Source organism: Girardinichthys multiradiatus, chromosome 1 (assembly GCF_021462225.1).
Source record: "Girardinichthys multiradiatus isolate DD_20200921_A chromosome 1, DD_fGirMul_XY1, whole genome shotgun sequence".
Taxonomy (NCBI): Eukaryota; Metazoa; Chordata; class Actinopteri; order Cyprinodontiformes; family Goodeidae; genus Girardinichthys; species Girardinichthys multiradiatus.
Window position 1 is genome coordinate 27,025,930 of NC_061794.1, and position 119,427 is coordinate 27,145,356.

Genomic DNA, 119,427 nt, shown 5'->3' on the forward strand with positions numbered 1-119,427 from the left:
TCGCTGTTTAATGTGTTCTCCATTTGTGGCTTTCGCTCTCACTGCAGCTAGCTGGAGTCGCAAAGCTTTAAGAATGGCTTTTTAATCCTTTGTTTCTCATCTATTCTTAAATTTCTAAAAATCATGGCTGCATGTTTTGCCTATGCATTATTTTAGAATACTTTATGTTGTAAGAAAGGTTGTGTTTATTTGTTTTTTTGTTTACAGGTTGGGCTATAGTGAAATTAAACTCAGCTGTCCAAAAATGTGATTTGTCACAGTTACTTCTGAATCAACAAGTGGAACACTTCTATTGTTGCATAGGCCCAGAATGGTTAAGTTAGCTTTTTCTGTTAACAAATGAAATCATTTGAAAAACTGCTTGATGCATTTAGTCAGACTACAACTGTATGATATTAAAAAATGTTTTGATAATCTGAAACCTTAAGATGTGACTTCAAATCCAAACTAGAAGAAATCTATTTTTATATTGAATAGGACTGCCAATGCACAAATGAATGCGGGCAGCTACATCTCAGAATGCAGAATATCGTGAAACAGTTATGTGTTTTTTGTCACTCGTTTCAAAAAGTAAAACTCATATGTGATATAGATTCATTACACAAAGAGTGAAATCTTTCAAGCTTTTATTTCCTTCTTTTATTTTGGTAATTTCACTTTCTGAAATGAACAAAAAAAAAGTTTTTCACGATGTTATATTTATTTATATTTTAGATGTTTATCCAAAACCAAAGTAATACAGTTCTTAAATGTATCTCCAAAATCCATATTCAGTCAACATTAGCTGGTTGATTATTTTTCAACCTACAGCAGTCCTGCTGGTTTGACACTTGCCAGTAGATGACAGTGTTTCATCATTAAATTCAAAACTAGCTTCCATCAGGAGCGATCCACACAACAGAACTTGATGTTTTCTATGATAACTGTATCCATGATTGCAGTGATGATACGTTTAAAACCTCCCAGGTTTTGCCTGCTATAATTCTGCAGTTGCAACTATATTCAGTATATATTTAGTTTTCAGCTGGATGATATTCTGGTGTGAAACCCACAATAATCAGACTCCTCTCTTTTTCGCTTTCCATTATGGGATGAGTCGTCTGGCTGTCCTATCTAAGTCGTGCATGGACGAGATTCTGTGGAGACAATGCAATGCTTTCCATCATGGTTAACATTCCACCACTGCCCCTGCCGACTGCCAGTCACACAGCTGATAATATCATAAGACCGTAGCATGACAACAAGGAGGGCACAAAAATACATCATTCACATGTGAAAATAACTCGCACACACATAAATACAACCCTGTTGGTATAACTGTGCTCACACACACACACACACACACACACTGACATGATCACAGTTGTGGCAACAGAGTTCAACAGCTTTCAAAGATCAATCAGCTTTTTATGGAGACATAATCAACAGGTGTAACACACACACACACACACACAAACACAAACACAAACGCACACGCACACCAACAAACTCATCCAAAAACACACCACTGATTGCGGTGCCTATGGCTCCGCTCAGAATAGCATCAAACGGAGTGGAGCATCTCTTGATTTGCTGCTGTGCATGTGTAGACCTGCCTGTCAGCTTTCTTCCACCATACTAACCCTTGTACTGTGTTTGCAGAGAATCTCAGCAAAGTGTAGATCAAATAACAAGATGGCTATGTTTCATTTTGCTTGCTGCATGAGAGATTAATTTTTAAGAAAAAAAGTCTTTAGAATTATTTCACCTCTTGAGTTCAAGAGCAATATATGTAGTTATGTATCTTTATTTTTTCATTGCTGGGGAATATTTCCCTTATACGTTTGGAAACGTCATCTTTTTCTTCTGTAGCTGATCATAAATCTTAGCTTTTCTGTAGGGCATCTGAATAGTAATGAGGAAGGAGCGCCCTCTTATGTTCTGTTTTAGCTATTGCACAATAAATGAACTGGTGGGTAAACACAAAGCAAACACGAATTTATAACACCGTAATATCAGTGTTATTTGTAGTAGTAGTAGTAGTAGTAGTAGTACAAAAAAGGTGAAAAATTAAACCTTAAACTATTTATCTCTACATCGGGAGTTTCTAGTTGCTCTGTGATCATACATGCTCTCTTTGTTGGCAGATTGATAGAAAATCAATGCAAATGTGTTTTGATTGTCTTTTGTTTGCAATAACTAACAATTACATCCCACTAAATCAGATTATTTCTGAGAAATAAATTTATTTCAATAAGGAAAGCAAATGTATTATATAGAATATTTATACACAGAGGGAGATATTTCAAGCATTTATTTTTGGATTATGAATTACAGCCAATGGATACCCAAAATTAGATTTGTCAGCACCACCTCCATCTAATACAAATTTAAAAAAAGACTTTATAGAATGCCAGAGTGCTCAGAATGACAAATATAATGTGACTGAACTGGAAACTAGCAACAACGGGCATCAGCCCGGTCATAAATACAACCCCAGGGGGAAAAAGAATCTGTTTCTACTAAAACTTTTATTTAAATCTTTTATCAACACTTCCATGTAACTTACAAATATATTAGCTATATGCAGTTTTTTTACATGGCTGTATTCATTCACAGTGGAAACTAAATATTTACATATACAAACAAACCCCTACACTACCAGGGTGTAGGGGTGTTGCCCAAATAGTTAAATGTTTAGGAGCTGAAATGAAGGATTAAGACAAATTAAGAGTTTAAAATTGCTGAACAAAGCGTTTTGCTAAACCAGATAATGTTAGAATTTTTTGATGTTTGAAAGACTGAATTAGATTTTTTGCCTATTCTGTCTGACAGAGTTGTTCAGAGAAATCATGTGCACTCTAAATCTGACAAATGTGATCCTTTTCTCATTTACTTAAATTCCCTTTTTAAAACGTTTGGTCTCATCAAACTGTTCCACTCCTCAGCCTCCATGTCCTTCAAGTCTTACTTTTTTGCAGTTATAAAGTACATTATTGATTTCTTAAATTTTGGTTGAATGATTAGATTCCGAAAGCATCCTTCCTTCATTGTATTTATGCATAGAACTCACCAAATCCATCCATCCATCCATCCATCCATCCATCCATTTGTGATCTGTTTTTTTTTTTTTTAAGCAACAAATTCATTCTGTATGTGCAAAACTGATAGAGATATACCCCAGGTGGGCAGGTATTAAACACACTTGCCCACATTTCTGTTTAAAAACAATTTTTTTTACTTGTGTGATGTAATATTCTAATATTAAATGTGTTTTCATTAGGTCTAACCAAAACATTATCATGATTATCAAAAATAAAGGCCTCAAAACATGAGTCTCTGTGTAATTAATCTATATAATGTGCTTCACTTAGTCAGTTGAGCTACTAAAATAAATTCACTTTTTTAATAACATTCTGTTTTATTGAAAATTTACTGGGGCCGCCTGGTGGTGCAGTTGGTAGCATTGTTGTCTTCATTAAGAAGGTTCTGGGTTCGACTCCCGGACGGGGATCTTTCTGCATGGAGTTTGCATGTTCTCCCCATGCGTGCGTGGGTTCTCCTCTGGTACTCTGGCTTCCTCTCTGAGTCAAAAAACATGAGTGTTAGGTTAATTGGTCTCGCTACAGTGTCCTTAGGTGTGAATGAGTGTGTGCGTGGTTGTTTTTCTTGTCTGTGTTGCCCTGCGATTGACTGGCGACTTGTCCAGGGTGTACCCCGCCTCACGGCCATAGACTGCTGGAGATTGGCACCAGCTTCCCCGTGACCCACTATGGAAGAAGCGGTAGAAAATGACTGACTGAATATGACTGCATAAAACATCAAATGCAAACTTAAGCCAAGGACTTCACCTCATGAAAAGCAATTTGGAGAAAAACTGTGAATACTTTTGTTCCATCCGGGAGGGGCTCGGAGTAGAGCCGCTGCTCCTCCACATCGAGAGGAGCCAGTTGAGGTGGCTCGGGCATCTATAGCGGATGTCTCCTGGACCCCTTCCTCGGGAGGTGTTCTAGGCACGTCCCACCGGGAGGAGGCCCAGGGGACGGCCCAGGACACGCTGGAGGGACTATGTCTCTCGGCTGACCTGGGAACGCCTTGGGCTCCCCCGGAGGAGCTGGAAGAGGTGTCTGGAGAGAGGGACGTCTGGGCGTCTCTGCTGAGTCTGCTGCCCCCGCGACCCGGTCCCGGACAAAGCGGAAGACGACGAGTACGAGTACGAGTACGAGTACTTTTGTTCAAAGTAGAAGAAAATAAAAATACACAAAGCCATAAAAATACTGTCAACTAAAAATATTGGTGTTGATTAATTTTTATAGTTTTATAGTTAACATCAACAATTATATTGATTAGTTCACCATCTGGCCCCAAACTGTAATAACATGGTTTCTTAGACAAACAAAATAGAATTGTTTAATTTTTTGTGCTTAACTTTTAAATATTTTTAATTAGGAAAGAATTTGTCAGATTTATTTGTTGCACAAATAAAGTAAAAAACTTTTAAAGGTTTTTTTTTGTTAGTCATTATGATGGAGCCAGGAAGGGTAAACCATTTCTCAAGTGGTGTGTGTTGTCAAACGCTTGAGAAGCCCCTTCTGCTCCACCCTCTTGTCCTCATACACTTACCTCATCCCCTTCCTCTCCTGCCCTTTTATTCATTCCTGTCTTTTGTACTGAGATGCAGAAAGGAAGAGAGGGGGAATGGGGGGATTGAGGGGAAGAAGAGAGATCTTTTGTTGGCTTTCAGGTGGTTTCACATGAAAGACAGCGAACACACCTAGGTTGCCGCCACGCCAGCCCATGGCGTCTCACTTGCTTCCGCTGAGTATACCTGAGTTAGCCCTCAATTGCCTCTGCACCTCAGGCATGCATAAATACAAAAGCGGGCAGGTGCAGATACAGAAAAGCTCACATGTGCCAAAATATACACACCTATGTTATATTATTATATTCTCAGTTTGTGACTTGTTGAGGCACTGGTGTATATCCAAGAACATCAATGCAAAGGGATGAAGTGATGTGGAGTGTGTTTGGTGTGAGTGGGGGTACTTGCTGATTCTGCGGTGACGTTCTCTGTTCTCCCCTCTAAAGGAGCTCAGGTAGCCCCCTGTGAGTTTGTTTTATACCTAGGTCTACCATGCTGAGTGCTCTCAAGTTAGTCAGGTGTCGGGTAGCTACTTGTCTTTGTGTCTTCAAGGCTGCTGTTGCTTGGATAGCGTTTACAGCCTGAGGAGCACAGTGGAGAGGCGGAGGATGGGAGGAGGGAACAGTAACTTTGATCTGATGCAGACTGTTTGGAAGTTTGTGAAGGCAGGAGATAAAGTGTGAGAAAGAGCGATACTGAGGTAGAAAAAGAAGTGTGTGTTTTAGCATTTGTTACATTGCAGGGCCCATTTTTCCAAAACATACTATGTTGTGAGGATCCACTGCTCCTAATGAGGCCCAAAGCCTGGGCCCCAGAAAAAGCAGCGCTGTTTTTGGATTAGGGGTTAGGTTTAGGACTAGGATGTGAAGTAAGTTTAGGTTAGGTTTAGGGTTGGGTATGTACTGGTAACAAGTAGGTTTAGAGTGTGCTCGTGTTTACAGTCACAACCAAAAGCTTCAACAGTGATACAAATGTTAGGGCTTTAGTTTTTGTTGTGACAGTTTACATTGTTTTAAATTTTTTGCACAGAGTATATGATTTAATTGCAAAGAACTGCATCTTATGTTAGAGCAAAAAACTATTTTAATGCATTTTTGCCCTATACAGTGCCTTGCAAAAGTATTCACCCCCGTGGCATTTCATGTTTTGTTGCCTTTTGTGGCAACTAAAACTGCAAGTGGCTTTGGGTAAGTCTCTATGAGCTTGCCACATCATGTCACTGGGATTTTTTCCCATTCCTCAAAGCAAAACTGTTCCAGCTCCTTCTTGCTGGATGGTTACTGTTAGAGACTAGGCCATTCCAACACATTTAAATGTTCCCACCTAAACCACTCATATGCTTCAGGTCATTGTCCTGCTGGAAGGTCAACCTCTGTCCCTGTCTCAAATCAAAGGCAGACTGACAAGGTTTGGTCAAGAATATTCCTACATTTAGCACCATCCATCTTTCTCTCGACTTGGACCAGTTTTCCAGACCCTGCTGTTGAAAAACATCCCATGGCATGATGCTGTCACCACCATGTTTCACTGTGGGGATGATGGTCTTCAGGTAATGGGTGTGTTGGGTTTGCGTCAGACAAAGCATTTGCCTTGGAGGCAAGATCAGTTATAGTCTCAACTGATCAGGTTACACCATTTCACTATGTAATGGCTTTTTTATGGCCACTCTTTTTTGCCACAAGTGAAGGACTGATGACCAAAGACTCCTTCAGAGTCTCAAAGACCAAAAGTTGGAATATCCTCACTTGAAATTATGCTCTAATTGTTCAAGGCGAGAAAGAAAGGCATTAGTTTTTAAAAACACAAACTGATAATAGATGAAAGTTGACTTACTTTCACAAGTGGAGCATTATGGCTAACGCTACAAAAAAAGAACCTGCTTTTGGATTAATTCAATTGCAATGGACACGGAGACAGAAACAAAAATGAAGAAAATGCAAGAAAGAGAGAGAGGTCGGGCAAAAAGTAAAATGGGAGAGAGGCAGAAAAGAATAGGAGAAAGAAGGTTGAAGATAATACAAGATAACACTCTAGACGACTGCTTCTACACCTGCAGACACATATGAAACAGAACAGTACTAACTAACTACTATGACCATGTCCTCCTCATATCTTATGAAGGAAAATTACCCACTTACCCATCAATATTCCTTTCTGTTCCAATAATTTTATTTTATTCAAACTGGCTGGTGGACTGACTTACACTGTCTTACGTTCAAGCATGCACTCCCCTGTCAACTCTGTGAAAACAGGTTCAATCTGACCAAATCCTGTTTGACATTCCCAACAGTATAAGGAACCATGCATGGTGAAAAAAGGAAAACAAGAGAAGCCAGTAAAAAAAGAGACACAGACAGGCAGGAGATCAAACATGCAGTTTTCTTTTACAGTGCAGTGTGTGTGTTTTAGGGGCCCCTGGAGGCCAAGCAATCAAAGAGCATTCAAAAAAGATGACAGAGTTTTAGTGTGCCAAAGGGGAAGTGGTGCAGAGCCAAATAGAGGGGAGATGTATGCAGGTGTATAAAGAACATCTGTATGTTTTTTGTGTTTGTACACATGCATTAGTGCCAATGCTTGTGCAAGATCTGCAAGATCCTGCAAGGCATGCCGTTAATCAAAGAAAACAATGTGTATTTAACGAGTTGATCAAAACACATTTTTGGAGTATTTTTCAACTGACAATTGACAGATAGAGCAACAAGAGAACTTTCACTACAAAGATGAAGAAAAGAGAGGAAGAAGAGGGAGCATGAGAGACTGAGAGTAAAAGAGAGGGACATTGTGAAGAATTGCTCTGAAAGAGGTTTTGTGGGGGCATAACAAAGACCCCTCAGAAAACACTGTGGCATAGGAATGTTAATTAATTAATGAGAAACTATTCAGGCTAGAGGATTGTGGAGAAAGAGGAAAAGTTGAGAGAAAGACAGACAGAACAAAAAGGAAGACAAACCTTATGGGTGCATATATTTTCATCTGTGTGGATATATCTTTTCAGTCATAAATTCTACCAGCAATCTATATCCAGAACCAACAATAATGCCTTTTTAGACAGTTTGGAAGTCATCCACTTACATGTTGCATCCTTGTTTTTGGTTTTGCATGTGTGTGTTTTAGCATACTGCTGCTATAACATCAAATCCTCCACCCCTCAGGCCTCAACTTTCCAAGAAACCAGCACCAGCGTTTATGAGCCCAACTGTTTGGTTTATATTAGCCTATAGAAAACGAGGTAATTTCTCATAAAAATCTCCAGAACTAAGGAGATGAGAAGTAATTCTTTAATGTAGTATTTTTTACTTATAGAAACCAGCTGCTGGATAAAACTACTGAGATATTAAAAAGGATAGAATAACACTGGCTCTGCTTGAATGCCATAACTGTTGTCTTTTTTTAATATAGAATTATTATTTGGATGGTGTGCAGCCTCTGGTTACATGTGCATGCATAAGACTCACATGTTGAAAATGAAGCAGTGCAGAAATCCTACAGGACCTTGATTCAGCTTTTCTTTGGGTAAACTTAGGTATGCACTCATTAGGAGTGAGATCTAAAATTTATTTTAGAACTTTCTTTGTTTTTTTTTCTAAACAGTCCTAAGTAAAAAACACATTAAAGTACTTTAGATCTAAACTGATAAGTATTTACAACTGCTTATGATTTTATTCATCTTCCATCTGAAGAAAAGTAACCCCAGAGCATGATGCTGCCACCACCATGTTTCACTGTTGGTATGTATTCCTTGCCAGATTTACCTTTCAGAATTGTGGTCAAACGTTCCTGTTTGATTCAAAAACACACTCTTTCCCAAGGTTTTGGGACATTGTAGCCATTGTAGCCAGGCCTTGATGTTTTCTTGGGAAGAAAACAGTTCTGTCTTGAATCCTTGAAAAGTTGCTTCAGCAAAGTTTGATTTTAATGACGGGTACACTTATTCAATCAAGTTATTGCAGCTTTTTTATTCATTGATTTTCTTTACAAAATATGTATTTGTTTTCCAGTGGAATTATACAAAATATATGTCACATTAAAGGTAGAAAAGAAATCAATATATCATAATTGAATGTTTTTACATAGCAAAAATCTGGCATTTTAACAGGGATGTGTAGACTTTTTAAATCAACTGGACTTCTTCAGAAAGCCATACTTGAGTTAGCATATGTGAAACAGATCTGGGTGTTGTTTTGCATCAGTCAGTCAGTCACAATCTGATAATTTATCTGTGGGCATACATGCATGTGCGTGTGTGTGAATGTGACATTCCGGCGGGGGAAACCTGAGAAGGTATGACTTACGAGACACTAAATTGGACTCCTTCTGGGAACTGAAGGGTGCTGAAGTGTCAGAATTTCAGTTTTCTCCACATGGTCGCCACCAGTCGCACACTCTGTGCCTCTTTCACAAGTTCATTCAGCAGTTTTAGTTCTTATCTTAAGAAAGTCGGCTTTTATTCCTCTGTCGCTCAGGATCACTATACAATTTCATCTGCACTGTGTGGCTCCCCTTTCTCCTTTGCACTCTGTGGCAAATTAACGTTCTCACCCTCTGCTATGATCAAACTTCAAGGCAGAGCTAAATTAAAAGGGAGGAAGAAAGAGGAAAAAGAGGGAAGAGTTGGGTGTTTGAGAATTGTAGGCCCCTCCCACTTTCCGGAGATGCTCCAGCCCATCCCTAAATTGTGGGCCAATGAGGCTGGCTCATTCACTCCTACTACAATAGGTAAGGGGAGAGAAACACAGAGCAACAGTTATATATCCACACAGAGACAGACAGCAAGAGAAAGAAACACTGAATCCAACTGGACAAGAAATGTAGAGAAAAGATCAGAGTTAGAAGGAAAGACAGGGAAGAAGCAAGAGAGGTTAAGAGAAACTATAACCTTAGGGGAGTAAAGTAGAAGCTGGGAGACAGGCAGATTAATAGAGATGAAGAGGCAGAACCTCTGACAAGACAGATTTACAGTGTGGACAACCCACTGGGGGAGAAAAGCAGTAAAAAGAAGACAGGAACATTTCAGAGGAAACAGTTTATAACAGTTGCCTCAAGACATTTCACAGGACAGATAGGAAGTCCTCTGCAGGTGTAGATGCAGACAGGTGGACTGACAGACATGCTGCTTGGGATATTGTTTCTCTGCGCTGCTGGAGGAAACTGGGGGTCCACTTCTGGAGTGTGGGGGTACGGACATCTCCAGGACAGACAGGAGATGGAGGCACCTTTCTGCCCAGCCCCTTGCCAGTGTGAGAAAGATGGCATCTTTATCATTGTGGACTGCTCGGAGATGGGACTATCGTCTGTGCCGGCTGGCCTGAGCCCTTTCACCACATACCTGTAGGTAACATCATAAAGTCAAAGAATGTTTCTGCCTAATCAGATCCAGATTCATTTAAATGCCTTTGAGCTTCCCACTTATGGATCACTTCGAGTGTTTAACTGGCTCTCAGATTACTAGCCTATGTTTCCAGCTGTAGACCATCCCTCATGATCAAAATATCTGACTTGTTAATGTTTAATGATACACAGTTTTATTCAAAATGTTGTTTGAAAAAGAATTACTGCAGCTTTTTTATACAATAACAATTGGAAGTGTGATCAGAAATCACTGGCATAGCCGAAATTAAGTTAAAAATGGAAATAGAGTAGCTCCAGCCCATTTCAATGTAAGAAAAAAGTCACAGTGAGTGTGTGTGTGTGTGTTTAGGGGAGTGTGTTGTGCTGTCGACTATGGGTAAATAACTGAACCACTTTCAGTGTCAGGTTTCTCAACACCAACTGGAGAACATGAATGTGTTTGTGTGTGCATGTGTGTGTGTATATGTGTGTGCATTTGAGTTGAATATGGCTCTTGCATGGATCGGGGTCAATTCTCTCCATTGCCAATTAGTACCTACATGTTTCACACTTACATGTTTTCATTTTGCCCTCTGTCTATTTCTAATTAGCACCCTTGCTTAATCCAGAGAAAATAAGCATTTTTTTCTTTAATATTTCCATAATTTTACTTCTCCACAATTCTTTTATGAATTATGAAGATAAAAATTGTAGTTCTAAAACTATTGAAATTGCACGTAAGTAATTATGTCTTATTCTCTGAAACCCTTCTATTACAATCTATTTCCATAAATATGTTAATTCTCAGTTGACACACAAACGACAGGTTATGACCCTTGAACAAACCAAAATAACTAAGCAGCGTATTGCTGTGATATTTTTTACTGGGGTAAACAACCACGTTTCTTTACAGCAGTTTATGAGTAGATGATAGAAAATCTGTCTAAACTTTCTGAAGTGGGAGGTACAAATTGACATGCAGACTGTTCAGTTTTGTACTTACTGCCTCGTTTTTTACATACCAGAAGGAATTTTCACTCCCTGATAATTACCAAAACTGCAAGTGTACGAAATGGTGAAGGGGCGAAATGACCCTTTAGCACACATGTGTTTTATTGCTTGTTAGAACAGTTTCTAAGCTTTTGTGTGCTTGTGACATACATAAACATACATTTATATAAAAGCTACTTTTTCACTCTCACATTTTGGTTTCTCATGGTTAGTTAGGTATCAATCAACCTACAATCAGTTCTTTTTGTAACTTCACCAAATGACTAATTTACAAATGCTGAAATACATTTTTTGAAAATGATTTGTGGGGTTATGTGTTTAAAAGGTTGTCACATCCTGTAAATCTAAAAACTACCAGCCACTTTAGAGGTAATAAGAGATACTTTAGACATCTTACAGAGCTCTTTCTTACACCGCCATGCTGTTGCTTAAAAGCACATCTGTCAAATGTCTTCACGGTGCAAGCCTTTCAGAGGAAAGATTACCAACACTCTGTGATAACTGATACTGAAGTGATAAAAGTGAAATCCTGACTCATTGAGGAGTTCTCATGAGGTGATATGGGAGTGTTTCAAGAGCAGTAAGTCGGGATTAAGAAAGAAAAACAGTTTATGCATGAAATGACCTTGTAAGTGAGACAAGAAATAACTGTTTGAAAGATGGCTGGCTCTATGGTCACTTTGGAAGCTATATTTCACTGTCAAAGTTAAAACACATGTAAGTTTAGGTTCTAACTCCATCAAGGAATCCCTGTAAACATAGTTGAAGGTATACATTCACAAACACTCTGCAAAAAGACACATACACTTATTATTTTCATTGTCTAACATTAAATCAGGCTTGACATTTCCTGTTTTAGTTCAGTTAGACATACAAAAATTATTTTTATTCGCCAAATGCCAGACAATCTTTTAAACATATTTCAACTTCATAAATTTACATAAAATAACATTATTACACCTTTAAGTGATTTGGGAAACCTTAGGAAATGTTGTCATGGCTTTGCAGAAGTATTTTATGGCAGCACATAAAAGAGAAGTGTGACAATTGAGCAAGGTGGCATACAAACCTGATTAAGTTACACCAGTTATTTCAGGTGTAATGAGCCAACATTTTAGCAAACTATTGTGAGAAGCTTTTGAAAGGATAACCAAAATGTTTGACCCAAGTCAGTAAACTTAAAAAAAACCCATTTCTATCAAATTAACTGTATGTAAACTTCTAAATAAAAAAGCAAATAGAAAAAAAAGACATTCTCTCTCATCATTGTGGCATTTAGCATATAAAAATGGTAATCTAAATAACCGTAAACAGCGGAAACTTAGACTAACTTGATGTTAGTAGCATTTGTTTTTTATGTTGGCCATATGGGCAGTTACCCAGGGCAGCATTTTAAAAGACAGAGGGGAGCCAGATGAAAACATTAACCCTTTGTCTGTACACTAACTACATTAGAGTGTAGAAATGTTTGGCCTGGAGCAATTAGGGCAGGACTAAATTAGCATACACACTTAAAGATGGTTGAATTTGTTTGAAAGGTGGGTGTTGAGCTACTAAAATTAAAAATATAATTAGGAAGTAGGGTGAGCTGAGAGCCCCTCTTTGAAAACCTGCAATGCTCCTAACTGCTCCTCTGCAGCCAAGCACAAATGTTCATCATTCCCTGCAAACACAGGCTTAATTGTTCATTTCCCTTTGTTACCTAACATTGGAACTGACCCATTAGTGAGTTTAAGGGCTGATTTAGAATACAATAAATAAACTCTGGCCAACTGTGCACACCCACAAGTCTCACTTGCACACACACAATGCTGTTAGAGAAGACAAGATAGGCATGTGGGATGGCAATAAAGATGCTACAACAAATGAAGATTATCCAGACTAAAAAAATCAAAGATTTCTCTTTTAAGTTGTTGATAGTCTGACCCCACTCAAATGCATGCACAAACACACAAAGCTCAACCTTTGCAGAAAGCCTACAGGTTCTCATATTGTAGAAAAGGGTACAACAGAGGTGAACTTATCCAATTTCCACCAGGATCTGCTGAAGTGTCCAGAACAATCTGTTTTGCTATGCAGGCGGGATTAGCCTCAAAACACATAGCGCAAAGAGATTTTCTGAGTGATTTACTTGGAAACTGTCCACCTTAAAAACCGCATTAACACAAATCTGTGAAAGTATATGACATCATTCACTCATGTCACCAGAGAACTCTTCAAAGCGAGCCAAAATGTTCACGCTATGACCTGTGATGGAGAGGGCAATCCAGGCAGCGCAGGAGGAACTACGTCTTCCAGAGATTATTTGCAAACTTGGAAGGACTTACTGAATTCATGAATAAACAAAAAAATATATAGAAATAATAATAAGAAGAAGAATATTTATTATTAATAATAGATTTTATTTGTAATGCACTTTACATTTCCAACATAATAGCAAAGTGCTACAGTCGATAGAAAAACAAAAAATAAAAACAGGGACATTAAAATGCAGATAAAACATAAAATAATTGTGAATCAGCAAAAATAATTTCTAACACTCATTCTAACACTGAGGGGGGAGTACAGTGTGGGGCTCTGCAAAGGAATTTAACCACTCAGAGGAAAAAGGTGCTCTGAGAAGCTCAGAGCAAAGTTGCTGAAGATTTATGACAATAATTGTTCCGTGGGCAATGCATAAAATAAGCTGTCATTTGAAATGCTTTGAAAGACCTTCTCTTTGATATCAGATTAGGAAGGAAAGACAGCGCCCAAGGGTGAGAGACTATGTGAGTGTGCATGGATATGTGCTACGTTAGAGAACACTAAGTACAGTGGAGCTGTCTGAGAAACTGAGCAGTTTTATGTATAGCTGAAGGCAGCATGTCACAAGAGATTGGCTCACAATAACTCAGTAAGTAGTCTGAATGTTTGAAATGTTACATGAGACTAAATGAGTTAGTCAACTGTCCCAGTGATAGAAGTGTTCAAATATAATGCATTATTTAAATAAATAACTAAATTGCCCATTGTATTTTTCATGTAACATTCTGTGCTAAGACTGATTGTATCAGTATGCATACTCCTTGAATTTTTTCATATTTTGCCACATTACAACCAAAAATGTCTGTATTTTACTGGGATTTTCTCTGATTAAATGTTCTTGTGAAGCAAAAGGAAAAATATGCATGATTTTAACTGTCTACAAGCAAAAAATTGAAAAAAGGTGTGGTGTTCATATATGTCTAGCTACCCCAAGTCATTTCTGTGCAGAACCACTTTCCTACTAGGCCATTCTGAAAACGCCTTGATTTTAATCGTTACATTGTAGGTCTGGCTGTACATTCAGGATCATTGTCCTGCTGGAAGGTGAAACTCTCCTCAGTCTCACGTCTTCTGCACCCTCTAACAGGTTTTCCTTCCAGGATTGCCTTGCATTTAGCTCAATACATCTTTCTATCTATTCTGTCTAATGTTCATGTCACCACCATGTTTCCACCAGAAACAGTGTTTTGCATGTATCTCTACCTTCTTCCACATGTTTGCTACATATTTGTTCTGTCCCCTAGATAATAAAAAAAAGGGTAAAGAATAAAAATAAGTCTTCTTACAGCTTTCTTTTAATAATTGGCTTTTTTCTTTCCACTCGTCCATAAAGGCCAGATTTGTGGAACACACAACTAAAGAGGAACTTACATTGCGAAAGTAGTAGTGTGTCTAATCAATTAACAAGCCTTAATTGGCACTTTTTATACTAAATAAATGCAGTGTGTGACAAGATACAATAAATTACTGAACTCCAGTCTTAGACAGTTTTATGCAGAAGCACTGACACTTCTTAATAGAACAGGCTGGGGCACTGAACCTTGGAGCGTCATCTGCTGACAAGATGGTATGTGGGTATAAAAGAATAGATGAATATTTCTTGACATGTGTCTGACACCAACAATATGCATTGCCCTTAATAGGTGTGTTGTCAACAGATTCACCCTCGTAAACTGTGGCTTTATGCAGCTCTTCCAGAGTTACTTTGCTTAACTGCTACTACAAATATTGCTCTCCCTCACAGCATTTTAGGTGAATGGTCCGGTCCTACACTTTCCATTTTTGAATGATCGAACAAACCAGGTCCCCTGTAGATATTCAAAGCTTAGTGTATTGTTTTATAACCTATCCTAGCTTTTAATTTCCCCACAATTTTAACCCTGACCTCTCTTACATGTCCCTTGCTCTTCATGCTTTTTTTTTTTGTTAATGTTCTCTGATAAACCTCTGATGCCTTCACAGACCAGTAGTATTTATACAAAGAATTAACTAAACACAGGTGAACTTTATTTACAAATGAGGTGACATCTAAAGGCAATGGCTCGCAGTGGATTTCATTTTGGAGTATCAGGGCAATGTCAGGTTTGGAGGTTGTTGAGGACCCAAATGGCAACAGGATATTGGCAGATGCATGGTGGAGAAAGAAAGTTTAAAAAAGAAAGTGATGGACATACAGAACATGAGGGAAATAAACATGGGAACCAGGGCATGAGAAACTGCAGAATCTAGCAAAGAATGACCAAGACTCAGAGACCTAAACACTGTGGAGATGTGATGAGAAACTTGGAAACCAGGTGAGTACCATCAACAGTATGCAGAGCAGTTGGAGGGGAATCTAAGCAGGAAACTGAACAAAATTAGAATAATAGACTCAGGAGAAAACACAAATAGCTGTGGATCAGGTAATGGGAACAAATTCATATATATTCTAACAAATTATGAAAACCATGCATTAGTTTCATTCCACTTCACAATTTTGTGCTGTTATGATGGTCTACCTCACACAATCTCAATAGAATACATTTAAGCTTGTGGCTATAAATAGAAAATGTAGCAAAGGTTCAAGGGATATGAACACTTTTGCAATGCACTACAAGGTTCCAGTTCTAAGCTTTCCAAAGGCTCCTTTTCAAGCGTTTCATGCCACTATAATCAGTGTTTGCATGTGTGTGTGTGTTTGTGTATGTGTGCATGTTTTAGCATTTGTTATAGTGTAAGGCCCATTTTTCCAACTTATAACAAGTTGTGAGGCCCTACTGCTCCTTATGGGGCCCAACAATTGGGAACAATAAGAAATTGCTGTTTATGGGTTAAGGGTTAGGTTTAGGACAAAGTTGTGTATTGAGTTCAGGTTAGGTTTAGGTATGTACTGGTAATGGTTAAATTTAGGGTTAGGGTAAGAGTTAGACCATCAAAATGAATGGAAAATTATTATTATTAGTCCTTGTAAAGATAGAAAGACATAATATGTGTGTGTGTGTGTGTGTGTGTGTGTGTGTGTGTGTATGTGAACAAGGAAAAGAGAGTGGGTCTGGAACTGGAGCTGAGCGGCGTTTAGGTGATGCTTAGTGGTACAGCGGTGGGTGCGGTAAACTTCTAACAGTGTTTTGGCCGAGGCCAGGAAACCACAGCTAGTGCATTACCAGACAGAGAAAAACCAAGGAGAGTGTGAGGACGTGTGCATGTGTCTGAAGACCACCCACACAGCGAGGGTGATTACTTCTATTTTTTTTCTAGTCAAAAGAGGTGAAACAAGAAAGTAAGGATGATGACGAAATGGAATATGAAGGGAATGGGAGAAAAGCTCACATGGAATTAGGGACATAGAACTTGAGTGATTTTGAAGATTTCATTGGGAGCAGCAGCATGCACATAGCGGGGACAACATCCTGCCTCTGTGTGGTGGCCATGACAGTAACAGTCGTGTGCGTGTCATTTAGCCATTATGTTGATGGAATGATTCCTATCAGGAGTGACCGGGGGTCACACTGTAAACATAGCCTCTTAGAGACAGAAATTAGAGAAATTGTATGTGATAGTGTGTGTGGTTGGGGGGGGGGGGGGGTATTTGAAAGGAAAAACAAACTAAAATAGGAGGTGAGGAAAAAAAAAGAGCGGTTTGAATGAGTGTGTGTGTGCGTGTGTGTGCACAACAGCAGAGGGTTCCCTTTAGAGCCGCAATCAGCTCCAGCATCAATGTCCTGGCTCCAGAAGTCTATGGTAGGCCCCCACCTTAACTACCCAGCCCTCCTTTGGTCTTTCTGTTTGCCTCACCACACCCCCACCCATACCTATTCTCCTTTCCTCACCTGTTTGCTCAGGTCTGTTTCAGACTCAGGAAGAATTTGAATGCCCCAGCTTGTGCGCCTTCAGAGCAGGTGCTGAAGTTGCGTATGCTGCACTGAAGCTTAAATGTATAATAGTGTAAAAAATTATTTTCAATGCTTGGACATCATACCTACATGAAGAGAAGAAACAAGATTGTGAACCGATGTCAAATGTTGATAATGTTTTTCTGTGTGTATATGCCAGCTGGGGCAGTTGCTCTGGCTTTAAGCCAAACAACTGTCAGAGAGCTAAGAGGCCCATGTATGTGGCATACACTATTACAGTTAATCTGCTCTGCAGAACAGAACGCAAAAAGAAGTTACTTCCCCATACTTTTCCTCCTTCTCTTTCATCCATCATCTGCTCTTCTGTTCCTTCATTCCTTGACAAAAACCTAAAGTGTTTACTTCCAAGGAGTCAATTCCGTAGCACTTTTCAAGATTCCCTCGAGGGCCGGTAGTGAGCACTTGCAGAAAAATCCCACTTCCGCTTGTCACAAGAGATAAATTCATGCCAGAGGCGCGCAGAGAAAAAAGGGATAGGCAGTGCATCCGATTGTGGTTTCCTGAGAGCAACCTGAAAGGCTTTTTGAACGCTACTCAGAGACAGACGGCAGGCAGGCAGAGAGGCAGGCAGGTACAGGACAACAATGGGAACAATGACTTTTCCCTTAGGAGCCACAGGCAGAGAAGACACTGTGGCCATAGTGTACTCTGCCGCTCCACATCCTGTCCTTTAGAAAAAAAGGCAGAAAGCTATCACGACATCAGATCTTGAAGGGAACCAGGGTGGAGGAGGAAGAGATCAATGGGGAATGTGTTTGGATGGCATATGCACATATGCAGTCTCAGGCCAGTCACATCTGGCTGAATTTATGAATCTGTATGTTTCATGTGATGGCAGTCTGATGCAAGTATATGAAGAAATGCCCTTCTTGTGATGTGTCGTTATGGGGTGAAGGGCTGCTTGTGTGCCTGCATGGCCTAGATTCCTATTCAGGCCCTTTCCGATCCTGGGAATCCATGAGAATGTTTGTTTGTGTGTGTGCTCAAGGGTTTATGTGTGTGAATCTGTGCAAAAGGACAAACCCTTTCCTTTTCACCACAGAGACGGCATTGTCCTGTCCTGGGAGAAACTATAGAAAACTCTCCCTAACTGTCTTGGTGTGGCTGCATGTATGTTTTAATGATACATATATTTAGTCATTAGCAGCTGTTATTTGTATTGGCATATGTGAAGTAATTTTCATAGAGAACAACACACATGAGCAATTATAACTGACGTGGCTTCATTGTTCAACAGTAGGCATCGGCCCTATGAACAAACATATATGACAGTCTGTTTGCTTTTATTTTAAATATTCCTACTGTTGCTCCAACTCAATAAGTTTAATTATTTCATTTACAATGATGTTATCTGTCACATTTATTCTTTTCTTGATTTTAAGACACAGATCATCAAAACTTAGCAGAAACATTCTCTAGATTTCATTGTTTCCAAGTACTTATTTTGAAAGATATTGCCCCTTCCTGTGGTTGTGCTCTAAATAGATTTACACAAGTCTAGCAATGTGATTGTCGTGGGTTTCTTCTAGTTGCCCATGTGGTGGGCCTGGACACCATCAACTTGACTCCAAAAAGTGGAAAAAATCACGGAGGGCATGTCAGCATCTGAAGGTTGAGGTTTTTATTTACACACCTCCCAAAAACTGAAGTGCAGAGTAGCAGAAAAGATGAGAGGAAAAACTTGATATATACATGATATTTACAATTCCTTATCTTTCTCTTAGTGCTGCCCATCAACATGACCTCATCTGTAACCAGGCCAGACTGACACCAGCAGAGCCAGAAACTCTTCTTATAAACCCTAAGCCCCACCCCACAATCAGAACAGCCAACAATTAATCATTTATTTTACTACGCAGAAAAACCAAAACATTAATGACCCAAAAAACAATCAATATTAACTTCTTGCTTTCATTCTGAAGCTCTTGGTTTTCTTTAGTTAAAAATAATCTACCATTAAATTTTCTGGCGGAAGAGTACCGACTTCCTTTATAAACAGGACGAAGCGTTACGCCCACATTTACTCAAGTTGCCACAGGCACCCAGACAACACTACATGAGTGAGTACAAACTTATATCATTATGCTTAAATGTGAATGTCTGAGTACCGATTTCTACGTGCGCCTCCAAGTGTGCACCCTTGGTCGCCACGGACTACAAGAAGGAAAGATGAACGTGTAAAGCGATCTGGCGGGAGCTGTCATATACTGCGAGGGACATGTAATTGAATGGGTGTGTAGGCACATGCATTGCGATGTGTGGGTGTGACCAGGTGTGTACGTTCTATCAACGGAAGGGACAGAACTGCTCCATCACATCATCCTCCTCCTCCCTGAGGTTGACGATGTGTGGCAATCTGGACCTCTGACCTCCTCATCTTCTATGGTAACCCTCTGAACCATCAGAGCTTTCATGCTATGGTGAAATGGTGACTCATTCCATTCTTTCAGTAAGTTGACGTGATAAGTCTGGTCTCTCTTTTTCTTTTCTGGATGGTGTACCTCATAGGTAACAGGGCCCATCTTCCGGTTGATTGTATATGGTCCCTGCCATTTTGCTAGAAGTTTATTGCTGGAGGTGAGAAGAAGCAACATAACCTTTTGCCCAGGTTGAAACTCACGATAACGGGCATGTTGGTCATACCAAGCCTTTTGGTTCTTCTGTGCCTCACGTGCGTTAAGTTCTGCTTCTTTCTGGTACTTTGACAGTCGTTCTCGCATCTCCAGCACAAACTGGATGATCCCTTTATCGTTTTTACATGCCGGTGGTGCCTCCCACTTTTTTCTGAGCAAATCCAAAGGCCCCTGGACATCCCACCCATAGAGTAATTCAAAGGGTGAAAAGCCAGTAGATGCCTGTGGAACCTCTCTATAAGCAAACAGAAGGAATGGCATCCAACAATCCCAGTCCTTTCCAGTGTCATCCACAAACTTCTGGAGCATCCTTTTCAATGTCTGATTAAATCTTTCGACAAGACCATCAGTTTGTGGGTGGTATGGTGTGGTTTTTATTGGAGCAATACCGAGCTGTTTGTAAAAGAGTTGCATTAGCTTGGAGGTAAAATTGGTGCCTTGGTCAGTTATAATTTCATCTGGGATTCCAACCCTAGAAAACAGCTGCATCAAAGCCCGAAGAACCATGGGGGCAGAGATGGTACGAAGCGGAAAAGCTCCAGAAACCGCGTAGCATAATCAGACATAACCAAAATGTACTGATGGCCGCTAGTGCTTTTTATTAATGGACCCACAATGTCCATTGCAATCCTGCGAAACGGTGTGGAAATAACTGGCATGGGTTGAAGCAATGCCCTGTCAGCTTTGCGGGTGGTAGATGTTTTTTGACATATAGGGCAGGTGGCGCAATAAGTCTGAATATCAGTGTACATTGTTGGCCAATAAAAACACGTACTTGTACGTAGATATGTTTTATGACAACCCAAATGTCCCGCCCATGGCAATGTGTGTGCCAAATGCATGATGAAGGGTCTACATCTAGCAGGGATTACCAATCGTTTACACTCATTTTCAATATTATACAACACATCACCTTCAACAAGGAACCTTGGTTCACCCACACATTTCCCATTTCCCATTTCAGCTTTGACAAAACAGTGGTTTCAAATTTTCATTCTCTTGCTGTAAAAGAGAGATGTTTTCTGGTATATCCCACAATGAATCTATTTTACCAGGTTCTTTTAACCTTAACTGTTTCTCAAAACGCCGTTGGCTCCTTGTTTTTCTGGGTCCTTTTGTGCCACCCTCACACGGACTACTGTCAAGGTCTGGTAATGGTTGGACACCGGCCTGGGCTCTAGTGACCGCTGGACAAGAAACAACATTCACATTTGCAGGTGATTTGATGTCCTTATCAGAACACATCTGATTGGACTGTTTTTCTTTAAACAAGTCAAAAAGCACCGGTAAATCCCGTCCAAAAATTACATCCACTGGCAAGTTTTCAATAACCCCAAATGTCAACAGATATGATTGTTCATCAATAACAACAGTTAAGTCTGCTATCGGTTGTGTATGTTTGTCACCATGTACACACAAAATGTCCCCTTGTCTTCCATAATCTGTCTGGCCCACTACAAGAAGGAAAGATGAATGTGTAAAGCGATCTGGCGGGAGCTGTCATATACTGCGAGGGACATGTAATTGAATGGGTGTGTAGGCACATGCATTGCGATGTGTGGGTGTGACCAGGTGTGTGCGTTCTATCAACGAAAGGGACAGAACTGCTCCGTCACAGTGATATTAGCTGATTAATTTGTCAGTCTATCGGGGTATCTAGGTGGACCCTGCAGTTAGGTGTTAAACACAAATGGCACTCATAGCTTGACAATTGCACTGTTAAAATCAGTGTCATAAAAAGTGATGGATTGGGCTGCTTTATTTTTGACACCATGACTCTCTGTGTTTTGTATGACTTAGAAATACAGGTCCTTCTCAAAATAATAGCATATTGTGATAAAGTTCATTATTTTCCATAATGTCATGATGAAAATTTAACATTCATATATTTTAGATTCATTGCACACTAACTGAAATATTTCAGGTCTTTTATTGTCTTAATACGGATGATTTTGGCATACAGCTCATGAAAATCCAAAATTCCTATCTCACAGAATTAGCATATTTCATCCGACCAATAAAATAAAAGTGTTTTTAATACAAAAAACGTCAACCTTCAAATAATCATGTACAGTTATGCACTCAATACTTGGTCGGGAATCCTTTTGCAGAAATGATTGCTTCAATGCGGCGTGGCATGGAGGCAATCAGCCTGTGGCACTGCTGAGGTCTTATGGAGGCCCAGGATGCTTCGATAGCGGCCTTTAGCTCATCCAGAGTGTTGGGTCTTGAGTCTCTCAATGTTCTCTTCACAATATCCCACAGATTCTCTATGGGGTTCAGGTCAGGAGAGTTGGCAGGCCAATTGAGCACAGTGATACCATGGTCAGTAAACCATTTACCAGTGGTTTTGCCACTGTGAGCAGGTGCCAGGTCGTGCTGAAAAATGAAATCTTCATCTCCATAAAGCTTTTCAGCAGATGGAAGCATGAAGTGCTCCAAAATCTCCTGATAGCTAGCTGCATTGACCCTGCCCTTGATAAAACACAGTGGACCAACACCAGCAGCTGACACGGCACCCCAGACCATCACTGACTGTGGGTACTTGACACTGGACTTCAGGCATTTTGGCATTTCCTTCTCCCCAGTCTTCCTCCAGACTCTGGCACCTTGATTTCCGAATGACATGCAGAATTTGCTTTCATCCGAAAAAAGTACTTTGGACCACTGAGCAACAGTCCAGTGCTGCTTCTCTGTAGCCCAGGTCTGGGGAATGCGGCACCTGTAGCCCATTTCCTGCACACGCCTGTGCACGGTGGCTCTGGATGTTTCTACTCCAGACTCAGTCCACTGCTTCCGCAGGTCCCCCAAGGTCTGGAATCGGCCCTTCTCCACAATCTTCCTCAGGGTCCGGTCACCTCTTCTCGTTGTGCAGCGTTTTCTGCCACACTTTTTCTTTCCCACAGACTTCCAACTGAGGTGCCTTGATACAGCACTCTGGAAACAGCCTATTCGTTCAGAAATGTATTTCTGTGTCTTACCCTCTTGCTTGAGGGTGTCAATAGTGGCCTTCTGGACAGCAGTCAGGTCGGCAGTCTTACCCATGATTGGTGTTTTGAGTGATAAACCAGGCTGGGAGTTTTAAAGGCCTCAGGAATCTTTTGCAGGTGTTTAGAGTTAACTCGTTGATTCAGATGATTAGGTTCATAGCTCATTTAGAGACCCTTTTAATGATATGCTAATTTTGTGAGATAGGAATTTTGGGTTTTCATGAGCTGTATGCCACAATCATCCGTATTAAGACAATAAAAGACCTGAAATATTTCAGTTAGTGTGCAATGAATCTAAAATATATGAATGTTAAATTTTCATCATGACATTATGGAAAATAATGAACTTTATCACAATATGCTAATATTTTGAGAAGGACCTGTATATCTAAACAGGCATATTGGTTCTTCTCATAAGCAAGAGAAAAGTGTAGTGGCTTGCTTTAAGGCAGCTTACCGTCAGTGTGCAGGAACACGTGGGAGAGGGGCAGTGTTGCATTGCTCTTAAACTCTGAATTTCTCTGGCATCTGTTTCAAAGGACTTCAAAACATAGGGAAAATATCATGGAAAAGCAATTTATTGAAAGATAACAGACAGAGAGAAAAGGGAGTAGAACATGATTTAACGGTCCCAAAGTCAGCAATCAAACCCCAGATGGCTACATCAAGGACTAATAACCTATGTATATGGAGAGCCAGCTCTTCTGCAAACCCATGTGCTGCCCCTGTATGAAGAATAATTTTATCTGTTTTGAAACCATAACATTTTTAACCTTATTCCTTGATACTTGAAACCAACAAATGCTTATTTAGAACAGTTATTTTTCAAGATTTCTGTCATCTAGCAAGGGCAGCGCCTGTGAGTGGGCAGCAAAGCCTCGGTGACCCGTCCCCCCTTTGTCTTGTGTCATGATGCATGTTTGGATGGGTTGTACTGGAATTCTAATTTCCCCTCGGGGATCGATAAAGTATCTTTGAATTGAATTGAAGATTTACAAATAATGATCACATAGACAAAAAGGAGAATGCTGACATTGTGTTGACTGCAGGGTAAGACAGAGTTCTAAGTTTGTTCCTTACATCTCAACATAGGTCTGTCTGTCTCCATCTACCTATCTGTAAGATTGCTGGCCAGGTCTGCTGAGCAGAGTGGCTCATGTGGGGTTGGCAGTCTGCAGGTGATGATTAGCAAGCAGTAATGATATTTAATGCCTCTTCCAACATTGTACATACACACGCACAGACACACTCACAGACACACACCAACCCATGCACACACATCCACACACACGTTCTCACACTCGCAAGACCCTATGGGGTACATTGCATGTGTATATAAATGCTGCACAAGCCTGAGAGCATGTATAAACATAAATACATCCCTCTTCTGCACTCAGAAGAGCTCTTGGTGGGTAATAGTGGATAATGCATCAACATCTCCCACAGAGCAGTGAGGATCAGTTCAGATAAATAATGTCTGATTGATGTAGATATAATTTAATTGGTTGGCACTTTTGTGCCAACCAATTAAATTGACAAAAAATAAATGAGGGAGATATGATATTTAGATCTTACTGTAAGGCCTTTAAATTAAGGGTTAGTTTAACTGAAGTGAGACCAAGAAATTGGGTCGCTACGGTTGCACTAACATTTACGTTTTTTTATACTTTCTTTTTTATATAAGAAACAGGAGAATAGAAGTACCAAACAAGACAAACACTGACAGAAATCAAACATATATACAAGAAAAATTTGATTAAATACTCTGAAAACAGGTGTTGTGATCGACAAAAATTGTCTGCCTCCTCAAAGTCCCCGTCTGTGGGTCAATTCACCCCTTTTGCCAATTTCTTTCCACATGTTTCCAATTAACCCCTTTCTACTTCCATTTAATACAGGAAAACAAATCAAGTCATAAACATGTACTTGACCTTTTAATAGCAGTTTAAGTCTCTTGGTAGTTAGGTACTATTGATGAAATTTGGAGACAAATACGCATAGAAATCTGACTTATTAAGTTAACAGAAACTCATTAAGTATGACAGATTATGACCCCCAATCAGACTGAAGTAACTGAGTATCCTGCTGTTGGTAGACATTATTCACAGACAGTGCATTGCTACATTTTCCTTACAGCTGAAGATGAGTAAATTGTAGAATATTACTTTAAATCATCAGTGCCAATATAAAATATCCTTAATATTCTTAAATATTAAGTTTTGAGCAATTTCTGAAATTTTAAGAATGATATAAGTTCAAAAATATTATTCTTATTAACAATTCATATCTAAAAATATGACTGGATGGACTAAAAAACATTCAATTAGATTTTTTTGATGATTCCATAAAGGTTTTTTGAAAGACATGCAGGACCTCTGCAAATGCAGCCAGACTTGCTCATGTCTCAATTACATGCCTGAGAAGGAATTAGAGGGGAAATCTGGGTTTTTACATGTGTGGCAAGAGGCCAAGCTGGATCTCTTTAAACCAACAGCAGTCACATGCCTTCACTGGAAGGAGGTAAGATTTCATCAAGTGCTAATAGACATTCTGTCCCAGATGCTATCCATGGGTACCCGTAAAATATACAGAGTAACTGCAATGATCAGAGGTCTGTAAATGCATGAGCAAAGGTGGACGGGTGCCATCATAGGAGTTGAGTGATCCTCTAACTGGATGCATTGTCTTCCTGTTTCTGCTATTTAACCAAATAAAGTAATAACGGAGGGTGACACTAATACTCATCAGGTTTCCCTTACTGTGCACTCTCTACTGAGAATCTGTCTTGAATCAGCACGAAGGAAGAAAAAATAAAACACGTTAGAATCAGAATCAGCACTATTGGCCAAGATTGTGTGCACAAACAAGGAATTTGACTTTGGTTTCACTCACTCACAGTGAACAGACATTAAGCATGAAAATATAAATACAAGTATTTATACTTAAAACAGTTATTTAAGAGATACCCAGCAGTGTGTGTGGAAAGGCAGTGAAACTTGTAGCCTTTTCAACACTTTATAGCATCAGCGAGGAGTTTTGTTGTTTTTGACATTCAATCTCAGCTTTCATTTTGGGAAAACATGTTACATCACAAACATATTAAAACCAGGCAAAACTACATGCCAAATTGACAGGTTAGTGGGCAAAGCCATGCCTGCCTCTCTGTCTCCCAAAACCATGGCCTGCTCACAACAGCTGCCTGTCAGTCCTGTCCACATGCTGGAGACAGTTGTATGTTGTGTAGCACCGACTGTTCCGACGTTTCCTGTTCCATTACTGAAGTGCTTGACCTTTCACCCCTCCCTCCGCTCTGTCTCATGACGGGGTGGATGTGTGTGTGAGTGTGGGAGGACAAGGAACGGACATAGAGTGAATGTGCACGTGTTTATGTGCATGTGCTGTATATGAGGGTAAAGTCCCAAAGGGCATGAGTATGTTTCCCATGACATGGCCTTAGACTAAACAGCCTCTCTCTCCACCCAGACATCTGCCTGCCATTCTCCCCAAAACCGCAGCAAGCAGAGAGGAGCAGAAAGCATGGAGCCATCTCCCATTTTTCTAACCCCCCCTCCTGGCAAGGCGAGTCCTCACCGAATCGCTCCTTGTCCAGGTGAAAGACGTCCCCCCTCGCCCTCTCTCTTGCTCTTTGTGCCCTGTGAATAAGAGACAGAAAGAATAAGAGCGGGAAAGATAAAGAGAGAGTGCATTTGGACACAAAGGATGGTGTACCCCTCCCAGGAAGTATGAGAGAGAGGGAGCATGAAAAAAACACATCTTCAGAGGAAGGAGGAGGGAGGACAGCATTGTGCCCTCCTTCCTGACTCTTTGTGTGTATATGTGTGTGCAAGCTCATGTGTGACCAAAAAGAGAAACCAAATGCCAGAGCAGTCAGTCTATTCACGTTGAAAAGCAAACACACTTAGACCTCACCCTTGCGTACAATCTGCACATACACAAACCCACAGTTGTGCACACAGCTATTTAGACCCTCTTAAAGGCAGCACCCAAGCGCTGACTATCAGTGGCATTGTAAAGAATAAAAGATTCTCTTTCATCGTGCCTTAACTGTTTCAAAGCATTAAGCAGAGAGGATCAGACTAAATCCTGCTGAAGACATTGCTATCGTAATTACTGTAAAACACAGCCAAGGTGTGGCTCAAGCAACCCTGCTGCATAAGTTCTGCCCTCTAGGCAAAGATCTGGCTGCTGATTTTCTCTAAAGATCTATTACTCTAATGTTTCTTACATCTAAGATACCTTCAAAGGGATTGAGCGTAATGCCATTATTGGCTGTTTGTCGGTTAAAGGTCTACACCTAAGGAATGGAGGAGGGGATTGACAGGGAAGCAAAAAGAAAGACGGAGAAGATGAGGAAGTGAGAATAAGGGCCTTAGGTTAGGATTCTTTTCAATCGATTTTCGGTGTGTTTTAGAGGTTGTACCTGCATGTAGTGGTTTGACTGTCATTCAAAGCTTTTCCCATATTGACATCTGTAGCATAATTCTACCATGTCTTTATATCAGCACCTAGTAGCATTGTCAACAATTAAAGATCTTGACTGGGTCCCAATTGACACAAAGCACTTATAGCCTACAACATCTGCATGAGTACAAATCTGTTTTTTTATTTTTATTTTCACTAGACCGACTAGAATTTTAAATGGCAAAACAACAAAAGTGATATAAAAAAAGGTTTTACGACACACCCTAAATTAATTGTGGTTCTGACCCCCATTTAGGGTACTTGACTGTTATCAAACATGAGAGATTATGACCCCTGATCAAACCAAACAAATTCGTGACCTCTTGCTGATAGACATTAGCTGAACATACTGAACATACAACTACATTTTCTTACAACATACAACAAATATAGACTGTAGATATTCTTTTAAATCACTAGAAGTCAAAATGGGTGGAAAACATCTCCAAGAAAGGTGTGAACTGATGTGTGATTGGTATGAAACATCTTGTTGCAGGTAGCTCCATTTAATATCCCAAAACGTTGGACACAGAATGGTTGTTTGGTTGTTTTTACCCAAAAAGTGCTTGGTCAGGCATTAGAAACGTTCATTGTTATAGGGTTTTACTGGGATTATACTCTTTTTTTTTAAATCCATGAACATGATAGTGTGAACTTAACTTTGCAACATTCAGTGTCGATGTCTACTCACTCACTAGCTTGCTGGAAGTTTGTGGATTCATACTGTGCCCGTTTCTATAGGCTACTTGGCAAAGGTTTTTGATTCGCTGATTATTTAAGAAAAACATTGTTTAGGTCAGTTTAGTAACAGACCGTATCTGTCTGTATCACAAGCAGATTATGAGATTGAAGGTGAAAACACACACACCAGTGTTGTGTGTCATTTGAGGGTCTTCCCATTACCACACATGTGGACCTGCCATGCTGAAGTGCATTGAAACAGAACAGATTACTGGACTTTGTGCATTGCTAGTTATAACTATTAATACAACTGTGTTTCTTGAATGGCTGGTGGGGTGCACTAGAGGTCTGGGATTACAACACAATAGTAAACTCTACTTGAGCCTAAATTTGCCGAGTTACTTGACTGCTGCTGGTCTGTCCTGTCCAAATTCCTTCATCTGCTTTTTTTCCTTCAGCGAAAGCCACATTCAATTATTATTTTGTAAAGAATTTTCTATCACTGACATTATTGTCTCTTGTCTTGTTGTCGTTGTTGTCTGACTCTTCCATTTGTATTCGTATGTTTGAGTGACATTTGCACCCATGCCTCTAAGCTGCCAGGGGTGGACTGTGATTGACAGGTACCCTGAATTAATCAGATTGGATGAAGCATAACACTAAAAGCTTTAATTCACCACAGGCACAGAGAGCTGCAGCCAGAGAAGACTCCTCCTGCTCAGCTTTGTATGACTTATGCATTTAAAAACATTTAAAAACAAACACCTGACTACTGGTGGTATCTGGCCCAATCTATGGGTGCATTCACTAACCAGGGTGGTCCATCAAATACACCCGGAGTCTGCAGTGTGGTGCATGCTTCTCATATGATGTGGCCAATTGTTTTGCTGTGCTAAATCACCAGCTCTTGTCAGCGAGGCTTCAAGTTTAAAACTGGCTACAATGGAGCTAGGGGCACATTCACACCCACACACACACTCTGCCTTTGATCGTAGCGGTGATAACATACTTCAGTAGTTCTGTTGAAGCCAAAGTGGAAATTTGATAAATCGCATTATTGTAGCTACAAAACTGTGTAACTCCATGCTCCAACTGAAATTTAAAACACGGATGCAGAGAGAAAAGAGGAGTGTTAGAGATAAAGTGGTATAAAGAGCAACTGAATGGGCCAAGGCTGATGAATGGAAATGTGCCTCTACTTCTTCATACTTTTGTTCCTCCCTTAACACAAGCTCTTTACCATGGATATGCTATTAATCACAAAATAAAGCGATCAAATATCCAGTGTTTGGCCTTTGTTCCCATGCCAAACCTTCCTTTTTTACATTCTCATGTGCAAAAGTGTACACACTTGCCGATACACAGTATGTTTTGATTTGTCAAAACATACTGTGTATCGGCAAATCTCAAAACAATGGTAGAATAGAAACGGAAAAACATCCTGGTCTTTTGTTTCTCATTAAACAGCTCCCACAGTGGTCTCAGTACCTCACACGCTACTGGGCTTAAACACATAAAAAAATGAATGTATGCACAATACAATGGAATTACTCTCACAAGAAGTAGAAAACTATCATTGGGAATTTGTTACAGTGTATATTTTATGACATCCTCAGGTCTTAGGAAAACATTGTCCGGCATCCAACCAAAGAACCTCGAATGTCATACTGAAGAGAAAAAAAAAACAAAGAAACTATAAACAAACTGTCAGACAAACCAAACATCCTCAGACTAAATGCTACCACCTTCATGCCTTAACAGGTAATACATGTGATTCTGTAATACTGTAACGTATGAGGGCACTGTCTATGTACATGCTTTAATCTCTGAAGACAGGTGATGCAGCATGACTGGCATGAAGAAGGCACCACTTCATTATCCATCTCATTTTTCTGCGATAGTGATTTTATTGATAAACCAGGTTTGGGACTAGAGCAATGTCTTAACTAGTTCTATAAAATCAACCTCTTGAGATACTATATCACAGAATTTGCTATAATGTTTTTGAAGGCCTGAAGGTGGTTGCAAAAATCAGCACCAGCAGCTATGTAGATAGTTCATCTAACTGATATCCATATGGTCTGCGGTTGTATGCACTGAGGGTAACTCATACATAGTTGTTTGGTTGAATGGACTAGGTCGTAGGTTTTTGCAGACTTGTTCTGAGGACGTTTCATTTTAATAAATTTTTTTGAGGTAATTTGGGCTCATGGCATTTGGTTTGAGGCTATTTTGTCCAAGACCGTTTTGTCTATGGCCACTTGGTCTGCTGCCATTTAGTCTGAGACTGTTTAGGATGAGCCTGTATGACCTGATGCCATTTTGTCTATGGCTGTTTAGTGTGATGCTGTTTGGTCTAAGGCTACTTGCTGTAAGAACATTTGGTTTGCTGGCATTTGGTCTGATTCAGTTCTGTCTATAGTTGTTTGGTTTGAGGCCATTTTGTCTGAGTCTATTTAGTCTAATGGTCTTTGGTCTGAGTCCTTTTGGTCTGATGACACTTAATCTATGACGTTTGCTCTAATGCTATTTTGAATAGGACTGCTTTCTCTGAGGGCATTTGTATTGAACTGTTTGGTTGGAGTCCATTTGGACTGATGGCATTTTGTCTGAGGCTGCTTGGTTAGTTTCCCAAAATCCAATTCTGTTTTGTCTATGGTCATATGCCTGGTGCCATTTACTCTGATATCTAAAAATGTTTTCCTGAGACCCGAGGACTTTATTGATAATCGTTCTGCACAATCAACAAAAGAGGAATAAAAGGAACTATCAAGAGTAGCTTTGGAGAATGTATGTAGTGATGAGCAGCCGCCTGCCTTCTCTGATCCATGCACTGCTCAGTCTTTTAGTCTTTATTTCATCCTTCAACACCAGAGGGAAATCTAAGTAGTCTTGTGAGGTCCTGCTTGTTGAGAGATGTATTCTTCGACAGGCCACATCCATCCGTTTTCTCTACAGTGTGATGGCTAAGATACGGCACAACAATTCCATGGTGAATTGTCTCATAAAGAATTAGGAGTGTAAACCACATGTGCTTCCATTCTGTCTCCCTCCACACACAGCAATCTATTTCTACGCCCAGCAGCATCGCCTGTGTGTGATGTGGTGAAAGGGTGACCAGGCACTGTAGCCACCACATCTGCAGGCCCACTGGGAAACAATAGGGGTGTGAAAATGAGCGACAGACATCTTACCACACACACCACAGCCACCTATAAATGTAAAAAATATCATATGGCACAAGCAGACACAAATACTGACAGCCCATGTCCCTCTCTCATACACAAAACTCACACAATTGAGATGTCCATTAAATGAGGGACATACAATCCCAAAATTCTAACTGAAAAACCTTTTAGTGCCCTTTCTCTCATTTCTTTTTGCGGCCTTTTCTTTGCGCTGAAAATATCTGCACGTCACAGCGCCAGCCGACACAATGCACATGTGGTAGTCATCAATCATAATTATCATGGTTTAAAAAAGCCACAGCTGCTATTTGATTTTAAAAACAAGCCATAGCACAGTGCCTTCCAATGATACGTCAAGTTGTCAGCGGAGGCCTTGGCCTGCACAGCAGAAACGTCTCTCTGGAGCTTCCCAATGAGCTCGCTGGAGCGCACAGCAAAGCTGAGCTGCATTCAACCTTTCCCCATGAGTCACCAGCCTGTGTCTTTATTTTTAAACCTTTCCTCTCTCACTCTCTCTTTCACTTCAGTACTGCGTGCTCATTCTGTCTGAGAGCGGCCGCAGTTACGGACTTCACACAACGTTTGTTTATGGCTTCTTTAATCAGGCCCAGATAATGTAGAGTTGTCTCCATCTGTGGGCACATCCCCAGAAACAGGCTGTATATGCCTGAATGGGAGGTTTTTGTGTGTGTGTGTGTCTGTATCTGTGCTGCAAGGCTTTAATGATCCCCCCAGAATGTTGTAATAAATATTTTACCAAATAGATTACTAGCACACATGCAATGAACAGGATTAAGGTATGTATTTATATTGTTCCTGAACCCAAACACATTTTTGGTTCATGATGTCTGATCTTTGAATGTTGCTGCTTAGAAACATTATCACTTCAGACTTAACTTTTTGTTAACTTTTAGGAATTACTCCGAGCAGAAATAGCATCAAAAATGTAAGAGAGTGGAATTTTAAATTTTCTGGAGATGAAACGTTTGTATTGCTCTAAGGCTAACATTATCTACCGTGCTACGCTTCATTAGTTATAACTCTTGGACTTTTTTACAACTACAAACCTCAATATATTTATTGGGTGTTTATGTGATAGAACAATAAAAAGCGTTTGGATATAAAATAAAAAATAAGATCCTGCAGAGCACTGTTCATTTTATCATCCAAAAATGGCAAGAGTATGACACAACTGTACACCTACAAGGCATGAACATCTATCTAAAATGATAGACTGGACAAGGAGAACATTCAACAGAGAAGCAGCAAAAAGACCCAAGGTAAATCTGGAAGAGCTCCGGAGATCTTAACTCAGTTTGGATCATTTTTAGAAAGGACAGACATTAGTAATGTACTCCACAAGTTTGGTCCTTATGAACAAGAGGGAAGAAGACTGGTGACCACTGGTGAAAACAATCCATAATAAGTCCTACTTCTTGGCAAGCATATGAAAGAAGGAGCTCTGGTCAAAAGAGACCCAGATAAAACTTAATGGCCTACCTGAAAACATGTGTGGTGGAAAACTCACACTGTATATAACCATACCCATGATGAAGCATGGTGGTGGCATCTTCATGCTGTGGGGATGTTTTTCTTCAGTAGGACCAAAGAAGCCAGTTAGAGTTGATGGGAATGTAAAAGTAGCTGAATTTCAGTGGGTTTCAAGACTTTTGGAATCACTGTATCTCAATGACATAATTTACATTCAATTTTGGACTTTTTTCAGCAAGATGGAACTGGGACAAATAGTGTAGTTTCTGCTGAGGTACAACAAACAATATCATAAAATACGTCACAGTAAAGATTACAGGTTTTCATGTGTCTTGGCTCAAAGTCAATTATCACTATGCATATTTTTGCACCTTGATGTATAGATTCTTTGCAGAAAGCTTGTTCTATTTATTTTACTTTACTATGTGCTTGGCTCTTACAAAACAATGCATCAGATTTTAAGGAAACTTGAAAATCAAATGTGATCTTTTAACATTCCTTGGACGGCTAATAAGCATCCACAAGCTTAAGGGTTTTAGAGAGCTGTTTATATTTTAGACTGATGACAGCACACACTTCAAAACCAAATAGATTACCAGAACCTAAGAGCCAGAGATTTCAATAAGATAGGTTTTGCTTCTCACTACATTTTGAGTTTCTAATCTTTGGTATTTACCTGGTGCCACTGATTCTAATTTCAAGGATTTATGGGTTTGCTACAAAGACATTTTCCATGCAATTCAAAGAGGATTAAGAGCTTGTTTGTTGAAATTTTCAAAAAAAAAAAAAAAAAAAGTCCATCCTTTTCAGGGGACTTACTTTTGTTTCTAAAGGACAGTTAATCAAAGAATCATTTGTGAAATACATTGTGTGATTTATATAAAATTTATAACATGCAAAATATGTTTTTTGAGTGTTGAATTTACTCAGTCAATGCATTTCTCAGCTGAAGAAAAATACTGAGAATGCAGTTGATATTTGATGAGGCAACAATATTTTCAAGTGCCTTGGGTCATTGGAAGCTTATAGAGAGCTTGGGTTACACAAACGTATCAAATAAATATCCTATTTCTTCATAAACATTTACCAACTCTTAAGTGAATGTGTTTTTAAATGAATTATTTACTCTACTTTGCAGTCTCAATCCTCCCCTTGTTTTATTGGTTCAGTCCTACTTGACAGCACTCGCTGTATTTTTTTTATTAACTTTATTAGGCAAGTAGATAAGAATTTTATACAACAACTAAAAGATTTAAAGCATGTTATTTACTTTAGGTAAATGTGTTTGAGGATCAGAAATTTCCCACTTTAGCCAAGCCTCCTTGACAAAAACCTTGAACTCTTTGCAGTCAGTGCCAAGAATGTTTGTAACCTGAAATTCCCATGGAAGGAAACTAGCATACCATTATCCATTATTGTGTCTTCATAAGAAAGTAATAAATGCGAGCAGATGCTCTAAAATGGCTACACAATTATTTGACCTCTAAACTTTCATGGGGGAAAGAAACAGTAAGGACTGGATGCTCATCAAAATTGTGAGAACACATCTCCCCTGAATGGTCCATGTCATCAAGCTAAATGTTGAAGTCATCTGACTGGCAAATCGAATGCCCAAATGTTTAAAGCAGACAATTGCTTTAAAGTGATTTGCCCTGGACTCCCTTGAAGCTGGATGTAGATCGCGCCTGATGGCAGATTCATTCAGCCTTCCTGTCAGCTTGGTTGATTTGACAAACAAATGGCAAGTGTGTCAAAACTCAACTGCAAAGGGCTTCCGAGATCAAAGTTTACACTTGCTAGCCCGGTGGTCTGGCTTTATGAGCAATGGTTAGTGTCATACACATATGCAGGCATACATGCACAGACCAGGCTGACCCCAAAGGGCCATGAAAGCAAAGAAAAGGTGATGCAACATCTCCTTGCTTTCATTGCATTTATCAGAGAGATGGCCTTACATGACTGGTGCAATGAGGTTAAATATGTTACCCTGCTAAAGTCTGAGTCATTAGCTTGTCTTCAAGTGTTAAAAATGTGGGAACTTGTGTGTTGAAGGTTTGTCCGTATCTGTGCATCTTACACTTTTACCCTCTTTTACCATAATCCAACTGTATCAACATTCACCATGCAACACTCCACACCATGCTAATGTCAGGAAAGCATAGAAACTGACTATCTGTTGCACAAAGAGGGAGGGTGGTGGTCTACGGAGAAACCTGAGGGGGAAAAAAGAGGAAAAATCTGAGAGGGGGAAGAAGAAAGAGAAGAGTAGATATAAGGGGAGCCTTAGGGGGTCAGATGTGAATGAGAGTAGAGTGAGACATCTGGAAAAGAGGAAAAAGTCCACAGGACGAGGAGGAAATTACAGCTGCCCAACAGTGATTCATTGGGGAAAATTCTCTTCTGCATCTCCCTTTTCACCCTTTTGTCCTCCAACCTCTCTAGCCCTCCAACCTCTCCCCATCCTGCTCCTGCTTCAGATGACTGATTGCCAAGTGAAAACACATTTAACATTTTTTTTTCACATCAGACAAATAATATAAGGTATGCATTGATGCTTTTCCATTTTTCGCCTCCAGGGATCTGAGTATGAACAACATCAGCGAGATCCAGCCCAGAACCTTCCATCGACTGCACCTGTTATCAGAACTGTGAGTACACTATCATTCAGCTCAAGCTTAGTTTATGAACCCCTGTCAGAATTTACACGTGACAAGAAACAGCCATTTTGTGAGCAGTTGATATGAGCAGACCTTGGAAATGGGGTTGATGGTTCTGGCCTGTTTCGATCTCTCCTACTTAGAAAATGCCTGCAGCAATGTACTGGTAGATTCTAGGATGGTTGTACAAAAGAGGAACAAAAGGGAACCGGATAGTCACTCAGAGAGGGAATGCAGTCCTTAAAGTATTTATAGGGTAGGTTTCACCACTCAAAGTGCTGTGTTTTTCTTCTGTCATGACTTATTATTTCTCATCAGAGTGCAGCAGGAGTAATACACTTAGACTCGAGTCTTAGGCAAAGGAGACACACTATGGCTTGTACTCCATGTAGTGTAATTATATAAGCAACATTCAAAGGTGAAGCAAGGATGCATTTGAGGAATTATCAAACATTCTGTACCTAAATTTGTACTGATGAACATTATGTTAGTCTAATCCAGGTGGGTCCTGAAATTTTAAGAATTAAAGGGACTGTTTCTTAAAGAATCAGAATCCGCTTTACTGGCCAAAATTGTGTGCACAAATAAGCAATCTGACTTTGGTTTCAAGCACTCATAGCGTGGAGACATTAAGTACAAATACATAAACGTTTTGAGGAAAATAAAATAAAGGATACAAGGAACAGTGTGTATATGTATGTGTATGTACAGCCAAGGCAGGTTGTGGTAGTGAAAAATGCTTCATTTGCTTTACGGCAGAGTAGCTGACTAGTCTATTGTAAGGTGTTTATTGGATTCATCAGAAAGATAACCTGGGAGAACAAACTGTTTCTGTGGCTGCTGGTTTATGCAAATAGTGCTGTGTAGCTCTGACCTGAACGTAGAGGTCTAAACAGTTTGTGTCCAGGATGTGTGGGGTCTGCAGTTGCCGCAGGAAGTATAGTCTCTGCTAAACTGAATTTTTGAGACACTTATTTATTTTCTACATGCCTTCATAGCTCAGATTATAGAGAATTAAAACATCTTTTACCAAACCAAAGCTGATGATACAGGGCCTAATATTTCTTGTCACCACACGCATGCAAGGAACCTATGGACGCAGACCTACATGTAGATAGCACAAAGCCTATTACTGAATCAGTGTACTCCCATTTTTAAACATTGCTATAAAATGTTTTCTGTTAAAACAGAACATGGAAAACTAGTGCAAGCTTTTATTTTCATTAGGTTCAATTATTGTTGATACAGGTCTATAAAAAAACTCAGCCAGGCAGCTGCAGCTCATTCAAAATGCTGATGCCAAAATCTTGACCAACACCAGGAAAATAGAATATAACACAAAAGTACATTTTAAAATCTTGTTGTTTATCTATAAGGCACTGAATGATCTTGGGCCTGACTACATAGAGGTTCTTGGATCACCTGTGTCACCAAAGACATGTTTCCTTAATCTCCACCTTAATGTTTAGCTCTGGAACCAACTCCCTGAAAACCACAAATGTGCAGAAACTGAAGGCTCCTTTAAATCAGAATCGAAAACACGATAGTTTACTGAAGCTTTCTGATGAAGACTAAGGGCATTTTCACACCTATTGCTCATTTAGTTTGGTCCGAATCATTTAATGAGTTAATTAACTTATAACGTTTTACAATGGGTTGGTTTCTGTTCACACAGATTAACCAAATCCTTTAACTACAAACCACCTCAGAACATTTGGTCTGTTTATTGGTCGTGTTTTTCTCGGGTTAGGGTACCAAATGTGCAAATACAGGAAGCAGATTCTGTGTTCCAAGTTAGTAGAACACACAGATAATTTAAACATATCATTAGTGTGTTTCTGGGTACTATTTGAGGCAAAATTATCTTAGAAGTAATCAGAATGATTTTAGGAGGACTTCTCGTTACATAGGGCTTGATGCTTTATGAAAAAAATTTGTAGCCTTCAGTCCGTTTACTTTTCTGCATCCCATAATGCAATGTATACCTGGCTATGGGAAGGCGTTTAGATCAAGATTGCTGCAGACACGTGGTAGCTGTGTTGTATCGAGGTTGGATCACATTCACATCATAAACAAACTGATCTTGAGCTCATTTGGAACCCTACCAAGACCACCTGCTTCAAACAGTCTCTGGGCAGTTGTTGTTTTGCATTTCTATTTTCATTTCTATTCAACAATGCTTAATTTTCTTCTGAACATTCCCTGGGCTTATTATTACTAATTTGTTCCGTAACCATGGACCCAAATTTAAAACATGTCGAAACTGTTGCTTGGTGCCCCAGCCCTCACAGTCTCAGATCTGTTATAATCTGGTCATGAGTTTGAAATATCATATACAAATAGATGTCTTTTTTACATAATAAAGCTAAACACTCTGAGAACTAAGCCTGGTTTGTGTTTTTTTTAAGAAAGAAAATCTTTAATAAAAAATTTGCAAAAAACCAGCAAAGAATTTCACAAATTCTTTTGAACAGACACTCCAAAGGCATTGCCAATATTTGATCAGACCACTCAGCAGATTTAAGCAGCTTGCAAATTTCCCCTCAGGTTGTGAATCTGAGCATCCACTTCTCTCATGATTATTTTTTTTCCCCTGAATACTGCATTGTGTGTGTGAGTGTGCGTGATTTGGGTGTTTGAACAGTCCACTGTTTTCTTTACTAATTCTTGCAGCTGCAGTCTGTGAAGCATGAGCTGAGGAAGATGATGATGAGGATGAAGAAAAAATAGATTAGCTGAGTAACTGCTCGGTTAAGTTTGAGTCATGGTTTAACTGTCCTTTACTTGCAGAATAAAGCTAAGGTTGTTTTTTTTTTTTTTTATTTTGTCCTAAGGTCTGAATATTGAATCCAAGACCTTGATTTATAACAGTGTATCAAACTGCAATTCTGAACGTCTGTCATAAAATCCTTAAAGAAAAAATAATGGTGTTGTTTTGATAATAAGAACCACTCAAGACAGGGAGATGTTGAACATTGAATCTGACATTTATCTGCACTTGGAGAAATAAAAAGATGCATTCTTCTCACACCTGCAGCATTTGTCCATAGCCAGTCTTATAAATGTTTTACAACTCCATTGATCTTGCAACATCTCTATCGCTCTGGAATTTTGACACTTTATGAAGACATTCTGCTGCTTTGTACGTCTTCCAAGGAGGATGTTTCCACCCTAAAGCTAAGGTTTGTTGCCGGACCATTTCTGGAAATGTGCTAAGATGATTAAGAAGATGATAATGGGGTTCCAAGGCAGGGAAAAGCATAGCGGTTTTTTTTTACATCAACCTCTGTCTAGACAGTTTAGAGAGATGGGTTGAAGCAGACTATTATAAACAGAATATAATTAAAACAACTTATAGTGCTTTGCAAAACAAACCAAGTTTAAGCAGGGCTGGTTTTGAAAGTAGCAGCTTTTGATGTGGGGACTAGCACACAGGCTGGTAGCAGAAGGAGAGGCAAGGGCCCGGCATGTTGCGACTGGTATAGTGGTAAACTGTTTGATGTTGGCCTGTACTTCTTCCCCTCAACCTAAAACCCCCCACCCCCACTCTGTTTCCCTCCCTTCCAATTAATTCTATAGCCCCCTCTATTCATTTCACTGCAGGTTATTACAAGCTAAAAATCTCTGCCTTTGATAATTGTTTTCTTCTGTTTGCTCTTCCCACATTCTCATGAACCATGCAAAACTATTAAGACAAATCTGTTAATGGAAATAACTCTCAACATATTTGTATCTAATGGAGAAGAGAGAGAGTCAAATCTGGGGAGTTGTGGGGTGTCCGTAAGAAGTATTGCTTTTAAACTGAATCATTTTTTTTATCTCTTTGCTCAGTTCTCACTTCTGTGGCATCAAAGTGCAGACAGCCAATCCCTATTAACCTAAAAAGAGGTGATTAAATTAACACACAAAGCAAATAGCAAGTCTTACAAGCATAAACCTGCCAATGATTCAACCTAATTTTAACACTGATATTAAACTATTTATAAAACTGCCTTCCCTCAAACCCTTTCACTGCCTCTAATTCCCAATGTTTTTTTTGTTTTTTAGATTTACTCCATTGATCTCCAATGCCTTTTATCAAGCCCTAATTTAATGCTTTGATCAGTGAATTGCCTCTTAATTTACACACTCAGAGCTACATGCAACACTCCGTGACACATAGCCTGAAGAGAGGAAACCGAGAGGTAGATCTGTGGTTTAATGAGAGGCCAGATATGCCCACAATGAGGTAAAAACTCGTAGGCTGGTTACTTATCTGCTTGACATTTCAAAGGCATCCCCCTCTTTTTGGTTGTTCCCCTCTAATATCAAACATGCATCATATCTGTTTATTGTCAAATTGCAATTTGGAGCCAGAAGAGGGATGGACTGCCCCAAAGAAGCTCCTTCTGTAAACCACTTTAGAAGGCGACAGTGTTTCCAGCCTATCATCTTTATCAAAGTCCGCACACATTTTACATCCACAGATTTCACTCTTCTTTCTGTAGTTGGCTATAACCATAATCATCTGCTTTAGTCAAGTCTCTTCTACTCATCATTACCTGTAACCATGAATCACCCACTTCTGGTAATTTTAGATTTGAAAGGAGACTTTTTGATACCCCCATCACACTATCTGCTTTGTGTTTTATTGGCAGAGGTAGACACATTGCCTAACATAACACTCCTGCATCACATTCCTACTGATTTATTACTGTAGCATTCGTAATTTGATCATCAGCTACTTCAGGCTACCATACATGTTTTTGGACGAAAAACTGAGTGGGTGTCACACCTCTCACGTGCAATGTATAGTGCATATACTTACCACTGCTACTGTTTTTTACACAACTCCTACTCAAATTTCACAGCAATGACCCAATAATAAAGTCCCTTAACCCCAAGCAATACTATGGAAATGCTCTGACTGTACTGATAAAAATTACCTCTCCTCTGGATGTCACATCACTTAAAACTGAAAACAAAACTTGCAGCATGACCTACTTTCTGATTAAATCAGTTCATTTTTTTCTGACCACTGGGAAACACTTGTATCAACAGATATCCACACAGGTAACTTGCATATGTCAAAGAAGCGACAGAGCAGCTGTTTTTACTCCTTCTCAAATACAATTTTGCAAAATTATTATTTTAAATGAATATGTATAAAACACATGATAGGTCCATGTTTCAACTTAAAACTGACACAATGTTATAAATCTAGCCTTGTCTTCACCAGAACTCTGAAAGGATCATCCAGCCTTGTCAAAAGGCTGCAGTGATCATGCTTTCTGCAATGCAGTTCAAGTGTAAGAAGAATGAGGTGGCGAGAGGAGACCAGAGCTACCCTGCTTTTCTTCTTCTGTGTGATAAGATTGTCTGCTGATATGCCAGGAATAGGATGTGGTTGGGGTTTGAGAGGTTATGATATTGGCTTCGTTGATGCTCCAGGTGCAGTCCACAGCTGGGACAATCTAGGTCGATTAGAAATTCTCATTTTAAAGCTGCCAACATTGCCATTTGTCCGCGAGTCTATCTCTGAGAAACACACAGCCTCTCACACAAAACAGACACTGCTGTGTCTGTTTTACTCCCACAATTCTGGAGGTTAATGGCAGGTTAAGTGGTTGACCTTGAGGGTGGACTGAGGGGTCAAACACCAGTAAGATTTCTATGGTCAGAACACAAAAGAGCATATCCAAACAGATAACAACCATGTGCGAAATTGTCTGTCCTCAGATAAGTCCTGTTTAATCTCTTTGTCTTCTTTCATCATTGGCTTCTATCACCCACCAAGGCTCTGCTGTGTTTCTATCACTATGCAAGATCAGATCTAGATGTTCTTTATCCTTGTTCTCTAACTCTTTAATCTGTCAGTTTGTTTATTTTTCCGCTGCAATAAGACATGGTGATACGTAGGATAATCAGCAGTTGGTATGCTTCAGTAAAGTCCTCGCTGATTAGCAATGATGGCAGGGTGGTCTCACCTTCATAAAAAGCAGCACCACTCCTGTTTCTCACCCCTACACATATCAACAATGTTGTCTTCTGTTATTTTACTTATGAATCATTTCAACAGAGCTGAGTTATGCTGAGGTAATTTTTTTAGATATGCAGAGCAGGGGCCAAGAAAAATTTTAACAATCCCCAAATCAAATTAAAAGCAAAAACAGTCGGAGCCCCAGTTTGACATGAGCAAGGCGCCTTTCATTAGAATGAGATTGATGTGGAATGACTTGGAGGCTAAGTGTGGAACATTCACTAAAACGTGCAGTCTTTTACACATGAAAATGCACACACTGATATCATGGAAAGAGTTGGTCCATGGCAACTTCCAGTGTTCTGTTGATGTCGTTTTTTTTTTTTTTAAATATCCATCTTCACTTTTGACACAAATTTTCTGTTTGACAAATGAAGTCTGTAAAAAGAAAAGAAAAAAAAACAAAGATTTGGCAGACATTTAATTTCATAATGCTAATTTGGATCTTAAATGGCTGGGATGTATACACACACATCAATAAATATATAACCAACCACTTTACTGCCTGATATTGGTGGTAGGTCCGATCATTTTCATTAATGCTTTGGGTCTTAATGTAGATATCTGCCACAGCATCAGGATACAGGTTTCATTTTGTCAACTGGATGTTAGCTGCCAGGGCTGCTAGTATGTCCAGCTGGATTCAGAAATGTTGCTATGGAAACAACTAAAAAACAACAACAACAACAAAAAAACACAGCAGTCTCTCTCTTGCAAGTGTACATGCTGTGACTGTACTTGCAGCTCTAAGCAATCTGTTATTCCCAGAACTCCAATATTAGCAGGACAAAGGACTGGTGCTGCCCTGTCTCCATCAACGGGCACATTGCATTTCCTGCAACTGCCTCTAGTTTTTCATAACAAGTTCTTAATGATCTTCTACATCATTGAACTTTATGCTAGTCATGATTAAAAAACAAAAGTTTCCCTTCATTGTAGCAAATGGCACCAAAGGAAACTAAAATAACACCATTGCAAACTTTAACAAGTGCCAAAGGATGACATTTAAGGATCAACTAATTTTAGATACCGGTTTAGATTTGTTTTACTGTTTTGTGGAGCTTTAAACAGTTCCATCTACAAATGCAATTTTTTAAATAGTTTCAAATGACAATCTTAAGCAACAACAGAATCTGAAACAGCCCTAAAGTTAAAGAACTTTTGTTCTTTGAGTAAAACCCTCTGTTATAAATAAAATCAAATGAAAGGACAAATCTGAACTTCCTTATCTTGACTTAATACATTTAGGGACCATAAAGTGTTACACATCAGCTATCTCTAATGTATTTGCCATCAGCACCAAGACGCTGCGAAGGACGGTTAATCTGTACTTGACTGTGAGTTAAGATGCATATCTAAGCGACAGCTTTATAACCTTGAAAATAATGAGTTCCCTCAAGTTTGTATTTTAGTACTCGGATGTGCATCCTTGTTTTGGTGAATGTGAGTTTTGCGAGAGTCCAACACTTGAGATTTGGGCGGTCCACAACTGCAAAGTAAAACTAATGTGCGGTGCTGACCTCAACATCATATGTCGAATTAAGTTTTCTCTGAGTTCTCATTCATTACTGAATGGATAATAGCATCTTGGAAAAGCAGACAAAGCTTATTATTAATATTTCAGGACATTGATATTCATGGTAGAGCTTCCCCAGAGAAAAACTGCTTAGCATAAAGCTGCACCTGTAGAGAATTGGTTTGATTCAGAGGGTGCCAATGACTAACCTTTAGCGTATGTGTGCGTGTGTTTAACAAAAGTGGGTGGTCTTGGGCTGTGAAGAACCAAATCTGTGTTTAAACTCCATTTCCAGCTTGTGACCTTGGGAGTTAACTCTGTTGGACTGAATGTTATTTATTTGGACATCTCATACACACACTCGCAAATGACCATTAGGTGCTGTGTTTGATAAACAAACTGATTGGATTGCTTGTGTGAATGTGTGTGGTTTCTCTGCAGTGCTGTCCTCAAGGCCCCTCAGAATGGGCCCAATTTCACCTCAAGGACATGAGAATAGGCACATGTATTCACACTGCACACGTGTTTGTGTGCACAAACACTGTGTACGTCCTCACACACATACAATTTCTTGCACTGGATTGTTGACCCGATCTCAGCTTTTACTCACTCATCGGTGCTCCCATGACTGGTTAAGGTTTCAGGGTGCATACGGCCAATATTAACCACGCTGAAGGGAATCAAATATTGTTATTTGCATACTGCCCCAATCGTAACCCCAAAGCTGTAACTATGGAATGAAGTCATGCTGGAGAGGCCTAATGCAAAATCATTGAGGAAAATAAACGACAAAACTATTCATCTGAGACTTGTACTTTTTTTTTTGTCATTGTAGTTATACTGGATTTTTTACTTTAAAACTTCTCTTTTTTAACTGTTTCTCTTTCAGGCGTATCTCCGGGAATCAGCTGAGGTATATCTCAGGCAATGCTCTCGAGGGTCTTCACAACCTCAGAGTTCTGTAAGTAACCACCTTGTGTCTCAGTCCTGCTTTAAAATGGCTTTAACTTCATCCAGTACTGAATCTTCTTGGAAAGCTGTCTTCCTGCCTGAAATAAAATGCACTGGCCACGCATCATTAAAAGTAGTTAAAGTTTATAGATTGGAAGAGACATGTTCTGCTTGTAGCTCTCTTCAGTTCTTAAATGAGTTTAAGTTTCAAGATTGAATTTATGGACATACCTACAGTTTGCACATTCAACGGGTGTGGTAAAGGGACTTCCAAGTCACACCCCCCACTGAGATTGAAGCAAATGTCAAAATGTTGCTGTAACACCCCAATTTAAAGCTGTTTTTCTAACCCCCCAGCTCTCATCCCATGATCTATGGCCACCAAATGCTACAGCGGCCACGAAAATATAAAATCACAAAAAAAGAGCAAATCGGCAATAAAACACACAGTACCTTTGGGCATATGACATCTAATGAGTTGTGGCCATAGTTCTTGTGATTTTCTTAAGGAGGTTTTCACAGTACTGGCAACCAGCCTTTCTTGGTTGCTGGCTCAGAAAAGTTTGGGGATTAATGCCACAAAACATAAACTTAGCTAGCACACTGTGGTTTGTGATCTAAGGACATTTGGAAAAAAATTAAGCAATCCAGTGTATATTTTAAGATCATGGTTTGTGAAACTCACCAAGATATAACAAGTCTACCGGCCATAAATTCAATCATAATTTAATTCAAACTACAACAATGAAATTAACTTCAGAGGGTCTTTTCATATGGCCTCAAAGCAGACAGATTCCTTTCTGGATTTATCTTTGGAAATTGCACTGTCTCAAATAAAGTTTGCAGTGCCTTGCAAAGTATTCATATTCACTTCAGAATATTTGATTGGGGTTTCATTTGATAGAAGAAAGAGGATTAAAAGTTTTAAATATTTTTTGCAAATAAAAATCAAAGAATTGTGTCATGCGTTTTTATTCAGCCTCCGTTTACTCTGATACTCCTTAATAAAACCCTGTGCAATCAAAAGGTACCTAATTAATAAACAGAGTATGTCATTTTATCCCACGATAAATACAGCTGTTCTGTGAAGGCCTTTAGACGCTGGTTAGAGAATGTTAGTGAACAAACAGCATCATGAACACCAAGGAACAGCGCCAAAAAGCCAGGATAAAACTGGAAAATTCTAAAACAAGTTTTAAACATCTCACTGAGCCCGGTTAAATGCAAAAATGGAAAGAGTATAGCACAACTGCAAACCAGCAAAGACATCGTCATCTACTGAAATTGACAGGATGGGCAAGCATGGGCAGTAATCAGAGAAGCAGCCTGGAGGCCCATTGTAACAGTGGTGAAGCTGCAGAGATTCACACCTTAGATGGGAGAATCTGTCGTGCACTCCATTAATCTGGCCTTTATAAGAGTGGCAAAAAGATAACACATGGATGAAGGTGTTCTGGTCAGATGAGACTGAAGTAGTGAAAAATTATTTAGTCCTTTTATTTTCATTAGTTTTTATTATTTTTATTCACCTGCTCACTCACTCACAAATGTAGGATAATCACTATATCACTTTCTCATGTTTTATTGTGGTGTTTGTCATTAACTGTTGCATGTTGTGTATTGACAAAACAAAAAATATAAAGTCAAAATGGAACTGTTTTGCCTATATGCAACAAGCTATGTGTGGCAGAACCAAAACACAGTGGAACATGGTAGTGGCAGCATCATACTGTTGGGATGCTTTTTAAGCAGTGAAACTGGTCAGAGTTAATAGAAAAATGGAGGGAGCTAAAACAGGGCAATCCTGGACGAAAACCTCTGAGAGGCTGAGAAAGCCTTGAGACTGTGGAAGCAGTTCACCTTACAGCAGGATGAGCCTTAAATTTTAGCCAGAGGTACAATGGAGGGGTTTAAAAAGCATGTTCATGTGCTCGAATGGTCAAGCCAAATTCCAGATCTAACTCCAACCAGTCCAATTGAGACAGGAAAATTGCTGTTCATAGATGCTACCTATTAAATCTTGGCTTATTGAACTTTATTTTTTATCTGTTTTGAAAATAATAACTTTTATAGTGGCAACACATTGAAATATACATGCTGTGTAAACCTGATGGTGAGAGAAAGATAGAGAAAATGATGAAGAATGAAGGCTATTGTTTCCTTCCCACTTCCCCCTCATTTTTGCGCCATTATTTTGCAGATGACATCACCAGCCCACCCAACGAGGTTCTTGTTTTTTTTTTCCTTTTCCCTACATCTTCTGTTTCTCTTCAATCTTATTCAGGCCCGTTACCTCCTGTGTCAGATTTCCATCACTATGAAATCATTTGTTCTGCTTGATGTGAGCTGACAAATCAACTGCATTTAACTGATGCCTGCAGCTGACTCATTTGTTTGTGCCTTCTTTAGGATGCTACAAAACAACCAACTGGAGAGACTTCCTGATGATGCTCCATTGGACCTCCCAAACCTTCTGTCCTTGTAAGTCTCTTTCTTACACTCATTACACACACATTCTAATCATGTTGCCCCCCGGCCACCCACACATCTCAGCTCTAATCGCAGTGCAGGTATAGAGTACTGCTGACAAATCGCAGACCGTACCCCAGTGCTAGCTTCGACAGTCCTGCTTTCAATGCAACAGCCTGACGGTAGGAGTCATGGCTTTGATTGTGTCATGGTAGCATCTGGAAGCCATGAGGGAAACAGCAGACACTGCCGGCCAGCGAGAGCATCTCCAATGAGCTGTGAAACAACCTAATTTTCCATCAATTCCTTCTCTCTTCCTCCTCCGCTCATACTCCTCCGTTCTTCCCCCACCACCCACGCAGCTATCCCCCCGGCTAATGAGCGTGTTTGGTGGCTTAATTGTCTGATCTGCAGGGTCAGCGTATGAATGTCAGCGTGCATGTTTAGACGAGCACATTTGGACCTCCACTTCTGCAATTCCTCACCCCTGCCTGTTGCTCTCAACTTTGCCCCAAAATACATAGTCCACCTCTCTGCATTTCAAATTAATAATTCTTTGCAAACATTCTTTCTTTCATCAGACAGATGCACGAATTGAGACAAATGCAGGACGCATGAAAGACATGAAACTTGTCTACCACCTGCAACGTTTTCTGTTTGCTGTAAAGTGGGCTCGTGTCACCTAAATAGTCACAAATTCTGCTCACTCACACACACAAACACACACACTCACATTTATACGTACTGTACAGTTAACGCAAGGAGACAGTCCACCTGTTGCTGTCCTTGGCCCAATTGCTATATGGCTGAATAAATAATTAGCTGTCACATTGTTGCCTGGCTGCCTTCAGGTTCTGTATGTGTGAGGTCTTCCAGCATTTTTTGGATGGAGATCACCTCAAGTAATGAAAACAAATGCACTCAAATATACACACAAAGCCAATGAAGAGAGGCACACCTTGTCATTATAGTAATGATAAGCTCTGAAGAGTAAGATTACTGGAAAAGCTTTGGAGAATGAAACTTGTTGGCGCCTCTCATTGGCATAAGGCACATCAGGTGAAAGGATGGAGACAGCAAATGAGTCAGCACATGGATCTTACATCGGTATAAACATGAAAAGAAGGGTATATCCTATGTAAATCATTGTTTAATCTCAGCAAAAATCCCTTTAAGTGCAGGAACTGATTTAAAAATTTTCTCTCACTGTTTGGAACATTATGGAGTGTTGTTGTTCAGTTTTGTGCCGTAACAAGCTGACCGGTGTGTTTTGGGCCTCAACCTGCTGCTTAAGAAGCTTAATCACCACTGATGATCTTCACAAGCGGTTGTAAATCACCACAAGCCTGTTTTTTTTTTTTAGATTTGACTTAACTTGCTGGCTTTAAAAACGCGGTCCTCCAACTTCCTTTTTGCATAAAAGTTTAGCCATATGTAGAATTGAACTAGCACAAGAAGGTTGTCAGATCTCTGGGGTATTTTAAGAGATCTTTTTCTTTCTCTGTCTGCTCCTCTTTCCTATATCTTAGACTTTACTTTGATGTGATGGGCAGGAAATAGTCTGCTTTATTGGCTTCAGTGGAACGTTCCCCATTCTGTCTGGACCTGGTGGAGACCTGAATACTCTACCCAAAGGAACACTTATTATTTTGCCTCAGAGAACAAACCAGAAAGATGAAGAGCCTTCTGTGGCTTTTATCCTGTGATTTTGTTCATGGACAAACAAGTTCCCACTTAAACAGTGTGTATGTGGATGATTTTTAGGGCGGTTAAAAATTCACTTTTTGAACTAATTTTAGGGAAAGAAAACTGTAATTGCTCACTTGTATAATCATGAACTAAATGTGATTAACCACATTTTGGGGTTAAATTTAACTAGTTACAGCCACACCCTAAAGGTCTGATTACTGCTAGACATCTGGATTTAAGAATTAATTTAAATAGAACTTGCATGGTAACATGAAGTAGGCTAAAGGGTCCCATAAGCAACACATCATTGTCCAATCTAAAGAAATGTAAGAATAGATGAGAAACAAAGTCTTTGACATCTGCCTAGAAAGTGTTACAAAGCCTTTTCTATGACTTTGGGATACCAGGAAAACACAGTGATAGCCAATGTGGTGGAGAAAACATGCAACTGTTAGTTTGGATAGGATTTAGTATTTACTCCGATTTCCTTTGTGTCATATTAAAATTTATTTGATTTGAAGTATTGTGACCAGATTTTAAGACATTTTAAGAGTACTTTGTGCATGACAAAATGCTTTGAAGCTACTTTTGTGTGTATACATACATGTATGTTGCATGGGTGTCTTTGCATTTGCATTTTAGGCATCTCCCAGGGTATACAGTTGCTCCCTCTGATGGAAAATGTTTCTGGGGAGAAAAGTCCAGAGTTCAGATTTCAAGTTCACATTTCACTTTGATGATGCCTCGTTTTTGGTGTAGTCTCGGAGGGACAATGAGGATAAGAAACAGGGGAATCAAAGGTGCTCAGCAGAATACTGACAAGCAAGGATGTTTGAAAAATTGAAAAGGGCTAACTAAGGAAAGAAATTCAAGAGTTCACAACGACCAGGAGTGGATCAGCGTCGATGTTACAAATGAATGGAGAGGGGCCAGAGGGAGCAAAGAGAGATTAATGAACAAATGTGAAGGGCCAGAGAAAGAAGAATAGCAGTAGGAAGTGGTCTGAGCTTGACAACCCTGCCTTGAGGGGATCATTCATCACTATCGACAGTGTGTATCCATGTGCGTTTTTACCCTGGGTGTGTGTCCACGCTCTTCGCCTCTGGGTACAGGGAATTGAGGGATAAAGAAGACACATTTTTTAAGTTCCATATGGTTAAAGACATAAAAGTGTTCACCATAATAACTTCCACAGATGAAAGAAAATGTTTGTGTTGTTTATTGGAGCATTGTCTGTCATTCCTGACATTAACTGATGGAAAGAATGCTGACATAAGAAGAACAGGCGAGGACACCTTTAATGGTCTTTCCTTTTTCCAGAAAAGGATAGCAGAAGTCTTTATACAACATAAATATTTAAAGGACAAGGAAAACAGACTCACTGTAGTAATTCCTACATGTTTGTGTTTTTCTCATCTTGCATTTGGTACAAGTCTGTACTGGTGAAGCTTGACATAGCTTCTTAGCAGGGGAATAAATCATAATGAGGAGCTCCTAAGAAGTTGCAGCAAAGATGAAAGAGAGGGAATAAAATGCATGTAATCCTTATAATGCACTTCTCATAATCCAAGATGTCTAGCGTCATGGTACACAGCCACAAATACACACAAAAGTTATCACACAAAAATACTCAACTTTGGTGATTATGTTTGGTCCTGCAGGCGTCTTGATGCCAACCTCCTGAGCAAGGTTCCAGCTGAGGCCCTCAGAGGCGTTCGCTCTTTGAGACACCTGTGGTTGGATGACAACTCCCTAACAGAGATTCCGGTGATGGCCCTGGACTCTCTGCCCTCTTTGCAGGCAATGACGCTGGCCCTCAATCAGATCACCCACATTCCAGATTATGCATTTACCAACCTCTCGGGGCTAGTTGTACTGTAAGTGACATCTTGATTTATTGGGAAGAAATGAAGATAAATACTGAACATGTCAATAACATTTTCCAGCAGATATATATTCAGTGGGTTTCTTTACATGAAATGTAAATGTCAGTGACAACCCAGTAATCCACAGAAATAAGTACTTTACATAAATAAGTCCATAAAAAGAATTTGTTCAATAAAGTGGAATGGCACTTGGAATATGTATTGAAAACACTTACTGAAATGGAGTTAACACTTAGTAGAAATGCTTTCTTTGGTAAAAACAACATCAAGATGTCTCCTCTGTGGAGAAACTACCGTAGTTGTATGCATTAAGCAGATGTGATTCTACCCCCATTATTCCACACAAACTGTTTTGAAATATTAAAGATTCTGGGCATCTCTTCTATTCGGTCTAATCTTCAGGTCTTTCTATAGATTTTCAAGTGAATTCGAGTTGGGTGACTGACTTGGTCATTAAAGCAGCTTTATTTAGTTTCTATGAAACCAGTTGAGAGTTTTTATGACTGTTTATCATTCTGCTGAAAAATAAAACACCCTTGTTTCACCTTCAGATTCTTGTCAAGAATGTACTGGTACATTTTGACCTCTTAATTAAATGAAGTCTACCAGTAGCATATGCTGAAAAATAGCCCAGCACCATAATGTTCCCACTTCCAAATGGCATTCTTTGTATGGTGTTTTGGGGTGATTTCTACAGTGTAACGTCACTAATACCCCAAGAGTTCATCTGATCAGTCTACATTTTGCCAGTATTTGATCTGTCTAAATATTTAGCAGAAAACTTTAAACAAGTTTCAACATGTTTATTTCAGTAGTGGAACCTTGTGCAGCTAATGTTCATAGATGTAATTGTGGTTGAGTATATTAAATGGAAACACTGTTCCTTTTAGTTCCAGGTCTTTTTGAAGCTCTCAGCGAGAGGTTTTTGGCTCTTGCAGAACTGATCCGTTTTTTTATTTGACTCTTCTGTCAGAAATATTGTGAGAGGCACCTTGTGATGGCTGTTTAGGAAACATTTTTAGCACACTACAGCATGAACCCTGTTCACCTTATTGCCCACATTAAATTGAAGACACACTGAGAGCTGATTGTAAGGATTCTAGATTTTTTTCAAAACCATACACCCATCATCATGTTTGGAGATATGATCAATAATCGTCTTTATCAAACAATTTTAAAGCCCATCAATTAGCACTAAAAGTTGATATTAATTTGTACCAAAAGGTGAAATAATTACTTTCCACATTCACTGGACCAAATTGTGTTGTTGATTTCTTTGTATGAATGATTTACTTAGGTTGTTACAGACATCTAGATTTCCGATCAGTATCTCCATTAGAAATGTATTTAATTAGAATTACTGTATCTCTTCTGAGTCTTAATTCGCTAAATAAACGTCAAAAACATGACCCTTTTATGGACTTTTTCCAGGCATCTCCACAACAACCACATACAGAGCATGGGTTCAAGATGTTTTGAAGGTTTACAGAGTCTGGAGACACTGTGAGTATCTCACATGCACCTTTTAAAACATACCTTTTACATTGAAATAACCTCCCATGCACACAAATTCTGCATTTACTCCTTAGTACTTCCTTGTTCTCCCCCATCAGTTCAGATTTTGTAATGATTAAGTAATGACTAAACAAGTGTCAACATGCATTAAATGCAGCAGGGTTTACAACAATCACAAAAGGCCTACTCACTGTGTCCGTAAGTCTGTCCTCATTTTTTATGTGCACAATGCTGCTGGGTGTTACTAAGAAAACCTTGAAATTAATGTGTTTTTATAACTCATATGTAACACATGTGCCAAACATTCTGAAGCTCTAAATTGTAAAGTCATAATGATTAATGTCCTGGTAATTTAAGCAGGTGCTTGAGCATTTTTTTATAACCACAAGCAACAATTCAACAGGAATGCAAAGATGAAAAGATTCACTTTGATTACCTTGGAGCATCATCGATTGAGACCTCTGTGTTTTGTTTAGTAATTGCTATGCAGTGCTAAAGTCAAGAACAGCACAGCGAGAGAGTTTTCCTGGAGGACGTGCCTTCACCTCAATAACCTAATCCTAACCACATGCCAATAAAGAGACCGCAGAAAACTGACAGTGAAAGAAAATGCGAGAAGCCTCCCGCAAAATTCATGGTGGTCTGATGAAAATGTTTCTGGCATGCTGCTTAACAACCTGTTAAAGTGTAAAAAAATTATGCATTATATCTTTATGAGCATGTGTGTGGGCATGCAAGCATATGTGTGATTATATTCTAGTACCTTTGCCTGTGCAATTATAAACGTATGGCCCGCTTTACACTCATGTTGAAAGCCATAATGCATGCTGGGAAATGTGAGAAACTCCACAGAGAATGAAGGGAAACCAGAGAAAGTGAAAAAGAGGGATGAAGCACCATGTATGAGAATAGTGTGTGTTAAAGTGTTAGTGCTGTCACAGGGCGGTAGAGACAGATGACTCGGCGGAGTAAAATTACAGGTGTCAGTGATGAGGAGACTGTGCCGGTATGAGTGGTTAATCCGTTGCAGCAGCTTTACTTATGAGAAATAAGACAGACCATCTGCATTACCACAATCTACATCCACCCCTAACCTGTATATATATATATACACATTTGCAAACAGGACAGAGCAGCAATCAGTTTCGAACAGATACTGAGAAGAAAAGATGCGGTTCAGATCCGCTTCATCAAAGGTATTTGGATGCCTAATAGCATTATGTATCCAAGTACAGAACTTAGACTTGGTGGAGGCAGAGAATTACATAAGTGTACACCTGCAATGGCATACAGTGTAAGTACACACCTAGGTAGCTCTACTTCTCATGGGTTTTTACCATACTTTACCCAATCAGCAACAAGCATGGAGGCAATTAATGTTGTCACAGGCCATATTATGAATACAGTATTTGTTGTGTGTGGCTTTGGGTGTCATGCACGGACACATCTACTGTGGATTTTATGGTGGCTGTGGACTTTAGGTTGTGGCTTTTGATGTTCATTATCATGAAGTGGATGCTCATTAGAACTCAGATTTCTTATAAAATGTGAGGTTAATAAAAAATACCATTATTGCAATCGGCGTGCACAATGTTAAAATTTTAAACTCTCTTTTTTTGAAACCTCCTTTACCTAAAAAAGCCTCTTTCAGAGAGTCATTCAGATTTGCAAGGGATTGCTATGTCAAAAAGCCAAAATATCTAACCTTACCAACTTCATCACCAACCACTGCTTGACCTTTGGCCTTAAAGATCCAAACAAAAAGAGAAAGACAAAATTAAGCGAGAAGCTAAAGGTAGGAGCAAGGTGGGTAGTTATTACCCCTCACCATGTAAAACCAGCAGCTCTGTGTACAAGGCTGTTTTTAAAATGACAGCTCCTTCATCAGTCTTGCATCATGGGAGGCATTTCATTAAGAACACAGAAAATCTTGGACACCTATTAGAAAAGCACCGTACCTCTCATTTAAATCTGCCAGGCACTTTGCCAAAAGTGCTTTTACTTAAAATATAAAAAACCTCCAATGGTTTTCCAATTCGTGTTACACAACAGCCACACTGATATGACTGATTTTATACACAAACATCTCAATATTAATTTCTCATTTAGTTTGTTTCTGGTGTTGTTTTGGCCTAATTAACATGTCTCTGTCTGTTTTTTTTTTCTGCTGGCTCTACTGTGCCCCCTGGGGATGTTATGAAATATTGATGCCATGTGGGAGGAAAAACCAAACTTAGTGATTCTTGATATTATCTAATGATGACTGTTTATTTTAATTGCAGGGATTTAAACTACAATGATCTGCAGGAGTTCCCCGTGGCAATCAGGACTCTAAGCAAACTTCAGGAATTGTGAGTACCCATGCGCATGTACACACAAGAAAACACACCTGCCCGGCATGACTATCATGGTTGCGTTAACCCGAGTAATCCCGTTAAGTGATTTTAATGTGGCACTCGGATACAATCTCTCTCACCCCAAGCAGGTGCTGGCTACACACCCACGCAACCACTTGCCCTGTACATACACACAAACGCACACGCACAAACAGTGCTTTTTCTTGGGCTTCAGCAGATGTTTCGCAGCATGCATATGTGGGTCACAGATACAGCATATGTGTTGTGTGTTTATGTCTCATGTATCCAAAAATGTTCTTCAGCTGTGCAATGGCAGGTGCAACGCAAGGGGCACATGACTCGTTGTCTCACTCGCAAAAACACGTTGTCGCTCCTGCAAACAGGCCAAAATGCAAAACATATTGATTGAGAGAATAACTAACAGGATGTTTTTGAATGTTCAGGGGCTTCCATAACAACAACATCAAAGCAATTCCTGAGAGGGCCTTTGTGGGAAACCCTCAGCTCCAAACCATGTGAGTTTCATGCTTATTCACAATGCTACTTGTACATATCAAATAAACACAACTGGAATTTAATGTCAACATCACTTACAACGCAGTTCATTCAAAGCAGATTATTCAGCATGTGTCAACATACAGTTGAAACCATGTATTTACAGAAACTGGATAAAAAGAAACAACCTCCTCTTCTTGGATTATATCAGACTAAACCGTTCCTGATTTAGCTCAATAAGGATTACCAAAATTATTTTATTTTTGTTAAATGCTAGAAAAATTAATACTATTGTGACAAATTTGTGGAAGGATACACAAAATGTTTATTCGTAGTGATAGGATTTTAAAAACTATTTCTACCAGTTATTACTACTAAAGTATGTATGTAAACCTATGACTTTAAAAAACAATCCCTTTTATTCTTTACCAAATAGAAATTATTTGGGTAATCCTAACTGACATAAATCAGGAAACTTTTAGTGTAGTTTAATATCAGACAAAGAATAAAAAAAGGTTAATTGTGTTTATTATAAAGTGTATGTAAATATCTGTATTTTGTCCTCTTTTTCTTGCAGTCACTTTTATGAGAACCCCATCCAGTTTGTAGGGAAATCTGCCTTCCAGTTCTTACCAAAGCTGCACACACTGTAAGTATGCGGGCAATAAAAACCATTCCAGTGAGTTAGCACAAACACTGTTTAAATCATCCTCTGGCCTTTGCTGCCAGAGCTCAGCGGACATGTGTAATGGCCTACTGAATGATGTTGTGTTACTGTATTTCTGTGCGGTGTGCTGATGGGGTAAGGGAGAGTGTGCTGTAAGAACATGTTGAATAGTGTGACTTATGATGTCTGGTGAGAGGGCCAAATCAGCCCGTGTTGATGTTGGAGGAACAGTTTGATGGCTGCAATGAGCTGTTAGACAGGGTCTGCATTTGTGCGTGTGTGTGTAAGAAAGAGAGGAAAAAAGAAAGGCAGTTGTTTAGGTTTTTGTTTCTTTTCTTCTTGTTTATCATCAGTTCCCTGAATGGAGCAACCCAAATTCAAGAGTTTCCCGATTTAAAAGGAACAACCAGCCTAGAACTTTTGTAAGTATTAAACACAAAATGATATTCAAACAAGTAAAAGACAAACAGGTGGATAATAAAGGTGTATGCTATCAGCCAAAGACAGGTTTGGTGAACCAAACCAGTTGACTTTGCACCTAAGTTCCTTGCTCTCCAACAATAATCCAAAGATACACTTTTTTTTTTTTCTCTATAGGACACTGACTCGGGCAGGTCTCTCAGCTCTTCCCCTGGATCTATGTGAGCAATTGGCTCACCTAAGAGTGCTGTAAGTGCACACATACAGACATGCACACACATAAGTGGGGTCACTTAAAATACAATCACACAGAAAACCCAAATGTAGAGAACTGTGCCCCAGAACAATCACTTATATAATCATTTCATTATGAAATTCAATAGGACCGCCACCCCTAGAAAAAAAGTATATCTATTGTTCTGGAGTATCCCCACTCTCACAAAGCTTACACCTAAGATCTTATGTCACCCCATAATTTCCCACACCATAAATCACCTCGTGGTCATTGTGTTTCTTCATGTCTAACTTTGCATGTTTCTTTTATTATTATTTCTATGTGCTGTTGTAGGGAGTTGTCTTACAACCAGATAGAGAACCTTCCCAGTTTTTACCACTGTTCTGCACTTCAAGAGATGTGAGTAACTTTAACTTTCTGAACTACTGCTCAACAATAGGGATGGGCCGGTATCAGGGCAATTGGTTTTTACACAGTAACCGATAACATGTTCCATCATATGGTTCGAAGTTACCAGAATAACCAGAATTTTCTCCATCTGTATGGAGCTTAGAGTAAAGCAAGGATTCTCCTTCCTTATCTGTTGCTGCACACTGCTGGTTAGCTGGCTGAAAGAAGGTCACTACACTATTCCCACACAAAAAAGAAAAAAATTGGCTGTTTGGAAATTGCTCTTTCCTTGCAAACTGCAGACAGCCTTGGTGATGCAACCAAAAGAGAGCCAGCTATGGTCGCAGTGAAACATTTCCGATTTCATGCACAAAAAGCATGTTTTTATCAAAACCATTAAATCTAGTTGGTGTTTTATTTCTTTAAACATTATTTTAACTGTCGAAAATCAATGTTAGATTATTTTAGCAGTAGCATTGCTTTTTTGTTTTACATAAATCCAACATGTTGCAATTTTCTATTGCAAATTGTTCCATAAATTCCATAAGAAATATGGTATTATTATTAAAGATAATCATACCCTGTGACCATCCCATGCACCTATGTGTCAGAACTTTCTATTTAATTTGTGTACAATTTATTTACTTCCCTGTATGTAAGCCTCTGTGTTTCTGTATGTAACAGTGGACTGCAACATAATCAAATCAGAAGAATAGAGTCAAGCACCTTCCAGCAGCTCACCTACCTTAGAGCACTGTGAGTCAATCTTTGATCTAATTTTCCACTTTCCCCCACATGTCTCATATTAGTTCATTTGAAATGTATTATCCACAGGAGAGAGTGGGGCATTTGTGAAATGAAATGTTAGAGGTTTTATTGCCAGATGATTCAGTTCACATGTTTGGAATTTGGCAGTAACTCCATATAGCCCTAATGAATCATAGTGAGTGTGGATGTGTTCGGATAATTGGTGTATGTGTTCAATAAAGGCATTTGGTGAATGTGACTTTTAATCCATTTATGAATGTCGTCATATGTGGCTTACAACATGCTAAAATAGCATGAGAAGAGTTTTTCATAGCTTTCTATTTTTGAAATACAAAATAGGTTAAACTCCTTCTTTAAAATATGAAGAGTATGAAACAGAAACAGTATAAAGAGAAGAAATCACAACCTTTTTATCTTAAAAGATAAAAAGTTATAACTAGAAAAAATTTAGAGAAATTTATGTATCCTGATACTGACACCTGGTGGTCAGGCACTCCAAAGTCCTACAAAGTTTTCATATCAAAATTCCAGACTTTTCCAGAATCCAAATTTCAGTCCATTTTAGCATATTTTAAAGAATTAAAAAGTTTAATACCCTTTTATGGTAGATTTTGTAGTGGTCGGGACATTGGTGGTTTAAACATGGAACCTGGACTGGATGGATGGATGGGAATTTTTAAATTTAGTATTTTTCCTATTCTTATCTAGACCTTGAAAATACCGAAATCAAACTCCATACTTTGTTATACTGCATAGGAAGCCTGCATGATGAGTGTGTAACTTTAACTCCAACAAGTCCATTTCAGTTCTCTGTGAATCTTTTTTATATTGTTTTTCTCTTACAGTGACCTAAGCTGGAACATGATTGAGTGGATCCACCCAGATGCCTTTGCCTCACTTCACTCTTTGATCAAACTGTGAGCAAAAACAGATACTTGTCTCTTACTTAGCCTGTCATACCTTGCATCTTATCTTTCAGTGGTACCTTCTCACTTAAAATGGCTGACAAGGTTGTGTATCAGAAAATAGCAGCATGTCAGAAATGTGGACTTAACCACTACAGGTTCACACATTTTAGTCTCAACAAATGTGTAGCCAAGAGCCTCATTTCAAGTCATGCCAACTTTAAATTGCATCATTTGGGTGAAGATTGAAGTTTGTTTATCTAATCTGATACATTTTATCCAGAGATAATCTGGTGACACGTTTAAACATGTTAAAATATCAAAGAGACACAACTTCTTTTACTCTAAGAACTTTGCATGCATAACATTTTGTTTCTATTTTTAATTTTACCACAGGGACCTGACTGAGAACAGTCTCAGCTCTGTACCAGTTGTAGGTTTGGGGGGCCTTACGCATCTTAAACTGAGGGGGAACAAAGAATTATATGAAGCCTTCAGTCCTGATCACTTCCCACACATGAGGTAAAATCAAATACATCACCTAAAAGAATTAAATGTGCTTTTTTTAATTTATATGACCTACACTAGAAAATGCTCCAGGTGTACATACTGTACACATCTGTGTAACACAGTATAACTGCACAACATTTCTAAATTAAGCTTAGACAGTTAGAATACATCTGAATTGACAAGTTAACTGTTGGTATCAAAACATATGAGGGTGGCACTTGAAAGCTATAAAGTTGAGGCTCAAAACAAAAGCCATCTGGTTTAACGACTGTACTTTGCTTAAATATCACCTGACTTGGTATTTTGTTTGAACTGATAATCAATACTGTTCCCATCTGCTACAGGGTGATAGAGATGCCTTATGCCTACCAGTGCTGCATATATGCATCCTGTAACAGCTACAAGCCCACTACCCAGTGGGACACAGAGCTGAGCAACACCAATGAAGACCTACACAAGAGGACGGTGGCCATGTACCCCGTCCATGCAGACACTAACTGTAAGACAACACAACTTTACAATCTACATTCATCTGCCACTGGAAATTTATTGCTAAACAAAAAAAAAAACCTGCCAATCAGATGCCTGCAACTGCATTGACATATCTAGATGTGGTGAGGAGGATTTGCTGAAGTTCAAACCGAGCATTAGAATGGGGAGGAAAATGAATTTAAGTGATTTTAATTGGTTAATTAGTTCTCATCTCTGAAACCTGGCACCTGATTTATTTACCCTTCCAAATGAAACATTCCTTGCATTCTTGCGGCAACATGAACTCACATTCATCAAAATGTGCTCAACATCAAAACCAGGAAATCTAGAACATTATTGAGTGTATACCTTAGTAACAATAACAAAGAGCAGTTCAACCCTGATCTGTGATAATAAAATTTTATGAGTGCCAGTTATCTTCTGAAAATATTGTATCTGTCAGTGAAAAATAAGAATAGGCCACTTGGTACATACACACTATGCAAAAACGATTCTGCCCTTATATTTTGACCAAACAACAATGCTATCTTCTAGATGACCCTGATCTGGAGGAGTTCCAGTTGGAAATAGAAGAATCCAAGTTACAGACCAGTGTCCAATGTACTCCCATACCTGGTAACAGAAGTTATAGAATTGAGAAGATAAAGCTTTAGCTTTACATTTGCTGTGACAAGTATTGACAACAGTTTCGTGTTTGTTATGTTGCAGGTCCTTTCCGTCCTTGTAACTCCCTTCTGGGCAGCTGGCTAGTCCGTGTTGGCTTGTGGTCCATCTCGCTGGTGTCTCTGCTGGGGAACGCCATCCTGTTCTTGTCTCTCTTCGGATCACCGGGCAGCCTGTCGCCACTCCGCTTCATCGTGGCCTGCATGGGCGCTTCCAACCTGCTAATGGGGGTGTGTACATGCACACTGGTCCTTGTGGACGCCTTCACACTGGGAGAGTTCAGTGACCACGGAGCCCGCTGGGAGGCAGGACCTGGTTGTCAGGCGACAGGATGGGTTTGGGTGTTTGCATCTGAGGCGAGCGTGCTGCTGCTGACTCTGGCAGCAGTGCAGTGTGGTGTGAGCGTTACATGTGCCCGCGCCTATGGAAAATCCCCATCTCTTGGCAGTGTACGCACATGTGCGTGTTTTTGTCTCACTATCTCCCTCACACTTGCTTCACTCCCACTGTTTGGAGTAGGGGAGTACGGGTCTTCACCATTCTGCCTTCCTTCACCGCTGCCAACTACATCTCGTCTGCCATCCTCCATGGGATTCCCGTTGGCACTAATTATGATGAACACCGTTTGTTTGCTTATAGTCACAGGTTCATACATCCGCCTGTACTGGGAGCTACTTCGGGGGGAATGTGAGGGCTTGTGGGACTGTGCTATGATCAAACATGTTGCATGGCTGATCTTCACTAATGGCCTTCTCTACGTACCAGTAGCTTTCATATCACTCTGTTCCCTTCTGGGTCTTCTCTCTTTGGGGGAGGAGGTCCTGAAATCAGTTCTTCTTCTGCTACAACCCCTGCCTGCTTGCCTTAACCCTCTGCTCTTTCTTCTTTTCACACGAGACCACTTTCAGTTGTTTTCCTGGTCTCGTCCCAAAGCTTGCCCGCAACTGCGCCGGGACCACACCTTGGACTCGCTGGTTTCTGTGGAGACGGAAAAGAGCTCCTACTCAGATTCATCAACACAGGTGTCACTGACTGATGCCAATGCCACATACAGTGCAGGGTCTTCTCTCCAGCCTGGTTTAGATTCAATCAGGTTTTCCCAATGTTCCTCTACATCCGCTGTTCACCTTATCCCTTGCCAAGTACCGACCGTGACAGCCCGAGAAAGGGAGAGGGTGACAGAATGAAAGAGCACAAGAGTATGGATCAAGATGTGATTCATCCCATTTTTCCTTCTGTGCTATGCTACAATGACTCACCTTATATTTACAAGGCCCTTAACAGCTTTCTGAAAATATGGTGGAAAAAATGGACATTCAAGGACCACAACATTGCAGCTTTTCTGGGCTACCCATCTATTAACTCTTGAGAATGAGTCACGCAAAGATATTGACTACTAAAGAGATGTTGATAAGCGAACAGTCTTCCCAAATAGAGAGAGGGACTGAAAGTTGCTTCTTTGCCAGTACTCTTGAACTAAAGGACAATTTCAGAGACTATTCAGAGACTGAGTCCATCAACAAGGAGTTGAACAAACAATACAATGTAAAAACAGCTGATAATCACATTGGAAATCAAAGCTACAGCTACATCAATGGCTAACCCTGAGGGAAGAAATGTGATGAGAAATGCAGCTCAGAAGTTGCATATTGTTTGATAATGTTTAAGTGGACCTTGTTGTTAAATATAATTCTATCATAAAACTAAGTTGTTTTTTTTTTTTTTTTTTTTTTTTAAAGGGGATTGTCAAACATACCAGCAAATGTTCTAAGTGTAAGCTAACATGTTTTGTCCAGAGCAATTTTACTGCCATATATGACTTTACAGCTGTGTAATAGAGCGGTTTTTATAAAAATGTTATTCTTTAGGTAAAAATTAATCTGGGTTGCACATGTAGTTTTAAATGGTTTACATGATTTTGCTCAGAAACATGCAACTTTGCCCAACAAGCATTAAGCAGTCTGGATTGAATGGGCTGTATTCCTGCCAACCTTAGAGTGATCTTTATATACATACAATGTAACTACCTCTGAACTATGGTATTGACTCACTACAGCCTTTATTATTTGTCTCCTTTTTATAAACAGCAAATATATAATTTTATATATTAAGAAATATAATTTTAGTTTGTAAAAAAAACTTGTATCATTTAGGTTGTACATACTTTATACGTATTGTAAACATGTTTAAATAAAATTATGATCCACATATTGTGTAAACATGAAACTCCCTGCTTATAATACAAGAAACACACCCCAAAAATACACGGGATGTCAAGACACCATAAAATAGGTCTTCAAAGTTTTATTATGTACAGAAGGACACCGTATACTTATAAATATTTTGCATCTATTCAACATGTAAGCAGCAGATTAGAAAAACTAAATATAATCAGTTATGTTTACAGATGCACGAGAAATGTTGGTTTGCAAGATGAGATGGCACCAACAACCGAGGGGGAAACTACACACAGGGTCTCTTCACCGGTTCTTCTGCCTCTTGCTGGGAGCAGAGTGCATCTCGTTTCCGAGACGATACTTTCTGATCCGTAGCATTTTCTTTGTTGTCTTCCACAACTCCCTGAGCAAGCACACATAAAAACTTTTTTAGATAATCATATCTCTACAAGTTTTTGATTTTCTATAAAAAACAAAAAAAGTACAAATAACACAAACTTAAGCTGTAAAACTGTTGCCTAAATATACCACACAACAAGGTAAAATAAGCTATAAATTTTAATCTTTTTTTGCTGCAAAGTCTCACAACAACACATCTTGTTCAGGTTCTTTGGATGCATTATTGCATTAGTTGGGCTCACAAAGCTACAACCCCACTTCCAATAAGGTTGGGATGATTTGTAAAACTAAAATAAAAAAAAACAAAATACAATGATTTGCAAATCCTGTTCCACCTATACGCAATTGAATACGCTACAAAGACAAGATGTTTAATGTTCAAACTGATAAACTTGTTTGTTTGTTTTTTTTTTGCAAATACTCACTCATTTTGAATTTTAGGGAAGTAAATTTGTCTCAATATTATTTAATCAAACAAAAAACTAATCTCAATCAAACAAAAATTGTGGTCAAAACTTTTGGAATATTCAATCAAAAAAAAATAATCTCAATCAAAAAATATTAAGTTGTGATCAAAACTTTCAGAGTTGTAATGATTTTTTTTTTTTATGGAATATTTTATTTTGGGGAGAAAAATATTTTTTGAAAAAACTTTTTTTGATTAAATTTACTCATTTTTTTTCACGAAGAGAAAAAAGTTATTTGCAAAACAAACTTTTATTTGCGCATGTCAAAAATCTTTGGTTACGAGTCTCACTTTTTTGGTTTTGACGCTCTCTGTTTTTGGTTGAACTCAACGAATTTTGAGTCCTGGGAACATGAACATCCTGGGCGGGGCCTAAAAACGAACGCTGTAAGACGTTCCCTATTGGTTAGCGCTGACTAAAGCCGCAGACTCTGATCCCCCCAACCTTTACCTCTGAACTTCTGCTCGAACTTCAGGGCTTGCAGCGTCGCTTCAGTGAGGAGACATCAACTCTACAGAAGAAAACTGCGGTCAAGTGAGCCGACAGTCAGAAATACGCGATGACGTCAGCCGACACCAACTCTCTCTTAAAGATTAGCGTCGCGCATACAAGGTTCATTACGGTAATGGAGCAGAAAGGACCCGATCCTGGCAATGGTTGAGAAAATAAGAGGGAAAACAGAAACGTAACCTACAGAACATTTATATTAATTACATTTTTACAACTTTCACATTCATGTTTTATGTAAAAGAATAAATATTTAATATTTTACTGTACAGTTTTGGAGAAATATCTTGTCAAAATACCTCAAAATGCTCAACCATTATATGCATTTGTCCACTTTCAAGAATTTATTTCTCCAAAACCATGAGAGGTGACAACACAATCTCTTCAGATTATATTAGAGGGTTATCTATATTATAACCAGAATTAGTATTTCATAATTTCACTGTAGGTTTCTGGAGAAATACACAACTACCCCAACAAAGTACCACAAACGCTTCTTTTTGGTGAGGTCGATGAGATCCTGGGAAGTGGTCTGGACAACTTAAAGTGCAAGAGCATCCAGATCGTCTCTGACCTCTCCTGGACCGGAAACGCCCCTCGCCTGTTGAAGAAGGTACAACAACAGCTCTTCTTCATCTCCTCAGCTGCTTACAGATGTCTACAGGGCCACGGTGGAAAGCACTCTGTGTCTCAGCATGACAGTGTGGTGTGGGAACTGCACAAGAGAGGAAGTATCACGGGTTGTGAGGACACCACACAGGATTATGGGATGCCGTCTGGCCGACATGGACTCTGTTTTATACTACACTTGGGGTAGTTGTGTATTTCTCCAGAAACCTACAGTGAAATTATGAAATACTAATTCTGGTTATAATATAGATAACCCTCTAATATAATCTGAAGAGATTATGTTGTCACCTCTCTTGGTTTTGGAGAAATAAATTCTTGAAAGTGGGACAAATGCATATAATGGTTGAGCATTTTGACAAGATATTTCTGACTGTCGGCTCACTTGACCGCAGTTTTCTTCTGTAGAGTTGATGTCTCCTCACTGAAGCGACGCTGCAAGCCCTGCAGTTCGAGCAGAAGTTCAGAGGTAAAGGTGGGGGGGATCAGAGTCTGCGGCTTTAGTCAGCGCTAACCAATAGGGAACGTCTTACAGCGTTCGTTTTTAGGCCCCGCTCAGGATGTTCATGTTCCCAGGACTCAAAATTCGTTGAGTTCAACCAAAAACAGAGAGCGTCAAAACCAAAAAAGCGAGACTCGTAACCAAAGATTTTTGACATGCGCAAATAAAAGTTTATGTTTTGCAAATAACTTTTTTCTCTTTGTGAAAAAAAAAAAGAGTAATTTTGATCAAAAAAGTTTTATCAAACAATTTTTTTCTCCCCAAAATAAAATATTCCATTTAAAAAAAAAAAAATCATTACAACTCTGAAAGTTTTGATCACAACATAATATTTTTTGATTGAGATTAGTTTTTTTTTTGATTGAATAATATTGAGACAAATTAACCTCCATAGAATTTGAAGCTTGCAACACGTTTCAGAAAAGCTGGGAGGGGGACATCTTTACCCGTGTTACATCACCTTTCCTTTTGACACTCAATAAGCGTTTGGAAACTGAGGACACTACTTGCTGAAGCTTTGTAGGTAGAATTATTTCCCATTCTTGCTTGATGTACAACTTTAGTTGCTAAACAGTCCGGGGTCTCCATTGTCGTTTTTTATGCCTTATAATGCGCCACACATTTTCAATGGGAGACAGGTCTGAACTGCAGGCAGGCCAGTTTAGTACTTGCACTATTTTACGATGAACACGTCCAGAATGTGGCTTGGCATTGTCTTGCTGAAATAAACAGGGATGTCTTGAAAAATACTTTATTTGGATGGCAGCAGATGTTGCTCCAAAACGCGTATGTACCTTTCAGCATTAATGGTGACTTCCCAGATGAGCAAGTTACCAATGCCACACACCCCCATACCACCACAGGTGCTGGCATTTAGACTTTGCGCTGATAACAATCCGGATAGTGCTTTTCCTCTTTGGCCCAAAGGACACAACGTCCATGATTTCCAAAAACTATTTAAAATGTGGACTCATCAGACCACAGCACACCTTTCCACTTTGTATCAGTCTATCTCAGATGAGCCCGGGCCCAGAGAAGCTGGTGGCCTTTCTTGGTGTTGTTGATATATGGCTTTCTCTTTCCAAGATAGAGTTTTAACTCGCATTTGTACATGTAGCGAAGAACTGTGTAAACTAACAGTGGTTTTCTGAAGTGTTCCTGAGCCCACGTAGAAATATCTGTAACAGAATGATGCTGGTTTTGAATGCAGTGCCTCCTGATGTGTTGAAGGTCACAGGCATTCAATGTTGGTTTTTGGCCTTGCCGCCTATGTGCAGAGATTTCCCCAGATTCCCTCTATCTTTTGATGATATTATGGACTGTAGACGATAAAATCCCTATATTACATGCAATTCTACATTGAGAAATGTTGCTCTTAAACTATTGGACTATTTTCTCATACAGTTGTTCAAAAAGTGGTGAACCTCGCCACATCCTTGCTTGTGAGCAACTGAGCCTTTCCGGGATGCTCCTTTTATACCCAATCATGACACTCACCTGTTTCACCTGTTTCTAATTAACCTGTTCACCTGCTCAATGTTCCAAACAGCATTTCCTCAACTTTCCCTGTCCCAACTTTTTTTGGAACATGTTGCAACCATCAAATTCAAAAGGAAGTAATTTATGTAAAAAAAAAAAAAAAGATAAAGTTTATCAGTTTGAACATTAAATATCTTATTTGTGTAGTGTATCTAATTGATTGTCAAACTAAGTATGACGCCAGCATATGTTGTAAATGCATTTCTCTCTGAAAACCTGACAAATATGGGTCCTTTCAGGCCTTTTTCAGAAGAACGGGGTACTTTGATTAAGACGATGATTGGAGAGGGTGCAGAAATGATGCTCAGCTAAAATGATCTCCAATGCTTTAAAATGAAAGCAAATCTAGAGGGCTGTGTAAGAAAACAAGACTACCATTCGAATGGATCGAAGAATGGCCAGAATGGCAAGGACTCAGCCAATGATCAGCTCCACGGTGATCAAAGAAGGTCTGAAGTTGACAATGAGTACTGTGACAATTGGAACGACGCCTGGGTGAAGCTAATCTATTGGCAAGAAACCTCCACAAAGTTCCCCAGTTAAAAAAAAAAGATGTGCAGAAGAGGATACAACTTGCCAATGGACAATCAACTGGCCTAAAGAGAAACGGAGAAACATTTTTGGAACTGCTGAAAGTCAGATTGTTCTTTTTGGGTCAAAGGACCACACACAGTTTATCAGACGAACCCCAAACACTGAATTGAAGCCACAGTCCACTCTGAAGACACTGAAACATGGTGGTTCAAGCGTCATGATATGGGAATGTTTCTCTTTCTATGGTGGGGCCTATTTATTACAAGAAATCATGGATCAGTCTGCATAATCAAAATACTTGAAGAGGTCATGTTGCCTTATGCCAAAGAGGAAATTCCCTTGAAACGGGTGTTTCAACAAGACAACGACCACAAACACACCAGTATGCGAGCAGCACCTTGGTTCCAGACCAACAAAATCAAAGTTCTGGAGTGGCCAGCCCGATCCACAGACATTAATCCGGTTGAAAACTTTTGGGCTGACATCAAAAAAGCTGTTTCTGAGGTAAAACCAAGAACTGCAGAGGAATCGTGGAATGTTGTCTAATCATCCTAGGCTGGAATAACTGCTCACAGGAGCCAGAAGTTGGTCGACTCCATGCAACATAGACGTGAAGCAGTTCTCAAACAGTGGTTCAACAACTAAATATTAGTTCAGTGATTCACAGGAATGATAAATCCTAAAGATAATAAATTTAGTAAATTTATTTAGTAAATATTCAAGTTTCTCCAGAAAACTGCAGAGACTGCTATTTTGTAGAACAGTCCCATGTTCAATTTGCTTCATTTTCTGCAATGTGATTCAAAAATGGAAACATTTTCCTTCGTAGTCTGATTTAGAATATAATGTGCAGTATTCCCGTGCATGCAAATCTAAGGATCTTGAGCTTATACTCCACTGTCATCTGGACAAAGCCAGTAGCACTGTGAGGATCATGTTCTTTGATTTCTCCAGTGCATTTAATACAATCCAACCTGATTTGCTTTGTCAGAAACTCCAGAAAACTCAGGTGGAGGCCTCAACAATCTCCTGGATCAAAAACTACCTGACAAACAGACCACAGTTTGTGAGACTGAAGGGTTGTGAGTCTAACCAGGTAGTCAGCAGCACAGGGGCACCACAGGGGACTGTACTCTCACCATTCCTTTTCACTCTGTACACCTCAGACTTCCAGTACAAGACAGACTCCTGTCATCTGCAGAAATACTCGGATGATTCTGCAGTCGTGGGGTGGATCAGAGATGGACAAGAAGCTGAGTACAGGAAGGTGGTGGACCGCTTTGTGGCATGGTGTGTAAACAATCACCTCATTTTGAATGTGACTAAAACAAAGGAGATGATTGTAGATTTTAAGAGAAACAGAAATTAGTCAAAAACTATTTCTATCATGGGAGAAGAAGTGGAGGTGGTGGAGGAGTATAAATACCTCGGTGTTTACCTGGACAACAGACTAGAGTGGAGATGCAACTGTGAAGCCATCTACAAGAAGGGACAGAGCAGACTGTACTTCTTGAGGAAGTCTAGGTCCTTTGGTGTTTGCAGCAAGATGCTGCATATCTTCTATAAGTCTGTTGTGGAGAGTGTGATCTCTTCTACCATAATCTGCTGGGGAAGCAGCTTCAGAGCCAGGGGCTTAAGAAAGCTCAACAAGCTGATAAAAAAGGCTGGCTCTGTTCTGGGGACTCCTCTGGAACCTCTGGAGATCATTGTGCAAAGAAGGATTCTTCATAAAATGAAGAACATTATGGAGAACTCTGAGCATCCTCTTCATGAGACTGTCCTACAACAACAGAGTGTCTTCAGTCAGAGGCTTCTTCAGATCTGCTGTAAGACGGAGTGCTACAGGAGATCCTTCCTGCCCACAGCCATCAGCATCTACAACGACTCTTTTAAGAAACCTTCATAATATGAGCTATAACAACATTTAATTTCCCTTTGGGATTAATAAAGTATTTTTGAATTGAATTGAATTAAAAACACTGCTGTTATTTTGAACACAGTAATGTTAACTTGTACATCAGGTTCAATCTAGAACCCACAGCACAGGCATGTGGTTCAAAAAAGCTACTACACAACTAATATCAGGACAGAAAAAGTGCTGAGGAACCAGCAACATCCAATCCATGCACGAATCGCACAACAGAGGTAGAGGAGAAGGAGATAGAGTGCCTTACTTTGTTTTTCTGAACTGCATGTTCCTGTGTCCACTTCTTGGCCTTCTCATTGAACAGGTGTTTGTTGTATTTGAACTCTGATGACTGCATTTAAAATAAAATAAAAAACAACAAAATAAATAAACATTCAATAAATCATGATTAAAAGACTTACAACTAGAGTTTTACAGTCGTGGTAAAGAGGTGACAGTGTTTCCAAAGGATAGTTATTCAATGAAGCAGCTCGAACACATAGTAATATACAAGGACCAAATAAGACAAAGGACTACATGCGACTCACTATATCTGCCATAAGTGGGTCATCTGGATTGGGTTCAGACATGAGCAGCTGTATTGAGGTGAGGACGGTGGAGATATTTAGAGACGGCTTCCAGGCACCCTGAAGAAGAAAAAAAAATGTCTGTGATTATTGCGTCTAACTTGTGAATAAAAGCTTTAGTCTTTGACAGCAAATACAAAATACTATAATTTATAAATTTCACAACCTTTGGTGGGAGTTTAAGAGCGTCATGGCAAATTCGTCCTGAGTTGTCAATGTTTGGGTGGTAGATTGGGGTCAAGAATCGTATGTTTGGAGGTTCAAATGGATACCTAAGAAAAATGAAAAGCAGATCAGTTGTGTGCATTGGTTTAACCAGTGTCGTGAATTTTCAAAATGACAGAAAAGTACCTTTCTGGGATCTTTACCTCCAGGGAGAAGATTCCACCTTCATAAGGAGTTCCTACACCACCAACTATCTCTGCAAGGGAAAGTGACAGTAATAAATTACAGAAAATTGTCTGATTTAAAAACTAGAACAAATCAGTTAATTAAATGAAGATGTTTAACATAGCCTTAGACACTTTAAAATGTTTCTGTTTTTATCCATTGTCCAAACATGTCAAATAGGGTTCAAAGTTCATTCTATAGACAATTCTTGGTAACATTAACTGATATCTAAATCTTCACGAACAGCCACCAACCTTTTTTAAATGTATGTAAAAGGTTTGAGTACATGTAAAAATATCCAAGGAATACATAAGTTAATTTAGTACACCTAATGAAACTTAAATATCTAATTCATAATTTTACTTTGTTAAAATAGGGAAAAAACCAGGAATGGGGGGAAAATAAAGGTATGCGTCTATTTAAAGATGACTCTGATGGTTTCCATCATTTCTGTTCTGTTATCCTAACTATCAATAGAAATATTTCTAACTGCTTCAGGCCCAGTGATGTTGATCTTACGTGCTCGTAAGTCGTCGATCCGCTCCTCGGTCTGCCAGCACGTTATCCCAGGAGGAGGCTCGGTGCTGAGCATCTGGAGTTCACGCTTCAAACGGGAAGCTTTCTGCATTCTTGGAGGTGGAAAATAAAGCTCAATTTCCACACAAATATTAATGAAGACATAGGAATTTGCCTAGGAACTGTTGTTTTCATGCTGGATCCCTTTTATTGTGGTTTTAAGGCATAACAATTGTTTTAAAAGCGATTATTCAAATCGTTTTAAAAAAAAACGAAGGTTACACAAATCACAGACTATGTTTTATTGAGTATGTATTGGTTTTATAATCATTCAGTTAATGTTTGACTTGTCTACGTGGTGTGCCTTTTAAGCTGGACTTCATGTATGTTGGTCTTCAGCCAAAAATAAAACAATTAAATACATTTGCAAGATTTAAGTTTTCGCAAATTCAATTAAGGCTTTACAAATTTCACAAACTGTGTTTTATAGACTTTGTAGAAAAATTACGATTAATCCAGTTTGACCATTCGAGGTAGATTATGAACTAGATCCTTTAGTGGATCGGACGCCATCTTCAGCTTCGTAGTAACATACATTTATATGATAATTAGTCATCTCGTCAGTATCGCTGTAAGGTTTAAAGTTAGTTGCCTGCTTGTTGAAAACCTACCGTAAGTTAGCTAACCGTTCAAATCACAATACCTTCCTATATTTATCAAGGTATAAACAATTTTTCTAGTAGTTATTATTTTATCATCTCATTTGCTGACATTGTCCTACCTGTTACAAACTTTGTACTCGCTGTAGAATTAAAAACGTGTTAACTTTTCTCCAAACAGACGTTCCGCTGACTGTTTTCGGATTTCCCTCTTTGCCGTCGGACTTCTTCTCGTGTTGATCTTGTTGTCGTGATTGGAAACAAAGTGGATAGCGCCACCAACTGTTATGGAGTGTGAACAGCGCAAACAATCTCAAAATAAGTGATATTCTTGTTATCCGGCCAGTTAATGCCAGATAATGAAAACAATATTTTTTGGTGTAGTTAATTGTAAACTTTTTCATAAAATATGAGGATCTTCATCCTCCTAGATTTTAGGCAGATGTTACAGATCAATTAAAGCAAGAACAAGCAGATTCCATCCAGCAGCAATAGCGAAACTCTACACAGCCAGAATGTAAAGGGAGATGCATTTGTCATAAATTATTTATTTCTCATGCACAGACCAGATAGCTCTTTTCTCAGTTTCTTTGTAATTGTGGCAATGATAACAAATAGGAGTCAATAAAATATCGCACCACTACACTACGAAATAGTTGAAATAGTTTAACGGTGTTGTAACTTGTTTTTAATTTCATTTACAACTTACATTAGTTTGATAAATATACATATAGACTTTAACACATGCCAGGATGTAGTGGGTCAATAATGCAATTATTTTTCAATCACACATAAAGAAACCTTCAAAGACAAATATTTTCAAAAATACGTTCATTTATTTTGTGTACAATAGCTGACTGGTATTACATCAATGCTACATTTATAGGCTTCCCTTTATTATTTGTGTAAATTATTACAAGTGCATTGGTTATTATGTTATTAATCATTAGTAATCGGTATGATTGGTTGCAATGGATTGGCGACCTGTCCAGGGTGTACCCTGCCTCTCGCCCGTAGACTGCTGGAGATAGGCACCAGCTCCTCCGTGATCCACTATGGATAAAGTGGTATAGAAGATGAATGAATGAATGAATAAATGAATGAATGGTATGATTATTCATTAGATAAACTAATCTTTACACTGAACTATTAAATGTTGTGTTCTATTTTTCTGGTGACAAAATTTGCATCTATCTGTGCTTTATTCCTCATTTGTACTATTAGTCCAATATGCCATAGCTGAAGTATTACTCTACTTCTTCCAGTTCTCTGGACTTTTCTATTTTCCTTCAAATTCTGTCAAATCATCTTATTCCACATTTTCCTTTGCTCTTTTCTTGTCAATACATTTTAAGTTCAAACTTTCAATTTGTAACAGCACTGATATTACAAATTGTTACATCATTGACAGATTAAATATCTTCTTTGTCTTTAAGCAGAACATATATACTTTTATGTATACCTGTATCATATGTTACTTTTGTCAAGTAACATTGTAATTAAAGAAAATAAAGTCAGACAACTCTGGAGGCAAAAACTTCTAGAGACAAGATTGCTTAATCCAAGTGTTTACATCATAGAAGAGGGTGAAAATCGGGGTTTTGATCAGATGTTGCTTATTAGTGCTTAGTCACAGTTTATTCATTTTAATGGCACACAATGAAAACCTTGTATCATCATCTTGATTACAGCAGTCATGGAAGCAGAGTGAACAGCACACTGTCTCATGTTAATGCTGTTGCATAAATAGCTTGAAAGGTTATGTTTCTGTGCTGAATGTCTTCCATCCTGATGTCAGTGAAGCCAGAGTCTCTCAAAGCTGCCATGTAAGCCTCGGGGCGCCAGTTCTCCCCTGGCATCACTCGCTTAGCTGCTAAAACGGCTACATGAGAATGCCTCAGTGTGGTCACTATCAGTCCTCCTAGGCAGGTCAAAGGTTATTAAAAGAACAGTGTTGTGGCAGATTTAAATTTGGCCATATTTATATACCTTAATAATATTATGTGTCTTACCTGGTTTCATAACACGGTGAATTTCACTGGCTGCCTTCCTGAGGTCAGGCCAAAAGTAGTAGCAGTTACAGTGAAAGACTTTATCCACACTGTTGTCTTCCAGAGGCATCGCAGCAACATCACAGAGATGGAGTGTCACTTTGCCACTCTCCAGAAATTCCTTCACTCGTTCTTTGGCCATCTGTCATGGTAAGAAACAAAATGATTCAAAGTTCCAAAAGTGAGATATGACTTTGCCTTTTCACAAATCTACAGTCCATTTTGTATTGATTAGTGTTCAGTGCAATTTATTGTTTTTCAGAGACTTTCTTTATCAGCCTTTTAAGAAAAAAAAAAAAAAAGAAATATAAACATATCTCACCTGATGCATGTACTCAGAGTAATCCACTCCTATGATGTGACCCGTAGGACCAGTGAGGAGTTTGGCTGCTGACTCCAAACCCAGACCTGGTCCATGACCCAGCTCCAGTACCGTATCTCCTGGTTGGATCCTACACAGCTGCACAGCACTCTCCTCAAGAACCTGGTTGCGGGTTTTGAACAGCTTGCTGACCAACCATCCCCCTACAGATCGTGTTGGCCTACCCAACTGGCTCCCCAATTTTTTAGCCCACATACCTGGAGAAATTACACCAGAGATCATAGTTAGAACATTTGTGGAGCCTTTTTAATACAAACACAAAACAACCACAAAAGCAAAATACAAAAAAGAATAAAACCTCTCATGTCCACTAATTAACAAAAACAATTATGAGCAATAAAATAACCAATAATGATTGCAGAATGACTTCTATAAAAAACTGAAAAACAGAACCGGGTACACAACATTATGTTTGCAGCAAACATTAAATCGTTTTATTCATTTAATTCCAAAATCCTAAAATGAGCTTTAATATATTTAATACAAATATTATACTATAAATACTACTTCTTATTTTCAGATAAAGGAGGTCACAATAATCTACAATAAAACTGAAGTTAAATGAACCTTAACAGTTAATATATGTTATTTTAAATTTAATGGAACATTGAAAGGGGTTCATCTCATAATAAAAAGAAAGGTCGATAACATTTAACAAGAAAAATGCATGACATCTGCAAATCATTAAAACCCCAGAGACAAAAAGTCTCCAGTTAGTTTCTAAGATAAATACTTTCTCCTGCTCTATAGTTTGAGTGTTGTTTGGCAAGTTAGATGTTAACACCTCTTTTTGAGTTTTTGGTTCTACCAAAATATTTCAAAAGATTTGATAGAGGATTTGTGTAAGAGAAACTTAATAACTGGTTCCCTTATCAGTATTGGGAACTTACACCAGCTAAAAATGCAGTCAAATGATTTAGGAAAATTGAGCTAAAACAATATTGTGCAACAATATTGGCAAATGACCACTGGCTTTGAAAGAGACAAAGCTTTTCATAGGATTTTAGAGCAAAATGCAGAAATGATGCATATTTTTCAGGAACTATGAATTCAGATCAGAATTAAAATGGTAAACTAGGTGTGAATGTTTTGTTTTAATCTAAACTGAGCACTAAACAAGTTTTTGTGATGGGAGAACTCGCAGGACACTGGGTCATCTATAAGATTGTTTTATATCACTAATTTAATTCAAAAAGTGAAACACATATATTATATGATTTAATTTAACATTACAGCTAAAGAGGGCCCAGAATGATCTTTTTCAGAAACTGTTAACATTATAAAGACCAACTAAAATAGGGTTTTTAAAAAAGAAATATTAGCCTACTAAAACGTATGTCAATGTACCGCACTGTATTGTATATGCACTCAATACTTGGTTGGGGATTACTGCAGATCAGTGCAGTGTGGCATGGAGGGGATCAGCCTGTGGCTCTGCTACCCATGGTGTTTAAAGCAGGTTTTGAGATATTTTGGCAGTGTGGGCTGGTGCCAAGTCCCGCTGAAATTTTTTTTAAAGAAGTCAACATTTCTATAAAGCTTGTCAGCAGAAGGAATAATTAAGTGCTCCAAAATTTCTTTGTAGACACAATGTGCTGGCTTTGGACTTGATGAAACACAGTGAACCAACAGCAGCAGATGACAAGGCTCCCTACATCATCTCTGATTGTGGAAACTTCACACTGGGCATTCTGTGCCTCACCACTCGTCCTCCAGACCCTAGAACCATAATTTTCAAACAAGATGCAAACTTTATTTGGGAGTTGCTTAACACAATAAACGCAACAGCTGTAGCCAATTTCCTGTCTCTGCAATTTCCACAGATGGCAAATGGACTGAATTTATATAGCACTTTACTACAGGCCACTCAAAACACTTTACACTAAAGTTACATTCATCCAATCACACTCACAAAGCACACACAGTCATACACAGAGGGAGGCAACTTGGGGTTAAGTGCCTTGCCCAGGGGCACATCGACACCCACAGCTTTCGGACTGCAAGACAGCTACTCTTCCCACTGATCTAGTTTTCCCACAGTGCATGCTTAATGACTCTTCCCCCAAACTCTTTGCTTCACAGTCCTCAGGGTTACAGTTATCCTCGTTGCTTGAGCACCTTTTTTATTACACATTTTACTTCCACTCATCTTTACATAAGTACGTTTGGATACAGCACTCTGTGAACAGCCAGATGCTTAAGCCGTGCCCTTTCCTTTGTGTTTGTCTCTCCTTGTGGTGGGTCTAAATGGCATAATTGTCAAGCCAGCCGTCTTCTTCATGACTGTGTGGACCATAACACAGTCATCTCTGCATTTAAATTTGATTTTGTATTCCTATAATGTACTTTTTTTATTTGCTGTTAGTCATAACCGTTAACATGGACAGAATTAAATGCTCTGGCTGGGCGTAATGAATCTATATATATGTATATCTATATAAATAATTTCCTTTTTTTTAATGAATATCAGAGTTGGACAGATATTACTGCAACAAATTACTCCTAAAAAGACTGAACAGTTTTCTCTTTCCATTTAAGGGTTGATCTTCTGACTGAGCGGTGTCTCGTAATTCCCACAGGAAGCCCCTTTCAGCTGTTTTTTGACCTGTCGTCAATCTATTGCAAATCGAACAAACATGGCGGCTATGATCTTAGGGCTATGTTTAACATTCCATACTTACTTTCTCCTGCAGAGAAACTATCTTGCTGCTCGGTGTTTGAGCTCTTCCTGTATTAGAGGAGGAGGAGCAGCAGGACGAGCTCCTATTCGTGTTTGATCGACACGCAAGCGCTTCTTCTTTCTCTTCCTTTTAACACTCCCACTGCTTTCTAATTCCCCTTGTCCTGCTGTTTTTTTTTTAACCTTTATTTTACCAGGAAGTCCCTGTCTTGAGATATTTTTTTTTTTTCGACGGGGATCAGGTCATAAGACACACCGCTGGACAGTTTACAAAACAAAATAAATGAAAAGCTACTTACAATTAAATAAAAGGTGTTCTTACATTTCCTTCTACAAAAGTTTTCTATTAACAAATTTTATGTGCAAAAATTCGGAAAAACACCACTTTAAATTTAATTTTAATTTAAAGTGAACTAGTGCATCTGCGCCGTGGACCTGCAGCTAGACTTTTGGAAAGGTGCGCAATGGCAGACGGCGTTTCCACCAATGAGCCTGTTTTGCACACACCCCTTGCGGGGATTATGTTTCTTTCGTTTTCATTTCCCGGAAGGGTCGAATGCGAAAATAGTGCAGTTTGTTTTATTTCTTCAACAACATTGCGTTTTCTTCCAAAATGGAGTTTGGAAACGCGAGACGTTAGGTTTGTTTTATTTACTTGGTGAGTGAGTTTATAAGGAAATCGTCCTGTTTTTTTTTTTTTTTTTTCTGGTGCAATCAAAAAGATAAGGGATTTTACCATGGCGAGCGTTTCCCCGTCACCTTTGATCAAGGTAAGTTTAAGTTTTAGGAGTTAACCTTCCAACGTGGATTTATTCTCCTAAACTACAATCAGAGTTTAAATAAGGATATTTGAACAGATTAAATACAGTAAATGTTCAGCAGAAACCAATTTTTGTTTAGTAAAAAGTAACTTTCTTATGACTTTCATGTATTGTTTTTTTTTTTTCTAATATTGTGTCTGTTTTAGCAAGAAACTAGAACATGCAGTCCCTCTACCATAATGCATGGGAGGGAGGTCAGCCTCCCTCCCATTGTACATCACCCTCCCCCAAATCAGCCGCCTTTGGTCAGTCCTCCCACTCAGGAAGATCTGTGGCATCTACCTGGAAGACTGAGTGAGACCTTTTTTTCCATTAGACCATCTCAAATAAAGTGGATAAACGCATTCAGATATGTTTTTTGGACATTCTATAAAAAACATTGTTCCATATGTTAAAGTCTGCATTTTGTAAATAGGAATAAACCCATCTCTGTGGGATAAGGAGGATGTTGCCCACTGGCTCCACTGGGCTCAGAAGGAATACTCACTACGCCGACCAGAAAAGGGACGTTTTGAGATGAACGGCAGAGCCTTATGCCTGCTCACAAAAGAAGACTTCAGACGCCGCTGCCCGAGCTCAGGTACAACTGACTCTCTTTTTCCACCACTTTTTTTTTTTTGTCTTCCGTCAATAATCTATGATGGTTTTCCTCTAGGTGATGTTCTCTATGAGATCCTTCAGTGTGTAAAGCAACAAAGGAGGAATGTCTGCCAGCCCCCTAATGTGTCTGATCCGGTGGCAGGTGGGCACATTCAGTCCCCAGTCAGTAGCCAGATACCTTCTCACACTGTCCAAGACCCTCAGTCTGTGACAGTCAGTGTGAGCCCAGGTCAGAACATTTATCTGAGTTGACAAGCTTATAGTTTTTGTGCTAGACACTAGACACACTAGAAATGCTAGACACACTAGAAATGCCTTTTGATCTTTTCTTACTAAGTGACACATTTAGTAACATTTGCATATCAAAACTTGTACAGTGACTAGTAAAATGTTGTACTACTCTTTGAATTTTTGCCCATTTTGTTACGTTGCAACCACAAACTTATATTGGGACTTTATGTGACGGACAGTGTAGTGCAGACTTTGGGAGCCGAAAAAGATACATATGCAAAACATTATGTTTATCAGAAAACTAGAGGGTCACATTCCAGCAGGACAACAATCCTAAGCATACAGTGTGAGGTACAGTGTAATGGTTTGAATCAAAGATTATTCATGTGTTAGAATGGTCGAGTCCAAGCTCAGGCATATATCCAATTGACAATCAATGGCAAGACCTGTAATTGATTTTCACAGATGCTCTAAATACATTATCAGTTTGAGCTCTTTTTCTATGAAGAATGGGTAAGGATTTTAGCTGGATGTGCAAAGCTGGTAGAGACATACAGTACCCTAGAAGATGTGCAGCTGTAACTGCAGTGAAAGGTGGTTTTACAAAGCATTGACTGAAATACAAATGCACATTAAACTTTTCAGATTTTTATTTGTAAAATAGTGGGAGACCCATGTTTTATCTTTCTTTTACTCCAAACGTATGCACTAATTTGTATTAGTCTATAATGTAAAATATTTGGTTTGATTTTAATATGAAAAATATGCCAAAATATGAAAAGGTTTGATGTGCATGAAAAGTTTTGCAGGGCACTGTAAATAACATAATTTATTTTCTGTATCAGTTGTAATGTGCTCAATTTGCAATTACTGCAGTTGCATTTTCAACAACCACAGACAAGGAAAACAAAATCCACAACACAGCACATTCAAATGGACTCAAGCATCATTAAGGGAAAACGTTTGCAAACAATAGTTTTAGAATAATGGAGATCCAACTATATGGTCACACCATGCTAAAATCAAATCAAAATCTAGGGAAAAAACTTTGCACAAAATTATAATTTATTTATTCAAATAAAGTTTCTATTGTTGGCCAGTACCCAAAAAACAAGTACTACAAACTTGCATGTGGGCAGAGAGACTTCCTGATCAACATGTCTCAACACACTGAGATTAAGTTCATGCTTTATCTTGCTGCGTTTGTGAGCAGACAAATCAAATTACAACCCTGACCATCACGAGTACCAATAACCCCTGACTTTCTCTTCACGTAACTTATTGGCGCAGGTGTTGCAAAAAGCCACCATACATGGTTAGGTTTTTAATGTTTTTAATTGTATTATTACCGTGAACATGTTTTGTATGCTATGTTTTGTATTTATTACAACTCTCTAGACGATTTGGTGCAAAAATCACAGTGTTTGCTTAAATACCGATAATTTGTGAACTGCCTAATTCATAAAACTGAACAAAGGTACAGTTCAGCCACACACATTTCTGTTTTTTTCCTCAACCACAAAAAGGGTAATTTCCATTGAAGGAAGATGGATGTGTGCTAATGGGTTGTGGCTGCACGGATAGAAGTGATCTCGGAAGTCCGTAGTCCTACCTTTTTGGTTTTATTTGATGGCTAAAGAGCCCTATGTAAAATCACAATATAATATATCTTTATGATATACTTTTAAGTAATGTTTGATAAATCCTGTTGATGTAAAACATTGAAGCCATTGCAAAACATTGCTTTTACTTTCTGTTTAGCTTTTCACATTTCCTCATATTTCACTCTGGCAGTTTCCCTCGCAGACACTGCTGCAGCACCTGCAGCTGTTGTAGCTGCCGTGAGCAGCCAGCCTGAGCCCATTTCTACACTCAGAGAGCGCCCCGTTTCTTACCCTTACTCTGCTCCCCATACTCATAGCAGTGAGTATAAAAACCACAGCTAAACCAGAAATACTTGAATCCTTTTTCCTACAGCTTTTGTCAAGGGTAACACAGATTTCCTTTGTTTTACCTCTTTATTTGATTTTGGCTTTGTTATAGTTGGATCAGCAGCTGTCACTGCATTGCCCCAAAACCAAATTCAATCACTTCCCCTAAAAGAAAGCATCATTCAGGAGCCTCTTAACCTGTCCAGTCGAGAGAGGCCAAGGAGCCCGCTGCACAAAGCCAATGGTCGCATACCAGGTACTGTCAGATGAAGTTAATGGTTCCTTAAAATTAATTTTGGTCACATAAAAAAAGATCAAATCAAAGCTGCTGCATTCCCTTTACCTTGAAGGTTGGACATAATATCTGGGAATAATGCAGACCTTTACCATCTGTAGTGGCGTTGCTGCCGAATAAAATACATTCAGTCATTTGTTTGTTTAAAAACCAAAGATTCTGACCCAACCACAGTTTGATAACCTCTGTAACCTGGCACAATTATATGCCTGATAGGTGCATTTTGAACTTGGAAAAACTTGAAGTAATCTTTGTCTTTTGCATTTTTGGTACTACAAAAGGCTTTAATCATTCTGTTTTATTTTTTTCCTTGTAATCGTTTTGGCACCAATCAAGGAGTCTGTCAGTTTCAGAGGCTCACAGATGAGCATTATGGGTATATGAGTATTGAGGGTATTGCTTTATGGGTATATGAACAATGGATGAAAGAAGCTTAAAACTCTAAAACATAATATGTATTTTTGTTTTTAATCGTGGTCAGAGTGCAGGCTGCTGTGGGACTATGTGTATCAGTTGTTGTGTGATGATCGCTACCAAGACTACATTCGGTGGGAAGACCTTGACACACATGTATTCAGGGTGGTTGACCCCAATGGATTGGCACGTCTCTGGGGAAACCACAAGGTGAGTCACCGGATCTTTACCTCAGGGAAATTTAACAGACATGTGGCGACAGGGAAAATCAGGGCACAAAGGTGCTCTGTGACATGAAGTAGTGCAGACAGATGTGTTTATTGTGTCGACAGAACCGAGACAACATGACCTATGAGAAAATGTCCCGTGCTCTCCGGCACTACTACAAGCTCAACATCATCAAAAAGGAACGGGGACAAAAACTCCTCTTCAGGTCTCTGGTCATTTCTTTTTTATTTCACCAACATTCTAATTTCCCCTCGGGGATCAATAAAGTATCTTTGAATTTGAATTGAATTGAATTGAATTGAATTCTGTTTTCTCCTCTCAAAAACCAAGACATCATGGTTACTATCTTCCCTTTGGCTCCTCTCAGATTTCTGAAACTCCCTCAAGACATCAGGAAACACCAAATCGACGCAGTTGTGTCCCCTGAACACACACCACCTCAGGATGTGGACTTTGCAGATAGCAGTCCTTTGCAGAAGTTTAGTGACGATCATTTTGAGGTTTCGCCCGATCGAGCTTCTCCACAGCCTCCTTCAACTGGTGCCCCGGTGGGATAGAGAAGAATATGGTTGGATAAAAGTTGTATCATAGTACAACTTAGAATATTCAGAAAGAACAAATAAAGATTTTGTTTTTTCATGACAGTTTCAGCTCCAAAAATGATCCTTGCTTGTACAGGTTCGCTAAAATGTTCTAGATGTTTTCTGCAAGATTGCTTCCTGCGCTGTTCATCATTTTACATGTGAATGAACACTAACATTTAGGTTAAAATAAATATGTGAAGGAATTATCAAGGTGCATCCATAAAATCATTGTAACATATTTTTCAGAGGTTTGCTAAACATGATTGCAATTTGGTCTGGATTCATTTTCATAAAATATTCATATCTGGGATGTAAGAGGTAGATGAATCAGGGATAGCTGTGATCAAACGAGATTTCTGTTGGTTCTTTTAAAAGTTTTTATGGAAAATGAGGAAATTGTTTGTAAAAGTCTTGGTTGTTTGTTTTTCTTTAGGAAATAAATTTTTTATATGGCACAGATTTGGCAGCATTTCTTTTGTATATATAAATGGAACATAACCAAAACCTTGTGCTTTGCAATAGTATTTACACCACTTGAACTTGAACTAATGTTATGAGCACAAACTTCAATGTATTTTATTGGGATTTAATGTTTTAGAGCAACACAAGGTCCACTGTAGTGGAAGGAAAATGACAAATAGTTTGTTAACACTTAAAAAAATCTAAATCTAGAAAAGGTTTGCATATTTATTCAGCCCCCATGAGTCAGTACTTTGTACCATCACCATTTGGTAGCTGTCATTTGGTAGATGGCATTATTTTATGCAAACAAAAGCTCAGATTCAGTCAGTGTGGGTAGGGAGCATTTGTGAATATCAGTTTTCAAGTGTTACCAGAGTTTCTGAGTTGGATTTTGGCCATTCTGAAACATGATCCTGCTTCCATTGGATCTCTGGCTGTACAGGGGTTGGACAATGAAACTGAACCACCTGGTTTTAGACCACAATAGTTTATTAGTATGGTGTAGGGGCTCCTTTTGCGGCCAATACAGCATCAATTCGTCTTGGGAATGACATATACAAGTCCTGCACAGTGGTCAGAGGGATTTTAAGCCATTCTTCTTGCAGGATAGTGTCCAGGTCACTACGTGATACTGGTGGAGGAAAACGTTTCCTGACTCACTCCTCCAAAACACCCCAAAGTGGTTCAATAATATTTAGATCTGGTGACTGTGCAGGCCATGGGAGATGTTCAACTTCACTTTCATGTTCATCAAACCAATCTTTCACCAGTCTTGCTGTGTGTATTGGTGCATTGTCATCCTGATACACGGCACCGCTTTCAGGATACAATGTTTGAACCATTGGATGCACATGGTCCTCAAGAACGGTTCGGTAGTCCTTGGCAGTGACGCGCCCATCTAGCACAAGTATTGGGCCAAGGGAATGCCATGATATGGCAGCCCAAACCATCACTGATCTACCCCCATGCTTCACTCTGGGCATGCAAAAGTCTGGGTGGTACGCTTCTTTGGGGCTTCTCCACACCGTGGGGAAAACAGTAAAGGTGGACTCATCAGAGAACAATACATGTTTCACATTGTCCACAGCCCAAGATTTATGCCCCTTGCACCATTGAAACCGACGTTTGGCATTGGCATGAGTGACCAAAGGTATGGCTATAGCAGCCCGGCCGTGTATATTGACCCTGTGGAGCTCCCAAGGGACAGTTCTGGTGGAAACAGGAGAGTTGAAGTGTACATTTAATTCTGCTGTGATTTGGGCAGCTGTGGTTTTATGTTTTTTGGATACAATCTGGGTTAGCACTGTAGAATATAAACTATTTATGTGTGGGGGGGGGGGGGGGGGGGGGGGTCAAGCTTAGGGAGTGAAGCATAGAAAGTGCAAGGTCCTTGGGGAGGGAAGTAGAGAGTCCAAAGTCATAAATTAGTGAAGGACAAGGAATCACTGATGGGGGAGAGGAAGACAGGGGAGAACAGCGCACAGAGAGGGCAAGGTCATAAATTGGGCCAGACACGATAACTTTGTTATAAGAGAAGAACCAGGAGTACTCCTTATTTGGATATGAGGTTATATGGTTGCTGGGGAGATATCCACAGATAGAATGATTGTGTATGTGTACTGCATAGCAGCGAGGGGTATATAAAGATATTTGTGGCCCTTCCAAAACGGACAACACACAGACGTTTCTAGGTAGCAGTGTAAGTGTGTGTCCCCTGTCTGAATTCAGATTGGTTTTTTATAAACTTGTGGAAGCGTACAACTGATCTCTGACTGAGGATTGTCCTTTGGGTGCCAAATAAAAGAGTCGGGGAGAGGTGAGGAGTAATGTAAGAATTAACTGACGGCCAGTAAAGTTTTCCTACCTCAACAATTGGTGCCGTGACCCGGATTGGCACTAACTAAAGGATAATTAATTGACTACGAGGCAGACGTTGTTCTACAACAGCGCAGGGTCGACCCAAAACCAAAATGGTAAGGATATCTATATTTATTCTCCTTTTGCCTGCTAATAGTGTAGGTGGTGTTGTGGAATAGATATCTGTTTTCTCTTAAATTTACAGTCTTGATCATTTTTGGGTAAAATATTTGTTGGTTGAAATAATGGATTATGGTAAAGAAATTATATATTGCGTGAAAAAATTTTTGTTGATTGAGACAAGATAAATTTTAGCCGAGATACTTGAATGTTGAGGCTGTAACATACTTTTCACCGAAGATACTTAAAAGGTGACGGTGTTGAAGTAAATAAGTTCCGGATTTGGCAATCCAAACTCAGTCCTGCCGAGGACTGGGGTGTTTAGGCTGGGGTTAGTAAGAGCCTCCCCGAGGGATTGGGACGCCTCAAAGTGGCCAGTAAATAAGTTCCGGATTTGGCAATTCAAACTCAGTCCTGACGAGGACTGGGGTATTTACGCTGGGGTTAATAAGAGCCTCCCCGAGGGATTGGGACACCTCAAAGTGGCCAGGGATAGGACCCCGAGACCCTGAACTGGCAGGTGAGGGAAGACAGTTGAGATACTTAAATGGTGAAACTGTAATAATAAGATTAAGGAAAAGGAATTCCAGGGAGTCAACGGAGGATTGATTCCTAGGTGTAAAACCGGGTTTGGCATCACAGCGGTCGGACCAGGAGAGATTGAAAAAGTCCCGCTGAGTGGAAGGGTTATAGGCCCTCTGCGATTGTGTTAAAAATGCTTTAATTTGGGAAGATAAGTTTGGTTTTTCACAGTGTGGAAGTTTTAGGGTAAATAAGTTAAATAGTTTAAAGAGTTTCAAGTAAAACAGTTGATGGATGGAGATGAGAAAAATAAGAAACATAAGAAAAAGATTAAAAAGCACAGAGTGCATCAATTAAGGTGTTAAAGAGTTCAAACTTTCCTGCAGGAAGTTTCGTTTGTCTTAAATATTGCGATCAGTCGGAAAAGAAAGGAGTATAGTGCATGTTATGGTGGACAACTGACTGACTGACTGATAATATTTCTGTGTGCAAAATCTGAACCTATACTAAACTTTTAATCTGCCTCTCTCACACACACACACACACACACATACACACATGTATGGGATTTGAGTGTAACATCTGCGTTTTTGAGTCTGGACTTTAGTAATCTGCCCTTCCCATGGCTACTCCACCAGAGATGCTTCTCCAGCACAGCCTGAAAGAGAGAGCCTGCCTGCCTGTCTGCTGTAAATCACAGTGTGAGTTTCCACAGAACGAAACTCAGAAGTAGTCTGGCCCAAACCCACTGAAATGGACAACGATCCATGCTGCTGCAGAGCCAGAAGAGTGATACACTGGATTTATATTGGAAGCACATCTTATGCGGAGAAACAGGCCGGAGCAAAGTTCTTTCTCCCTCCTGGAGAAGTTAAAAGCGGACAAAGAAGGATTGAATGTCTCACCAACAGACCTGAAGGGCCTGGGTTGTTTTTTGGACTGATAAAGGATTGTGTGCCATGACAGTCTGACTCTGGAGCGATTAAGAAACTGATGGGGGTAACGTACAAACACACACACATTTGCATAAATCTTTTCTTATTTTCTGCAATGAAGAACGCTTATTAACCGCTGCTCATGTGACGCTTGATTGACGTTGACAGATATAGCGGGTTAAAATATTATTTTAGGGTTAGAAAAGTATCTTCAAAAGGGTGATAACTTAGCTCATTTGATACTTTCCAGTTAATTCTTTTAGAGAAGCAAGTTCGCTTTCGTCGTGGAATATTCAGGGTCAATTATTATAGTTATTAAAAGTTATTAAAAAGCAGAGGAAGTTACAACATCTCCAAAACTCAGCAGTAACCATGTGTTTTCTATGTTATTCTCAGGACAGATCTCATGAAGGAGCATTTTTAAAACCCATTGCATGCGTAAAACCTGATGGGTTTCTCCTTCAGGTATTATTTTCTGTTGTCAGAGGTTGTACTCCATAAATCTAATGGGTAGAGACCTCATTAAAACAGGCTTAGTTTTACTGCAGAGGGTCTTCATACAGTCTCTGACACAGTACTTACAGTTTGGTGCAGTTTTTGTCCACAAGTGCTAACTGACGCTTGTGGAAAGTACAAATTTATTGTTTTTCACAGCAGCTGCTGGGAAGAGGTTATATTAGGTTTTCCTTCCCTCTTCTGATTCATGCAGCGTGTTGATTTACACTGTACCTTATATCAGATCCTGACAAAAACTATGAAAGGCTTGGTTCTGCAGTTTCTTTCCCTATGGGGAAGGAAAGGAAACCTAATCAGTTCTGTGCTGCACAGAAATATTAAAACACTTGTTGTTTTCTGAGATATCACCAGCTAAAACATTTAAACCTTTTGAGAGTAATTGGTTTTGTTAAACACATTTTCCTTGATAAAACAAACCTTTAAAATGAAAATGGGAAAAATTGGGTTATTTTTGAAGGTAAGAAAGATTCTGATTGGACAGTGATACCACACAAAAATTAAACTAATCTTATGTTCCATAAAAGCATAGAAAAGGCCTTCAGAACCGTGGAGTTATTTTCCACCACAGTAACAAGTTTTTTAAGCATGCTTTTTCTTTATTTTAAAACAGATCTGTATTTTTGTTTTGTTTTTGGCTTTTTAGCATGTTTGTCTGAAGCTGCTTATGAACTGGGTTAGGAGCAAATATGATCTGAGGTAAATTAGGAGCTGTGAACTAATAATTTTAAATCTGATTATTGTCCAAGCAGAAATAATACACCAACAAGTCTGGGAATATTTAGCCACTCCTCTCTTCAATCTGCAGAGAGCCAACATCATTGTTAAATGCAGGAGTACTCAACCTGTGGTTTCTGGACTCCTGAAGCCCATGAGCCATAGATTTTGGGTCCATAAAATTATAATACTTAATTAAAGGTAGACTGATTACCTATTAAAATAGATCTAAGCCAATGATGAGTTCCAGTCATTTGGTGGCTTTGAAATGCAATAATACTCAAAATTTCTACTCTGGGGAACACAGATTGGGTTTGAAGAGTTTTGTTTTGGAACCAAGGTTAGGATTTTTATAACGAAATAAAGATAAAGAAAATCCTTCATTTTAGGAAACGAAAATAAATAAAGGTTCCTTGTTTGATTTCTTAGGGTTTAAAGATTAAAACAATACATAGGAGTAGAAAGGTACACAAGGTAATTTCAGATTACTAAAATAAAATATTGGAACATTTATCAGCATTTGGATTATTAAAGAGGGGTTCTAGTAATGATTTTCTCCCCAACTCTCAAAATTTAAATAGCCAAATTAAGGAAAATTATGTGTGTCTTCCCTTTGAAACACTATGTGGAAAAAGTCCAGTTTGGAGTCAAGTTTCTTATCTTAATTTCTGATTAAGTCAAACACTGCAGTTTTTGTTTTGTTTTGGTATACCATAAAAATGTCAACGCCGGCTTAAAATACTTCTTTGCATTTAACCTGAGCAGAGAAATTCTTGAATGCAGCAGCGATCAAATTGAACAAAACAAAAAGAGAACTATAACAATAACTCTCAGGATTGTAGTTATTATTATTACAGAGTTACAGTACAAAGAATTGGCAAAAGGTTTCAGCATCAGTGAATTTGGATTCATTTAAGAGAAAACTGTTGCTGTGCTTCTAAATAGTTTGAGATCTCTTTGGACTATGTGCACTCATCTTAAAAAAGGATCCTGAAGATTGTCATAACAAAATTGATCAATTACAGCATTAAAAGATATGGCTGAGAAAACATATTCTGAAAAGAGATTGTTAAAAATTTATTTGAATTCTTGAAGCTTCAAATTTGGCCATTTGTTTGTCTTTGATGTTTGTGTTTGTTTTGTTGGAATGAATGTATGTTTATATGTTGCTTGACACAATAATCCATGTTTCAAATAATGTTTCTAAATCCCAGATTGATTAAAACTTTGAGTTTTCAGGACAGTTAAGAAGCAGCTTGTTTCTGAGGTAGGTGCATGTTAACAGTTTTGTAGTTTAAGGTTCACTAAGATGGGTTTGAATGAAGAAACTGTGGGTCCCGCCCATAGGCTGCCAATCAGAGGTTAGTTTTGCCTGACTCCGCCCACCTACCAGGTTGGTTCATGCCTTCACTTTCATGGAAACGCTCAGTACCTCCCTTCCTGAGTTTTAACATTGTTTAAGAGACAATAGAATCAAAATGCTTGTACTGATTGTTGCCTTAAAAATATGTTTTTTGTATAATAATTAAGGATGTAGGATGACATTTAGATTTATGTGTTTTACTATAAAAGGTTAATGAAATAGTTTAAACTAGTTTGAAGAATTAGTTTTGCATGCAGAATCATTGGTGATTTATTAGATTGGAAGTTTTCCCTGGTGCCATTACACTAACTGACAGTCAATATATGCCAAAAGTAAGGAATATATTTTTGATAAAGAATCAGAGTTATGATTTCATATTTGACAGAAATTATTTATTAGATTAAATTTGTAGAGTGTATGTGTCAAAATTACATTAGATTTACATTAATCTCAAACTTATCTTCATGCAAGACAAATCAGGAAGATGTGTGACTTATTTCTAAGTGAAATATTGATGAACTGTACAACGACTGAAGTTTGTGTTTTGTTGTTAATGGAACTGAGTTATAGTTAAAAACATCTGGATTTTATTTATGTTGTTTTCGTTAAATTCATAGAGACACAGTTATGTCAGAATTCACTTCTTTGGTTCTATGTAATGTGATCTTGGTTACTAGAAAATTCTTGTTTAAACTTTTTGCTGGATTGTCGCAGGGGTTGGTTGGACCCTGCGCCAAAAAGGGGGAATGTCAGAATAAAGTAACATGGAGTTATTGCCAAGATCATTTTCTTCCACATCTTTGTGGGAAGATAGGATGTTGTTTTACTGTCAAAACCTGTCCACTGTGTTTTCTCAAGTTTCACAGACAGGTGAAGGCTGCATTACCAGAAACAGCCACTTCCACCCTCCAGTCCTTTATTCCTGGCGACTGGATTCTGATCAGAGAATCTAGGAGAAAACACTGGAAGTCCAGGCGCTGGAATGGCCCATATCAGATCCTACTAGTCACCCAGGAAAGCTGCAGGAAAGCTCCAGCTCCTCCAGCTTCATCTGGCTTCCAGGACACAAGTCATCTTCCAACTGGATCATCCACGGCCTGAAAGGTGTGAGGACAGCGGACCACTACAAGACAAAGAACTGTAAGCTGATCACTGGCGAGTGATTGAAGAGGTGGTTGAAGAACACTGTTCTTACAAGGGCTCAATAATCTCTTGGGCAGTGCAACGTTATTTCAGAATCTACTTAAGGCCATTGCATTGCCTGAAAGTTAGAAATCATAAGGTCATTTGCCTCACTGCACACACACCACAGTGAGAGACACATAGGAAACATACAGGGAAGACCTCTACACATTTGCACATAACCTTTCTCTGGATGATGGACTGGCGACGTCTGCAACAGAGAAACAGTCAAACATGCGCCATGATGCTTATTCTCCTTAATTTTTTAACATTTGGTGGCTATTAGGCTCCTTTGCCTGGACAGCAAGGGTCAGCCAAATTCTTTTCTCCCACTTTGACAGTGAAAGTGACTCTAAGAAGGAAATCTCGGATGCTTTTATCCAACTTTCATGTTTATTGCTTGATATCTATCATTATGGTACTAATTTGAAATGTGTTCATTTCCGCCGTTGTGATAATTTGTTTTCAGTACCAGAAGAAACGAGTTCTAATGTAAATTCTTGGATTAAGTGCTCTAAGGTGTTCCAAAGTGTATGACCTTTAGGTTACCTTTCTTTTTGCAGAACATCTGTGTTAGTGGAGGAAGCTGTCAAAACCAGGAGCAGCTGGGTCTGCTCATAGATAACGTTGTTACCCCTGACCCGAGGACGGTTCAGGGTCGTAAAGCATAAACTCTTTTAAGTGGAGATAACACCCACATACTCTTTAAATACTGTGTGTAAATGTTGACACCACACTGAACCCAAAGACAGAAGAAGAGGCGGAATGATTGAGTTTCTCTCACTGGGAGTGGTGGAACTTCCTTCCCCCCAGAAGACACCGTTTGGCGAACATTTTATATTTTATATTACATTTTGATGTTTCTGTATCTTTTTCAGGTTATGATTTAACTTTGTGTGGATGAAGACTCAGTGTGTGAATTCATAGACGCATAATATGATGGATGCATGTTTTCTTAATGATTTTCTCTTTTACAGGTAGTACAGTAATATTTTTACTTATTCTACTTATTCTTAGAAGGACATTTTAGATTGTGAACTCTTTTATTAGAGTTCAAAAGGGGGATTGTAGAATATAAACTATTTATGTGTGTAATATTAACTATCTCTGTGTGTAACTGGCATGTGTACATAGAGCATAGGGGGGGTCAAGCTTAGGGAGTAAAGCATAGAAAGTGCAAGGTCCTTGGGGAGGGAAGTAGAGAGTCCAAAGTCATAAATTAGTGAAGGACAAGGAATCACTGATGGGGGAGAAGAAGACAGGGGAGAACAGCGCACAGAGAGGGCAAGGTCATAAATTGGGCCAGACACGATAAGTTTGTTATAAGAGAAGAACCAGAAGTACTCCTTATTTGGATATGAGGTTATATGGTTGCTGGGGAGATATCCACAGATAGAATGATTGTGTATGTGTACTGCATAGCAGCGAGGGGTATATAAAGGTATTTGTGGCCCCTCCAAAACGGACAACACACAGACGTTTCTAGGTACCAGTGTAAGTGTGTGTCCCCTCTCTGAATTCAGATTGGTTTTTTATAAACTTGTGGAAGCGTACAACTGATCTCTGACTGAGGATTGTCCTTTGGGTGCCAAATAAAAGAGTCGGGGAGAGGTGAGGAGTAATGTAAGAATTAACTGACGGCCAGTAAAGTTTTCCTACCTCAACAGCACCCGAACATCCCTTTCAGACAGCTTCCTCTTGCGTCCACAGTTAATCCTGTTGGATGTGGTTCATCCTTCTTGGTGGTATGCTGACATTACCCTGGATACCGTGGCTCTTGATACATCACAAAGACTTGCTGTCTTGGTCACAGATGCATCAGCAAGACGTGCACCAACAATTCGTCCTCTATTAAACTCTGGCATGTCACCCATAATGTTGTGTGCATTTCAATATTTCAAGCAATACTGTGCTCTTACCCTGGTAATTGAACCTTCACACTCTGCTCTTACTGGTGCAATGTGCAATCAATGAAGACTGGCTACCAGGCTGGTCCAATTTAGCCATGAAACCTCCCACACTAAAATGACAGGTATTTCAGTTTCATTGTCCAACCCCTGTATGTTTAGGTGTGTTCTGGTGGAAGTTGAACTTTTCCCAGTCTCAAGTCTTTGGCAATTCCTAGGTTTTCTTCCAGAATTATCCAGCGTTAATATACATCTTCCCATCAACTCTGACTGGCATCCCTGTCCTGGCTTTTCTGTTATTTTTGAAAGCATCATCTGCAATGACTCAGTTTGCCAAAGAGACATGATAAAAAAACGCATCTTTAAGGACGGTGCTGCTGAAACCTTTAACCAGATTTACTCTTCTACCTCCACTTTGCCCTGTAACACTGTAGATGAGCTGGTACATAACTTTCATTGTAAAATCTCAGACATCATTGATTCAATTGCTCCAATTAAAGTGAAAATCGTTTCTGGGAAGAAAATGTCTCTATGGAGAAGTGCTCCACCAGTCAGAAGTGAAAAAAGGGAGTGTTGAAAAGCTGAATGCAGGTGGCGAAAGACTGGACTTCAAATTCACTATAACATCTAAAAAGAGAGACTATACAGATATAACTTACAGTTGAAAAATGCAAGTGAATTTTTCTTCTCTGAGATCAGCAAAAACATTGATAATGCTCGTGCATTATTTGCCACGGTCGACAGGCTAACAAACCCTCATGTTACTGTAGCATCTGAACTCCACTCTACCAGGGCCTGTAATGAATTTGCTAACTTCTTCACTGAAAAAATCCAAAAGATCAGAGGGGCAGTCAGCACATCCACATCAACTCCAGTACCAATGTTGTCTCCAACTATAACTGATTTTGGCAATATTGTCCAATTTCACCAAATAAACTATGAAAACTTAGAAGAAATCATACAGCAACTAAGCTCTTCTTCCTGCTGTCTCAATGTTTTACCCACAGCTTTCCTTAAGAAAGCTTTGCCTGTAATAACATCTGATTTATAAATATTAATAATAATAAACACATCAACTTTGTCAGATGTTTTCCCCCAGGCCCTAAAAACAGCAATTATCAAACTTCTATTGAAAAGGACTATAGTTCTGCAGTAGCAGAACTATAGTCCTTTTTCTGAAACCTACCCTTTATAAGTAAGATTATTGAAAAAGCTCTGTTTCAGCAGTTAAACAACTTCCTAACAATGACCAGGGCTTCACCACAGTACAGAGACTGCCCTTGTCAACATGTTCAATGGCATCTGTATAAATGCATACTGTGGAAGAACCACAGTGCTGGTGTTATTGGACCTTAGTGCAGCATTTGACACAGTTGATCACTCCATTATGTTAAAGCGCCTGGAAAACTGTGCTGGCCTTTCTGGAACAGCACTCATTTGGTGAAGGACAGGGAGTTTTTTGTGTCAAAATCACATGTGGCGTTCCCCAAGGATCCATCTTCCCCAAGGATCCATCTTAGGGCCCCTCCTATTCAATATTTACATCCTTCCCCTTACTCAGATTTTAATAAATAACAGCATAAGTTGTCATAACTATGCAGACAACAAACATCTATACATTACAATGTCACCAGGTGACTATGAACCCATTCAAGCGCTTCGTAAACGCTTAGAAGAAATCAATTGGATGGGTGTGGCAAAATTTTCTTCAGATGAATCAAAACAAAACTGAAGAAATCATTTTTGTCTGCAGTTGATCCAGAACGCTGTTGCCCGCATCCTCACTAAAATTAAGAAAGTAGAGCACATCACCCCAGTTCTAAAGTTCTTACACTGGCTCCCCTCCCCGTATGTCAAATAATTGACTTTAAAATACTTATGTTAGTTTATAAATCACTGAATGGCTTAGCACCAAAATACATTACAGACTTGTTTTCAGTGTATCAACCACCCAGACCTCTCAGGTCTTCTGGCTCAAATTTACTCTGCATACACATAACCAGAACCAAACATGGAGAAGCAGCTTTTGGTTCTTATGCTCCACTAATCTGGAATAAACTCTCAGAAAACTGTAAAAGCGCTGAAACCATAAGTTGCTTCAAATCAGGATTAAAAACTTATTTGTTTAGAGTGGCCTTTGACTGTGCTATCTAAACACTATTAGTAAAATTTTTTTGTCCAACTTTACTTTTATTTTCTTATCAATCATTTTATCATTAATTCTTAATTTTTTGAAATATTTTTTATAATTACCTTATCATTTTAATTATACATTTTTATTCTCTTTAACGTTTTGTGTTTGTTAATTGTTTAATTACCTTTATGCTGTTGTAATGTACTTTTACTATTATGTCTCTTTTTCTTTTTTTTTATGTACAGCACTTTGAATTGTCTTGCTACTGAAAGGTGCTATATAAATAAACCTGCCTTGCCTTGCCTTGCCTTGTCCCTGCTGAATAAAAGCATCCCCATACATGATGCAGACACTACCAGGTTTTATGGTGGAGATGGCTATTCAGGGTCATGTGAAGTGTTATTTTTCTACCTGTTAGGAATAACCTTTATTTATATTATTCATAGCTGGTTTTCCCATTTATACCACAGTGATATAAAGCATAACTTCTAATGTTTCCCTTTTGTTAGAATAGGATAAAAATTCTCATCGACACACATTACAAGGATAAATGGCCCAAGGGTTGTCATGAATGACCTAAAGCTGGGGCACAGGGTTTGATAGTGGAGCAACCGGTATAACTGGTTTGATTAGAAAGCTACAGCACACAGATTAAGGATGGACATCCGCTACTACACGATCTAACAGATAGACACCACAATGGTGACACATAGTCTACTGATAATCACTGAGGGAGAGCACATCCATTGCATAGAAGTGCCAGATATAAAACTACATGTGACCTTCTATCGAGGCTCTTCGTCATCCTCTAACAGACGACAACGGTCCGAGACGGGAGCCTCAGCACTGATCTCTATAATCATTCCTCTGCCTAAATTTAGATTAAAGGAAGTAAAAGTTAGAAACTGTATGAGAGTCGTTCATTTAAAGAGTCTTTAGATAGAGTGTGTGATCGCTTCTGGGGACCACGGACCGGAGGAGCTCCGAGGCGTTTGTCCGCCAACAGGGTGCGGTAGCTCGGACACACCATACATACAATTTTGCCTATATCCCAAAAAGTTAAGTTTTGTTGGTCATCTGACGAAACCGCATTAGTCCACATGTATACTGTGTCCCCTACATGATTTGTAAACCTCAAATAGCACTTCCCATGGCATTAAGTGGCAACAAAAAAGACCAGCATCCTATCTCAATTGAGGTCTTGTTTGTTCCAGTTTAAAGCACTCCTAGCCAGCCCTGTGTTTAGGTGGACAGAAATTTCTAGATAGGTTTGCAGTTCTGACATACTTTTGGTTTTTGGATGCCTAAGATTCTCCAAGCTGGGTATAATGTTTTTTAAACTATGCCTTTTTGTAACTTCTCCACAACTTTATTTCCAACCTGTCTGCTGAGTTCCTTGGCCCCCTGTTTGGTCAATAATGTTCTCTAACAAGGCCCTGAGGCCTTCATGGACCAGCTGGATTTCTAAATTATATATAACACATGTGAGGTCTTTGCAAAGACGGGAGAGAAATGTCTCTTTGCACAACCACGTTGTTTAATAGTGTGCCAAAGTTATACCTGCAGGGGGTGCTGCGGACGGGCTTTGGTTCAGCTGTTATCGGGCCGTATTCTTTCTCTTTTTTGGTTAGGTACGTGTGTGTGTGTGTGTGTGTGTGTGTGTGTGTGTGTGTGTGTGTGTGTGTGTGTGTGTGTGAGAAAATTACAAATTCTGCTGATGGCCTTAAAAAACACTCTCATAAAAAAAGTAAATACCACTAATATTACATTTATTTTAATTTTGTCTTGCAAGGATAAGTATTAACATACTTTCAATTCTCTGGAGTATATTAGTCATAAGCTTATAATTTCTATAAAACAACATAATAAACTGAAAGTGCTTTATGACTTAGACAAAAAGCTCTTAAGACTGCCTTATCACATGGCCATGACAAATAAGATGTGTCCAATTGGGATGTACTTAAAAACACTGACTGACTAGATTTTTCAATGACTGCCTTGTGAATGCCTACTTTTTGTGTTGTGTTGTTGCCAGTCTAATGCTTTTCCTGATTAAAGAATAGTTAGTAGATCACTAACACTTTTCAAGATGCCCCACAGTATCTCCAGTTCTCACTTACGTGGAGTTCCATGGGATATTTCCTTCTCTGGATCTGGATTCCTGGCTACCTATCAGCTGGGGGCTGTTCTGTGCTTCTTGAAGTATACACCCTGGATTCTGCAGTCAGCACCCCACATTCTCGGTGCCTCTGCCGGATCTGTGGTAGCAGCCGCTGTTGTCTGTAAAATCAATCCAAGTAAGTGACCTTATTGATTGTCGTAAATATACTTTATTTGTGAATATAACTTTAATCTTGATGTTCTTTAATATTACAGCTACCATTCGGGATGAGATTATTCTTTTTGTCAAAACTGCGATGGCTTTCCCACTTGGACCACTGAACCCCTCGGTCAATGTTTTCCAGTGGTTGGAAAGTGTTTTGCGCAAACATCTTCCTTTGGATGCACACCATTTTGCAAGTGGCCGCCTTGGTGTTGCTGTGACGCGTCTGTCAGATGGGAAGCACCTAATCATGTCAGAATTTCAGTCCAAAGAAGATGTAGTGGAGGTAAGTTTGTGCTGCAACTCAGTGAAATAATAATGTATTAATAATATAAATAATAATTATGCTGCAATCTATTTAAAGACTTATTGTGGGAGAGGTATACAGCAGGACAAGACTGCTGTATAGACATACAAATGTATAAAGAGACACATAACCTAATTACCAGTACAGCCTATTTGTTTTCACTGTCAGATATTAGGTCACTCTTAAATCTGACTTTCATTAAATCAAAAGTTTCTTGTATGAGGTCAGTTATTTTTATGTGCCACGGGCCAGAAAACAAGCGGGAGAATATTTTTTAGAAGAGTTACTTTTTTGATTAGTTTCTTCAAAGTCAGAACTTCACATACTCCAAATTACTATATCTTTAACTAATTTTGGAAAGCCTAGATGAAGAGGTCATGGCTTTATAAGCTTCTGATAGGTCAGCTCACAAGATTAGTTAAATGAGGGCACAGCAGGTAATGCACTTTAAGATCACAGCTCAAATACACTGCTGTGTGACATCCTGTAAAACAAAATCAGCAAAGATATCAGGAAGAGAACTGTGGACCTCCACAAAGTCTGGTTCATCCTCGAGTACGATTGCTAGATGACTTAAGGTGCCACGTTGGTCTGTTCAAACAGTTATACATGAAAAATGAACACCACTGGAATCTCCAGTCATCACAGTTCAAGAAAGAGATGTGTTTTGGTTCAAAATGTGTGTATCGACCCAAGAACAAAAACAAAAGACCTTCTGAAAGTGCTGACTCAAGCTGGTAAGAGTGTCATGATTCACAGAGAAATGAGTACTGTACTCACATGGGCTAAAACACCACTCAGCCATTACCACGAAAACAACATAAAAAAGCCAGATCACAATTTGCAAATGCACCCGAGGACAAAGAGCTTGTCCTGGTTGAGAGAAATTGGTGAGGTGTTTCCTGAGGTCTGATGAAACTAAAATTAACGCATGATGACTTTCGTTACATTTAAAGGAAAAAGGAGGAAAGCCTGCAAGACTGATGCCATCATTCCATCTGTGAAGAATGGCAGTGGTAATATCATGTTCAGGGGTGTTTGGGGTAAAAGGTTATTTAGACAGGAAGAAGCCATTATTACAAAAGCAGAAAATCCAGAATACAGTTTGCAAATGTTCTCAGAGCCAAAGACCTTTATTTGGGAGACGTTAAACTAAAGTTGAGGTGTTTGGCCAAAATGGCCATAATGTTACATTGTGATAAGAAAAAGGGGAAAACTTGAAAGACCAAGAATACCATCCCAGATGTGATGTACGATGGTTGGAGCATTATATTGTGATGGGTTTTTGTGCTTCAGAAGTGTTTTTTTTTTTTTTTCTGCTCTCGGTGGAGGAGAACACTTTTTGTCTGTCTCCCGCAGCCCTCACATATCTGCCCTGCTTCAGCTCTGTGTCTTGTCTTTTTTGGAGCCTCTTTTTGCATATCTTCCAAATTCTTCTAAAATATGGATTTGGTCAGCTGGTCTCTCAATGCAATTGATCAAATTTTCTCAACGAGAAGACAGAGGTCGGGAGAGCCCACTTGCCCGGACAGGACATTTTTCTCCGGATACACGATGGACTCCTGGCAGAAGTGGAGGATTGTGTGTCTGTCGATAATGTCAGTCGAGGATGTGGAAGATGTGTATATAATTGGATGTTTGATATCAGGATTTCAGCTTTTTGGAGTCAGCGGTTACCTGGCATATCGAGAAATTCGGAGAATGTCAGCAGCTGTTCTGGCCATTGTAAGGCTGCTTGGCATGTGTGATGGGATCTTCAGAACGATCAACACTCAGACTGAGATGTTACGTGAGCTGAATCGCAGACTGGATGTGATCCTTACACAGGATCGCAGGCAGGTTGCGGTTTCTGGACTCAGGGGTGAAATGGGATAAATCTTGGAGAAAGTTGTTCGCTTGAATCTGGCCAGGAATTTGGCTTTGGATTCGCCTTTGAGAGGCACCAGCGAAACTCTCAAGGCTGACGGAAAATTAAGAGTTAGTCTAACCCAAATAATTATTGTTTTTCTGAATCTGGCTCCCCTGCACGGCCTTGATGGCTGGCTATCTTCAACTTCTCCTGGAAGTTATGTCCAACATGACGCTCTGCTCCCTCTGCCCCCTCCCTTCCCGGAGGACATCTGTGGACCTGCTCAGAACTTTGTGGCCGGTTGATGAGCATTCCAACGTACCATCAAGGACAATGGCCTCTGGGACAGTGCTTCACGGACTTACTTGCACACACTCACTTGCACACACACACACATGCTCAAGATAAACATATGCACCCCCTCACACCACCTTCACTGTTCCTGGAATGATGTTGTTTTGTCAACTTGTTGCTTCTTTGTGCTGAGGTTTTGTTGCAATCTCAAACTGTATCCTGCTAAGGATAAAGTGTGAAATATGATTTTTTTCCCTCTACTTACCTAATGTGGCCTCTTTTCTCATCTAGCAAGGGCAGCGCCTGTGAGTGGGCAGCAAAGCCTCGGTGACCCATTCCCCCTTGTCTTGTGTCATCAGGTCTGTTTGGATGGGTTGTACTGGAATTCTAATTTCCCCTTGGGGATCAATAAAGTATCTTTGAATTGAATTGAATTGAGAGGGAAGTGAGGTATGAACCAATGAGACACTGAGGCAGGTAATCAGATGAAAATGGACAACAGGTGTGAAGGTTCCCTCAAAGAACTGAGGGAATGTGTCATGATGTAGAGTTGTTTGGTTTTTGGTTTCGGGGTTTTTCCTTATGTTTTTCACTGTTCAAGTTTTGAATCATGTTTCTGTTTATTTTCCTGGTCATGCTTTTGTTTTGTCGTCTTGTTCATGTTTTGTCAAGTTTGGTTTTCGGATCTGGTTATGCTTTTGCTTCATGTTTTTCTAGTTTGTGTTCAAGAGTCTCTGTTTTGCTCCAGTCACATTTTGTTCTGTTAATTAAGTTTATTAGGTTCACCTGTCCAAGTTAATCTGTCTCCTTGCTCCACCTGTACCATGCTCCATTTATACACACCTGTTCAGTTAGTCATCGCGGAAACATCTTTCACTCTCATGCTCATGTCTTGTTCTAAAACCAAGTCTTGTTTTTTTGATCATGCCATGCCTGTCTTGCCTGCCCGTTTGTTTTGTTCCTGCCTCCTGTAGTGAGTGAGTTTTCGTTATTAAATCTTTTTTACTTACCATCACGCTGCCTGCTCGTCTGCATTGTGGGGTCCAATTCCAAGTTAACCGTGACAGAACCGTGACAGAATATGAATAGTAGCTAGGATGACATGACTATAAAACACAAGGGAACACGAGAGCTAGAACAAAACATAACCAAAAGGGAGCTGACTATAAAAACAAAACTATAAGTAAACAGTGCATGAACAAGAATCAGGGAAACCAGAGACTAAAAGAAGCTATGGACAGGAATAGATAAAAGAAACATAGGAACCTAAGAAAACCACAAAAGTAAACAGAGAACTAGAAAAAATAGACACCACAATTTAATAATTAACAAATAACCCACAAGAAACCCTGTCAATAAAATAAACAAAACCTAAACCAACATTGACTGGAGTAAGTGAAAAGAAGACAGAGAACGTGAGAACTAGAAAATGTGCAAATCAAAAAGAAAATAATAACAAAAGCTAACCTAAAAAGGGAGACTGGGACTATAGAGACAAAACCAGGGAAAAAGAGAAAGGATGTAGCAAGAGCGGTGCTTTTATTTGGATAGTGACATCACAGGAAGTGACGGAAGTAGGTTAATGCAATTTATTTTTAAAGTTCCAGGATAGTATGGACTGGCCTTTCACGTTGTAACCATGGCTGTGGGTCCCAACATAGGTGAAAAGAAACTGAACACAAAACCAAAAACAAAGTCCAAAATGTTGCACCCCAACAATACGTACCTTCATCCCCATGAATACTTCAGGTTAGTCGCAGAGGACAAGTTGCAGGGACGTGGCATAATTCCGTTTGGATATTTGTCCAAATTTCCAAATAGAAATGGTAGAACCTCTTTGATATCCTGAAACAGAACCTTTGTCTGAGCACAGTTGAGACAGTTTTAATAGGGCTGAGGTCAGGGCAATTCCAGAAACTTTATTAGCCTGCTTGATCCATTCGAAAACCAGTTTTGATGCGTGTTTAGGATTATAGTCCTGATGGAAGATATTTGTGTTCACGTTTCAACTATCTAGTCGTTGATTTTGGAGGAAGTTGAATGATTTGAATTGAGGGGTTTTTCATTATTCCATAAATGTTGTGAAATTCACCAGAACCACTGTCAGCGAAACAGACACACCCAGCATAATGCTGTCACCACTATTCCTGCCAGTTGGTGCATTGTTTTTAGATTTGGAAGCCCCAGCAAGACTCTTCCAAACATACTTCCTGTCGCTGTGGCCAAACAGCTTAATTTGTTTTAAATATCTAGGCTCGCCCATGTGTGAGGTCATGCTTGAAGGTGTTGATCTTTGAGTAACTCTTTTTTATCATTTGCAACTTCTCACCAATGATTATGTTAAACTTGCTCCACTGTGGACACTGGTGTTCCAGCATCTTCCACTTTCTAGTCAACTTCAGCCTTGTTGTGGTTCCTCGATTGTTCATTAACTTTCTAAGAAACTTTCATTTATGTGAGATGGACTGTTTGTATCCGAGGATTTAAACTTTGACAACCTTGGGTGTTAAAACAAGACATTGATCCTAAACATTAATAAAAACAAGTGATGGGTCAGACAAAGAGTGGTTCAAGAATCCCTCATGAGGACCAAAATATCGAGGCACGTGACGTCGCCCGGTACGGCGGAGCCGGGGTCCCACCCTGGAGCCAGGCCTGCGCCTGGTGGCCGGGTTGCTCCTCGCGGGACCCGGCCGGGCCAAGCCCGAACAAGAGACGCGAGGCCATCCCCCAGTGGGCCCACCACCTGCAGGGGGAACCGTGAGGGACCGGTGCAAAGAGGATTGGGTGGCGGATGAAGGTGGAGACGTCAGCAGATAAGGTGGAGACCTCAGCGGCCCGATCCCCGGATGCTTAGGCTGGCTCTAGGGACGTGGAATGTCACCTCGCTGGGGGGGAAGGAGCCTGAGCTTGTGCGGGAATTAGAGAGATATCGACTAGAAATAGTCGGGCTCACCTCCACGCACAGCGTGGGCTCTGGAACCCATCTCCTTGAGAGGGGCTGGACTCTCTTCTACTCTGGAGTGGCCCACGGGGAGAGGCGGCGGGCTGGTGTGGGTTTGCTTGTTGCCCCTCAGCTCAGCTGTCTCGTGTTGGGGTTTACCCCAGTGGATGAGAGGGTCGTATCCCTGCGCCTTCGGGTTGGGGAGAGGTCTCTGACTATCATTTCAGTCTACGGGCCGAGTGGTAGTGCGGAGTACCCGACCTTCTTGACGTCCCTGTCGGGGGTGCTGGATAGTGCCCTCCCGGGGACTCCATTATTCTGCTGGGGGACTTCAACGCCCACGTGGGGAATGACAGTGACACCTGGAGAGGCGTGATCGGGAGGAATGGCCTCCCCGATCTGAATCCGAGTGGTGTTTTGTTATTGGACCTCTGTGCTAGTCACGCATTGTCCATAACGAACACCATGTTCAAACATAAGGGTGTCCATCAGTGCACTTGGCACCAGGACACCCTAGGCAGGAGGTCGATGATCGACTTTGTTGTTGTATCATCAGACCTTCGGCCGCATGTTTTGGACACTCGGGTGAAGAGAAGGGCTGAGCTGTCCACTGATCACCACCTGGTGGTTAGTTGGATCCGCTGGAGGAGGAGAAAGCCGGACAGACTTGGCAGGCCCAAGTGCATAGTGAGGGTCTGCTGGGAACGCCTGGCAGAGCCCTCGGCCAGGGATTTATTCAACTCCCACCTCCGGGAGAGCTTTGACCAGATCCCAGGGAATGTTGGAGACATAGAGTCCGAGTGGACCATGTTCTCCGCATCTATTGTCGATGCTGCTGCCCGTAGCTGCGGCCGTAATGTCTGCGGTGCCTGTCGCGGCGGCAATCCCAGAACCCGGTGGTGGACACCGGCAGTAAGGGAGGCTGTCAAGCTGAAGAAGGAGTCCTATCGGCTGTGGTTGGCTTGTGGGACTCCTGAGGCGGCTGACGGGTACCGTGAGGCCAAGCGTGCTGCGGCCCTGGCTGTGGCAGAGGCAAAAACCCGGGCCTGGGAGGAGTTCGGTAAGGCCATGGAGAAGGACTACCGGTTGGCCTCGAAGCGATTCTGGCAAACCGTCCGGCGCCTCAGGAGGGGGAAGCAGTGCTTCGCCAACACTGTTTATAGTGGGGGTGGGAGACTGCTGACCTCGACTGAGGACATTATTGGGCGGTGGAAGGAGTACTTCGAGGATCTCCTCAATCCTTCCATCACGCATTCCGTGGTGGAAACAGAGGCTGGGGACTCGGGGTTGGACTCTTTCATCACCCAGGCAGAAGTCACCGAGGTGGTTAAAAAGCTCTGCGGTGGCAAGGCTTCGGGGTTGGATGAGATCCGCCCTGAGTACCTCAAGTCTCTGGATGTTGTAGGGCTGTCATGGTTGACATGCCTCTTCAACATTGCGTGGCGGTCGGGGACAGTGCCTGTGGACTGGCAGACTGGGGCGGTGGTCCCCCTTCATAAGAAGGGGGACCGGAGGGTCTGTTCCAACTACAGGGGGATCACACTCCTCAGCCTCCCTGGTAAGGCCTACGCCAGGGTATTGGAGAGGAGAGTCCGACCGATAGTCGAACCTCGGCTTCAGGAGGAGCAGTGTGGTTTTCGTCCCGGCCGTGGAACACTGGACCAGCTCTATACCCACTACAGGGTACTCGAGGGTTCATGGGAGTTTGCCCAACCAGTCACATGTGTTTTGTGGACCTGGAGAAGGCATTCGACTGTGTCCCTCGTGATGCCCTGTGGTGTGTGCTCCAGGAGTATGGAATCGGGGGCCCTTTATTAGGGGTCATCCGGTCCCTGTACGAGTGGAGCAGGAGTTTTATCCGCATTGCCGGCACTAAGTCGGACCTGTTCCCGGTGCATGTTGGACACCGGCAGGGCTGCCCTTTGTCACCGGTCCTGTTCATAACTTTTATGGACAGGATTTCTAGGCGCAGCCAAGGGCCGGATGGGGGTCTGGTTTGGGGACCAGTGGATTTCGTCTCTTCTTTTTGCGGATGACGTTGTCCTGCTGGCCCCTTCTAGCCAAGACCTACAACATGCGCTGTGGCGGTTCGCGGCTGAGTGTGAAGCGGCTGGGATGAAGATCAGCTCCTCCAAGTCCGAGGCCATGGTACTCGACCGGAAAAGGGTGGCTTCTCCTCTTCAGGTTGGAGGGGAGTTCCTGCCTCAAGTGGAGGAGTTTAAGTATCTCGGGGTCTTGTTCACGAGTGAGGGAAGAATGGAGCGTGAGATCGACAGACGGATCGGTGCGGCTGCCACCGTAATGGTGGCACTGTGCCGGTCCGTTGTGGTGAAGAGAGAGCTGAGCCGAAAAGCAAAGCTCTCAATTTACCGGTCGGTCTATGTTCCTACCCTCACCTATGGCCATGAACTTTGGGTCATGACCGAAAGTACGAGATCCCGGATACAAGCGGCTGAAATGAGCTTCCTCCGTAGGGTGGCCGGGCACTCCCTTAGAGATAGGGTGAGGAGCTCGGCCATCCGGGAGGGGCTCGGAGTAGAGCCGCTGCTCCTCCACATCGAGAGGAGCCAGTTGAGGTGGCTCGGGCATCTATACCGGATGCCTCCTGGACGCCTTCCTTGGGAGGTGTTCCAGGCACGTCCCACCGGGAGGATTACCAGAGGACAGCCCAGGACACGCTGGAGGGACTATTTCTCTCGGCTGGCCTGGGAACGCCATGGGCTCCCCCTGGAGGAGCTGGATGAGGTGTCTGGAGAGAGGGACGTCTGGGCGTCTCTGCTGAGTCTGCTGCCCCCGCAACCCGGTCCCGGATAAGCGGAAGACGACGAGTACGAGTACAAGTACGAGTACAAGCACATTAATAAAAACATACAAAAAAAAAAAAAGTGTTACAGTAAGCAATGGAATAGCCTCTCAAAATTCCTGACTTCAGTCCTTAACAACTTTGTACACTTAAAAGCTTGTTTTATGCCAGGAAAACAACCAAATGAAATGATCTTGTCACGATCGACAGGTTTTTGGTTTTCATTTGTGTTTGTGTTTTGGTCATTTCTGAGTTCTTTTTATGGTTTTTTTCTTGCTGTATTCAATTAGTTTATCTGTGTTCATTTGGGTCGAGTATTTTTTTAATTAGTTAATTTCTTTTTACTTAGTTTCTTAGTTTTTTTACTGTATTCTGTTCCTTGTATATTCTAGTTTATTCGCCTTAAGGGACTATATGTCTTTCTCCCTGGTTAAGTTTTTACTTGTGTCTTAGGTCAGCTTCTTAGTGTTAAATAGTCTCCCTTTCTCAGTCTCCCTGCTTACCTTCTGCCCCAGCTGCTCCACATAATCTCCCACATTAGGTGTACTGTGAGCAGCGCAGACTCTGTGCACACTGTCCATGGACTTTTGAGGTTTCGTAGTTGAGCATACAAATTTCTGGTGGCAAATTCACCAGTCAGTGCAGCACAGAGAGTGGCAGTGACACTGCACGTCCTCGCAACTGGTTGCTCGGAGTGGTGTACCACATAAAATTGTTCAATGTGGAGAGTTTTTTTCCGAAGAGTAGTTTACTGTGTGACACCACATACTCGGTCATAAAAATTGAGCCTTGCGCGAACATGTCTGGTGGACATCTGCTTTGACTCCACAAAGTCAAGTACGCCTGACTATGTGGGAGTATTTAGGCCAGAAGTTGGTAATGGTCAAGATACAACTTGCTGAAGGCCATTTAACAAAATATTACTTAATGTATATTAACTTGTATGTCAAATTTTGACCATTTCGGACCAAAATTATATGTGTCGTATTTGTAATCTAAAAATCAATTGTTGTATGCTGTCCATAGGCTTTGCTGTGTAGCTGCTTTGTACCTGGATATTGTGGTTTTTTGCCGCCAACCTTCAAAGGAGTTGTGAGTATTACAGGACTGCTCACAAATTTAATCAGGACAGCTTGTTAGGTCACCATTTTAATGTTTTTAATCTTTCTACAGCACTACATAGATGGTGGCTTGAGTGGACTCCAGCCCTTACAGTCTGAGGCGTGCAGCCGCACATTGACTGTGTGCCCATTCTCTGGAGAAGCTGATATCTGTCCAGTTGATCCTCCGTGTATGATGGAACTGGTGGCTACTGGAACCATTCTTAAGTTCAACATGGCTAACAGCCTCAGAATCCTCAATGGTCTTTACCCTGTGACTTTAGAGGTAAGATGTTGTATTGGACATTTATCTTTTCTAAATAAAGTTTTATTTTGACATTGGAAATGTGTTGATTACTTTTTTATTCTGTTTTTATTCTGTTTTCTGTTTTACATCTGTTTTAATTACCCCACTGTACCAACAGTTAACAAAATGGTGGGCAATAATTACAATAACGTAACGTTTTGCCAATAATGTAAAAATTCAGTTTAATTCAATTATATAGCGCTGATTCAGGTACAAAATATATCCAATTTATGCACAGAAATACACAGTCAATCAATCCAATCAAATAGACAGATTTAAAGTCAAATACAAACATTCATATTCATTCTAGTAATAAAACTATGTATTCAAGTTTAGTTTATTATTTAAATTCCTAAAACGTTTTCTATATAAGGAAACCCAGCCGACTGCATCGAGTGACTGAATGCACTTAAAAATAATAAAACAGTATGACTGAATTACATTGTGTGCTGTGTGGATGTATCCTTGATGATTGCATATCATTAGTTATGCCTATGTTTGATAAACAAACTGCACAGAAATTGCAAACATATTTTTTTTATTGCATTTTCAGAGTATTTTAACATAATAATTTGGCTCACTGTTAATATTTCTCTGGCTCAAAAACATTATTACATTATTGGCAAGGTGTTAAGTTATTGATTTTAATACATATAAAATAACCAAAAGTATTGCATTATTAAGTGGTAATTACATTATTTCCCATCATTGCATAATTAGTTGCTACACCCCGCTGTCTGTTCATATTACCAAGATTAAGGCATAGACACAGCGTTTCACTTCAGCTTCCCAGGTAAACTTTCCAGTTTTTATAGTAAATAACTATATTTCTGTTGCTCTATGAGATGTCTTAAACCATCAGCATCTCTTCATGCCTCACTAAATCCCCTTACCAAAAAAACAAAAAAAGTGAAACTCAGGCATTGGTCTGCCAGGTCACTGATTGCAGTCAACCCCTTCAAAAGACATGTGAGCTAACAAACATTAAAAATCATATTAAACCTACCAAAAAGTGCTGGGTTAGTGCAGGCAGGAGATAGGCAAGCTTGTAACTGGAAATGTATTAAAAATGACTCCAGCTGAGATCAATCCCCCATCAACATGATCCCAACACCAAAATGTATTTTTTATCTGTAGTTTTTGGTTGTCGTGTTTACTCTTTGGCTTAGCTTTGCCTACAGCAGTAGACAATGAGGGAAGCCTTGTGCTGCTCTTTTTACAATTGAGGACTGACTTAAGCTAATGGACTTTAAAATGATGAATAAGTTTGACTCATTCATCGTAAAGTGAATCAGCCTTTATTTTTGTAACTTCGATGATATGGCTTACAGATAATTAAAATACAAAATTTAGTGCCTCAGAAAATGTGAATATTGTGAAAACATTAAATACTGGAGACTCATGGTATCTCACCCTAATCAGCTACTTAGCTCAAAACACCTGCAAAGGTTTCCTGAGCCTCTTAGTGGTCTCTCAGTGTGGGTCAGTAGGCTACACAATCATGGGAATGGGAAAAACTGCTGATTTGACAGATGTTCAGACATCTAATATTAATATGTCTAATATTTACACTGTTTGAGCTGTTCCTTTCTTCTCGTAGACTGTAGAACAAGCCTTCCATGCTGGCTACAAAGATGCTATCAACTTCCTTCACAGCAATGGTGTGTCAACTTAAAAACTGTTAAAAGTTAAAATACTTTAATTTAACTTGTGCAAATTCATGTATGAGAGTATGATCATTAATGTATTTCAATTTCTTCAGATGTTGCCCTTGCTATGGTAGGTCACCGTGTGCTCCAAGGGTCCTCGAACTATAACCCAGCCAATCCAAAGATGGATCTGAAGACATCCAAACTGGAAGAGCAGGAGATGAAAGGAGGAGAACAAACCAACCTGAAAACGTCTTTAGAAGATCACAGATCCATGCAAATGTTCAACTCCACTGTGGAAGAACCCACTGTAGATCCTTTGTATCATTTTGACTTGATGAAGAAGGGTAAGTTTGTGAGCAACTATCTCCACAAGCTAATTGTTTAATGAAGAAAGCCACAGAATTCTTTAGCAGCTGAAGTTAAACGAATGTAATCTGTATATATAGATTATACTGAGTAGTAAATTTAGAATCGCAATTAAGGCAAAGAATACATGCAAACACAAAGCCAAAGCAAACCCAAGAGTCATTCTGCTAAAATGTGGCATTGCTAACCACTGCCTCATAAAGGCATCTTTAAAGTACCTGGCGACATTACTTTTAGTTCAAAGAAATCTGCAATTGGAAAACTAAATGAAAACATTTGCATAGCCTCCCAGTGATGTAAGTGTGGAAATTAATAAACAGTTTTTAGAGTGAGATCTATTACATCTTTAGCCTTTGAAATTTAGGTTATTACACTGATCCATTCCATTAACTGTGTCTATTATCCTTTTAGTTTTGATGGGGAATGTGACAACTTACCTAAGTATGTTTGGGTTACCTGTGAGGATCCTTTCCAAACTGCTTCTATCTGTTGTGGGGTCATTTTATGCCACGCTTCAAAGTGAACAAAGGTAATTAATATGCTGAAGGTGACACAGCGTAAATACAAAATACTGTTTTGCCAACCAATCAAAACTGGCCTGATGTGAAAATATAAATATCTCCCATGTTAAACTTAGTTAACTAAGATTAACAATATTTCTTTCAGTTCCATAGGCTACACCCAGGTCTGATTACTACCAGAACTGTTAAATCAAGAAAACTCTTAAATATCACCTGTATGACACTACGAAGTAGGCCAAAAGCTCTAAAAAAGCAATACAGCATGCCCAGATCTTAAGAAATTCAAGAACAGATTAGAAACAAAGTCACTGACATATATCTGTCTAAAACAGTTACAAACCCATTATAAAGCTTTGGGACTGCAGCAAACCACTGTGAGAGTTAGTGTCCACAAATGAACAAAATTGAAAATATGGAACAGTGGTGAACCTTTTATGGGAGTGGCCAGCCGACGCAAAAAAAGAAAACTGACCCCCAAGACTTTTGTATGAATATTCTGTGGACAGACGTGACAGAAGTGTGAAACATTTTGCAAGGTATGTGCACCTTCTTACATCTGGCACAGTTTAAAAAAAAAAAGAAAACAACTCCAGACCAATTTGATTGATATTATTGAAAGGTTAATTTATTTCAGTAAATCAATTCACTGAGTGAAACACAGATTAATTACACAGACGGATGTGACCAAGCCTTTTTCTGTTAATTATGATTATTTTCCACTTACAGCTAATGAAAACACAACAGTTAAGATTAAAATATTACATCAGTATTACAGAAAACAGAAGTGTAAGGTTAATAAAAAAGGTATTTAATATCTGCTTAAAGGTTGTTATTTTTAAAAGGCACTTTTAATCTGACAAGAGAGCCTTATTGGTGTCCCATATGGTGGTGGTAGTATGATGATCTTGGGCTACTGTTCTTTTTCAGGACTTCACCAACTTACTCTGACTGATGAAACCAATAATTCTAATCTCTGCAAGAAATTCCTGAAGAAGAATGTCCAGCCATCAGTTAATGACAGTATGCTCGAGAGCACTTTACTAATGAAGAAGAAAAATGATCAAAACACAACGGCAAAGTCCACCTCTGAATTGGTAAAATAAAAAGTGGCTTAGTCAAAGTCCAGACTTAAATTTCGATTCAGAGGCTGTGGCATGACCTTAAATAGCCCTCTGATGCCCTCCAGTGTGGATGAATTGATACATTTCCGTAGGGCCAGGTTGATTTGGATGCATTAAAGATTAAATCATCATTTCAAACAACTGATTTGCATTTACTTAGATTATCTCTGTTGAAATGATGAAATAAAGGGCAGATATTTTTCTCAGCACTGTATTTTTAAGTAAATCCAGTCATATTAAAGATATTACCACAATGTAACCATAACAATATGCATTTTCTCAGACTGAAGCTGCTGTTCAAAGAAATCCCTGAGGTTCTTGTTTGGAGTTGGTACTTTATGAAACATGCTGGACTTTTCTTCCTCAGCATTGTCGTCTGTAGCCTAAAGAAGCCTATAGAAGACCGGTAAGATGTTCTTTACTTGGACCTAGAAATTCTGCTTTAATTGTCAGTTACTTATTTTACCATTAACTGAAGTCTTCCTTTCATTTCACACGATTCCATTCTGACTTGCTTTGACTGAAATAGACTGACTTTGTTTTTTAGGTTAATGCAGATCATCTTGCTGCTCAGCTGGCCAAAGGCAGCATGAAACCCTGTGAGAGCAGAAGAAATGATCACTTTCTGATATACTTTTTACATTCAAAAGGTATTACCTATCAGTACCTCTCATCGGATTCAGTCAACCTCCTTTTCTATAACCGTCTATGGCCAGAACATTCCCCTTTCTTGTACAGTGAGTAACATCAGTGTAAGATTCGACTCTCAACTGTAGTTTAGTAGCTTTAAGTAATTTGTATGTGCTTAGGACTATTTTATCTGTACACACAAACTCCACGTTTCCTTAAAAAATTTAATATACACTCAAATTGAATTTGACATTTCATCCACAGGAGCTCTCCTTTTTCATTTCACTTGCAATTGCTTCACCATATTTTAGATTTAGTCAAAATAAACTCTTATTCCCAGGCTTAGTGAGCCAGCTTTGGGGAACAATGAGTGTTTTCACAACCTTGCTTATTATTTTGATTTTGTGTTTATACAAAATCTTCCCACAGATGTGTGAAGGTCTCCTCAGAAAAAACAAAACACATTTATTAAAGCTAATAGTCTATTGTTGTTGAGTTTAATGAATCGTGAATGTGTCAAAGTTTGAATGTAAACCTGCTTTATATTCAGTGGAATAAATAGATCTTTAATACCACTCAATGTGAAAACAGCCTCCGTCATGAGAGTTATTATTACAAAAGGTATTATTGCTATTTATGGAACTGAGATGTGAGAAAAAATTGTAGAATTAATTTATCATTGGCTATTTAACCTGGTGTGGCCTACCTCTTGGATTATTCTGGTCCTAATTGGTTGATCTGTCCTTTGTGATGACTCCTTCCCTAGAAGTGAATTCTCAAACAAGCTGAGTTCAGAGACTGAGGAAAAACTTTAGAATCCATCTTGAGCAAGACTTGAGAACTCACCTCTTTGAGATTCAGTTGGGTTAAATACTTTCTGTTTGCATGCTCTGCTACATTATTTGTCTATTTTGAGCTTTTAATAGTAGCACCCACCTTGGCCAAACACTTAACTCAACCCAGGCCCACCTGCATGATGGTGTCATCACGATCTTTCACTGTGGGTGTGGGGTACTTTGGGGTCATTTGAATGCTAGACTGCTGTATTCATTCCAAAACCAGTTTTGATGTATGTTTGGGATTGTTCTCTTGTTAAAACGCCCAATTGCATCCAAGTTTTAACCATCTGACTCAAACTGGCACACTCATTTAAATAAAATTTCTAAGGAGGTTTAATAATAACCCAGGAATCTAAAACATTGAAGCTGATCACAAAATAGAAGATGCTTAAACTCCAATGTCACTGTTCAAAGTGAAGCACATTGTACCATTCTGTGGACTGAGAGGGTGCTGGCAACAAAGCATCTGCTCCAAAATCAAAATCTTCAAGCTCAGCTGGAAAATTACGCTTTTCACATGGGCAAATGCAATGCCCACTGGAGAGCAGTTTATGTTCAATCAAGAAGATGACTGACTTGTGTTTTGAGGAGTCAAACCTTTGAACAATGTATCAACTTTTAAGCATTGTGAGCATCATAGTGAGGGTCTGTTTTCCTGCTAATGGTACAGGTGCAATGCACAAAGTCTGTGGAATAATGAAGAAAGATGGCTTCCTCTAAATTCTTTAACTTCACCACAAATCAACAACATAACAGTTAAAACTCTGAGATAGTTTGACAAAACATGTTTTACACATTGATAAATTATGTTTTGCTATGTGATCAGAGAGACAGAACAGTTCATCAAAACACATCCTCTACATGTGTTTGTGGACAAAACCTGAACATCCAAAGCATGCAGAAGTGAAGCAAAGTCTTGTTCTGAATTGGTCTCACAGAGACATTTTAAAACTTGTGATTAAATAGCATCTCTTAGGTTGCACAGTTATGACTAGAAGATAAGACATAACTGTTGTTCTCAGTGTTTTTTCTTTTATAACCACTTTTGCCCAGGGTAAATGTTCACTGAGAAAATGACATTTCATTTTCTAGAATGTCCTGTTTTCAACTAATCAGTCTCAACCACAATCTGTCCATAACGCCTCAGATGAGCCTGTGAAGTTTTTGGAAGAGGAGGCTTTTTGTATTTATTTCTGATAGGCCACGTGTTTTTTGGGGTTTTTTTTTTGGATGCCACTTGTCCAGTTTCAATGATATTTTACAAATATATCCTAAAATATGCCATATAGCTCTTTGATCAATGAAACCACTAGAAGAGTTACATCCATTAACATTTACTTTTCCTACCCATAGAAAGTACTCCTGGATCAGTGCTTCTGTGTTATTTTTCTGTCTCTGCTCTGTTCTCTAAAACACCCGTCGGTCGTAGCAGATGGCCGCTCACACTGAGCCTGAGTTTTCTTCTTGTTAAAAGGGAGTTTTTCCTCTCCACTCTTGCTACATGCATGCTCAGTATGAGGGATTGCTGCAACTGTCCACTGTCGCTACATGCTCATCCAGGAGGAGTGAATACTGCAAGTCTCTGACTCGATGCAGTCTGCTGGGTTTCCTTAGATAGAAAAACTTTTTAACCAATTTGAATAAATCACAGAATCTGACTGCACTGTTGGATAGTTAAGATTAATTGGAATGTATGTACCTGACTTGATTTACTTGACTTAGCCCATTTTAAAGTTACCCACCTTTCACACAATGCAACAGGAAACAACACTGCAATTATTTTTTCCTCTGCCTTCCTCCCTCCCTGTTGGATGGAGTAAGGGGGAGTCAGGTTTAGCCTAAACCGGTTCATGTATGGTTGAAGTGCAAACACATCCTCCATTTCTGCTACCTGTATGACCCCTTTTGTTTTCCAATGGTTATAATCAGTCTGACAGAGAGAGGTACTCCCAATCTTTGTGGTTTTTAGTATAACAATGGCCACCAGTGGGCTCTATCTGGACAAACTTTATCAGTTTATTACTTTTACTTGGTACCCCTACACATACCCAAGGGCATAATTTGCAGGGGGCTTAACGGGGTTATGACCCCCCCAAAATCTGATAAAGTCAATATGACATCAGTCCGATTTACAGATACATAATACATACCATAATGCATTTTCTTTTATTTTCATTTGCCAGCAAAATAACATCACCATCTAGAAATGTAACCCCCCTCCTCCTCCCAAAAATTTGGTATAACCCAACCGGCCTTCTCCACCAAGCATTCACTGTTTGCTGTACTTCAGTCACCGGTAAGAGTGGTTGTATTTTCAAAAACGTGGACAGACAACGATTTTTCACAACAACACCTTGTAAAAAGACTGAAAATCAAAATGAGCTAAATATATATCTATTGTTAAGTAAGTTTCCTCTATGCCGCTCGCACACGCCTGCACACGTAGACACACTGAATGGCGGTGCATGTAGACTAGCTTTGAAATACAGTGGTACCCAGATGCTTTGTTAGACATGTCACCTGGACCTCTGGGGCTGAAGCTCCAGATGTTTTCAGAACAGCCCCGAATCTCATGAAAGACAAAATTTAGGAGTTTGGGTCTGTTCAAAAGATGCATTAAGCCCCAAAATGACAGACTTCATATTTTTATTAAATACATTCAGATTTGTTTCTATTGTGTCCAATATAATCACTGGATCTAGCTGGATCTGCATTATTATGTGAAAAATATCTGAAACCTTAGTCAAAAGGTTCATGAAAGGAGAAACATATTTTAATGAAATGTTGGGATAGCTCACAGCATAATTAAAATTAATAAGTATGTTTTTAGGGGGTTACCATTCCATTAAAATCTAAGAAAATAATTTTTTTTAGCAGTTTTCCTTTTAGAAATGTAAGAAATTATGACAATGGAGCCTCAGATGTGGAAGAGGGAGTGAGAGAGTAACATTTAAAAAAGTGTTTTACATAGATGAGAAAAGAAGCACATTTATTTGACCTACAGTAAACATACTTTCTCTGAGTTTAAGAACAACTTTAGTCAGATGGACTGAGCAGAAAGGTTTCTAAATATAACAAAATGTGTCATTATCTGCTTCATCCAAATGTTTCTTTCATCAGTTATAAACTGTTAATCTTCATCCACCACTTAAACTACTAACAAAAAATTAAAACCAAGTCAAGTTATTGTGAAGCTTTTGAAACGCCACAATGCAGCATTCATGAAGATGAAGGTGCTCTAAAAATATTAAATATTTTTATTAATTGCTGAGCTGATGCAGAACAGAAAAACTACAGAGTAAACACAAAGAAAACAGGAAAGTTAAGTAAATCACAGTAAAAACATTAGAATGAATTTCTTAACAGGGATGCAAAATTAGCCTGACTCCTTTTACAAAAGTAAACAATTCAATAAATAAACAAGTAGGCAGAGAACTTAACCCCCCCAGTGCTAGACCCAAAGCTAGGCCCTTGCACATAGCCCATTCTAAAATGGCCAAACTCTAACACTCAGTAGTTTATTCTAACTTCCCCAACAACACCGCACCATTCCAAACCCTTTGTGAAGTGCCTTGAGACGACGTGTGTTGTGAATTGGCGCTATATAAATAAAACTGAATTGAATTGAATTGATTTAAATCAATCAATCAATCAATCAATCAGTCAATCAATCAACATTTATTTACATAGCGCTTTACAACATCCAAAATACTTTAAAGCAGAAATAAAACAAAAATAAACCATATAAGAATTAATGGTAGAAGAACAAACAAAAACATTTAAAATCTATTTAAAAACGTGAAAACGTGAAAGACACATACAAAAAAAATACATAAGCCACGTGTCAGAGCATAACAGTGTTGCTAACTATTAAAAGCCAGTTTTATTGAATAAGTCGTGAGTTCAGACCGAAAAAGTCCCAGATCTCAATAAAGCATAACTTAGGGGAAAGATTATCCCACATCCTGGGAGCAGCACCAGCAGAAGAATCCCACTATTTGTACCCAGACCTTTGTGGTTCCAAAGCATTTAGTTGTGGACTTTGGCTTGATGAATTGACTCGAGTCAGACCCGCCACACTTGAGAGTTGACTTGGTTATTTTAGAAAAGACTGGCGACTTGACTTGAATCCTAATAACTTGACTTGGACTTCTTGGACTTTCTTTACTTTCTTTCACAGTGAATTTAAAACAAAGCTGTGTATAGAATATGAAAATGGAGCCTTGGAAGTTTATCAGTGTTTTTGTTTAAACACAGAACTACAACTTCCCACAATTCAGTTGAAACTTGCTCCATTAAGAGATTTTAAATATAAATGGCCTGGAGCATGCTTGTGTTGAGTGTTTAATTGTGTGTGTTTGAGTGTTTGTGTTTAATACTGAATCCAAATGAAAACCAAAAAACAAAGTAACTGAATTAATACTTTGATGAATTTTCAGTTGTTCTTAAACTCTCTAAAATGAATGACTATAAACAATATGGCATATATCTATTATTAACAGAAACAGGTAAAAAGTTAGCTGCACACACACAGACACACACAGACACACAAACGTTCAGTCATTAAGTTATGTCATTCTATACTCTGCTCTCCTCCTGACCTTGGCTTGTTTCTGCCCTTCTTTCTTAACTGTAATGTCCCTTGCTCCCTATTCATTATCTCGAAATCAGTTGTGGAACTTTCCGTCTTGACGTCTCGTTAATGATGAAGCACTCTCATGCATCTTTAAGCGCTTGACAGGAATCTCCCACAGTGAAGTCTCAGCTTGTGCAACGCATCTCTGTAAGCTTTTTGTCTTTTACATTCACTATGATGCTGGTTGGTTTCCTCTGAATTAGATAATTTAAATAGGAATTGATGAAAGCAATCTTTGACAGATTTTATTCTGGACTTTGATATTTGAAGGTTTCATTGTTTTTATCTGTGTCTGTTTTAACTAATTTGGAGGTTTGGGATTTTACCTTTGTGACTGCCTTGCATAGACATACAAAAGCTGCTGCTGCCTCCTCCAAAAATGGGTTTTATCAGTTTAACTTAGTGGTATTCCTTTTTCTTGTATTCTTTGTCTCCCAACTGGACAAAGACCTGTTGCATTTTGGATTCTTGTTGAACACCTTTAGGTTTTCTTATTTCTCGAAGCTATGGGGTAGAAGATCATGCAGGCCAGCGTCGCAGTTTGCGCTTTAAGCTACAGTAAACCACAGACTTATTAAGATTTTTTTTCATTGTGGAGTTTCATTAGGACACACAGTATAGTTTTTGTTTGTTTTTGCTTTTTGCTTTTTACGTCTGCCAAGGAGGTTATGGTTTTGTTGGTGTCTGTCTGTATGTCTGTTTGCAAAATATCTCATAAAGTTATGAACAGATTTGGATGAAATTTTTAGACAAGGTGCGTATCAGGATGAGGAACAAATAATTAATTTTGGTGTTGATGCAGAGCACAATGTGTGTCCAGGATTTATTTTTTTAAAGGATTCTTTATCATTGCCAGACCATGGTGCGACAACTTGGAAATCCCACATGGTTTGTCACACTATCAGCAGCTAACATGCAGTGGCCAGAAGTCATACAGAGTAAAGCTCATCAGTATAGAAAAATGCTGACAATGCCCCTATTGGCTTGTCGGAGGTCTGTGGTCTATGAGTGCTTTTCTAGCTTGTCACTGAAATGTTTCAGAGCATTACACAAATTTTAATATCAAACACAAACTGACTAAGTACAACATTTTTAAAATTCTGATTTTATTTATTAAGTGAAAAAGGGTTCTCCAAATCAAACTAGCCCAATGTGAAAATATAGCTGCCCCGATGGTTAAATCATGAATTAACCACAATTCACACCCAGGCCTGATTGCTTCCAGACCTTTAAAATCAACAGCCACATAAATGAAGTGAAATGAACATGAAGTAGGTCAAAATATGTCAAACACCACACATTATGTCCCAGTCAAAGAAATTCAAGAACATTTGAGAAAGAAAATTACATACACTACCAGTCAAATGTTTGGACACACCTCTGTCATTCAATGTCTTTTCCTCTTCCCTATTACTTCCTACAATACATACATAGTGAAGACATCAAAATTATGAAGCAAAAGTATATGGAAATATATGGCAAACAATAGATTGTGAAATAACTCAAAACATCTTTTATATTTTAGATTCTTCAAAATAACTCCCCATCTCTTTGATTACTACTTTGTACACTCTTGGTATTCTCTTGATGAGCTTCATGAGGTTGTCACCTGGAATGGTTTTCCAGCAGTCTTGAAGGAGTTCTCAGGGCTTGTAGTTTAATGTTTACAAAGTCAGGGTTTACAAATCATTTCTATGGCTTTGGGATTTCAGCAGATCACAGTGAGAGCCACAATCCATAAATGGATCCACTCCAGGAGTGACTCATCCAGAAGGTCACAAAAGAACCAAGAATCTCTACAGCACTACAGGCATTGCTTACGGCTGTTAAGGTCAGTGTTTATGATTGCATAATAAGAAAGAGACAGGACAAAAAAATCTGCCATTGGAGAGTTCCAACCACTGTTGATGTAAAAAAACACAAAGGCCAATTTCACATTTCTTTAAATAAAAATGTCTTTCTGATCTCTAACAGTTTTAGAAAAACACTGATGATGTAAACTCATGAGACCAAATAAGAGCTTTGAAAATCCTAGGAAAATGTCCGCCCAACAGTTTTGGACCTTAAAATATAAATATAAGTGACAACAAAAATCAAAATCAGAAGAAGTATGTAAGGGGGAAATACATTTTTAGAACACTCAGATGCATAACTCAATTGTCATACAATATCAGCATTGGCCCAATAACAACCCTGACTTTAATCCAACTAACTTTAAGTGAATCATTTATTGTGCAAACCTACCAAGTTCAGAGTCACAGCTATTTTATCCAAGGTCACGGTGATATGCAGAACTGAACAAAAATGACCTGAAGCGTTTCAGTTCAGCTGGCCCAGTAACAGCCACTGAATACATTATCTCATATATTTACCAATGTTACTACTTTACAACGATGTAACATCGGATACCTTTCCTTTTTTTAAATCCATCTGATGTGATATGAATTTGCAGGAATGTCCAAATCTTATCAGTCCAGAAATAAAATAAAACTACAATCTTTCAAGCCCCTGTATCTGATGATTTCTTCAACATTTCTGTCCCTGCTTGTGAGGTATCTTTGTGTCTAACAGTCCATTACTGCAGACTAGGTGGCGAACTCACAGCTCCTGTTTCTTCCTAAGCATCATTCACCACTCCTTTCCCTTGTTTCATTTACAGCTCCGCTTCACTCATTGACCTTGAGTGCTCCATATTCCTTTGTCGGTACATGTAAAGCTAAAGTTAAAGCCTCTACATTTGAAGTCTTAGTATTTTCTCTGCACAGCTTAAAGCCTATAATGACTGTGACTTGTAAATATTCTAAAGAGCAAGGCCAAAAAATCACTTATTTGTTGCAGTTCAGCAGTACTTAACTTAAAATTTTGGAAATGTGCTCAGTATCATTGTTCCTAGTCTTGGATGATAGCACAACAGTTGTGGTGTGACTACAAAATTCAGCTCTAAAGTTGAATGTGAGTATGTTTTAATCTGCATTGCTAATGAGCGTTTTCTTCAAAAGTTGTTAAGATGGTGTTATTCATCATACCAAGTACCCTGCTCTCTGCTGCTTGATTTTTATGTTCCGCTGGAGTAAATTTCTACAAATCTCTGAGTAGAATTTAATTTGGGGGGTGGGGTGTGTGTGTGTGTGTGAGATGTTGCGTTCAAAACTTGGTTTTCAATATCCATGGTTTGATTTTTATTTTTAAATATATGTCACAATGTTATTGGTTATCACATCAATTTTGTTAAAAACCAGTAATAGTTTCATCCCAACTTATAAACAGTTCTATGCATGAATCCGGTTCAGTCTCCAGCAGCAGAAATGCTAAAACTACCAGTAAAATATCATTGAAACCTCACAGGAGTCATTTTTTTACCACAGCCCGGCCCTTGGAAGAGCACTTTTTGAAGACCTGGAGAAAGTAGAGACTATTGACTATTACTTTTAAAAACAAACTTTAGGAGTATTTTATTTTGGCTTGCAGCTAACCTTTGCTAATGAAGGTTATTAATTCATTATTTCACTTTACCTTTAGTTAATCTAGACGCAGCCAAGGGCCGGAGGGGGTCTGGTTTGGGGACCAGTGGATTTCGTCTCTTCTTTTTGCAGATGACGTGGTCCTCCTGGCCCCCTCTAGCCAAGACCTACATCATGCGCTGGGGCGGTTCGCAGCCGAGTGCGAAGCAGATGGGATGAAGATCAGCTCCTCCAAGTCCGAGGCCATGGTACTCGACCAGAAAAGGGTGGCTTGTCCTCTTCAGGTTGGAGGGGAGTTCCTGCCTCAAGTGGAGGAGTTTAAGTATCTTGGGGTCTTGTTCACAAGTGAGGGAAAAATGGAGCGGGAGATCGACAGACAGATCGGTGCAGCTGCCACAGTAATGGGGACACTGTGCCGGTCCATTGTGGTGAAAGAGAGCTGAGCCGAAGAGCAAAGCTCTCAATTTACCGGTCGGTCTACGTTCCTACCCTCACCTATGGCCATGAACTTTGGGTCATGACCGAAAGAACGAGATCCCGGATACAAGCGGCTGAAATTAGCTTCCTCCGTAGGGTGGCCGGGCACTCCCTTAGAGATGGGGTGAGGAGCTCGGCCATCCGGGAGGGGCTCAGAGTAGAGCTGCTGCTCCTCCACATCGAGAGGAGCCAGTTGAGGTGGCTGGGGCATCTATACTGGATGCCTCCTGGACGCCTTCCTCGGGAAGTGTTCCAGGCACGTCCCACCGGGAGGAGGCCCAGGGGATGGCCAAGGACACGCTGGAGGGACTATGTCTCTCGGCTGGCCTCGGAACGCCTTGGGCTCCCCCCGGAGAAGCTGGAGGAGGTGTCTGGGGAGAGGGACGTCTGGGCGTCTCTGCTGAGTCTGCTGCCCCCGCGACCCGGTCCCGGATAAGCGGAAGACGACGAGTAGGTGTACGAGTACGAGTACCTTTAGTTAATTATATCTGCAGTTTTATTAGACTTTAGTTTTACTATATGTTAAGTATAAGTAATTTATTTGCTATATGTTTTAATGTCCTATTAAATTAACGTTTTGAACAGTTATTTGAATTAAGTACAACGTTTTAATTTTTTTTTAAACTTTCTTTATTATTTGTGATCCTAAAACTCCTATAATGATCTATTCCTAGAATTTTCATGACTACTTCTCTTCCTCCTTATCACCATTAAAACAGCTGTGTATTCTGTCTTACACACCCAATGTTACCTCTCTTAACACATTTATGTACATTTGTGGGCACCTGGATTCGAGCCTTCTAGGGGCTCCATGCCAGCAGGGGTGCAAAGCAGACGTAAAGTTAGCTTATTAGGTTCGCTCTGTCATCATATTTGCTTTTCATTTAAAAGGGTCCTCACATATTACAAATAATTTTTATGATTGGTCTTTACTTGTCAGTATTTTAAGATGCCTATCACTCAAGATTTTATTTTCCTCAATGACTAAACTTGTTTGTTTTGATCTGTTTTTTTGTTTTGTTTTGATTATATAACTTTTCAGTAATACCTGAATTATTATTGCTTGGACTCCAGCTTATCCAGCTTTACCTTTGGTGTGAGGAGTGCTTATGAATTAATTATAAAAAATATACTATTTTATTGACAGTTAATAACATTATAACTGTTGGGACCCACAGCCATGGTTACAACAGGAAATGCGGTACACTTTTCTGGAACTTTCAAAATAAATTGCATTAACCTACTTCCAGCACAACTTAGGAATTGGGGGTAACAGCGAACTTCCCATGATGCCACTGGCCGTATAAAACCACCACCTTTCCAAGGAATCGATCTCTTCTACGCGGGTCACCCAGGGGCCTGGACAGAGAGACACGTGCGCTAATGTCTCTTTGCTGGCAAACAGACATAAACTCTTCAAATTGGATCCAAGAGTGTCAAACGATCATCGATCATATGCACTAAGTTAAGTACGAATGAATCACTGTTCGTGTATCCGGTAGATTCATTCATGAGCGGGATAATTAAGGTACAAGCATGGCTTGACTTTTCTCTCTGAGGCATGCAGAAGCAAACTGTGTTCCAGAGAGTTTCCCAGCAGAGACGCTGTCTCTACAACGCCGAGTGAAGCAGTTTCCCAAGGAAGGACAACGGCACCGCATCACCGTGGTTGCTGCAGTTAACATGCAGTGTGGTCAGCGGACAGAGCGAGTCTCCCAGCCACAGCTAACCTTTTGTTCACAGAGTTTCTTCAAACTTCGTCGTCGCCCGGACAACTTTTCCTCAGCACGGTTCAAACGAGGTTAGGGGTTTGGGCAGAGAGAAGTGATTTA

General features: G+C 39.5%; 5 protein-coding genes across 7 annotated transcripts; 3 read left to right on the plus strand and 2 right to left on the minus strand.

Moving 5' to 3' along the window:
- The first annotated feature begins 8,863 nt into the window (after positions 1–8,863).
- Positions 8,864–61,434, plus strand: LOC124865516 (leucine-rich repeat-containing G-protein coupled receptor 6). The gene is made up of 18 exons (XM_047360656.1): positions 8,864–9,949; positions 35,199–35,270; positions 43,704–43,775; positions 46,175–46,246; positions 49,585–49,800; positions 51,241–51,312; positions 53,607–53,675; positions 54,125–54,196; positions 54,754–54,825; positions 55,197–55,265; positions 55,441–55,512; positions 55,832–55,897; positions 56,573–56,644; positions 57,502–57,573; positions 57,958–58,083; positions 58,416–58,570; positions 59,098–59,178; positions 59,272–61,434. The coding sequence occupies exons 1-18, from the start codon at positions 9,705–9,707 to the stop codon at positions 60,411–60,413; spliced, it is 2,817 nt and encodes a 938-aa protein (XP_047216612.1). The 5' UTR covers positions 8,864–9,704; the 3' UTR covers positions 60,414–61,434.
- Positions 61,435–61,515: 81 nt separating this feature from the next.
- Positions 61,516–70,307, minus strand: ube2t (ubiquitin-conjugating enzyme E2T (putative)). Of its 2 annotated transcripts, none has more exons than XM_047361225.1 (7): positions 70,159–70,307; positions 69,381–69,490; positions 68,823–68,892; positions 68,638–68,743; positions 68,433–68,531; positions 68,153–68,236; positions 61,516–61,806 (listed from the first exon to the last, which is right to left on the minus strand). In XM_047361225.1, exons 2-7 carry the CDS (start codon positions 69,487–69,489, stop codon positions 61,690–61,692), a joined length of 585 nt encoding a protein of 194 aa, XP_047217181.1. In that variant the 5' UTR covers position 69,490; positions 70,159–70,307; the 3' UTR covers positions 61,516–61,689. The 2 variants fall into 2 exon arrangements, with proteins under 2 accessions (XP_047217181.1, XP_047217189.1); XM_047361233.1 differs by having other exon boundaries at positions 69,381–69,510; positions 70,159–70,293.
- A 543-nt stretch (positions 70,308–70,850) lies between these two features.
- Positions 70,851–75,293, minus strand: zgc:194242 (uncharacterized protein LOC100005854 homolog). The gene is made up of 4 exons (XM_047361212.1): positions 75,151–75,293; positions 72,410–72,666; positions 72,049–72,229; positions 70,851–71,957 (listed from the first exon to the last, which is right to left on the minus strand). The coding sequence occupies exons 2-4, from the start codon at positions 72,662–72,664 to the stop codon at positions 71,761–71,763; spliced, it is 633 nt and encodes a 210-aa protein (XP_047217168.1). The 5' UTR covers positions 72,665–72,666; positions 75,151–75,293; the 3' UTR covers positions 70,851–71,760.
- A 372-nt stretch (positions 75,294–75,665) lies between these two features.
- On the plus strand, positions 75,666–80,708 carry etv7 (ETS variant transcription factor 7). 2 transcript variants are annotated; one of them, XM_047360905.1, is made up of 9 exons: positions 75,666–75,919; positions 76,117–76,264; positions 76,386–76,550; positions 76,626–76,799; positions 78,596–78,724; positions 78,845–78,988; positions 79,509–79,651; positions 79,774–79,874; positions 80,037–80,708. In XM_047360905.1, the coding sequence occupies exons 1-9, from the start codon at positions 75,887–75,889 to the stop codon at positions 80,224–80,226; spliced, it is 1,227 nt and encodes a 408-aa protein (XP_047216861.1). In that variant the 5' UTR covers positions 75,666–75,886; the 3' UTR covers positions 80,227–80,708. The 2 variants fall into 2 exon arrangements, with proteins under 2 accessions (XP_047216861.1, XP_047216870.1); XM_047360914.1 differs by having other exon boundaries at positions 76,626–76,712.
- A 13,263-nt stretch (positions 80,709–93,971) lies between these two features.
- pnpla1 (patatin-like phospholipase domain containing 1) lies at positions 93,972–108,757 on the plus strand. The gene is made up of 9 exons (XM_047360893.1): positions 93,972–94,262; positions 94,342–94,574; positions 103,512–103,577; positions 103,659–103,871; positions 105,493–105,553; positions 105,655–105,888; positions 106,322–106,439; positions 107,836–107,958; positions 108,100–108,757. The coding sequence occupies exons 1-9, from the start codon at positions 94,055–94,057 to the stop codon at positions 108,143–108,145; spliced, it is 1,302 nt and encodes a 433-aa protein (XP_047216849.1). The 5' UTR covers positions 93,972–94,054; the 3' UTR covers positions 108,146–108,757.
- Positions 108,758–119,427: the final 10,670 nt, after the last annotated feature.

What these genes read in the sequence shown, in the direction of transcription:
- ube2t (XM_047361225.1), bottom strand. Translation starts at nt 69,489, where the DNA reads ATGCAGAAAGCTTCCCGTTTGAAGCGTGAACTCCAGATGCTCAGCACC. An exon ending in CTCTTAAACTCCCACCAAAG is followed by an intron (nt 68,532 to 68,637) that starts GTTGTGAAATTT and finishes TTTCTTCTTCAG; the next exon opens with GGTGCCTGGAAGCCGTCTCT. An exon ending in ACCCACTTATGGCAGATATA is followed by an intron (nt 68,237 to 68,432) that starts GTGAGTCGCATG and finishes TTTTAAATGCAG; the next exon opens with TCATCAGAGTTCAAATACAA.
- pnpla1 (XM_047360893.1), top strand. Translation starts at nt 94,055, where the DNA reads ATGCCCCACAGTATCTCCAGTTCTCACTTACGTGGAGTTCCATGGGAT. An exon ending in CCAAAGAAGATGTAGTGGAG is followed by an intron (nt 94,575 to 103,511) that starts GTAAGTTTGTGC and finishes TGCTGTCCATAG; the next exon opens with GCTTTGCTGTGTAGCTGCTT. An exon ending in AAGAAGCCTATAGAAGACCG is followed by an intron (nt 107,959 to 108,099) that starts GTAAGATGTTCT and finishes TTTGTTTTTTAG; the next exon opens with GTTAATGCAGATCATCTTGC.
- etv7 (XM_047360905.1), top strand. Translation starts at nt 75,887, where the DNA reads ATGGCGAGCGTTTCCCCGTCACCTTTGATCAAG. An exon ending in GCATCTACCTGGAAGACTGA is followed by an intron (nt 76,265 to 76,385) that starts GTGAGACCTTTT and finishes TTTTGTAAATAG; the next exon opens with GAATAAACCCATCTCTGTGG. An exon ending in GTCTCTGGGGAAACCACAAG is followed by an intron (nt 79,652 to 79,773) that starts GTGAGTCACCGG and finishes TTGTGTCGACAG; the next exon opens with AACCGAGACAACATGACCTA.
- zgc:194242 (XM_047361212.1), bottom strand. Translation starts at nt 72,664, where the DNA reads ATGTGGGCTAAAAAATTGGGGAGCCAGTTGGGTAGGCCAACACGATCT. An exon ending in ACTCTGAGTACATGCATCAG is followed by an intron (nt 72,230 to 72,409) that starts GTGAGATATGTT and finishes TTACCATGACAG; the next exon opens with ATGGCCAAAGAACGAGTGAA. An exon ending in TCACCGTGTTATGAAACCAG is followed by an intron (nt 71,958 to 72,048) that starts GTAAGACACATA and finishes TGACCTGCCTAG; the next exon opens with GAGGACTGATAGTGACCACA.
- LOC124865516 (XM_047360656.1), top strand. Translation starts at nt 9,705, where the DNA reads ATGCAGACAGGTGGACTGACAGACATGCTGCTTGGGATATTGTTTCTC. An exon ending in CTCCCAAACCTTCTGTCCTT is followed by an intron (nt 46,247 to 49,584) that starts GTAAGTCTCTTT and finishes TTGGTCCTGCAG; the next exon opens with GCGTCTTGATGCCAACCTCC. An exon ending in TTACAGAGTCTGGAGACACT is followed by an intron (nt 51,313 to 53,606) that starts GTGAGTATCTCA and finishes TTTTAATTGCAG; the next exon opens with GGATTTAAACTACAATGATC.